This window comes from Rhinolophus sinicus, chromosome 2, assembly GCF_057876585.1.
Source record: "Rhinolophus sinicus isolate RSI-liver-muscle chromosome 2, RSI-T2T, whole genome shotgun sequence".
In the NCBI taxonomy this organism is placed as follows: domain Eukaryota; kingdom Metazoa; phylum Chordata; class Mammalia; order Chiroptera; family Rhinolophidae; genus Rhinolophus; species Rhinolophus sinicus.
The window spans coordinates 36,576,486-36,720,664 of record NC_142502.1 but is presented as its reverse complement, the minus strand read 5'-3'; the positions used below and the strand labels follow the sequence as shown (position 1 = coordinate 36,720,664).

The 144,179-nt window shown below is 34.9% G+C and overlaps 1 long non-coding RNA gene across 1 annotated transcript; it reads left to right on the top strand.

Annotated features, from left to right (window-relative positions):
• The first annotated feature begins 133,250 nt into the window (after positions 1 to 133,250).
• Positions 133,251 to 137,644, top strand: LOC141571705 (uncharacterized). The gene is made up of 2 exons (XR_012496730.2): positions 133,251 to 133,669; positions 136,082 to 137,644. It is a non-coding gene; the product is annotated as an uncharacterized LOC141571705 (long non-coding RNA).
• Positions 137,645 to 144,179: the final 6,535 nt, after the last annotated feature.

Below are 144,179 nucleotides of genomic sequence, written 5' to 3'. Positions count from 1 at the left end.
ATAGGATTGGAAAGGCAACTGCGAAGCCAAGGGCACTCTCTGAAAAATGCCCTACATCCAAGCTGAAAACAGAAGTGTGAAAAAATCTTACCCTGTGAAACAAGAGACACATTGATTCATAAGGTGTGTAAGCATTGCTCTTAAAAGTAATATTTGATAAAGATCAATCTTGTGAACTATAAAAGGAGAAAAAAACTATCTAATACGCACCCATATTAAAATATTTTCTAACCATTCCCTTGGTAAGACTGTTGCAACGAAGTACTCCAGGTTTAAGCTAAAACTTTATGTGATACAAGAAAAGAAGGAAAATTCTGTGATCTTATCTGCCTCAAATGTTGGAAGGACTCAAGTGTTAAAGCAATGATCAAGGGGAAGCAACATAGAAATTTTGTTAATAGTGATAATTCCTTTATTTGAAGTCTGTGTGTGTGGTCCTTTGGATTGAAACAATGCCTTTAGGAATGATGTGAAGTTTTCATGGCAAGATTTATCCAGGGAAGGATTTGGGAGAATCAGTGAGCCTGGAAGTTGTTACTGCTCCTAATATGACTTTTAGAACACGTAGCATGAACATCAATAAGCTTCTGGATGATTTTATTTCTTTCTATTCCTAATGGTAATTGAATTAAAAATGGACCAGACATTTATCTAGTGTGATTCACTACATCAATTAGACATTATCTGGCTACAAAATTTCCTCTTAGATTTGAAAAACGTAGAATTGTTTTTTTGAATTAACACCTTACCTTGAGAGAACATGATATACATTTGGAAATAGTAGGTGAAGTTAGCCAATAAGAATGGCTAGATTGTCCTAAAAAGCATAACAGATTTTGGGGGGTATATTATAAATTTACTCTTTAAAAAGGGCAGTGCATTACTAGATTTAGAATAACTTTTTCCAAAGCAGGAACCAGGATCTGGAAAAGCTATTTAAAGTTATTTTAAGTTTGATAGGCTACTTTTAAAGTTTTTAATTGTTAAGTTACGATATAACTATATAAAAGTAATAAAATGCTGACATGTATACAAGCAAAAATGAAATTTTCACAACCCCTATTGGGGTTTGATGTTTTTCCTTCTAGAATTTTTATGTTTTCTGTCAATCTATTTATATCTGTGTGTGTGAATTACATATACCTATATGTGTATAAATGCTTTCCTTTACAAGAATTTGAATATACATTGTATACTTTAATTTGCTTTACACAAACTAAATACCTTACTGTTTTATGTTTTCAATTTCAATATTGTGGAAATTTTTCTGCATTTATTCTATATTAGATGTGTAGACCTATCTCATTCATTTCAATAGTGGTATTGAATTTCAAAATATAGACATACACTAATTTAATAATTTCCCCATGATATCTCTAAGTTGGTACCAGATTTCTGGTATTGCAAACTGTGCTGCAATAAACACTCTTAGAAACACAACTTTGTGCACATACAGTCTAAATTTTTAGAGGCAGCATTGCCAGATCAAAGACTATAATGCTGTTAAATGTTTGATGGTGCCACTTGTCTTCCAAAGAAGCTTCTACCAATTATTCTTCCACCAAAAATTTGACAATTCTGTTTTCCACATCCTCGCTCATACTGAATACTATAAAAATATATTTATTCTTTGCCAAACTAATAGGTGAAAAATTACATCTTATGGTTTTTTTTTAATATATATATAATTATTTAATTATTAGTTAAATTGAAAGAACAGTGAAGAATTCATCCTAGTAAGAGTGAGGGGAAGAGGGAAATAGGGGCAGCACATTTAGTTATCAAAGTATATTAATTGAGGTTAAGGCTTAGTTGGTGACGTGGACACTCCAAAAGACAGTGGTTTAAATACTATGTAAGTATTTTTCTCTTTCTTCCTCATGAAAATTTCTGGCTAGCTGAGGCTAGTAGGGCAGCTCTGATCATGTGGTCATTCAGGGACTCAGGTTCATAACATTTGCTACACCTAGTATATCATCTCCATCTGCATGGTGGAAGCAGGGTTGTGAATATCTGCATTTCAGCTTATGAGAAGAAGAACACAGAAAAATTTCAGGGCAAGCAACTTCTTTTATGTAAATGCAGTAGACATGCACACATCATAAATTCTCACATTCCAATGGCTAGAGTGCAGTCAGCTAGCCATGTGCAGCTACAAGGGAGGCTGAGATATATAGTCTCTACCTAGACATGTATGTGCAAAAACAAACATAATAGATTTTAGCTATTTTCCTGAGAGCTTCTTCCCAAACGGAGAGATAGTTGCTTTGTCCTCAAATTCTATGGTTCTGCTCTCTCAGTAACAGAGGCTTCAAATAACATCTGTAAGGACTGAGAAAAAACAAACAAACAAACAAAAAACGTTTTCCAGGTGAATAGTTGCTACCCTAGGAAGTTGGGACTGTGTTAATTTTCTCCAATAAAGATAGCTTGTGTGGAATAACAAATAAAGTAAGATTAAGTGTCCGATAATCTAATCATTCTCCAAAACCATCTTCCCAAAAGCTGATTCAAGAACTTCCTTGGTCTGGAAACTGAGTGGGAGACTATAAAAAGAAATGAACTCCCCCTTTGGCAACTCAAGTCAGATTTTTGTTTACCAGACATGCACTTTTTTCAATTATATAGATCAAGTAATACCTTGTCGGCTGCCTGTCCACTTTATGTCAGGAAACATTGTCATCAATTAGCTGCAGCCACAGATTTCTGCAGGTCAAAACACTGGTTCCCATTCAGTCTCTGAGGCCGATTATGGTAATTGCAACCACCTTGTCTCTGAGGGTTAAGCACTACCACATGGTCTCTGCCACTTCAGGATTGTGGTATCCCCATTGAAATGAGAGATCCCAAGAAATGAGAGATCCTCATACAATGGCAGCATCCTTCACCTTTATTTTCAGTTTGCCAAAGACAGCCACCACAGAACTTTTCAAGGATGCCGTTCTCTTCTTGGTGAATTTTCTTAATTTCTTATTGTCTTATTGGAAAGAGTGTTCTTTGGGACCTCCTGATGGATGTGGAAGGAAGCTGTGCAGGTTGTATATAATACATATACCTCAAGAGTCTCAATTCTCCAAACCTCTAGATTCCTTCTTCTACAGTAGGGCAAGGAAGTTCTAGCATCGTGACATCATGAAATGATGGTTTTCATTGAATCCAGACTCTAATAGTCAACAAAGAATATTACTAGAGATACTTACAGCTGCTCTGGCTGGCACAATATATTCAAAATGCTAGGTAAGTATACCTCTATTGATAAGTTGGCCCAATTAACCCTAATATTTTGTCTGCTTCAGCATAACACTCTTAGAAAACATCACCACACAGCTCATTAGGCTTCTACTGATAGAATTTTAAAAGATCGTCTAAGTCTTATACTGCATACTCTGCCTCTTCTGGAAATAGACTTAGCAATTCACCTGAGGGATCCTAGGGTCTAGCTCTAGTTATGGGTATAGAGGTAACAAGAGATGGTGGGACTCGGTATTAAGAACTGACATTCTTTTGCACGGCAGTACCCCAGATGAGGTCATCAGATGGTCTTTATGCATGGAAAGATTATTTTTCTCACACAAGAGAGGCTCTTCACACAGGTGTCTTGGGATGATTTGGGAAATCAAAGTTCATACCTTTGCATGTGTCTTTCCAAATATCCTCATCCCAAGTCTCAGAGTTCAGCTTCTCTACAATACTCTAACATTGTCATAAGAGCCTTAGTGATGCTATACATTTATATAATGTAGCAGTTCTGCAATTGAAACAATTATATTTTGGGCCAAATTCTCAGGCATGTCTGCCGTGTACTTACTAGAGAGAAGTTCTTTCAAAGTCAACACAGAAGCTTTTTATTTAGTTTTCCACTAGTTCTTTGGGTTAAAATTTAATCCCTGTACTTATTGTTCTGTTTTTGTAAGCTCCTAGCACAGTCAGAAACAGCTAGTCTACCCTATACTCTTTGTAATTATCATGATTGTCATAGAAACTAAATGCAACAGCCAGTTGATATCTGGCTCTTCATCTCACATCAGCACTGACATGACATGCCATTACTAGTCTCTCATTTTCTTCTTGTTCATCAAATACATTAACAAGCCAGTTATAGAATACCATATTGAGGATCTACTTTGTTACTCTTGGTGTCCAGTACTGTATCAGTCAAAATCCTTATAAGAAACAGAATTCTACACAGATGGCTCAAATGAAGACATTTTAACAAAGCGCTACTTATGCATGGATGTCTAGGGTGACGGGATAGTGAGGCACTCATAGACAAACATTAGCAGGAAAACAATACAACTCCTAGTTCCAAAAGGTCAAGGAGAAAATGAAGTTTCTCAAGCCCAGAGAGGGCTAGAATTATGAAAAAGGGGACATATGGCTATAGCTTCGGACTTGGAGGGATGCAGTTATGCTAAGTATACCTGCCAAGGCATGGAAGCATCAGGGAAGAAATCCTCTAACTTCTCTCTCCTCATACCCTCCAGTTCTCCAGTGTTCCACTGGCTTAACTTAACCGGAAGCCAATCAGCAAGGGAAACCAGAAGATGTAGTCCTTGGAGGTCAACCTGCCAGCAACACAGCTAGGCAGGGGAAGGGAGACATGGAACTGTGAAGGGGTACATGTGGGTGGGGTGGAGGAGAGATGCAAATGGAGACCTAGCAACAAAGGTAACCATCTTACATGTCATCTCATTTTATCCTTTTACTAATACGATCTTCATTTTCCCATACTTTACAAATAGGGAAAGTGAGGGTCAAAGTGGGTATTAATAAATTGTTTCAGATAATATAACTAGTAAATGGTCAAGTCAATGATGAACCCACGTCTATCTGGTGTATATTTATATTCCTCCATTTTATACATCACATTAGGACTGAAACATTTATATACGAGCATGAAAATGAAAGGAGACTGAAAGGGATGAAATTGGAATGGAAAAAAGGCAGAAGCAAATTGGAATGGAAAAAAGTTGAAGACATGCAACTCAACATTCTTGAAACAAGTAATTTCAAGACATTTGTTTTCTTAAGAGAACTTATCACAATCTGAGATTACTTATTTACACATGTTATCTGTTTCACTTACTAGAATGCAAGGGTAATAAGGGCAAGGATTTTGTTTATTCCTGTATTCCTGGTGCCAAGATCAGTACACAATATTTAGTAGATTCTCAAAAAAATATTTGTTGAATGAAATAGTAAATGAATTAATAAATGAATGGGTCAGGATATAAGTTTACTCCTTTGGAAAACTAGGAGCATAGAATTGTATCTCTAAATATTAAATTTTCAAATAGTTCTGAATACCATTTAACCTTTCCTGAATATTTCTTGGAAAGAGATATCAAACTGTATAGGTATCTATTCCCTTGTTTAAAAATGTGAGTAATTATAGGTATACCTACACTAAAGGCAATCAATTGCTTTTATTCCAAATTTTAACTTCTATAATAATAAAGATACTATCTTGACCATACAACCTTTTAAATACTCACTAAGAAACATTTTATAATCATCGTTTCTCTTATTTAAGATAAAAACCACTGGTTCCTTCAGCTTTTCTTCTATAAACTAATTTCTATTATAGATATGTGACCCTTTTGTGAGACGTATTCTGGGCAAAGTACAATTTTTCAATAGTTATCTTAAAATGTTAAAACTTGAATACATTATGTAATATAGTATTCCATATGTTGACTGATTAGTGAAGAGCAAAGTAAAACAACTGCATCCCTTATGTTGGGAAATATATCTCTACTACTTAACCTATAAGTAAAAACTATTTTTTTTTTTTTTTTTTTTTGTAGCCATAACATGTTGTTGATTCAAACTGAACACCCAGGGAACCAAAATAACTGAGTACTTTTCACAGCAACAGCTCCTAAGTTAAATTAATTATGTATAGGTCCAGCTGATATTTTAAAAACAAATTTTTAGTGTACTGGACTTTTATAGGCACAACGATTTCTGTTTTTCTCATAACCTATCTGTAACACTTGGCACAGTATCTGGTATACACCACCACCAACAACTACAACAACACAAAGACAGAGAATACATATGAGCACTTAGTTATGTTCCAGGCATAGGATACATATTGTCAAATTATTGTTTCATTCACTAGAGTTGGCTTCTGATTAGTTAGTGGGACTTTATTATTACCAGCATTGCCTATACATTTAAAATTCCAGGTTTAGGATGATGATGGGAATCCATTTCCTTGTGATATTTTTTAGGGCTCATCAGATACTAACCTCAGATACCAGTCTATTGAGTCGGCACAGATTCACAGTGGGCATCACCAGAGCTGAGTCACGCTCTGCAACTAGTTAGCACCCACATTTTCTTATATATGCTTCCTTTTCTCATTTCCTAACTTTTTAGCTGTCTTTTTGCACAACTTGTCTAACTCCATGCTTTGTTTAAAACATAGTAAGGTAGATAGACTAAAGGGAAGTCATTGCCATATATAAGGATATACTGGAATTTGATAAGCATAATTGTTTCAGTGCATGTGAGTGAATGACAAATGTTCATAAAAACATTTGCCCCTCTGTGTGGGCTGTAAAATCCTCTGTGTATATCTGTGATTGTCATCATAAGGTGGGATTGATAAAATGTATACACATAATTTTCTTAAATAAAGCATTAGTATTTTTTAAAGGTATCCATTGTAGTATATAACATCAGTGGCAAGTTACATCAGGTTAATAATGCAAAGCCTGAGATGGAGTCAAGAAGCAATGGGAGATTTTACCCAACTATATCCCTTGCTATTGGTTACTGTAGTAGCTGATTATTTTTTTCAGTTCTCCCTCCAGCCATGTGCCTGGAAGTCATGTGCATGAGTAGAGTATATTTTACCACTCCATTGATGTTGGATTGACCATGTGAAGTTTTTGGCCAATGGATATGGAATTCTGAGTCCAAATCTTGACAAGGATCACACGTTTCTCCTTGCCTTCCACCATGAGGACACCATGACTTGGGTAACTCATGGTCCTAGCAGTATGTGAAGACATACAGAGTACATTTGCAAAGTCCCCTTTGCCTTCAATTCCTGGCCTCCTGTCAAATACTGGGTTAAATGAATTGTCATCTTACCATATTAAAATGTTATTTTTATGGTATCTACTAATGTGATTAGTGAATAAAAGATACCTAAAAGAAAAGGAAGAGTTTAGTTTTATTAAAAAAGGATACATTGGGGGATGGAGGGTAGGCACAGATGGTCAGTGGTTTAGTCTACATAAATCATACTTTCCAGTGAAATTCTGTGTGCATTTCAATTAGCTTTAAATGTTAGAGGTTCGTTTATAGAGTACGATATATCCGCTTTTGATATCTCCATCACGTGTCGTGGAAAAGATAACATGGACTTGGATAAAACTAAAAGAAAAAGACAACTTTCTTTTCGTGGGGGGTAATATTCTGGAACATGCTGCAAGTATGTTGAAGCTTTGTTTTAGGTATCTTTTACTCTCATCCTGCAATGAGAAGCTGAATGGAAAAACTGATCTACTATTTTTAAATCTGGGAAACTAGAAAGCTACTCTCCAATGCTTTTATGGATACATAACTAATGAGAAATAAAGCCAGTTACATTCTTTAACTCCTGTCACCTCCCAAGAGTGGTGGCTCTAATTTAGCATGACCTGCTGTCAGCTCAGGAAATTTCCACCCTGAGATTTTCCTAGCAGAGTCAAAATCAGTCACAGTCAGAAACAGATAAAGATTGTTTTTATGAGAGTGCCTGAAACTGCATTTAAATTCTATCTTTAAAAGTTGCAAAGGACTTGGCTAATGATTTTCCATAATGTCATTTTTAAACTATTTTGGCATGTTCTATGAACAGTACATACATTTACTGTTCAAAAATTAATAAAAAGGCATTATATTTCTTGGAACAGAGTATCTTTGAGAAAGCAAAAATCCATCCCAGTACACTGACGTTATTCAGCTTATTAGGGGTGACAGACTTAGGCCTGGGTAGACCGTGGCCTGGCAATAGATTAAGAGTGAAAGAGGAATTTGGAACAGGCTGGGTCTCAGTCGAAATGATGATGTGGGTTCCAGGTGGAAGGAATACTGGGTGGGTTTTGGAAATGTCTCCATTCCTTTTCCCCAGCTGAATTAAAGTTTCTCCAGAGACATACTTTTAGGCAGTTCTAAGCCTACTATGAGGCAAATTCCAGGATCCATCTATTATCCCTTCAATTTTTCTCCCCTGAATTCTGTAAGGCTGTTCAAGAATATCCAGTAAAAGAAGAAGAAGAAAAAACATTTTGGAGATGGAGTTGTAAATGAGGGATGGATTCATAATGTGGTCAGTTGTTAACTATGTAGTGAGTAGACTAAGAAACAAATATAGAATGGTCAACTCCCCATCATTGGAATAATGGGGACAAGGGAAAAGAAGAAAGCTTACAGATAGGCCAAATTGCAATTAAAGCAAAAGAAGTCACACGGATTTAATGTAAAAAATATATATTTAGGGCCTATCCACCATCTGGGAGCAAATGTTTTATTCTGTATGCATCATTTGAAAGTGTAAAAATAATACAAGTTTATTTCAAAGACACTAGACTCCAAATAAATTCTTTCATCAATAATGTCCAAAAGGTTTATTGTTATAATAAATAGCCTGAACTGAACTGTTTACATTTTAACACATCTATTCTTTGTCATTTATTGGAATAGGAGCTGAGTTAAGCAGACTTACAGTCCAAGTTCCCTCCCTTCCTTACCTAATTTCTCCAGCTTCACAGCCAATAGGGTAGCCTTTGCCTCGGTTGGGTGCTAACCCTGTAATTCACTCAGAGGTTAAATGTAAGCCCATAAGAGCAGGGACTAAGCCTACCCTGTCACCATTAGTTGGCCAGGAGTGCAGTGTTGTGGTTTGAGGAGCTCAATGAGCAACACCTCTCTACACTGCTTGGTTCATGAACCAGCGGAAAAATAGAACAACAAGTAGGACAGATGGAGAACAAAACAATTCATTACAAAGCTGATAAAGAAGTACATGGCTTAAATGTGTGGGCAAGTGGATGTCCTAATACTGATCCTCAGAATTAGATAAACTTATCTACACAGGCACAAGTAGTGCTGGACCACCAGACACCTTCTCCCCAAAAAGAGAATGGGAAGAGTAAGGGGCTAGTTTATACATATCTAGTTTCTTCTAGGCTCACCCATTAAATTGAATCTTTTGTCTCCTTGAGGAAAAAAATGAGGGGTGGAGAGAGGCTAAAAGTATCACATTAGCGGGATTCCTCTACATGGAAGGTGACATTAGGAATGCAGAAGAATCACCCTACTACCTTCCAACAGTGAGCACTGTCACAGAGCTGATAGGTGAGAGGCTGGGGCACTGTTGTTACATAAAGTAGTGTCTCTTGGCTACTTTCAGTTGCAGACAGCAAATGTCAACTCCCCATCATTGGAATAATGGGGACATGTAGACTTTTGAATGATTTGTAGAAATGATAAAAGTTCACAAATGTGTTGACTCAGTGTTTGCCTCCACAAATTAACATTAACCAATCCCCAAATAAGCAAGAATTTAATTTCCCAAACTGTCCTTTAAATTTAAGAAACAAATCTCAAGTACATTGTTGTCCCTCAATGGAGGTGTCATTGAATGAGGCCACTGATGGAATTACTTATGAATCATGGGAAAAATCCAAATGTCAAATGAAAATATTTTGAAGCTATCTTGAGATTTGTGAAACATGTTAGTCAATAAGAAATCCTTTGGTTAATTCTGTATAGAATTGTATAAAATACACCCAGGAAAATCTTCAAAACATGCAAATATGGATTTCTATTTCAGTTCCAAGAAAAACAGAACCTCACAAAAGTCCCAATTTAACTGATTTTAGGGTCAAAAGTCTTAGAAACTACTGAGCAGCATGTGGGTCTCATTAGAACATAACTGAGTCTGGTCAGCCAAAAATTCACCCCAAATTGTCAAATGGTTTAAAAGCCCCTGAAAACATGGGTCAAAATTATTAAATTATATTTGAGAAAAAGTTTCACCATATTTCACTCTTTATAATGGACTGTTTTCTGATTCTATTTATCTAAAAACAGCTAATACTTATTTAAATAGTGCCAAATGATTAAAAAGTTGTCAAATGCAATTACTAAAATAAAACAAAAGGACTGCAAAGTTATACTTATCTACGTGGAAAATTTAGAAAGTATATAGGAATGGTTTAGAAGAGGAAGAGAAATAATTTAAATAATCAAGCCTAAGTATTGTATTTAGAGAATTAAGTTTGTCAGAGAATTGTTTTCTCCTTACATCTAAGTGAGTGGAAACTGCTAATAAAAATCACAGATTTGATTTAAAAAAATTATGAGTAATTCGGTTTCTATTTTTAGCTATATTTCTTATGAAAGAAATATACAAAATAATTTAGGCACTGTCATAGCCCAACTATGAGTTCTGATTTCATATGGGTCAATCACAAACAGATATTTCTGAATAGTTTAGACAACCTTATCCTTGCATTTTTTTTCCCATGATGTTTTCACAGAGGAATATAACCTATTAAAAACGTTTATTTGCTCTTATCAATTTGCAGTAGTATATTATCACATCACATATATTTTTGTCTAATCTTCCTTTACAATATAATTTCAAGGAAACGTTTTAATGGAGAGTCACATAAGTGCAAAAATACATAGAACATTACAGAAACAAAGCTTCTACAATTTATACTTCCTTGCCTTTTCCTTTTCTCTCACCTCTGCCTTTTGTTTTCCCAACAGTCTACTTATGACTAGTTTCCCAACCTCCCAATATGTGTGATAACTCGACTTCAATCTAGTGATTTTATACCCAGTATTTCTTCAGTAATTCCTAAATTTCTAACCTGGATGTTTTCCAATAATCTGTGGTTCAATCCTACTTTTGTATTTCTCAATAGAATATTTTTGGAAAAGAAGCTATGTCATCATCTGAAACTCAACGGTTATAAGCAGAACTCATTGCCTCTCTCTTGCACTGACTTTCCACTCCAACTCTGGGCTGTATTTAGAGGCACTCTGTCTCAGTTTATCAACCCAGGAACTTTGGAGTCATTTTCTTTCCTCTATCTTTCCTCCTTTATAACCCCTCCATCTGTTTTTCTCACTACATCTAATTAATCATCAAATAAACTATTTTCCTTTGACGTAGTGCTCTGATATGCCATATATTCTACAATGGGATACACAAAGAAACAGTTGTTTTAGAGTACAAATATTAACTCCACTAGGATTAGAGGTCAATTTGAATAGAAACTGAATTATTACAAGTTTGTTCTCATTACTCTTTATCTTGACAAAGTTTGAAGGTAGATGTATGTACTTGGTGCCAAAATAATCATTCCAACTATGGATTAACATCAGGCTGATGAAAATAGAATGTTATAATATTCTATGATAAAACTTATGAGTATAGAATTATTAAGTAAAGTACCCAAGGTATTTGAACCCATCCTACAACATTAACTGGTTTTGACTTAAAGGAGTCTCAAGGTGCCATATTTCTTATCCTGGATTCTGCGACTGATTATATAATTTGGGAACAGCACAGCTTCTGATCCTGTAACGAGTTATTGGTATCCATGATTCTTTAATCCTGGTGGTCCTATGACACAAATAATGTGAATTATCTGTTCATAGTCCCTGTTCTAACATCACCTCCTCATTCCTTTTATTACCTGCTAGCCAACAGGAGAGCGAGCCATCTTATGAGATAGCTTTCAATTCAATCTTGTCAGAAGTAGAAGATGGATAAAACAGGTAGATTTCAAGACCCTTCCATTTCTAGAAATGTTGCTTACCTATTTATATATCTTTAAAAATGATTTGATAAGTGTAGTGATTCTGTATTTGTGAAAGATTTGTACCAAGAAAAATGTCACCACAGCAAGAAACCTCAGCCACTACATAATACGAAGAACATTGTAAACAACTTACACATATCAGTTTAGTTTATATAATTATAGACTTTGCTTTCCTTTGAATAACATTTCTTTGTCAAATAAAATAAAAAGTTCACTAAAATTTTGCCAGATTATTGAACATACCTGTATAATTTAGTTGATTAAAAGATATGAGTACATAGATGAGTTTAACTGACCAAAATGCATAGCTGTCTTACTAGCTTAACTCATTAATCAGCTAACAGTGGAATAATCAATAGTAATTAGCCATCAGTCTCCTTTTCATAGTCATTTATCAATTAAAATGTTAGCTTTAATTTGGAGTATAGGAAATATAAATTGAAAACTACTTATTCTAACTACAGATTCCAGTGACCGATCCATTATTGCTTTGCTTGCTAAAATTTCTATTAGATGACATACAGGTCCTGTGGGTATTTCCATTTTAAAGGTGAATGAATGTATTATATAGGACCTGCATGTAAAATTACTTATCGATTAAGTGTTAGAACAAATGGAAGAATTCAAAATATATTTAGATCTTACTGTGATCTCATTTAAAAACATAAAAGGAAAAAGCTACTGTACAGCAAAGAAAACCAACAACAAAATGAAAAGCAACATACAGAATGGGAAAAATATTTGCAAATTATATATCAACAAGTGGTTAATATTCAAACTATGTAAAGAATTTATGTAATTCAATAGCAAAAATGTCTGATTAAAAAATGGGCAGAGGATCTAAATAGACATTTGTTTCAAAGAAGACATATGAATGGCCAACAGGTACATGAAAAGGTGCTCAACATCACTAATCATCAGGAAAATGCAAATCAAAACCACATATCTCACAATGAGATATAAACTCACACCTGTTAGAATGCCTATCATCAAAGAGACAAGAGGTAACAAATGTTCTCGAGGATGGGAAAAACAGGGAGTGCTTGTGCATTGTTGGCGGGAATGTTAATTGGTGAGGTTGTGGAAAACAATATGGAGGTTCCTCAAAAAAGAAAAATAGAAGTACCATATGATCCAGCATTCACATTTCTGGGTATATGTCCAAAGGAAATGAAAACAGTATACTGAGAGAGATCCAAGATAGTGGAGTAGATAAATATTGTGCCTGCTTCCTTCCATGAGCACATTAAAATTACAGCTAAATTACAGAACAATCAAACTGAAGAACCACCTAAAGTTTAGCCAAACAGTGTTATAACTAAGGTTATAAAGAAGAAGCCACATCAAGACTGTTAGAAGGGGTAGAGATGAGAAACGGGCTGGCAACAAACCTCTGTGCGGCAATTGAGAATCAGGAGGAAAATCTTGGTCACAGAGGTTTCCCCAGCAGAAGCAAGTGACCCCAGCCCCACACCAGGCTCCCCAGCCCAGAGTATTGGTGCCAGGAAGAGGAGCCTCCACAACATTTGACTGTGAAAAGCAGTGAGAATTCTGACCATTCTTGCCTTGCAAGAAACACTGCAAGAAACCGAGACATTCTCTTAAAGGGCCCCACGCAGACTCATTGGCTCGCGGACACTCACCTTGGGCTCCAGCGGTGAGTGGTGACTGGGGGAGGTGTCAGAGGCATACGGGGAGCAGAATGAGGTGTGTGGCTTTCGGCCAAGGGCTGGAGGACAGTCACCATTTTTCCTATGTGGGTTCTTCCTTCTGTGCAGCCAGCAGGTGGGCACAATTTTTACTGTGCTGAGCCCTCCCCCACAGGCCAAATCTGAATCTGGATTGGTCAGGTGAGCTCCACTGCTCCACCCTGCTGACTCACTGGGATCCTGCCCTACCTAATTCCCCCAATGCTGGAGGAATTTTCTCCTCAAGCAGCTAGTCTCAACCACATTGCACTCGTTTTTGGAAAACTATTGGAGTCTGAGGGCCCCAGGTGGGTGGTCACTGGCTTCAGTATGCTCTGAGACATTTGCTGAGTAGCTCTAGGCTTAGCACTGGAACCAAACCAGAATCTGCATTAACCTGATGAGTACCAATTTTCCCACTGTAGTGTGGTAACTACCTGAGACCTTGTGTGGGGGCAGAACCCCAGAAAGTAGTTTACAGGCTCTCGGCCTCACGTGGAGGGGTGCTGGCTCGGGTAGTAGATGGCCATCAGCTGGGGCTGGTTGGCCGTCAGCTGTAGACATTGAGCCATTAGCCACTAATATAACTGCTGCGGCTATGAAGGAGAGCCGAGGAGAGTGGAGGAGAGTGAAAGAGAGTCGTCGGTGGGTTGCAGACAAAACGGACAGCAGGTCGCACGTCCAGTGAACCCAGCCTCCAGTGAGACCGTAGTGGTATGACTCCCCTACCTATGGCTCCGTGGGTGTTCCTTTTTGGCCTCACCATATCCTGCGTTCTTGTATGGGGAGCGGGAGCAGAGACCCCGCAGGCCTCCCTGCGCGACACCCTGCCTCACCCAACTTGCATACCGCATTAGGCTTTTACCTTAAGGGAGCCAGCAGGTGGCCGCAAGCCTCAGTGTGTCCTGGCTTTTTGCAGAGCTACCCTGGGCCTGGTACTGGTGGCAGCCATCCTCGGTTCACAGCACAGCCTCTCCCACACACCTCCAGGTTTAGCACAGGCAGCAAACAGCCACAGATCTCTTTGTATCTCCTACCTATCTTGGTAGTCCCTTGAAGTACACAGGCAGTGAGTGACCTGGGCCTGAACTGGAGCCCCTGCTAAGAGGCCCCAGAACCAATATACCTGGATGTTGGCTTCAGACCACAGCAGAGCACCACCCAATGAGCCCCACAAGCAGCACACACAAAGGGCTGTCTTAACAGGCACTAAAGCCCACTGGGGTGAATCACACTCAGTGGGGTAAACCCCCCACACAGCAGCCTGTAAGCTGTGGACATGACCAAACCCCACAGCCAATCACCTGAGGGTCAATCCCACCCACTGATATACCAATAGCAATAAAACAGGAGAGCACACAAAACCCACACAAGGGACATTCTGGAGCAGGTGACCAAGGAGACTGTGCTCCTGGGCCCCACAGGACACCTAGTACATAAGTCCACCCAGCCAAGACTGGGAGATATAGCAGATCTACCTAATACATAGAAACAAACACAGAGAGGCAGCCAAAATGAGGAAACAAAGAAATATATCCCAAATGAAAGAACAGGAGAAAACTCCAGGGGAGAAAAAAAAAAAAATCTAAACGAAATGTACTCAATCAACCTACCAGATACAGAGTTCAAAACAATGGTTACAAGGATGATCAAGAAACTTAGTGGGAACTTCAGCAAATGGATAGCAAACATTAAAAAGGACATAGAAACCATAAAAAAGAACCAGTGACAAGTGAAGAATATAATAACTCAAGTGAAGAATGCACCAGAAGGAATCACCAGCAGACTAGATGAAACAAAGGATCAAATCAGCAGTTTTTAAGACAAGGTAGCATAAAACATTCAACTGGAACAGCAAAAAGAAAAAAGAAATGAGGATAGTTTAAGAGACAATTGGGACAATATCAAGCATAACAACATTCATATCATAGAGATAGCAGAAGGAAGAGAAAGCAAGTGATTGAGAACCTATTTGAAGAAATAATGATTGAAAATTTCCCTAACCTGGTGAAGGAAATAGACATACAAGTCCAGGAAGTGCAGAGTCCCAAACAAGTTGAACCCAAACAGGCCACACAAGGCACATTATAATTAAAATGGCAAAGGTTAAAGACAAAGAGAGACTCCTAAAAGCAGCAAGAGAAAGGCAACTAGTAACTTATAAGGGAGCTCCAATATGTTTGTCAGCTGATTTCTCAACAGAAACTGTGCAGGCCAAAAGAGATTGGCACAAAATACTCAATGTGATGAAAAGCAAGGACCTATAACCAAGACTACTCAGCATGGCTATCATTTAAAATTGAAGGACAGAGCAAGAGCTTCTCAGACAAGAAAAAGCTAAAGGAGTTCATCATCCTCAAACCAGCATTACAAGGAATATTAGAGGGACTTGTTTAAAATGGGGGAGATCAAAATTATGAATAATAAAATAGTAATAGTTCCTTATCTATCAACAATTACTTACAATATAAATGAATTAAATGTTCCAATTAAAAGACATAGGAGGGCTGACTGGAGAAGAAAACAAGACCCTTACATATGCTGGTTACAAGAGATTCATTTCAGATTGAAAGACACACAGATGGAAGGTAAAGGGATGGAAGGGGATGTTTGCTAAAGAAGAAAAAACAAAAAACAAAACAAGAAAGTCTGGGGTAACAGTGCTTATAGGACAAAATAGACTTTAAAACAAAACCTATAACAAGAAACAAAGAAGGAACCAGTTATTCTGCTTCTGGGTATTTATCCAAAGAAACCAAAAACGCTACTTCAAGGGGATGTGTGCGTTCATATGTTCATTGCAGCATTGTTTACAATGGCCAAGATGTGGAGGCAGCCTGGTGCCTGTAAATGGAAAGATAGATAAAGAGAAGGTGGTAATATATAAAAGGAATATTGCTCGGTCATGGAAAGAATGGGGTCTTACCATATGTGCCATCTGTGCGGAGGGGGAGAGGGGATGGACCTGGAGGGTATTGTGATGAGTGGAGTGTCAGACAGAGAAAGGCAGATGAAATGTGATTTTTCTTATATATGGAATATAAAGAATAAAATAAAATAAAATAAAAAACAGAAACAAACTCATAGATACTGAAAACGTTTTTGATGGTTGCCAGACGAGAAGGGTGTTGGGGGTTTGGGTGAGAAAAGGGGGAGAATTAAGAAATACAAACTGGTTGTTACAAAGTAGTTATGGGGATGTGGAGTATAGCATAAGGAATATAGTCAATAATATTGTAATAACTATGTATGGTTTTAGATGGGTACTAGATTTGTTGGAGTTAAAGATGGGAGGGGTATTGGGAGGCCAGGTGAAAAAGGTGAAGGGATCAAGAAGTACAGATTGGTAGTTACAAAACAGTCACGGAGATGTAAAATAAAGCATAGGTAATATAGTCAATAATATGATAATGAATAGGTATAGTGCCAGATGGGTTCTAGATTAGTTAGGGGGATTACTTCTTCATTCATATAAATGCCTAACCATTAAGCTGTACACCTGAAATTAATATAAAATAATATTGAACGCCAACTGTATTTGAAAAATAAAAAAAAGTGGGAAAAAGGTGAAGGGGAAGAAGTGGTTCAAATTTCTAGGTATAAAACAAGTCATGGGGATGTAATGTACAGCATGGGGAATGTAGTCAATAATATTGTGATAACGTGGTATGGTGTCAGATGGTTGCTGGACTTATGGACTTCTTTAGGTATATAAATATTGAATAACTATGTTGCACCCTTGAAACTTATATAATATTGTATGTTAACTATATTTTTAATACAAATCTTTAAAAAAATGAAAACAGGATACCAAAGAGATATCTACAACTTCCATATTCATTGCAGCATTACTCACATTAGCCATATATATATATATATATATATATATATATATATATATATATATATATATATATATTTCAGCCACTGGAAAAGGAAATCCTGCCACTTGTGACAACATGAGGACATTAAGCCATACAAAGAAAGACAAATACTGCAAGATATCATTTATATGTGAAATTTAAATAAATAAATAAACTCACAGAAACAGAGAGTAGAAAAATGGTTGCCAGGAGTGTGGGGGAGGGAGGTGGTGAACTAGGGAGAGGTTGGTAAAAAGACACAAATGTTCAACTTAGACAAATAAGGTCTGAGGATCTAAGGTCTGAGAATCTAATGTAAAACATGGTGACTGTAGTTGATAACACTGTATGGTATAATTGAAATTTGCTAAGGGAATAGAAAAAAAGTTGTCATCAAACGAAAAAAAAGATAAAAATGTGAGGTGATGGATGTGTTAAGTAACTATTAATACTAGATGGTGATAATTATAACAATGTATACTATATCGAATCACCACAATGTACACTTGATATATCTTACTATTTTGTCAATTATATCTCAATAAAGCTGGAAAAAAAATTTAAAGTTTTCATTCAAACCTGTAAATTACTCCTTATCAACCGCTATCTTGTTGAATATTTTAAAAGTGCTGAAACAGATCTTCAGCCCCTCTCAAGGACTAAGGTATCAAGTGACATTTATCTTAGTTAATAAACTCTTCTGTAACAAAAATTACACAAATTCATGAGTGAAAGGGTGAAATTGAGGGATGGTTGATCTCTTGTTATCACTGTAATCAATATGTTTATAAGCATACATGGGGAACTAAAAAAAAAAAAATAGAAAACAGAAGTTTAGCTTTGTATTGTTTCTTCAGGTGCTTATAGCGGTGGGGTCCAGGGATGACTATCAATGGGGCTTCCAAGAAGTCATTTTACCTTGTTTCCCTGAAAGGCTCCAATACAAAAAACTCATGGACAGACTTCCCAGACGCTATTTCCTTAATCCCTTCTGCTTTAGGCAAAGCTACACACAAATGCTCATATTAGACAAAGGTATTATTTTTATGGAGAATTCCACAGCTTACACGGACACCCCATTCCAGTGTTTAACAACTGTCATGAAATTCTGCCTTATTCTATAAGGTCATTTTTTTCTCCCTGCCCTGTGCTCTGATGAGATTGAGAACATCTGGTGCTCATTCGTAATATAATGACATTTCCTGCTCCAGAGTTCCTTTTTAAATCACCCTCACCCTTCCCTTCTTTAGGCTAAATTCCAGGTCTGCACACTCTTCTTCAGAGTCACATGTCCCAAGCCTTTCAGTATCCTTGCCCTCCTCTGAACCCATACAGTCACTCTCCTCAAACCCAGAAGTGGACTGTTGGCTGAGAGGAGCAGAACTTCCCACTTGACCCCAAGTGAGCACTCACAGACCACCTTCTACATCTCTTCCAGGCAACTGCTTGCTCATTCATTCCAGTTCTCAAACACGCTCAGGGAAGAGACTTCACGGAAGAGACTTTCTTTTCATCATCTTGTTTTTCTTCTGTCCCAAAGGGAAAGAGCAGAAAAGGTTGAGCTTTGAGAGTCAAGTGGCAGACAGCTGTGGTTTCGGCCTCCAGCGGTCACACAACTCAAGGGACAGGAAGGTCAAAGGAAGCATGTAGAACCGCAGGCTGTTCACGTGGCTCGGAGGAGGAGATGGCCAACCCCTAATAAAACACCGTCTGCCGGACATGCCATTGGGACTGGCATGCTAATTGAAAACAGCAGGCATGGGGCTGCAGCTTTTGACTTTAGCACTCAATTTAGAATAACTTTTCCTTCTACAGAAAAGGCAGTACTGGGCCAGTAAAGCTGTGCTGTTATAAAAAAAAGATCCAAGCAAACCAGCATCTTTGTCTAGCAGCAGATGAAGAAACATTTATCTTTATTTACTTTTTCAGGAAGTTCATGTCTTACTTATTTCCTCTCAACTGGGCCAAAGCTTGACACTGCTGTACACAAAGGTTTTACTATCTTAGGATAGAAAATATCTATCAATCCAATTCATCTTTCAATAATATGAGTGCCTGTTATTTTTATCATAATTTTTATGTATTTATTTTTTTTTCTAAATCAAAATAACACAGGCACATAGTTCAACAGTGCAGTTCTATATTATTTGCGTTGAATGGCAGCTCACCGTCTACCTCATCCCAACCCGTTTTCCTTTCCCAGAAGCAACTTCTTTGTAGTTTTTTAGCTATTTCGTTTGTTGCTTACCTCTCTTCCTTTACATAACATATTTTGTGTTAGTTTTGGTTTTTCAAAATTAGGCATTGCATAGTGACTTTCTACAATGGAAAATTAAAATCTGGCTTGTGTCACTCCTGTTTGTTCCCCCAGCCTCATTCTCTTCCTGTTTGTTTCCCCGGCCTCTCAATATAGTTACATCATAATTTTGGCTAAGGCAGTATTCATGTTATTATGACTAGGCATAATACTGTTTATAGTATTATAATGCTATTTATAGATAAACTATACAAGATCATGGGATTACTCTTCAATACTTGCACAACTTTTTGTTTTCCCTAAAGTTTCCATTTTTCTCACTTTTTGTTTAATTTTCTATGTACTTATCACTAATTCACTCTTGAACTCTCTTCCAGTTATCTATATCTCTTCCTAAATGCTCAAACAAATCGAGTGTTTTATCAATTTATTTTTTTCGTGGATACAATTATCCTAATGCTTTCTGATCTTCTCTAATCTGAGCTTGTTTCCCCGTCCACAGCTGTGATCACTGTCTCTTTACCATTATCCATGTGTTTCCCTTTTGAGTGGATCTGCTGTTCTCCAGATTTCATCTCTTCCTCTTTATGGATTTATTCCCTCATTTTGGTAGAGACATCCTCTTGACAACTTTCTGAGAAGGTATACATAAGTGACATTTTTAAGATCTTACAAGTTTGAAAACATATTCATATGGTCACATCTGATAAATTGGTAATTTTTTGGGCCACAGAATTCCAGGTTAATTATTATTGTCCCTCAAATTTCAAATTTGTTGCTTTATTGTTATTTAGTTTCTGGTATTTGCAGTTAAGAACTCTAAAGCCATTCTGATTCTAGATCCTTTTTTATGTAATCTATTTTGTTTTCTTTCCAGATGCTTATCTGATCTTTTTGTCTTTAATATTCTGAATTTCACAATAGTATGCATTGGAGGAGTCCATTACCAACACTGTGCTGGGTACTTACTGATCCATTTCAATTTTGTAAAATTATCTTGAATTATTTGCCTTATGATTTCTTTAATTTGATGGTTTCTGTTCTTTCTTTCCTTAAATGTTACTTTTTAAATGTTGAAACTTCTGGATCAATATTCTAATTATCTTTTCTTTTTCCCCTTTATTTCATTTCTTTTGCTTTTCTACTTCCTGTTCCCCCAGTCCCATATTTTTCTTTTATTCTTTCTGTTGGATTTTAAATTTCTACAATCATATCTTTTAGATTCAGAAAATTCTTTTTTGTTGTTTTTTTATTCTGTTTTTAGGATTATTTTAGGATAGAAAATTTCTATTTATTTTCCATTTGATAGCACCCTATCCTATTTCATAGATGCTATATATTCTCCTATCTTTGATGACAGCAATGATTCTCTCTCCTCCCCTACCCCCCCACTGTATAGATTCTGGATATCTAAGCTGCTTTTATTCTGTTTCTTTTAGGATATTTATTCAATTTCTTAAACAAACCTTCAAACAAATCTCTTTTCAGCCCCACCCTCAACTCACTTCCACAGGTACCAATACCACTTTACTGAGCTTTTTGAGGCATTATGGTATAAACTAGATTGTTGCCCATTTTCCCAGCTATTGTCTTAAGATTCTGTTTTCCCTGTCTTACAGTGTAGATTACCATTTATTCTGCTGTTAAACTTTCCAAATTTTCGTACTCACATATCATTTCTATTTCTCCTTGTAGATTTCATTTAGTAAACTCTATTTTCTTATGTTAGTGAGTTTTCAAGCTGAGTGAAGAAAATTTTATATGTTCAATATGTCATCTTTAACTGGAAGTCACCGTGATTATCATTTATTCTTTCACTTATTCATTTAAAAAGTCTAAGCCAGGAATACAAACGAGACGATCACATGGGAATAACCATGCAGGTGACATTAATCCACACAACTTAATACTTCCCATTGCATTACATCTACTAGATTCACAGATTAATATTATTATCTTGAGTTTTGTAGAGTTTTGAACTGGCAATCTCTTCCTATAAACAAAAATAACTTTCGATTCCAGCCCTGCAATTTACTAGACAGACAACCTAACCTCTTTAGGTTTCAATCTTTTCATCTCTAAAGTGGGGATAAAATAACTTCCTTTGCAAGTATAAATGTATTATATTCAAAATGCCTGGAATGTGGCCATTATTATTACTTTACAACTTTACAAAAAATATTCCTCAAAATTATTGCTTACTCTAAAATAACTATTACTGTGTTTTTAACTGCAGCTGTGACTTTGGATCAAAGTCAAATAAAACTCTAGTGAATATTGATTGTAAATGATACAAGTATGTTCTGATGTCAAAATTTTGAAATACAAATACACATTATGGTAGTTTTTTGGTTTTGTTTGTTTTTCTTTAAACAGTTGCCTTGTTCCTAAGCTTAGCACAAAAGCTTTTAGTTTGTCACCATTAACCACAATATTTGCTGTGATGTTTTTACATACAGTCTTTATTATGTTGAGATAATTTTCTCCTATTCCTACTTTGCTAAGTGTTTTTATCATAAAAGGGTGTTAAATTTTGTCAAATGCTTTTTTTTGCATCTATTAAAATGATTATGTGATATTTTAGTCTTCATTCTGTTAATATGGTGTATCACATTGACTGATTTTTGTGTATTGAATCATGCTTACATCCCAGGGGAAAATATCACTTGGTCATGGTGTATAGTCCTTTTCATGTGCTGTTGAATTTGCTAGCACTTTGTTGAAGATTTTTGTTTCTATGTTTGTCAGTGATATTGGTCTGTAGTTTTCTTCTCTCGTAGTGTCTTTGTTTAGCTTTGATATCAGAGTAACACTGACCTTGTAAAACTGAGGTTGGAAGTTTACCTCCTCTTCAGTTATTTGGAAGGTTTTGAGAAGGATTAGCATTAATTCTTTAATTATTCAGTAGAATTCTGATCATATTTTCTATTTCTTCATGATACAGTCTTTGTAAGTTATATGTTTCTAGGAATTTATCCATTTCTTCTAGGTTATCCAATTTGTTGGTGTATAATTATTCATTGTAGTTTTTATATTCTTTTTTATTTCAGTTGCATCAATTGTATTATCTCCTTCATTTCTATTTTATTTATTTGAGTCTTCTCTCTTTTTCTCTTAGTTAAACTAAGGTTTTATCAATTTTGTTAATCTTTACAAAAAACTAACTCTTAGTTGAGTTGATTTTTTTCAATTGTTTTTCTGTTCTTTATTTCATTTGTTTATTACCTAATATTCATTATTTCCTTTCTTCTGCTAACGTTGGGCTTTATTTGTTTTTCTTTTCCTAGTTATTTGAGGTGTGAAATTTATTCATTTGGGATATTTCTTCTTTTATAATACAGGTGTTTATCATTATAAACCTCCTTCTTAGTACTATTTTGCTGTATGTTCTAAGTATGTTACATTTTTGTTTTTGTTTGCCTCAAGATATTTTCTAATTTCCTTTTTCATTTGCCCCTAACCCATTGATTGTTCATGACTGTGATATTTAATTTTCACATATTTGTAAATGTTCCAGTTTTCCTTCTGCTATTGATTTCTAGTTTCATTCCCTTGTGGTTAAAAAATATATGTTTGGTATGATTTCAATGTTATTAAATTTGTTAAGACATTTTTAGTGACCAAAAATATGATTTAATCTGGATAATGTTCCTGAATAGGAATGAGTATTCTGTTACTGTTGGGTGAAATGCTTTGTATACGTCTGTAAAGTCCATTTTGTCTACACTGTTATTTTAGTATGCTGTTTCCATATTAATCTTTGTTTGGTTGCTTTATTTATTACTGAAAGTGGAGTGTTAAAATCTACTACTGTTATAGTCATGTTCAGTATAACGACCTTTTTTGGTCAATGACAAACTGCGTATATGACTGTGGTTCCATAAGATTATAATAGAGCTGAACATTTATTTTTGCTTAGTGATGTCATAGCCATCATAATGTCATAGCACAACACATTGCTGATATGTTTGTGATGATGCTGGCATAAACAAACCTATTGCACTGCCAGATGTATAAAAGTATAGCACATACAATTATGTACAGTACATAATACTTCATCTAATCTACTATTGATTTCTTCTAATGTATTCTTCATTTCAGTTGTTGTATTCTTCATTTCTGACTGGTCTTTTTTTATGTTTCCTCTCTCCGTTTTTATGTTTACTATCTCTTTTTTGAAGTTCTCACTGAGATTATTAAACATCCTTATAACCAGTGTTTGGAACTCTGCATCTGGTAGATTGTTTATTTCCATTTTGTTCAGTTGTTTTTCTGGAGCTTTGTTCTGAGCTTTCATTTGGGACACATTTCTTTGTCTCCTCATTTTGGCTCACTCCCTCTGTTTGTTTCTATGTATTAGGTAGCGCTGCTATGTCTCCCAGTCTTAGTAGAGTGGCCTGATGTAATAGGTGTCCCGTTGGGCCTAGTTGCACAATATCCCTGGTCACCTGAACTGGCTGCTTCAGGTGTATCCCTCGTGTGGGTTGTGTGTGCCCTATTGTTGTAGTTGAGCTTGATTACTGTTAGCATGTCAATGGGAAGGATTGACCCCCAGGTTGATTGGTTGTGAAGACTGGCCGTGAATACAGTGGAGGAGTTGTTGTGCAAGGGCTCACCCCATGGAGCAAGATTCACTTTAGTGAGTCTCTGGTGACTGCTGAGTCTGCCCTTTGGGTGTGTTATTTGTGCAAGTAGTTGGGTGATGTTCTGGTGTGGTCTGAAGCTGGCTATCGGGTGTGTTCTGGGATCTCTTGGCAGGGGCTTTGGTACAGGTAAAGGTCAGCCACTGCATGTGCCCTGCCTGGGGCCACTTGCTATGAGCTACAAAGTGATCTGCAGATGGTTGCCTCTTGTGCTGAGCTTGGAGGTGCCTGGGAGAGGCTAAGTTGTGAACCGAGGCAGGCTGCCACAAGTGCCAGCCTTGAAGCTGCTTAGCAAGAGTTATAGGTCTACCAAGGCCACATGCATCTTGTTTGGGGGTTTGTCAATCTTTAAGAGGTATTAGGAAAGTCAGTAGCACAAACAAAGATAGAACATTTATATGGAAAATCATCTGGAAGCACATGTTGAGTGGAGCAAGGTCTCAGGGAATCACCAAGTTAGCCAAGATAATGGAGACTCAGATATGGTGCCTGCAGGCTGGGTGAGGGGCAGGCTCAGCCAAGGAACAATGGCTTCTGCCAGCACTTCTGTCTTGGAGAAACCTGCCCCTCCAGCCCTCACTCTGAAGCCATATAAATCAAGTTCCTCCTCTTATGTCCCCTGCAACTTTTGAACAACTGCCCCAGTACTAGAGCTCATAGGATGAGAGTCTGTCAGAGAGTAAGTCCATGAGCAGGCCATTTCAGAGGCACACCGGGGACTCCAGCTGCCCTCCCTCTCACTCAGCCATAATCTCTGCTGGATTTCACAGCCAGAAATGATGGTGACTTCTCCTACTGACACTGGAACCCTGGGCTGGTGTGGGCCTGGGACCCCGTGTTCCTCAGAGGGGGCCTCTGCAGCCTAGATACCCTCCCAATTTTTAACTGTTATGTGTGGATGTGGAACCAGCCCATTCCACATCTCCGCCTCTCCTACCAGTCTCAACATGGCTTCTTCTGTGTATCCTTAGTTGTAGGGCTTTGGTTCAACTAGACTTCAGGCAATTCTCAATGATGGCTGTTCTGTAGTTTAGTTTTAATTTTGATGTGGTGTTGGGAGGAGGCAAGCATAGCATTTAGCTACTCTGCCATTTTGACCAGAAGCTCTCATGAGAGTTTTTGAATTAAAGTATATTTTTCAGTTATATAACCTGACCTATCAGATACTATTTGAATGGAATATCTTTTTCCATTCTTTCACTTTTAACCTTTATGTGTGCTCAAATCTAATGTGAGTATCTTGTAGAGAGCAGATAATTAGATCTTACTTTTTTTAAATCCATTCAGTCACTCTGTCTTTTGATTGGGTAGTTTAATTATATTTAAAGTGATTACCGATAGGAATACAGTTTTACTATTATAATTGTATTGTTTTCTATTTGTCTTCTAGTTTTTTGTCCCTAGTTTTTATCTTTTGCTCTCTTCATTTGTGTATTATTATTAATTATTATTATTAATTTAGCAACATGCTTTGGCTGCTTTCTCATTTTCTTTTCTGTATCACCTATAGGTACTCTTTTTGTGGTTACCATGGGGTTTACATAAACATTTTATATTTATAATAATCTATTTAAGCTAATAACAACTTCAATTGCATGCAAAAACTCTACTCTTTCACTTCTTCCAGCTACATACTTTTTTATTGATGTCACAAATTACATTTTCGTATTATGTATCCATTAGCATATTTTCAGTCATAGTTGTTTTCTATATTTTATTTTTTCTAATTCTGTATTAGAGTGTAAAGTGATTCATGCAGCACTATTACAGTATTCTGTATTTGTCTATATATTTACCTTTATCTGTAAGATTAGTACTTTCATATGCTTTCATGTTGTTATCTAGGGTTCTTTAATTTCAACTTGAAGGAATCTTTTTCAGTATTTCTTGTAAAGCAGGTCTAGTAGTGATGAATTCCCTGAGCTTTCCTTTGTCTGGGTAAGTCTTTCTCTCCTTCATTTTCAAGAACAGTTTTGCCAGATATAGTATTCTTGATTAGCAGTTTGTTTTTTTTTCTTTCAGTACTTGAATATATCACCCCATTTCCTTCTGGCTTACTAGCTTTCTACTGAGAAATACTCTTATAGTGTCATGAGGGCTCCCTTGTACATGAAAAATCACCTTTTTCTTGCTGTTTTCAAAATTCTCTGTTTGTTTTTGCCTTTTGACAATTTGATTATAATGTATCTCAATGTGATCTTTAAGTTCATACTAGTTGGGATATGCTGGGATTCTGGAATCTGAACAAACATTTTCCCCTCAGATTTGGGAAATTTTCAGCCATTATATCTTCAGTAATACTTTCTTCCCCTTTCTTTATTTCTACTCTTTTGGAACCCACATAACACACATATTGGTCTGTTTGGTGGTGTCATAAATCCCTTAGGTTTTTTTCACTCTTCATCTTTTTTTCTTTATACGTCTCTGACTAGGTAATATCAAATGCTCTATCTCAATGTTTACCGATTCCTTCTTCTTCAAGTCTGCTTTTGCATCCCTCTAGTAAGTTTTTCAATTTAATTATTGTATTCTTCACTTTGAAATTTTCTGTTTCTATCTCTCTGTGGTTATTACCATTTTGTTCATGCATCATTTTCCTGAGATTGTTTTGCATCTTTATGATGGTTATTTTAATCCTTTGTCAGTTAATTCATATACCTCCATTTCTTTACAGTCAGTTTCTAGAGATTCATTTTGTTCCTTTGCTTGGGCCATGGTCCCTTGTTCCTTCATATGACGTGTTACTTTGTGCTCTGATTTGCACATCTAAAAAAAAATAATAAGTTCACTCTTTTTGAACTTGCTTCATACAAGAAAGACCTTCACCAATTAGCCTGGCTAGAGATTCTGAGAGCTTGTCAAACGTTTTCTGTGGATGTGTATTTTCTGGTGTTGTGCATTTAAATTGCCAATTAGAAAGGGTTTGCAGGTTCTTTTTTCATGCATTCATAATCTCTTTTTCTCTCTGCTGTCTGTCTGTGGTACTGCAAGTTCTCTGGACTTCCATAAGCTGCCCAGATCTTTTTGTTCTCAAAGCCCACCAGTCATCTTGAATATCTGAGGTCATATCAGCACTGCAAGTCAAATGAGAGTGCAGCCAGTCCCACAGATAGTTCCCCCTTCAAAAAATATCCAAATTGTGGATACATGATCCAACTTTTCCCCTCTGCACGGAGAAACTAGGAGTTGGAGGTTTTCTCTCACTCAGTCCATGTTGGGCCAGGAGGGAGGGGCAATCACAAGTGAGTGTGTGCTAGTTCAAACCTTCATCTTTGTTCTTAGTGGCCACCAAACTGGCACTTTTTCCCTGTCAGTATTTAGATTCACACAAGACAAAACCAATCCCTCTGGTACTCTGCCATCCTCAAAGTTAGGTGTATGTTCTACTCTTTCTCTTTCCAAGGGAAGCTAGGACTTGGGAATATCTTCCCAATTACACTATACAATATCAGAGGAGAAACTCTAGTTAGGGAGTACCATAATTTTTTCTATCAGCTTTTATGTGGCTTGCTTTAGGCTTATCTAGGGTTAAGGAACTTCTTAAATAGCGTTTGGGTTTCTCACAGAGGAATTGGTCTGTGTATTATTGTTGAATCAGTATCTCCATGTGAGAAGGAGGCTTTCAGGTGCCTATTCTGCCATTTTTCTGACATCCCCATTCAAAGCATAATTAATTTTATAAATAATAATAAAAAATATTTCCAAATGTGAAGCAGTTATTAGAACATGCACGTACGTTATTAAAGGGGGTTTTTGATAGTGCCAACTCCCAGTGTTCCTTTCCTACATCTCTCTTCTCCAGCTCACACTGTGGTTGAATTTGAGATTTGGATTGCAAAGAAAATTTCTGAAGGAAAGAGACCTTACAAGGAGATTTTACTTGAGGGCCTACTGATATTTTTAGAGGATCTAAAATGAGTCTCCTGTGAAGTAAGTTTCTAAAATTTCATGCCTTTTCTCTCCTTCATCACTAAGTCTTAAAGTTGGAAATCTATATTTCATATTAATAGTCTTATTGAATGAGTGTCAGAACTTTGTGTCATAAGTAGTCCAAATCATCTTAATTCCCCTGGCCTCTTTTACAAATATCTTTTGGATAGAGAGATGAGTCCCAACTGCAATTTTTTTTATTAGCTATCAACTTTCCATTGACCAATGGTTCATTTTCTCATTTAATAAATCACTTCCACTCGCTACACAGTGGGAAATTTCTTGGTGCATTTCCAACATAACTGAAAATAGTTTGATGTTCTTAGCTTCTCCCTGAATATTTGAATGAAGATATTAGAGAACTTGCAAAGTCTCTATGTGCTGAACATGGAATCACCACACAGTTTGTCAGCTTGCCAGAGAGCTAAACAGAAGCAAACTGCAGTTGAGAGAAAATTATTCTGCTGGCCAAAAGGAAAGATGAGCACATTTGGGTTACACATTCCAGTCCCAAAGACTGGGCTCAGCTATATCTGTGTGTATGTATACACATATCATAGAATATAAGTAAAAGTTATTCATAATTATTCTAAAACTTTTTTCTTAATTTTCTCCCTCTGGAATAGAGTGTTACCACAGTATATGTTCCATTATCTTGGAGCTCTTCTTTGTCTTTACTCCATTTTAATGAAGTAACTTATTTTATTCACAAGGCACAGTGATAACAGCTGACAAATACAGAATGGAATAAAATCTTAATTCATGAAAAGGTCAACAATAGACAAATGGTTAATTTAAAATACTTCTCCTCAAATAACTTTCCTTAGATGAAAGAACAAACCTAGTCTAACAGCCCACAAAGCTATTGGTATATATTTTTGATTCTCTGGCCATAATGATTTTGGTGGAAATTTTTCCTGAGTAATTTTAGGAATAGTATCAGTAAACAAATAATCTTCAAGTAACATATATTTAGCATTTAATCTGTTCACTTTACTGTTGTGAGTGCATAACATATAGTGTCTAATTGTAATGACCATAACAGAGAGGAAGATGTTAAGTAACCTGATAAAAGTCTCACAGCCTGATAGTGGGAGAGCGGGAAGTGAAATCCACTCTGTCTAACTACAAAGGCCCATGTTTATAAACATTATTTTACTCAGACTTAATTCTTGGTGCTCAGGAATAATAACACAGACTGCTAGGTCCATAGCCATAAAGAATAAAGAGATGTGATAGGAAGGAGCTAAATTATAAAACATCATCCTACTCTCTTTTATGGTGAAACAAATCAGCCATCGCAAGGGAGAAAACCATATATATATATATATATATATATATATATATATATATATATATATATATATATACACATATATATATGTATATATATATGTGTGTGTGTGTATATATATATATATATCAACATATCTATATCTAGATCTATGCCTATATTTCATTGTGAACCTGTAAAAAGGTCTCACTTTTTTTGTCAATATACTTGTTCAAAGATTGAATTGAGTGCACGGTAACTTCTTAAAGCTCTATCCAGGAAAGGATAAGAAATTTATATGTTGTTTTTTTTTTTCCTTTCCTAAATGGCAAAAAGCCCAGACATTTTTGTTACCATTCCACAGTAAACATTTGTCTCTCTAGTCACCCAGATTCATGATTCATTTGTTAGGGGCTTATGGGCACATTTTGGCTAGCAGCCTGCCATGTGCCCATGTCCGGCATTGAGTGAGTTCTGCTCAGAGGAAGTCTCCTTATGACCATACAAGAACATGTACACGGGGTTTCTAACCAAAAGCGGCTTAGCAATGAGATAGGTATGTAGCACAGGCAAGGCCGAGGGAGGCACCTCGAAACACACTCAGCACTGAGCGTCGTTGGCTGGACACTGCAGTTGCAGAGCTGGAGGACGACGGCTGCATTGTTTTATCGTGCCCGTGTGCATATTGGCTAGGACAGAGATATGACTGCGGTAAGATCCTGCCACATGTGAAACACGTCTGGAATTGCTATATCACGTGATGACTGTGTGCTTACCTGTTTTATTGTGATTTATAATAGTCTTTGGAGATATGCAGTCTCGCTATTTAAAATAGCCTCATCATTTAAAAATAAAATGAGCCTTCCATCAACACTGACTATAAAAATTTGCATAAAATGTCTGTACTGTTGCCCTCCCACCTTAACTTTACCATACTTGGAATTCAAGCTCTCATCTCCAAAGGAGCCATTGTGCAAAACAAGAACCATATGAAACTTAGAAAATAGCTGAGAATATAAATGTAGGGTAAGTGAAGGGGCTATAAAATAAGGGATTAGTTGAAGCCATATCTTTTTTTTTTAACTTCCTGTTTTTTATTTATTCATTCTTTCAATGAATAATTATTGCGTGCCTTCTATGTGTAAGGCATGGTAGTAGGACAAAATGGGAGAAAGATAATTTTGAGGCACAGAGTACTTTGAGAGGTAGGTTGCTGCTGGGTAGTGTGACAATAAGCATAGTTTAAAACAGAAAAGGAGTGTTGCTGAGTATACCTAAAAAAAAACAACTGAACAGCAGGCAACATTCAAGTGAAAGATTAATACGTATAATGAAGTCAAAGATTCCCAACATATATTGCATATGCCAAAATTGTATCCATAGCCAGCCCTATAGTCAGGAAAGAAATAAATGTGGGTTCTCTGCCTCCTTCCTTTCTGCTGAACTCAGAGCTTTGTCTCAAATATAATAACCACAGTTCAACTTAATTATACACTCAATAAGATTCAGGTGGGGAGAGGCTATAATTTGACATATTTTTTCTTGCGTGTGAAAAATTATATTTGAAAGCTAAACCATTTACAAGCATATTTTGAGTGTACCTGCACGGAATCTTTTTTTTTTTCCTCCCTTCACAGGACCTAACTTGTCATGGAACTATATAGAGTTTAACTATCTATGTAAAGGCAAGCTGAATACCTAGAAAAATTTCCTTCTTCACTGTTAAAAGTTCAAGATATACTTATGGCCAGTATCTTTCAACCTATCATAGACACAAAGTTGTTTCTTTTGGGTTTCTAAGTCTGAGACTTCTTAAATCCTAAATATTCACAAATAATGCATTAATGATACATTGAAACTATTTTTCTCTTGAGTTTAAATTTGTGGTAAAATTTTTCTTCAAATTTTAAAAACTCAGAATTAATCTAATCCTTCCTTGGGTGAAGTTTTCAAAGCAGTGAAAGAATTTTTTTTTCTCAACTCTGTACCAAGATCATTCCAACTAATAGTATATACTTAAATTCTTGTGAGTAATCTTAAATAATTTGCCAAGAGATCAGCTTAATAACTTGAGGAAAAGAATAATTACATCTGAGATGATTGGGCTATGACACAGGTACATTCTTGTTATATTCCTTTTTCTTCTCTGAAATTTCTTAGACACAAACAGTTTATCAGATTTAATTACATTTTAGGAATTATATTTAGAAACAGTCATGAGACTTCATCCTTAGTTTTTATGGGACCTGGATCTGAAGAGATAAATCAGAATGGTTGTTAAAATCTGAAGTAATATTGTTGAGATTCTACTGGCAACACAACTGCTAATTTGGATTAAGTGTTGTGACTTTATTACATTTTAGTCATAAAGATTGAGTGTTAAATATTATAACATTTCATAAAATGTTAAAGAGCTCATTTTGGGTCACTATTCTGGTTCCTATTTGCATTTTTCTGGATATGCATTTAAGAGTAGAGTAGCTGTCCATATGACTGACATACTGAGAAAAAGAATTAACTACCGTGTTTCCTCAAAAATACGTCCAGGTCTTATATTAGTTTTTGCTCCAAAAGATGCATTAGAGCTGATGGTCCGGCTAGGCCTTATTTTTGGGAAAAGACGGTAAAAGATTTTTAAAGTTTTATGACTAGAAAACTCCCAAGGGAATCAAGATATCCCAGAAACATTATTAACATATTAAGGCAGAAATCCCCCATTGCTCTGACTGCCGTACACTAAGAGGTACTCCACAGACAGTAGCATAAATCAGTGAAGAGTGAACCTTGCTTCTGCCACCTAATAAACATCCTGGGCATTAGTTTCCACATATATAAAGGAGAGAAATAAGTGGTACTAAATAGAGTTGTGAGAATTAAATCAGATCTTGAACAAAAGCTAAGAAAGTGGCTGGGACAGAGCAGCTTTTCAATAAATGATAGCTGTATACCAATGTATACCAGAGAAAGAAATGCTGAGCAATAATGAGCAAGTAAATCACCACAACCCTGTGAGTCCTGGGTTTCAGTCCTAAAGAACTGGTGAAATGAAAAAAGCATAGCGTTTCCACTGACCAATTTGTGGTGTGTGTGTGTGTGTGTGTGAAACACATGTTACTGATGTATGAGCGATTTAATTCTAGTTCTTTATTTTCTTTCACTCAACAGGCAAAAGCCTCTTGTGCTCAACCTCTTCCTTCTTAGTGCTTATTTGAAGCATTAAGTCCTATGTTCTCTAAGAGTATATGATTGCTAATGGGAGCTAATCATGTAAACTACACTCTATACAGGTGTTACCTAGTGCTTTACCCTTCTTGGGTCTAGAAATGTTTTAACTTTATTAAAAACTTAGCTCCTTAAGAAGGCACTAACTGAAAATTTTCATTGTTAGAAATTTCAGGAAATATTATGGGTGAGGGGGTTCATGATCTAAAAGTCCTTGTAGATTTCTGGACACCCTTCTGCACACAAAGCCAGTCCTTCCTGTGGCTTCTGTGTTGTTTCATGGTCCATGTCAGGTAAATGTGGGGCTGTACTATTTAATCACAAGACACCTATTCAACTTTATTCTTGAGTTCTGGGATGTAACTTCTTTGGAAAAGAATTTAGCAAAATGTACTCTGAGCCTTATTTATATCTAAATATTCATATCCAGTTAAAATTCAGTAACTGAAAATTTATGTAAAATAATTCAAAGGAAAACAATATACAATAGCAATATGCATAAAAATCACTGAGGTATTGTTTAGAGTAATATTGGAGATAATCTAATTGCTTAACAAGGGGGAAACGGCTGAATGAATATCAAAGTAAGTCAATAAAATATGTAGTTACTAAAGGACTCATTATAAAAAACATTATGTAATAACATGAAAATGGCATGATATAATGTTAATTGAATAAAACATAATGAAGAGCATATTAACTCATTATTACAACTTCAGGAAATATGTAAGCATGAATACATACTTGAAGTAAAAACTGCAAATTATGTATTATGTATTATGATAGAAATTATGAATGATTTTCCTTTCTTTTTCTGTTTTCTATACTGACATAATTCTTTTTGTACAACAGAAATCAATACTGAGTAAGCAACACATAATTGAATATAACCTACAAAACACACTATACAAAATATGTTTAAGTATAATTCTGTATATCAAGATTTAAGCTGGTACTGTTTAAATTAATACTTATATGGATAGTTCAATGCACAGTCACTTTTGTTTTTCAGTTAGTAACCTAGAAAAAAACTGAGAGTAAAGGTAGTGACTAAGACATAGAAGACATGGATTATTGCTTCAACTAAGCCACTAACTGATGGCTTAACCTGAGACAGTTTATTTATCTGAAACAGAATTTTTTCACGTGTAAAACTCAGCAGGTGAACTGAAAGGTTTTTGTAGGTACCCTTCTACTCGAAAGTTCTGTGAGGCTGAGCTTATAGTTCTTTCTTCAAAGCCTAGCTAATGTTTATTCCCTCTATTCAGGAACTATCTTGCATGCTAATAATAATATTAACTACTATTACTTATTTAGGACATCTGCTGAAAATGTGACTTAGTTAAATCTCAAACAATCATAAGTCTTATCCACTATTAAAAATTTCTTCCCAACTCCCTGTCAATCCTAAGAATTTTATCTTTGGAGTTGCATAGGGTAAAAATCATATATAGATGATTATCTGAAAATGAAAACTAGAGTGTAAATATTTTCTTTACATATGCTTCTTCTTTTTAAACTTCCTCAATAGTTTTATACCCAATTTAAATTTTTAATTTAATTAGGAATCATAGAACTATGTCAATGAAGTTTTCCACAAAAATATGACTGGATTAGGTATATATATATAATTGTAATTACTAACTGTAATTAATTAAAAATCCATATGTTAGGATTCGGAGTGATTGAATCAATTTGCTATGAATATAACACAAACTACTGAGGATATTTGAAAATAAGCTCCAGCAAAGATTTCCAAGAATCTCTCAAATAAAATATATTCTAATTCTTACCACCTTAGAAGTAACTGGAATCATCACAAAGGAGCTACGTATAGAGTTGGGGCCATCCAGAAACAGATTACTTTTTGACATTTTCAGTGCCAGGAAGGAAACCAATTGCCTCTAATCAGAGACTTCGGTAATTAGTACAATTCAAGAGCTCACCACCTACAGGAAATGAAAAAACAGAACACAGTCTGTTAAAGCAGCTTGTTTTGCTTTGATCTTCAGTAAAACTCTGCTGCAGTACCCTAGCATTCCAGCTTAATTGAACATGAGGGTTCACAATGGCTACAGCCTGTCGGCAGCTGATTTCAGTAAGGAAACTCCACCTTTTTTGCTCTGTTCCCTATCGTGTTTGACAAGAAACTCTTCCTTATAGAGATAAACTTGTGAAATGTTATCTGATATGGCATGAAGACAGTGTCAATTTGAAAACATCGATATATTTGAATAAGCTACAAAACATTTAAGCTTTGTAGGAACCAACTATATTTCATTATAAAATCTTTCCTCAAATAGCTGACAGCATACACACAAAGTCATTTATCCAACAAGTATCTATGGAATATTTGTACCATTACACAGACTTTTTTAAAGTACAAGAAAGGACAAAAATCACAAAATATTTAGCCCCAGGAACCACAAATTTTAAAATTCCATGTACTTTGAGATTTGTTTATTTAGCTCAAATTGTGGGTCAGATAAGAGGCATTCTGATCTGCAGACTTATTATTTCAGATGCTTTATCTTCTGAGTAATATTAGTCAGGTAGAGATTCCAGGAATGTATAGTCCGGGAAGTTTCAAAGGGCAACATTTTTGTCAGAGTTAACTAAGAGGTAGGAGAGAGAGAGAGAGCGCAACAGATTAAACAAACTATTCCCATAAACACTCTTTGCCACTTATAAGAATGACTCCATGCCAAGAGAGCAAGGATAGAATTGACCCAAGTAAAGTCAATTCTAAAGTCATGCACTGGGCTCGGCACAGGATCTGGCAATAACTACCAAGATAGCCCCTAATAGGAGCAAATACGCATTTCAAAGCTATCAGTCTAAAATGGCTCCTGTAGTTTGTATCCAATGACCATTGCACATAATTCTTTATGGTTTTGCCTATTAGTTGTTTGACTTTTGAATTAAGGCAAATGAAGCATTAGGTTAAGAGAACATTAAGTCTCACCAGGATGAAATGCTACCAAGGGCCTTTAGGTTTTCATCTACTGACTTGGTCCCATCCAATCCTTTTCAGTGACATTTGCTTAAACTGAAATACCTACAGTTACTTACTTGTAATTGGTAAAACAATCCTTGGTGTGGCTTTATTGGAGGTGGGTGAGCAAGAGAAAATTTATTAAAGATTTTATTCCATTTTTAGAATTCATTTTTTTCCCATTTCTTCTTTTAATTAAATGATGCCAGCATCAACACTACTTGTCCTTTTTGTCCATAGTCTTTCTAACTGACAAAAAGTTTAGATGTGGAAAATACAGGAATTATACACATTCCTGACAGGTTTTACCCTTGAGAAATTTTCACATCCTTGTTTTTGCTCCCTCTTTATTTTATCCTTTCTTACATACTTGTGATTTCAAGAACAACCCTGAAATTTTAAATCCAGTTTCTAAAAATTCACAGGTGACTTTTCAACCTATTTGCTTTTTAATTTATTATTAACCTTTTAGTTCTGAAATAAGGTTTTGGAGCTTAGTTTCTTTGAGTTCATGTAGTCAAGTCCACTAATTTATGCAAAGGGCATGCGTATTTTTACTGAATCTCACAATTTGTTTCAGTGGAAATCAAATTACAACCCAGGTTTCCAGGCTCCCATCAGTGTTTTTTCCGCCACATCTTATTGTGGCTTTTAAGATGCAATATTACAGATAGATAGATAGATAGATAGATAGATAGATAGATAGATAGATAGATAGAAAGAATAACACCTGAGTTTTTTTTTAATAAATATTTCTGCTAATAACCAGCAAAATAAAACATTGGAGTCCTCCCCCCACCACCCGGTGTATTTTAGTGAGGAGCTATAATCCCTGACAAATTGAGACAATGAAAGAAAGAAAACAAGGGTCTTCTCAGGCTCTCTTGATCCAGTCAATTCTCAAGAAAAAATTTATTCTCCACTTAGGCTGGCCTTTCCTAAAGACCAAAGACCTCTTATGGGATTGTTTCGAATACTGGACTGTGGATAGAAAAATTCTCTGAGAAACAGGCTGAAAGTAAAATCCTGACGTTGGCATGGTGTATTTTAATAGTAACCCTGAAATTGGTTACAAAACATATGTTTTGTCTGATTCTAATTGTGTATATCTTCAAAGTCATTTTGTTAATAGAAACTGTTCTAGCCTGTTATTAAACTCGGAATCCTTTTTTAAAGGGATAAAAATTGCTTTGGTAAGAACTTTAACATTAAAAAAGTCTATTAATTAGATCAACAAAGTCTAATAAAATGAAGACTATGCATCTTTATTCAGGATTCAAGCATTAGTCCAACTTAATTCAAAATTAATATATTGTTAATATTTTATGGTTATAGATAGTGACAAAAATTACTTTGCCTCTAACCTTATGTGATGAAGAATTAGTGAGATATAGACATGGTTATATGTTTCTAAAATTGCATTTCTCAGGGAAATATATCTATCTTCTGAATATTTTTGACAACAAAGTTGCAGTTTTTCGAATAAAAGACAAAGAATGACCAACAATGTTAAGGGATTTTGAAACATGCAAAATAGTGAAAATGGGATAGGAAAAACTGAAGTAACAAAATAAGAAAAGAAAAGAAATCAGCTGAACTGTCAAGTTTTCTTAATTTATTGAAAGAAGCCTTTAGGAGATTAGGTGTTGAGTCTTCCGTTCTCATACTTCAAGGTGAGATAATGTTGGCATGGCCATTTAGAGCCCTCACCTTTTCTACCTTGTTTGGCAAGCTTTAGATGAACGCTTCTGTAGTTTAGTAATACCTTCTCTTTGGATATACTTTTCATCTCTAAACAATATATAAACATTACACCTCCAGTTCTAGGAGACCTTGAGGCACAAAGTAAAAGCAGAATGGATGTGATCATGGGAATATCCATAGTGAGGCATTAACACCTACAGTTAAATATGTCAGCATCAGAATTCCTACCGCACCACCCACCATTTCACACAATTCAGCCAGCTGACTCATTCAAAACCTCAAGGCTAATCAGAATAAATTAATGAGTCACTATTAATAAATGAGCAGAGTATGTCGCTTTATTCCTCACTGGGGTAAAATAACCCTCTTGAGTACTTCTGAAGTGAATGTATATCAACTAGCGAGTCTGTTGAATTACTAAGACTATCTTTGATAATTTATGTACTTAGAGAAGACATGAAATTTTCAGAGCTCTGGGTTAATATGTACCAGGTAAGGGCAACTGTAAAGAAATTATTTACCATATATTTATGAAGAAAAAAATTGACTGACAGACTTTGTTATGACTCTTAATAATAATGATCATATTTTATGAGTATGGTGGGATGAAGCAGTCAGACCTGACCTTGGCATTTCTGTCAACATGTTCATAATTCATCCAATGGAAGTATTCAAAGAAAGCCTTTTGTTTTGCCCTTTCTTTTGAATTCAGAAGTCTCACACTGTGCATAATAATATTTTTCACTCCTATTAGGTGATATAATCATAAGAATGTGTTTAAGATCTGCAGGTAAGACATTCAATGTAAAGGCAATCTGTTATTGAGGGAAGTCAAAATGCCCATTCAAGTGACTGGGAGAAAACAGAAATTCATCAGGACTCAAAATCCGAAATAAGACTTCCATATTAATTAGTGCTGATTTTAATATTAACTATTTTAATAAATTATTTTTCTTTGTTTTTTCTATTCACTTAAAAAGTATTTAATAGCTTTATAGAATTACAGTTTGTATACCATAAAATCCACCAATTGAAAGTATGCAGGATAATGATTTTTAGTAAAATTTAGACTTGTGCAAGTACCATCTTAATTGAGTTTTAGATAATTTCCCTCACTCTAAAAAGATCTTCCACATCTGTTTTCAGTGAAACCTGCTTCATTTTTAGTCTCAGGCAACCACTGGCATAGTTTCTGTCCTTATAGCTTTGCTTTTATTAGAAATTTTATATAAAAAGTGTGATAGTCAGATAAAAAGCCCACCCTCAAATGCCTACACCCCAATCCCTGAAACCTGTAAATATATTACCTCACATAGCAAAAGGGACATTACTGACGTAAATAAAACTGTCAGATGGGAGATTATCCTGGATTATCTGTGTGAGCCCACCAGTGCTGTCTTTGAAGACAGAGGAAGGGGCTCATGAGCCAGGGAATGCCGGTGGCCCCTAGAAGGGAAAAGTTAAGGAAAACCAATTTTCTTCTAGAGTTTCCAGAAAGGAACAATACCCAAAGCAATATCTACTATAAAATAATCAGTGATCTCTTTTGGAAGGATTGCTTGTTATTTATTGATAGCATATAAGCACCATGTACAGCCTTAAAAAGCTGGAGCTATTTTTGTTGGTATTCAAAATGGTGGAACCCAGAGAAGCTGGACAACGTTTTAATATTCTACTACCTATTTCCTACCATGGAACAAATAATAAAGAATTTCTTTTAATTTATATTTTGTTGCTGTGCCATTATTGCTAGTCTAAGAAGAACCATTTAAACATTTGTTTAAGTGAAACAAATATTAGCTAGTCATTAGCTAGCACATTCCTTTTGCACAGTCTCAGTGAATTTTTTCAAGTTCTGGATCTCTCCTTCATTTAGTCAGACCATTGTAAAATATGAGTAAAACTGTCAATATCTGAATATTCCCATTTACCTCAGACTCTGAAGAGAGTTAATGTGGCACACTTGACATTTAGCCTAATCACCATAATCACAACAAATCATGCAGGAAAATGTCAGTGAACAAACAAACAAACAAATTTAAAAAACCTTCCTCACAGATAAGCTGGTTTAGTTTTCTCCAAATGTCTATTTGTGGGAAAAGATTTGAGAGTCCTCTTGTTTCCAATTTATAGTTGAGTTGAAACAACTGTATAGAAGAAGACTATCTAGATATCTGAAATAACTGAATTTTGGTTTAGGACTAATCTCAATTCATCTATTTGGCATATGGAGTTATAGCTTATTAGAATTAAAAAAGCAATAGATAACACATTTACAGACTTTTCTTTGTATAAATTATAAGAGTACACCTCTAGAAATGATTAGGATATGTTAAACCACACATATCATCCTGAAAATTATTTTTCCTCTGAGGGCTAATTGCTGAACTTTAGCTTTTGCTAAGATATCGGCCACTGATGAAGTGTGGTCATGTATCTACACGGTCTGTAAAGTTATCTATCCCCCTGATAAGTCCAGTGCCCATCTGACACGATACATAATCTTTACAACATTATTGATTATATTCCCCATATTGTTTATCCTTGTGACTATACTATGACTATTAATTTGTACTTTCTAATCCATTTACTTTCTCTCTCATCTCTACCCCCCTGCCATCTAGCAACTATGAGTTTTTTCTCTGTACCTCTCAGTCTATTTGCTTGCTCATTTATTCTGTTCTTTAGATTCCACATATAAATGAGATCATATGGTATTTGTCTTTCTCAGTTTCACTTATTTCACTTAGCATAATGTTCTCTAGGCCCATCCATTTTGTTGCAAATGGTAAGATTTCATACTTCTTTATAGCTGAATAATAACTCCATTGTATAAATGCACCACGGTTTCTTTATCCAATTGTCTATTGATGGGCATTTTGGTTGTTTCCCTATCTTGGCTATTATGAAAAGCACTGCAATAAACATAGGGGTGCATATATTTTTTTCAAATTAGTGTTTTGGATTCCTTTGGATAGATACCCAGGAGTACAACTGCTAGGTCATAAGATAGCTCCATTTTCAATTTTTTGAGGTACTTCCATTCTGTTTTCCATAGTGGCTGCCCCACTCTGCGATTCCACCAACAGTGCAACAGGATTCCCTTTTCTCCACATCTTCACCAACATTTGCTTGTTGGTTTATTGATGATAGCCATTCTGACTGGGGTTAGGTTGTATCTCATCGTGGTTTTTATGTTCATTTCTCTAATGATTAGTGACGTTGAGCATTTTTTCCTTATGTCTGTTGGCCATCTGTATGTCCTCTTTAGAGAAATGCCTCTTTATGTCCTCTGCCCATTTTTTAATTGGATTGGTTGTTTTTTGGTGTTCTGTTGTATGAGTTTTTAATAAATTTTGGATAGTAACACCTTATCAGATGTATCATTGACAAATATCTTCTACCATTCAGTAGGCTGCCTTTTTGTTTTATTGATGGTTTCCTTTGTTGTAAAAAAAAATTTTCGTTTGATGTAATCCCACATGTTTATTTTTTTCTTTTGCTTCCCTTGACCAAGAGGATATATCAGTAAAAATATTACTAAGGGTAATGTCTGTGAATTTACTTCCTATATTTTCTTCTAGGAGGTTTATGGTCTCGGATCTTACATTTAAGTCTTTAATCTAGTTTGAATTTATTCTTGTATATGGTTTAAGAGGGTGTTCCAGTTTCATTTTTTTTGCATGTATCTGTCCAGTTTGCCCAGCACCATTTATTAAAAACGCTGTTTTCATCCCAATGTAAATTCTTGCTTCCATTGTCATAGGTTAAATGACCATACAGACATGGATTTATTTCCAACTCTCTATTCTAATAGAGTCTAATTTATGGACTCTCTATTCTGTTCCATTGATCTGTGTGTGTGCTTTTATGCCAATACCATGCTGTTTTGGTTACTATAGCCTTGTAGTATGCTTTGATGTCAGGTAGTGTGATACCAGCCACTTTGTTCTTATTTCTCAAGATTGCTGTGGCTATTGGGGTCTTTTATGGTTTCATATAAATTTTAGGATTATTGTTCTAGTTCTATGAAAAATGTCATTGATAGTTTGATAGAGGTTGCATTGAATCTATGTATTGCCTTAGGTAGTGTGGACATTTCAACTATATTAATTCTTCCTATCCATGAGCATGGTATATGTTTCCAGTTATTTGTATCTTCTTTAATTTCTCTCTTCAATGTCTTATAATTTTCTGAGTACAGGTCTTTTTGGTTAAATTTATTCCTAAGCATTTTATTGTTTTTGAAGCAACTGTAAATGGGATTGTTTTCTTAATTTGTCCTTCTGATAGTTTATTGGCGTATACATACAACTAATTTCCGAATATTAGTTTTGTATCCTGCTACTTTACTAAATTAATTTATCAGTTCTAATAGTTTTTGGTGGAATCTTTAGGGTCCTCTATATATAGTATCATGTCATCTGCATACAATGACAATTTTACTTCCTCCTTTCCAATTCGGAGGTCCTTTATTTCTTTTTCTTGTCTGATTGTTGTGGCTAGAACATCCAGTACTATGTGGAATTAAAGTTGTGAAAGTGGGCAACCTTGTCCTGTTCCTGATCTTAAGGGGAATGCTTTTAGCTATTACTCATTGAGCATGACATTAGCTGTGGGTTTATAACACATGGCCTTTATTATGTTGAGGTATGATCCCTCTATTCCCAATTTGCTAAGAGTTTTTATCATACATGGATGCTGGACTTTGTCAAATGCTTTTTCTACATCTATTGATTTGACCATAACCATATGATTTTTATTTTTATTTTTGTTAATGTGGTGTATCACGTTAATTGATTTGTGAATATTGAACCAACCTTGCATAGCAGGAATGAATTCCACATGGTCAGGGTATATGATCTTGTTAATGTACTGCTGAATTTGGTTTACTAATATTTTGTTGAGGATTTTTGCTTCTATGTTCATTACGGATGTTGGCCCATAGTTTTCTTTTTTTGTAATGTCTTTGTCTGGTTTTGGGATCAGGGTGATACTGGCTTCATAAAATGAGCTTGGGAGACTTCCCTCCTTCTGGATTTTTTGGAATAGTTTGAGGAGAATAGGTATTTCTTTTTTGAATATTTGGTAAAATTCTCTGTGGAGCCATCTGGTCCATGATTTTTATTTGTTTGGAGCTTGTTGATTACTGATTCAGTTGCATTGGTAATAATTGGTCCATTCAGAGTTTCTGTTTCTTCTTGACTCAGCCTTGGGAGATGGTATGCTTCTAGGAATTTATCCATTTCATCCATATTGTCTAATATGTTGCTGTAAAATTGTTCATGGCATATTATTATTATTATTATTATTGTATTTCTGTGGTGTCTGTTGTCACTTCTCCCTTTTATTTTATTTCTGATTTTATTAATTTGGGTTCTCTGTTTTTCTTGATATAGAATTTGTCAATCACAAGTTCTAGAAATATAATTTCCTGCTCTCAATAAAAAAAATGTAATTTTTCCAGTTGACAGGTTAAAGAACATCACTTCTGATATCCAGCATCAGTTGCAGTAATCAGTGTGGGTAGCTGAGTGGAAACAGACTTTATTTCTTATGTCTCAGATGACATGGGCTTTGTCTAAGTCTTGCCTGGCATCCTGAGAAGTCTGTATAGCATCACTATTTCTTTGCTTTTCCAACAAATTCTTTTCTCTAATTTTTGACTAAAAAGGAGCATTCACATTCCCCAATGTCTTTACCTTAACTTCCTGAGAATATTTATAGTGCTGTAGATAATACTAGTAAGTGTAATTTTTATTGCTTTCTTTAAGTGTTTAAGATTTTCTGTTTCCTTTTTAAATTATCGCCAAGTAACATGTTAAATATATATGCAGTTACATTTTAGTAGAACGTTAAAATGGTAAAGAGAAAAAGGACATTTAGCTTTTTGAATTCATTATGAGAATTTTCAAAACCATCATTTGAAAAGAATGTTTCTCAGATATATTGAATAATAGTATATTCTCTTTGTTGGCCTACCCAAATCTGAATTTGAACATCAAAATCCATTTATTTGTTTCTCTATAATTTTCATCAAAATTCTTAGGTAAAATTACAGGCCAGGAATCAAAGGGAGTGAGATTATGTGATATAGAATCCTTTATTTATTTCAAAACAAATTTGGTATTGTTAAATCTACTTAAAATCATCTTGGTTTTTCCTTTTAGTGACTTAATGATCTTTTAATAATTTTAATTCTATTTAAGTTTTTGCATATAAGTCACGAATTAAAGCTACTAATACTTGACTTATAGTTTTTAACATATGTAGACATTAAAGAAAATTTGCACATCAGGAATTTCTTCATCAGAAAAAAATTGGTTTATTTTCTTTTGTAAATATTTGTGATTTTATGTGTGATTGTATGTGCATTTAGGCCTACTTGTATACAATCATCTAATTAAAAAAACCTGATTTTTAAATTAATTTTTCAACTAAAAAGACAACTTGGAGTTGAAAAACTCAGACAATAATAAAAAATAAGGGTTGTCTTTTGGAATTACTGGGGTCAAAATGCAGTACCAAATATCACAGGCACTGTCTTTTACAATTCCTGGTATTTTTTTTACTTTTGAGGGTATCTTGATGTACCATTTGGTCTCCTACTTTTACTTTCTTGTTTGCCAAGGCAAGTCTCAATGAGGTGTAGAAAAGCTATTTGGGGCCAAATAATACAGTGTGGTTGAAAAACACTTGCCTCATGTAAATGTAGTCTCGGTGAGAGTATCTATGATTTGCCTGTCCAACAATAATATCTTGTGGTCTTGGAAAAATCCTGGTATTGTTGTTTTAATTTGTTTATATGCAGAATTTTAAGGGTTTAATAAATGTCATTAAATATGAGATGATCATTCAAGTTGTTAAGTTAAAATTATTTTTAAAATAAATCAGCAAAGTAGTGTTTGCTTTCAATATAACATTTTCTTTCAAAGAATTGTGGTAGAAATAGTTGTGTAAAAGAAAAAAAAAATCCTTAATATCATAAGTGGCATCCTAAAGAGATTGTTGTCAATAATGTTATAACTCATTGACTTATCTAGAAAAAGTTTTCGATGGTATGCCAATTATACATATTGCAGTAAATCTTTGCTTGATTCTTATGTCTATTTTCATATGATGAATTACAAAACAGCTGTTGCAATGGCCCTACTCCTTCTCATATTTTGTGTTGTGGTTTAGGCTTATAAGTGAAGCTTTTCTTCACTGCTTGATTTAGCAATGCTCTTGTAGATATGTTATATAAGGTGAGTTTGCTGAAACCGGCTAGTCAAGGACCATTGCAAAACTCCTGAGAGTTTTGTGTCTCTTTTGACAGCTCATAGCTGCAAAACAAATTTTGTTTCCAATGTCCATATAATACCTAAATTTGGAGTTCCTGGAAAATAATTCACATTAATTCCTTGGATGCTTCTTTCTTCCTAGGACACTCTGCCATCATACTGATATGTCTGTCATAAAAAGATGGCAACGGTATTCTTACATTCCTAGCATTCATAGCACTACATTTTCTTTACTGTTTGCAAAGTATTGTATTAAATGTCCTAGGGGAGTCTGCAAGATGAAAGTAGACATTTCTTATCATGAACCCCAGGTTAAAATTCTATTTCTGAAACATTTTGGCTATGAGGACAACTTTCTTAAACAATCTTAGCCGCAGTTGCCTTATGTATAAAACAGGGCTAAGAACAGAGGCTAAATAGATCATAGCTTTCTTATATTTTCACCTCAGACTATTTAAAGTGAAGCTGACTTGTAAAAAGCTAAGCAACAAGGACTAGAGCAACAATGAAAAAGTACATAACTTGTGTCATGAAAGATCCCATGAAAACATCCTTTAAAAACAGTATCTCTCTCAATAATGTCGGATAAGTTGTAATGTCTATAAGATAGGAAAAAGGCAGATGTTATTTCCTTTACTATCAATACAACCTCTGGGATAGGTGGTGGGGTAGATGTGGTTACTGAATCTTCTATCTGCCTATGTATACTATTTTGTTTGAGAGAGAGAGAGAGAGAGAGAGAGAGAGAGAGAGAGAGAGAGAGAGAGAGAGAGAGGTGTGAGTGGAGATACCCTAGTATACCCTAGGGTGAGTGGGTATACCCTAGTAATAGCCCTAGTAATAGGTGAATTGCTGGGATTCAGAAGGCCTAGCTAGGATTCAGGACTCAGTCCTGACACTCACTTGTTCTCTGATCTAGACTCTTAATAGTGGTTTTGTCATATTTAAAAGATGGTAATAACAATTTCTTACTAAATGTCCCTTGGATGTTATAAAAATCACATGAGATAAGTATATGCAAGTGATTTATAAACCATAAAGTACCATAAAATGTGAATCCCTCTTATTCAGGTATGTATATGTGTCTTCATATGGAAAGCAAATGCCTTTGATGCTCTACTATTCTCTCTCAATATTTTTATTCTAAAATAAAGCACAAATTAAAAAAAGCCTCACAAATTAGTATATAATGATGGATTATTATAAAGGGAACACACTTGTAAATACAACCTAGATCAAGAAATAGAACTTTACCTGATATTTCAGAAGCTCCTTTATGTGCCCCATCCTTCATAACCTCTTGTGGTTTCCCAAACATAACCACTACTCTAATTTTTATAGTGATCATTTGCTTAGTTTTCTTTATAGTTTTATCACCCAAGTGTCCATCACTAGACCCTATAATTGCATTGTATCCATTTTTTAAAGTAATATATCTTTTCAGTCTCTATTAACCTTCCAGTTCCCTCCTCTATTCTTTCCTCTTCCTTCCTATTGAAGAATCCAAGTAATTCACCCTGGAAACTTTCCACAGTCTGAATTTCATTGACTGTACACATGGTGGGGTCAGTACAGTTTTCCCTGTCCTGTGTGTTTCCTGAAAATTGGCAGCTGGATCAAGACTCCTCGTCAGAATATTTATACTTTTAGTAATATTATTGTCAGTGTTGGGTTTTATTCATCAGTTCCTCGTTGTCTCTTCTTCTGGATGCTGTCAGCCATTGCTGCTCAATGCCTAGATCTTTTAGTTCACAAGACATTGCAAAATGGTAGTTAGTCAAATTCTATAACTTCATTTTTATATATTAGTTGAAATACTTTTATAAAGTTATGGTTTCCCTCATATACTATTTGTTCACTCAGTGGCATAGTTTATAAAAATAAAGATTGATTAATTCCCTTTTATATACCAGTTTTCAAGATCATGAATTCCAAGTATAATCGTTTTTGAAGCTCAAACTGTTCTATTGAGGCTTGATCCAGTAATTCTTAATCTTTTTGACATCATCTTAGTTGTCTTTGATAGTTGCAGATTTATAAACTACATTTCCTCCTTCAGACCTGGAATTATCCATTTCTCTCTGAAACCTTGTTTTTTTTTTAAGTGCGAAAGATTTTCAAAATAACAATCTGGGTGCCAAGAGCTTGTGATTTCTTTTCTAGGCCTTTTAAGTGCACAGAACAGGAAAACGTATGTGTGTGTGTTTACACACATGTTTAAATGTATGTATATAAAATATCTCATAGTTTCACACTGATGCTTTCAATTCATATTTAGAACTACTGAGCTTTTATTTAAACTCTTCTGAAGTATACCCATTTCTTCATTTTCCTACAACAATGTCCTTGTTCTCAAGGACACAGGGGATGATAGAATTAGGATATTCCATATAGCTAAGTTGTTTGTTTCACATTATACAAATGACATCCTCAGAATAACAATACTGTATATGATTACTGAGAATAGGTAATTGTTTTCCATATACTCTCCCCAGACATCTCTATTTTTTAAATAGTGGTACTTACTATGTTTACATTGTCAGAACATCTTGCTATTACACATTCTCTTTCTCTCTCTCTTAACTCTAATTTATTTTTGGTTCATTTAATTTTGCTGCAATCTCTCACCTGAAATCTTTAGCTCTTGTGAATGTATTTTCATGTACAGATAGTTGTTCAAATTGACGTTTCTGCCAGAGAACAAATGCTGGAAACTCCTATACCACCATTTTGCTGATATCACTATCTAATATTGTTTTCTTTGTATCTGTCCTGCTTGGGATTTGCTGAACTTCATAAACTTAGTAATTGGTACCTTTCATTAGTTTTAGATAATACATGGACAGAATTTCTTCAAAAACTGCTTTGGTTCTATTCTTTCTCTCTTCTCCTTCTGAGACAAAAATGACATGTCTATTAGACCATTTAACTATGCCCCCATAAATTATTTTACACTGTTGATTTTTTCCCTTCGTTTCCCCCCTGTGATTCTATTACCCTCTCTTCAAATTCACTAATCCTGCCTCCTACTGTGACTCATCTCCCATTCAGCTCGTCTACTGAAATATCAATGTCTGATACTGAAAACTTGATTTCTAGGATATCCATTGTTTTTATATATATTGATCCCATTTCTCTGTTGAAATTCTCCTTGACTTCATCCTTTTATCCTCTATCTGAATACACTAATTGCACTTATTTTAAACTCTGTCTGCTCCCTACAATGTCTGGATTATCAGTTGGTCCACTTTTTCTGTTTTTCTCTTTATTATCAGTCGCTTTTTTTTTTAATCTCTTTGTATGTCTAGAAATTTGTGACTGTGTGTGTGTGTGTGTGTGTGTGTGTGTAAAAAAAACTTCAGTCTCCAAATGGTATTTCCCACCAACTACGTCTCCTCCTTTGCACTATTAGATAGATAAAGTGAGAGTTTGATTAATTTAAACATCAGACCAGGCTGTATTGTAGTTTTAGTAAGACTTGATCTAGTCTGGATTTGTCAGTGCTCCTTAGGAATAATCCTACAAAGACATTAATTGAGATCCCTGTTCAGTCTCTGTTTACTGAGCCTTCTAAGACTAAGGGAAATTGAGTTATTTTTATTAGAGGTTTTGAGCTTAGCTGTTTAGACTTCTACTCCATGCAAGTTTCAAATTCTGGGAAAAGTCTTATAAGGTAGGCTAACCATGCAAAATCTTCTTTTTAGTGAGACTTTGTTTTCCAATCGCTAACAGATTTTGAGAAATTTTATTCTGTCTTCTAGAATGTTTGGCCCAGTCCACCAGCCTTCTGTGTAGTCTATTAAAAACAAACTTACATATTATGTTGTAACTACTACTTGCGAATGCTAAATGGTGAAGGCACTTTTCTCTCTCTCTCTCTAGAAGATATATTAAAACTGATGTAAAATGAGAATGTATTTTGTTACTAATTTTTTTACCTACTCACATACAACTAAACATTTATACATATTGTAATCAATGTGGCTTTTATTGTTAAGTAAAATTTAAAATAATAACATTTGGAGGTATCAGGAACCTGACAGGAAATTATACTACAAGTCTATAGTAATCAAAACAGCATGTTACTGGCACAAAAACAGACACATAGATTAATGGAACAGAATAGAGAGCCCAGGAATAAATCCACGCCTATATGGTCACTTAATCTATGACAATGAAAGCAAGAATTTACGCTGTGGTAAAGACAGTCTATTCAATAAATGGTGCTGGGAAATCTGGATAGACACATGCAAAAAAATGAAGCTGGACCACCTCCTTACACCATATACAAGAACAAATTCAAAATAGATTTAAGATTTAAATGTAAGATCTGAACCCATAAAACTCCTAGAAGAAAATATAGGAAGAAAGTTTACAGATATTACCTGGAGTAAGATTTTTACTGATATATCCCCTCAGGCAAGGGAAGTAAGAAAAGAAATAAACATATGAGATTACATCAAACTAAAAAGTTTTTTCACAGCAAAGGAAACCATCAATAAAACAAAAAGAGATCCTACTGAATGGGAGAAGATTTTTGTCAATGGTATATGTGATAAGGACTTAATATCCAAAATTTATAAAAACTCATTCAACTCAACACCAAAAACACAAACAACACAATTAAAAAATGGGCAGAGGACATGAAGAGACATTTTTCTAAAGAGGACATACAGATGGATGGCAAATAGACATATGAAAAAAAAATCAACCTTACCAATCATTAGAGAAATGCAAATAAAAACCACAATAAGATACCACATCACCCCAGTCAAAATGGCTATCATCAATAACTCAACAAGCAATAAGTGTTGGAGAGATTGTGGAGAAAAGGGAACCCTGGTGCACTGTTGATGAGATTGCTGATTGGTGCAGCCACTAAGGAAAAAAGTATGGAAGTATCTCAAAAAACTGGAAATGGAACTACCTCATGACCCAGCAATTCCACTTCTGGGTATCCATCCAGAGAAATCTAAAACCCTAATTCAAAAATATTTATGCACCCCTATGTTTAGTGCAGCACTATTCACAATAGCCAAGACATGGAAACAACTGAAATGACCATTGATAGACAACTGGATTAAGAAACTGTGGTACATTTATACAAGGGAGTATTACTTAGCCATAAAGAAGAATGAAATCTTACCATTCACAATGATATGGACAGACCTGGAGAACATTATGCTAAGTGAAATAAGTCAGACAAAGACAAATACCATATGATCTCTCTTATATGTGGAATCTAAAGAATATAATAAATGAACAAACTAATCAGAAACAGTCTTAGAGATAGAGAGGAAAAACTGAGGGTTGCTAGATGAAAGGTGGGGTGGGGATGAGGGAGAAGGTGAGGGGATTAGAAAGCACAATCAGTAACCACAAGATTGCCACGAGGATACAAAACTATTTGGGGAGTATAATCAATAATGTTGTAAAGATTTTGTAGGGTATCCAATGGACACTTGTCTTATTAGGGAGACCACTGCAGGGATGATGTAGGTGCCTGACCACTGCAGTGTACACCTGAAGCTGAAGCTGAATAAAAATGAATGTCAACTATAATTAAAGTGTGTACACACACACACACACACACACACACACACACACACACACACACAGTCACAAGAAGTGGAGTACAGCATAAGGAATAGAGACGTGGAAATGTATGTGATATATGTGATGTCAGGGGTAGTAGATTGGAAGAGGGGGGTTATCACTTTGTGAGAGGTATAAATGATAAATGTCTAAGTATTACGTTGATTTATACACCTGAAACTAATAAAAAATAAAAATTAAAATAAATAAAATAATAATCTTTGAAAACATTTCAGTCAAGATAAAATTCTTATTATAGAACACCCTAATTTTGCTAAGCTTCCTTTCATAACGTCTATGTGGATTCTCTTGATTAAGTAATTTCTATTTCCTAAGAGTGTACAAGAACTGGTTCTGTCCCCATTAAAGATTAAATATTGTCAAACAAGTATAACATGACAATAACAGAAAGGTCAGAAAATTATATCTCACTCCTTTTTCCAGATTCTGCCACTAATCCTGTCACTCTAACCTGGGTGAGGTGGGTTAAAGGACGTGAGAAAAGGGTGAGTTTGCAAATTCCTCAAGTTCATGTTTATTTAAACTTTAATCTCTAGAAAGCTACTTTCTAAATGTTATCATAGCCCACACAAACAATAGTTTGATTAGAAATTGTTGCTTACCTCACTAGCTGAAGTAGAAAGTAGAAGGCTATGGTTCTCATACAGAATCAAGGAGAAATTGTGAATTTACAGACAAAAGCCTTTTAAAACAGGATGGGCATTTTTTTTTTTTTTGCAATTTATGTGCACTTGTCCTACTAACTAAGCAAAGATCATTTTAAAGAGAAAATGAGGCTAAGGGTTGATGAATTATGTTCTAAATAAATGCCACTCAAATATGAGAAGCAATTAAGAGGATGCAGAAAAATCAGGATTAAAAAAGGTAAAGGATCTTCCCTGCCTTGCAATGTTGTACATCAAAGCAGAAAATCTATTGAAAGTACTCCAAACTTTAAAGTACTCTAGAAAAATCAATTAATCTAAGAAAGCTATCAAGTTATTCCTGAGTTCTTAATACAGTGCTAATTAATTTTCATTATTAGTCTGATTTGTAATACACAATTAAAATCACCAAACAAAAGTATTCTTACTTAGTTATTAGAAAACTTACTTCATAGAAATAGTTCATTAATATATATGTTAATAAATATTCTAAAGCTATATGTGTGAGTAGCATCAATAAAACGTCTAAAATGGTGTACCAAGATTATTTTTGTGTTTCAAATAAGAAAAAAAAAAGTTAAATTAACTTAAGCAGAACAAAATATATTGGCTTGTACAACTGAAAATCCAGTTTGAACAAAGTTTGGTCACAGGGCAATTCCCAGCTTATCACTATGGATGGATGGGGATGGGAGTGGGGGGACCAACAGGTGGAGGGAACATTAAGGTTTTTGATTGGTCAAATCTGGACCAAAGGCTCTAACCCTAGGAACCCAGGCCAAAGTAAGGAAGGGTAATGTAGATATCTGAGCCAAAATTGGAGAATAAAGGCCACTTCAAGGATAAGGGATAATAATTTTGGAAGGCATGAATAAGAGAGAGAAGAGAGAGAGAGAGAGAGAGAGAGAGAGAGAGAGAGAGAGAGAGAGAGAGAGAGAGAGAGAGAGAAGAAACGAGGAACAAGAAAACAAAAAAGTTTTCTTTGGGTAGTTAGGAACTGCTGTTGAACTTTTTGTTCTTTTTAATCTACATTCTTTGATGTAAAAAAAAAACAACTAAGATATTGACAGTTATCCTTACTGTGAAACACAAAGATGACAGAGAATTAAATGAGTAATAAGACCCAAAGTATGATCATATACAGAAAGCCTGGACTCCAGATAAGTGCTCCATGTTAGTAAATTCCTAGCGCAATCAACTCATTAAAAGTCGTGCACATCCAAGTCCTCCAGGCACTGTCACAGTGGAGTGTCACAGTGATTTTCTGGGTTGGAGGCAAGGGCACACACTAGTTACCCTCTTCAGGAATATATCTTGCCAGAAGTAATGCCAGGAATGTGTACATCAGGCCTTAGGCAAGAACACTTCCAGATTCCAAATTAATCTTGGGGTATCTAAACTCTCCCTTTGGCATTTTAATCTGTTCAGTGAATGAATCAAGAGGTGCAACTTAGTTCAAGAAACAGAAACTCAATCTTTGGAGTCAGAATCTCAGCATCAGAATTCATCCCATGGATATATCTCAGAGTCCCGGTAAAAGAGGAGACACATGGTTGGTGCACTCCAGATTTTAAAAGGAAGCCCTTACAAAATAGGTTTATTAGAAATATTTATGAGTTTTGTTTTGTTGTTACAATCATTTGCTATGTAAAACATTACCATAAAGCTGATTTTCTGTAATATGTCTTTCCAAAGGTAGCTGTCGTAAGAAAGAATGGGTCACACCAAGTAAAATATATTATCTTAAATTGCAAATTAGAAATGGCATTTGATAATTTATGAGACTCGTCTGCTTCTTAGAATGTAAAACCTACATTCACCTATAATTTATTTCTTCTTGAAATTAAGTAATATGCGATTATAAATTATTTCTTTCAAAACAAGTAAAAACCTTAGGTCCAGAGTCCTTTATCCTCAAATACATACTAATAATATATTTAAGCAGCAATGTCAATTATTTGACAAGTAAATTAATCTGTAATATCAAGATAACCTCTGACTAGAGGCACACATAGAGTGAACCCTAATGTAAAATATGGACTTTGGTAATAATGATTTTTCAATGTAGGTTCATTGATTGTAACAAGTGTACCACTCTGGTGTGGGATGTTGAGAGTGGGGGATGTTGCTTTGTGAGTGGGTGGGGAACAGAGTGTATGCAAGAACTGTCTGTAATTTCCAGTTAATTTTACTGTGAACCTAAAACTGCTCTAAAAAATAAATTTTATTAATTAAAAAAATACACAAAAATACGTTTTACAAAATTACATGTTGTTCTAAAAAGCATCACAATTATATTCATAGTGACAGAAATTCAAGCTATTCACAAAACATATTCCCAATTTTTCTAGTTTACTTATTTTCTTTAGGTACTTCTTTCTTCCTTTCTCAATATCTTATAATGATACAACTAATCTTTTTTTAGAAATTAATTCCCTCAGCTTATATTATTTCTGAAATCTCCTGGAGATGGATTTCAACCCATCTTTATAAAAGTATGAAGTACAAGTATTATATTGTTTCAGGAATATTGCATGTGCTTTTGTGGAGAAATCAGTAACAAACCACTCACCCATCTGTTTATTTAATAGAATATTTCAGTCAATGAGGCTGGCATTTAGAGCCAGGCAAGCCTGGTGGCACTGGGCTTTAGCCAAACATCTCAAACTATTTTTCTAAATGTTTTGTGTCCACCAAAATACATAACTGGTTTTACCAACTACTTTTTCTCTTTAATTTTTTAATTTGTGCTCATTGTGAGGAAAATGTAATCCATGTGTTTCATTGGCACTTCATTTGACAAATTATTGTTTTGTAAGAGGAATTTGATGTCCAAGAAGCCTTGTGAGCCTTTTTACGAGCATTTGAAAACCTCTACTCTCCTCCTCCAAGACCCATTAGAACCCCTGGGAAGTGAGGTTTTCCAAAGGCAAGTGGATTTCAAAGTGTAGAAGGCACTGATTTAGTGAAAAAATATTGTGCTCTTTGTATTCCTCATCCTAGAATGTTTTGTTTAGTACCACCAGAAGGATTAATTAAAAATACGGTCTAGTGGATTTAATTGTTAGGCTTTTGTTCCCAATTTCTTGGCTTCTTCTTAATTCTTTTTTAATTCCAACTGTTACTAAGTTGTGTGATGCATGGCTCCCAGTCTATAAATTTTTGTTTTTGTTTTTGTTTTTTTCCTGGGCTCTGAGCATCAACAGGTTATGTTTTTGTACAAAGGCATTGATTACCTCTAAGTGATTTCATTTCCCTGGGGACTGGCTCTATGTGTACATGAATATGCTGGCATTGTTGTATAGTCCTGCACCAAGCCTATTCCGTATCACTAGTGCTGCAGGATTTTTATGTGGGTTATATTTAAGAAGCCTTTGTGGACTCATAAATTTTGGAAACACTGGGTTAAAGGAAGCTAAATCAATTTCTTTACTTTAGGATTTGGGAGCCTTTACTAATTTAATGAACATTGCTCATCCCCTAGAGAGGACAGCATATGGAGAACTGCAGAGATGTGTTCCTCCGTGGAACACAGTTTGCTGAGACCATCTGGTTGACTAGAGATCTGTGAGAAAAACTTGGGAAATTCTGATCTACATCTTTTCTTTTTGCATTTATTTCATTTCTCTCCTGGTGTCTATTTTCTAAAAGTAGACAACAAATTGCCTTCTTTTTAAATGTAATTTAATTTTCTTTTCATTAGAAAAGGCAGGGTTGTCAATTTGACTGAAGAGACAAGCCTACCATCAATAGAGAGTCTGAAGTGTCAAAGAATAGTTTGTAATTATTTGCATGGAAATCCTCACTTGTTTTTATTGCTTAGTGGGAAGTATGGCAGCTTGGCTTTAGAAGAACTGGTTTCTTTGATTAATTTCTACCAAATTGTTCTGTTACATACACTTTATCTGTTGTGTATGTGTGTGTGTGTGCGCGCGCGTGTGTGTGTGCGCGTGTTTGTGTTTTGTTTAAATAAAATCCTGTGAGAATTGGTACATATTTATTCAGTTGGAAAAGAGGAAGTAGAATTTTTTTAAATATCCTAAAACTAAAATAGTTTGGGAAGGCTTTTCTAAAATGGAAAGTTCTGTCTATCTATCTATCTATCTATCTATCTATCTATCTATCTATCTATCTATCATCTACCTATCCGTCCATCCATGCATACATATAAGGATATAGGAATTTGGAATTTTTTTTCCAATGTTATTCTGAGGTTGACCTCTCTAAAATACCTTTGTTAGTATTTGTCTCAATCCCACATCTCAATTTGCTACCTGGTTAAGGAAACACCTTGGGAGATGAGTAGGTGAAAAAAACTGTCTTAAAACAAGCATGAGAACAGTTACATCCTTTGTGAGAACTTGTATAAATCTTTCAATTCATGGATGCCTTGGGAAGTGTCTGTGTGTATGTGTGCATGTGCGTGTGTGCGTGTGCGCGCGCGCGCGTGTGTGTGTGTGTGTGTGTGTGTGTGTGTGTGTGTGTAGGGAAGGGAGGAAGGTAATTAATTCATGACTCAGAAAAGGGGAAAAAAAACACCTGCACCCTTTTTCCCACGAGACAAGTCTACCCTGGAGTTATATATTCTCTCTTGAGCAGCCTCTTTTTTGCTCTAACTTCAATCTCCATTGTAAGCTCATAGGATGCCACCTAAACATATAGTCATTGTTTATTGAAGTCACTTGGGTCAGTATGAACCTTGCCCCTCACTCTGCCCTTGGATTCCATCCCCCAGTTTGCTCTAAAGCTGTCAACAATGATGCTTTCTTCCAGTGCCATGACTCTGCAAGTATCCCTCAGCGTTGTTCCTATTAACAAATAAAGGGTGTCACAAAGGACTCATGACTTCCTCTCTGTTTACATGATTTTTTTTTTGCATTACATAGGCCACTATGAATTCATATATTTTTTCATAAACCAGTCATGCAACTCTTTATTCACTCATATATTTATTAATGTATGTATTCATCCACTTAATAAACATTTATTCAGCATCTACTACATAGAGGTTATGGATGTTTCTAAAGTTTCTCACTTTGTAACCAAGTAAGTCATTCCAGATTTCCTACAAAAGATTTCCAGATGAAATGTAAATACAGAACAGAATAAATATTAAAGCCCAATAGCAACATTAATGGCATGTTCAACTCACTTTACCTTACAAATGATGATCTTTTCTTGGGCTCATATAAAGTCCACATAATTCTAGGGTTAATACTGGGTCCAGAATCACAAGGAAAAATGTTTTGCTTAAATATAATATTCCAAATAAGGAACTGAGTCAATCTTCTACAGTTTCCATGGATTTCAACTTCTGATTTTCTTATGGTTTTATTTTAGTTGTTAAGTGAAATATTATTTTGGATAGCAATAGAATGGTATAGTTTATAGGACATGTCCCATAATGGAATTAAATGCTACACTGATATTCACTCTCGTATTTTTTGTGTTAGATAAAATTTAAATAGTGTGGAGAAAGGACATCGTATCTCCAAAGAAGTTTTCAAAACATTTAAAAACAAAATAATTCTCCTTTTATGTCTTTATCAACAGCTCTCTTAAATCTTTGCAATTCTGTTTTTCTTTCAACAAAGCCCCCTATTCTCTGCTTCTGTGTATATCAGATCTCCCCAGAAGAGTTGTCTGTATTCCATGCCTTTAATTTCTTTCCTTCATTTTTCAATTAAACAAATGCTAATTTGGCTTTGTCTCAATTATCATTCCTAAACTCTGTCCTACCAGTTGCCCAGGTTGAAAATATTGGGAGTCATTCCTGAGTCTGCTCTGTCTCACACCCTACATGTAATCCATCAGCATATCATGTCAATTCTACCTTTACATGTCATCGAGGAGCCAACTGACTGACTCACCACTTCTACGGCTACCACCCTAGTCAAAGGCCCCGGACTAATGATAGCTGGTAGACAGGGTTTAGTTGTTAAAGAATACTCTCAGGACTCAAAATGAAAATGCTTATAAATCTAAGGTTTCTTGTTGGAAAAGCATATGCTAAAGCAACAGCATTCAAGTGAGGATGGCTTCTAGCCAAAGGCTGTCTCATAGCAAGAGATCTAAAGAGTTTGAGCATAATCTCCAATTGTCCTCTCTCTGCAGGACTCTTTTATTTTCTCTCAAAGATCAGGGACCACAGATGTGCATGGAATACCCTGGAAGCAGGAAGCCCATATGGATTTTTGACTGGGATTTTTTATACCTTGCTGGTCATTCAGGCATGTGTTTTGCTCTGTAACCAATCCAGTGTCATAGTCCTCTGGGAGGGAGGGTCTCACTGAGACCAGGTACAAATCACCAATCTCACTGTTGTCAATAAACAATGCCAACAAACTGGTCAAAATCATCCTGAAACTTGTCTTGGATTCATGGTTACATTATTTTCAATATATGTCATGCCTTGACTAGATGTTAGTACCATTCAAATACATTTCTTACTTAAGTAAAATAGCTCAGGCTAATGCCAGGCCTGCTGGAATTAACCAACACAGCACAACTTCCATTATTTCTCACCTGAATTATTGCAATTTTCCCAAATTCTATTTTGACACTTACCCAGGTATTTTTTAACACTTCCACAGCCCTCTATGTCTCCCCTTATGACACTTTACTGTAGTTGTTTAATTACATCTTTCCCACAAGACGATAATAATAAACATTAATTGAGTTATTTCTATGTACCAGGCTCTGCTGTAGGCTTGATACACAAATTAACTCATTCAATGCTAACAAAACTTGATGAGGTAGGTGCTACTTTCATGTTGTTTCATAGTTGAGGAACCTGAAATGGAGAGAAGTAAAATAATGTATGCAAGGTCTCATATCCCAGAAGTGGCAAAATAGGTATTAGAGACCAGAGACTCTGCTATTAAGTCCTATAGTATCTGAGAGAACACAGAACTGTAGACATACTTAAAACTTTTTTTGCTATAATTACATATAATTTCATAATAAGCAAAAAAAGCAGACGAGCTCTTCTTGAAGAAAAATTCATAGCTACTTCTGCACTCGGGGTGTGGTTTCTATGATCTCTACTTTCTGTTTTCTCTCTGATAGAACTGGTTTCCTTCTTTGTGAGATCTGTTGTCACAATAAGAATGAATTATCTGTGATTATAGTTTATACATTCTTTGGGATTAAAGATCATGCTTGTCTTATTTATCTCCAGATTCCTAATATCAAGAAAAGTTTCCAGGCAAAATATAGGCACTGGATGAATATGAATGAATGGATAAATTGAATAGGGACCAGAGACACTGGAGAAAGTACATCCAGACTGGGAAAACTACATAAGTAAAGCAATTTCTAAGAAGTATTTTATTATAAGTGTATTATTATTATGTTTGGAGTTTTTCTTGAAATAATGGGTTTCTAAAGTTCCTCTAATTATGTGATTTTTCTAGCCTTAAATAGTACATGCTGAGAATATGTAATGACAATTCCCAGTGGGAAACTTTGCATTCTTGGAATGTGATTTGAGTGTCATCACCGATTTTTATCTTTATTATCACAGCAACACTTGCTGTTCAGCCAATGACTATATTCTATGTGAGTTTAATGTGTTAGCATAAAGCAATAAACAAAGCCCCCAAACCTTTTTCACTCAATACCACGAAGGTGATGAATATTGGTATTGTGGCAAAGATCTAAGAACTTGTTACAAGGTTAATGATAGTGTGATTTCTACTTACTGGAGAAGTAACACGCTCTGGAGTTTTTTTTGTAGAAAGTTGGTCTCTCTTTCCCTTCAGTATAGATTTTGTCTGCCCAGCAGAAATCAATTAATCTTTTTATACCCAAGTTTATGCCTCTGTAAACTGAAGAAAGCACTTGCTACCTACACTCAGAAGAATGTTCTAATAAGTAATGAAATCATGTCTGAAAAGCACTATATAAAAACCAAGTGTCTTTTTTTTTTTTTAATTGGAATTAGCTTGCTTTCCAGTTTCCAACTAGTTTGTAATCACTGAAGAAAGTCCAATATTTTCTTGACCCCTTTTTCTGGGTAACTCAAACAGCCCCTAGGAATGTGAATGTGCACATATATCACTGCATATATTGAACTCTAGGTCACACATAAATCATTGGTTTACAAGAACAGCACAAGATATTTTTTCCTTAAAGAAAATGAGAGGAAGCTGCCTCCTTTTCAATATTTTCCAAGCTAAGCAGTGTGATTTACCCCTTTGCTATGGTTAGATTCACTTTCTATAGTAAATGTTAAAAAAATCAGTTATTGGGGAAGAACAAAAATGTGATACCACTTTCTCTGAGTCATGAAGAAAACTTTGAACTTACATGCAATAGAAATTACATTACAGAGTTTTGGCATTTGGGGGAGCACTTGGGTATTGATGCAGCAAATCTTAAATAAATATCCAATTGCTTAAAACAGCATCAACCACACCTCTTTTTTTTCATTATGAGATACAGTACCATTTATAAAGTGCTTTCAGTTGGAGTAAAGAGCATTTCTCTGTTACGTAGGTACTCACAGCCTCTGTGCAATCCTCAACTGTTTTTTAGTGATTGGGATATTGGAGAAAATGTATTTATGAATTTTGTACTTCACAACATTTAATTAAATTCTAATTTTCATGAGGCAAACTCATTCTTTCTTCATTCCAGGCAAACGTAATAGAAAGTTGTCAAGAGTAGTAGCCATGTTCAGCTTTTATTAAAATATATTCAGACAAGGAAAAGTATATGGCAGTTGTCTAAAGTTTAGTAAATGATGTATTCGTATTATTAAGATATTGCACTATGATTATTTTCTTGAACTTTTCTCATGCACTTCTTTTCTAGTGGTCATTTATATATTGCTTTTCCTGCATTAATTTGTCATTTTTAAGAGATCTTTGCCAAAAGACCTTCCCCCTCTTTAAATAGGAAAAGGATCTTCTTTTGTTTCTTCATTGCAACTCTCCTCTCTTCAATTAACTATGAGGAAATCTGAAGTCTGAGGAAGGGATCTTAACCCTAAGAAAATCAATTCTATGTTATTGGTCGCCTAATTGGTCTTGGTTGCAAAGACCTTGGAAAGGGAGAAAGAAGAGGAACTTAGGTAAACACTAATAAGAAATAGAATTTAAATGCTAAATTATGTTGTTTAATTTAGGACAGTTAAGGAAGACTTTCCACTTGGAGGTGAAGATGAGCAGCATAGAGAGCTTCTACATTCACCTTGAGCTTTCCTATATAATTCAATCATTCCCAGCATGAGCTTCCCCCACCCCTCCACTTACCAGAAGCCTCCTCACACCCGGGAACATATGTTTTCAATTGGAAAGTGCTTGCAAAAAGACCACCTGCCAGCAAAGAGAATGTTTTCCCTCTCCCAGTGGGGGTCTTACAGACACGTTTTAATGTAGTTAAATAGGAACAGAGCAAGAAACCTGGAAGAACGATATTATAGGCTAGCCTACTTGTTGAGATTTTCTTTTATATAGAAAAGAAAAATGTATAAGTTATTGAAATGATTATTTTTATTTCCTTTCTTGACCCTCCATTTGAACTCTGAATCCTTTCCTCCCCTGTACCTCTTCTCCATATTTCTTTGTTCAGTCATGTTTTCTGATATGACCCAATGGTTTGAACCAAATAAAGAAAATATTTTAGAAGTTTCCATTTTTGAGAGCTACTACTTTAAAGTGAATATAAAAATCTGTGATTGTGAGTGTATGAAAGCAATTACTATTGTTCATGTTGCATCTATTATACAGTCACCAAAAGAAATCGTGGAGTCTATGCAAGAACTAACAGCTGAAACATTTAAGTATTAAAATTAACCTTGAGCACCAAATGGCAAACTTCTGTGCACAAAGAGTGAAACTATTTGGGGGAAAACTGAGGAGGAGGGGAGTGAAGGAGGAAAGAAACCAAATATCCTCAAAAGAGTTTAGGAATGGGGCCATTCCTGACTTGTCCTCCTGGTTTCTGCCATTTTCTTTTCACACATAGTCAGTCAGGTTATGAAGTGTAAACAGATGCTGGGAGATGGAGTTCTGGGGTTTGATAAACATGTTTTTCTTTTTCGAATGAAAGAAAACCAGGAGGCGGAAATCTCAGCTACAATATTGGGGGAGATAATAAGCTGTGAGTAAAGGGGCCACTACAGATTTCATTTCATAAAATCCGTCTCACAATCAAATAGCTAGAGGGGTGCTGCCTCCTTTGAAATTCTTGAAGCCCTTCTCATCACTTCCCCTACTGGAGGGCATATATTAATCTCACAAATCCAGGGAATGCAAGTAAAACAACCCCATTGGCAGTGATAGCCTTGTGTGGGGTGTGAGTGGACTGGCCCTTATGCAAACACTGCAGGCACATTCCACAGGGATGAAAGTGATCTCAGACACCCAACTACAGTTGACAAAATCTAGGAGGCAGGTGACAAAGTGGTGACATGGTCAATGATGACAGTCAAAAAGCAGTTCCAAGTTAATATCACATACAGAGACTTGTGCCAGCTTCATTCTGTATCACATTGCTACGTGAGAGAGACAAACTGCAGTGAGGGGGAAAAAAAAAGCACTAATTTCACAGGCCTTCACTGTTGTGCAATGAGATTACAATGCAAAAGTTTGCTACCCATGGGAGGTCTTGGAGCACTTCACCACCCAGGAACCCAAAGTGAACTAGATGAACTCTGCTTAAGGCAATAAGCTCAACATTCTGTATTGCATTACCTCACCGGGCAAAATTGAGAAGAAACAGGAATACAATAAGGAAATAGGTAAACTTCCTATACTTTCTCATGACATGCTTCTTTTGAGAATTCGTAGTTTGGTATTGTCTTTCAATAACCTGCTTTAAAAAGAGCATGATGGAAGCATGTGACCTGATGGAAGCAGAGATCTGAGTCTGAGAGCAATCTTTCAATAGATCAGTGTAGTTAAGTCCCTGCCAAGGCAACCCCTGGTCTGTGATCCTAGGAAGCAAGAATGGAGAGTATTCCAGAAGTATCCATTGCTTTCTCTTATTTATTGTAGGAAAATTTACTGTTTATTGTGAGTTTTTGTTCTTTGTCTCAGAAGCCTCGTTCTATATGCAAACCGTGAGTTCACATTTTCTTGCTCTACAAGGAAGGAAACAAAATCTTTTACTTTTGCCAAGGAAGTTAGCATTTATGGTATTTATTTTCTTATGTATAGGTAGTAGCCCAGAACCTCATTTCTCACCAAATCCTCTTCTTATGTAGCATATCTCCAATATTAGAATGAAAGAAAAAAAGTTAGTGTTCGAAGATAAAATTACAGTGGTACCTCGGTTTTCGAACGTAATCCGTTCCGGAAGACCATTTGAGTACTGAAATATTCGAAAACAGCCGACAGCTAGGCCTCAGGATCTTGTACTCAGCGGAAGCCACGTGACATGTTCGACTTCCGAGGCGTGTTCGAAAACTGAAGCATTTACTTCCGGGTTTATGACATTTGTAAACCGAAATGTTCGTCAACGGAGACATTAGAAAACCCAGGTACTACTGTATTTTGTTCAGAATAATCACAGAATGTGGCAGACATGAATATCAGGTTTTAGAACAGGGTGAAGGTCTAAAATAAATCTTTTTTTTTAAATCATGTCTTTAAGACGAATTCAACCAGTTTGACCTTTCTGCCTGTTACCTACACTTCCAGTTCCTGATTCTCCTTCCTAACCTCTAAATTTTGGTTATGTCTTATCATACTCCAACTTCTAGCATATAACCTAAGTTACCAAGAATAGAAGCTGCTTGCTACAGTTTCTCTGAGCAATATGTGTAGAGAAGAGGCATCTCTTATAATTGATATGATCTAAAGTGTGGGAGCTGGAGATCTGAGGAAAATCAATTATGAGCTAAATTATATCAATTATGATGTAAATTATTAAACATATAATAAGATTAATAAACTTTGATGTACACCTGAAACTAATATTGTATGTCAACTATACTTGAAAAATAGTAAATAAATAAATAAGTAAATAAGTAAATATATATATATATATATACATGTGTGTATATATATATAAGATTAATCACATTTCATTTAAGAAGCATTTTTTATACCATTTTTATATGGTCCTCATTATGACTACATTAGATAGCAAGAATAGATATTATTTTCCTCACCTTTCAAATAAGAAAGTAGAGGATTAAAAAAATTAAATGACTTGTCCATTGTCCTACATCTAATATTTAGCCAAGTAAAACGTTAATGCCAGCCAGATCCTGATTCAGAGTTCTTCAAACCAAGGCAGCTCCTTAAAAAACATGCACTTTCAATTACTTCAGAAAATTGCTTTAAGAATGTAAAATGATGGACCAGCAATATACAAAAACAATGTTAAATTGCACCCATATAGGTAGGTGATTTGTAATAGAGTTCTGTGGAACAGGAAAACAAAACACACCACCACTGACAGAACCTATATGATGAAGAAGCTACTTAGAATACCTGTAGCCCAGACCAAAATACAAATCTAACACACTCAAAAGTATTAGGTGCTCAGGCCAAGCAGAGTTTTTCTGCTCTGCCCATGTTCACAGAAATACCTCATTTTTACTTTCTAGGAGAAGGTATAAGGATAAAACTATTAATATCTTTTTAAATTAAATGTCTTCAAAATAAAAATACATTTATAAGTTGGACATTTAAAAAATTATATTTTTCTCTTATTAAAGTTGGAGCTTTGCTTATTCTAGAAGAAACCAAAAATATCAATTATTTTAAAGAATATGTATTTTTAGTGATTTAGTTTACACAGTTTTCACACTTCTGATTTTATGTATTCAGTGTCTTTTTCTTTTTTGCCAAATGCAAAAAAATGCACATGTATCACTCTGAATCTTCAAGGCACTTTACAAATGCTACCAAATTGGAATTTAGTGGTTTAAAATGAGCTCCTTTGTATTTTTCTCATGAGCCTCCAAAAATACCTCAATAGTGGTTTTTCTTTTGTTTCAAAAAAAAAAAAAAAAATACTTTCCATATCTAAGCAATTATTATCTGTATTTCATTCAGTACGTATTAGAACATTTGTACAAGCCAAGCTTTTAAAGGAAAAAGAAAAAGTAAGAACTGGTGAGTCCCTGCTTTTGTTTTTATTTTTCCTGTTAAGTTTAATATTGCTGTAGCATATTCTAGGTGTCAAGCACTGTGTGGTTACAGGGTATCCTGACAAAGAAAAGGAAGTGAGTCTAAGCTTTTCAGGAACTCCTGATTGTTAGGGAGATAGACACATGCGTGCCCCATTGCGTTAAAGGCAGAGTGTGTGTGGCCAGTGCTAGAAAAGCAAGCAAACAAGGAATACCATGAAGTCAGCTAATACTAAATCCTTATTGTATGCAAGGTATTTTCTCAAAGTTTTTCATAAACAACAAAGTACCATGGAGTTATGGTGTTGTTGGGGATTATTTTCAACTGCTTGACAAGTCAATATTAGGCCAGTTTATGAGCATTTTAAATGTTTCTCAATTTATTTTGCTTTCATTTCCTCATACAATAATCTTATCAGCTACTTTTATGCCATATTTTTTATTTGCCTCCTTTAATATTAGAGTTTGCACAAATGCAACAGGCTGAATAGTGTCCCCCACCCCCAAAATTCATATGGTAGTGCTAATCCCCAATACCTATGATTGTAATTTAATTAGACACAAGGTCTAATTAAGGTAATTAAATTAAAATGAGGTCAGTAGAATGGACTGTAATCCAATACAACTGGTGTTCTTATAAAAGAGAAAATTTGGACACAGATAGACAGAGGGAAGACCATGTGGAGACCCTAGGAAAAGATGGCAACGTATAAACCAAGGAGAGAGGCCTCAGAAGGAAACCAACCTGCCAACACTTTGATCTCGGACTCCCAGACTCCAAAACTGTGAGAAAAAGAATGTTTATGGTTTAGCCATCCGATCTGTGGTAGTTTGTTATGGCAGTCCTAGCAAACTACTCCGCCACAAATTGTGCACTGATTTCAAGTGCTTTTTCATCATATTTACTTCCATTTTATTTATGTCTTGTATTGTTAAGTAATTCTTTGTAAAAAAGAATACGATATCTAAAAATGAAAACTGAAAGGGAAAAAGAAAGCCCCACAATGGCACTACCTGAGCCACCAACAATAAGTGATCTTGACCTAGTCACACAGGAAGTACGCTTAGAGTCACTGGTGATGCAGCCACCTCTAGATAAACATTCCCAGCCTTGATGATAGAAACAATAACTTATTTGTCCTTTAAAAAATTTAAATAGCAAATAGATAATATTTACATCATCGAAACAGAACAATTAAGAATTAGGAAAAGAGATCAGATGGTATCTCTTTGTTTTCCAGCTCTTAATTCTAAATGATAACTCATGCAATTTTTGAGGCTGTATATACTTTTCTAAAACATTAATATCAACAATAAGAGTGGTCTAGGCCAGGAAAAATAAATATTTTAAGAAAGTGTATATAGCCTGAAAAATTGTATAAATTATTATTAGCATCATTTTTGATTCTAAGCACTTACTGGGGGTAGAGGGAACCATTAGAATTTATTCTTTTTTTTAACTCTTGGAAGTCTGATAGAGCATCTAAGTGCTGCAAACTAAACATTCTTCATAGCCTAGATTCAGGCCTGTATGGAAAGTATAGAACGACTTTTTGAGAATTAGAGGTTTCAGTAATAACAAATATTATTAATAAATAATATTAAATTACTTATTTCTTTCTGTTTTAAGTAGCCCTTCTCTCTAGGAACAACTACTGCTTCTCTTGTCTCTTCTCTGGCAGGCATCCTAACTCCTACCACCTCTCCCTGAAAATGTCCTTGGCACGGAATACTACAGTTCTAAACATGCCCTAAAGGAAATGCCTTTTCTGTTCTATCACTTTTACTTACCTGGAACATCTTAGCTAGATTCCTTCTCTCTCTCTCTCTCTCTCTCTCTCTCTCTCTCTCTCTCTCTCTCTCTCTCTCTCTCTCTCTCCCCCCCCCCCCCCCGGAGAATATATTTTTAATTATTATTAATTTTAAACCTTTTTTGAACCATAATATAATTCAGAAAAGTACATACATTCGAATTTTATTTATTGAAATTATCAATTTAAACTGGATTTACAAATATACTGCTCTGAAATTTATTTTCTTATAATTTTCAGTGTCCTCTGTATTGTTGTCGTTTCCCTTTTCTTTTCTGACAGTTATTTGTACCTTTTCTTCCTTGATCATACTTAGTAAAGCATCTTATCAATCATTTCAAAGTACTATTTGTTTGTTTTTTGTCTTTTTTAAACAAACAGAAGCAGACTCATAGATACAGAGAACAATCTGATGGTTGCCAGAGAGAAGGGGAATTGGGAAGCTGGGTGAAAAAGGTAAAGGCATTAAGAAATACAAATTTGTAGTTACAAAATAGTCATGGGGATGTAAAGTACAGCATAGAGAATGTAGTCAATAATGTTGCAGTAGGGAATATAGTCAATAATAGTGCCAGGTGGATACTATGACTAATGGGGTGAGGGATCACTGCATAATTATATAAATGTCTAACCACTATGCTGTATACCTGAAACTAATATAAAATAATATTGAATGTCAACTGTAATTGAAAAAAAGAAATAATTTAAAAAGTACTAGTTTTTGTTTGTATTCATAAATTTTTCATTTTTATTATATTCTAGTTAGTTTGTTTAGGCTTTCATTTATGTTAATCTCTTTCTTCTATTTTTTTCCCTAGATTCTTGTCTTAAAAGGATTGACCCTTGTCACCCCAATAAATTTTAATTAAGAAAAAAAAATTGATCTTTATTTTCAGTCTTCTTTTCAAATAGATACATTTAAGTTCATACATTTTTGTTCCTCAGCCTTGCTTCAGTCATACTCCACTAGGTTTGTTACACAGAACTTTTCAATTGTTGATTCAGCTCCAAATAGTTTATAAGTTCCATGTTGATTTTTGCTTTAACCTAATAATTATTTGGAATTGTGTGTGTGTGTGTGTGTGTGTGTGTGTGTGTGTGTATTTCATTTCCTTGTAAATGGGATATTTTTGAGTAGTGGAATTTCTTGTAATTGTTGATGAATAAGTAAATGTAGTCTGTATAATATCACCTTTATGGAATTTGCTGACATTTCCATTGCGGTCTAGTGCATGGTCAATTCTGGAGGCTATAGTCTGTGTGCTTGAAAACGATATGTAGTTTTGTGTGTATAGTATAGGTGTCTTTGTATAGCTACTCAGGCAGGCTTGTTAAGTACATTACACATCCATATTAGTAGGTGGTTTCTTGGTTCATTTCCATATCCATCCATATTAATAGGTGGTTTCTTGGTTCATTTCCAAGAAAGGAATGTTTAGCATCTCACTGTGGTTACGAATTTGCCCATTTACTTGGTGGGACTATAAATGTTTGCTTTATATATTCCCCTTTGTGCTATTCCAGCTAACTGTCTTGTTGGTTGCCCTGGGCTCTATGGCCCCTAGTGTCCACTACTTAGGCCATGAAGCTGCCTTTCTATCTCTCACCTTCTGCAACAGATCTTTCTCTTGAATATTTTGCATTCTTTGTTCTCTTTTCCATTTGACCTTCTGCTTTTGGGTTCCTTTACATGTTCTAGTCTTCTGAGAATGCTCTTTCTTGTTTTTGAGAATTTAGTATATAAAATGTTCTTTTCTAACTTCTATTTAGATTTGGTGGAAGAGATAAGAGAAGAGGCTACATAAAGCATGTGCTTACTATAGTGCTTTCAAGAGTAAGCTTAAGAGTTACTTTAAAAATGAGTTTGATGGCCTTTCTCTTTCATTACCCCAGCCTCCTCTTTGATCATGAGACCCCTTGTCCCAGCTTTCCAACCCCAACCATCTTGTTTCAGTTTCTCAATGCAGAAAAGTCTTTCTTCACACGGGATTTTCACACATCAATTTTCCCAGCCTGGAATTGCCATTTTCCCTATCATTTACCTACTAACCCTATTTACCCTTTAGAAATCAGGTTAAATAACACTCATATCCTTCTTAGACAATCTAATATAAATCAATCCATTCAGTTCTACTTGTTTGTAGTAGCTTTTTTTAAGTAAAGAACACTAAAAGCATATTTTTATATCTGATTAGATCCTTATATAATCCTTTTTCCGAATTAATTTCAAATCCTAATTGGACAGAGACTATACCTATTTGTTCCTCATTGAGTTCACATTGTCCAGACAGTACCAGGAAACAAGTGTTAAAAGAACATTTGTTGAATGGATGAATAAATACTAACCCCAAATAGTTGCACATTGAAGGTTGAGATTATAAGGATCACAAGCACTAAAATAAAGTTAAAATTCCATATAGATGTGACACATTCTATCTTTAAAAGTTGTACCTATTCTGCGAAATTAAGGAAGTCATAATAGCTACAAGTTATAAAGTGCCAGACATTTTATATTCACTATAGTTAATCTTCACAATAACATTAAAATATACAGACAAGTAAATTGAAGATTAGGGAAATCAAGTAACTTAATCAAGGTCAAGTTATTTATAATATCAGAGCTGGGACTCAAAACAAGTTTGTGTTTGTTTCCAAAGCTTTCCCTTTATTTACATCTCCATTCTATGCACCAATATGCAACATTCAATAATCTAAGAAATACTATTAATTTAACTTTGAAAGCAATTTATTTTAAGGAAATAAATAAAATAAATAATAAGTATCTATTTAATAAATAATTAAATTCATTTAAAGTGACATTTTCAGCTCTGAACTTGATCTAAAGTAAGACAACTATAAAATGTAGATACCAATTTAAATTTATTTTATTTCAAATTTTATACAACTGAAGAAATATTCAGTGGTATCCCTCCAGATTAGGTCTTTAGATCCTTGTGGGCAGACCTCACTAAATTTTGTTCAATTTACCAAAGTGAATGTGCTTGACCACAGAATTTAATGAAAATACTTGAGTACCAGTTTCTATTTCTTCATTAAGTTCATGGGGATAGGCTCCATTTAGTACTTTCTTCAGTCTAACACTGCTATCCATGAAGATAACCACTCAAATCAGTTTGAGCCATTCAGTTATTTCACATAAAAACATCTGGACAATTTACCAAACATTTGGATGATTGATTAAATATGTGACTGAACTGATGAAACACTTGGGCATCCTGAAAAACAAGCCAAAAGATATCTCTGCCTGACTCTCTAAAACAAAAATGGGAAAATCAATATTTGTCTTTAAACCTTTCTCCACTTGCCTAATATTCTAAATGTGTCCCACAAGGAGATAAATATAGTGTGTGTGTATGTAAAACACACACGTTTTACATTCCTATTATCCCTAGAGGGTTTATCTTTATTTAGTTTCTGTGGCTGGATATTAAAACAAAAGTGAAGAGAACAAGTTAGAAAGATTTTTATAAAAACAATAGATTCACTCCACCCTTATTACAACATTATTTCATTTAGCCAGCTTTTTAAAAATAGTTTTACAATAGAAGCAATCAAGGGAAGTTATAAAAGCCTAAAACCTACTACATTATTATAATTAAAAAGAAAACAATCCTCAGAACAATTTAATACACCAATATAAAATATACCTGTATAAGAAAAATGTTAAATGATAAAGACCATGAAGTAAATGCTCAAAAGGAAAGAGAAACTGAATATACTTTTGAAAGGGCATCTCATATGAAACCCAACAATGACACCTCAATCACTGCAATAATATACACCAACAAAAAGCTCACTATATAAGAATTAGTGATAATCTTAAGTTTAATCTGTCTCATGCTGAATTAAAATAATTTATATTTTGTTTTCTCAAATTACCAATTTTATAAATTTGTTTCATTTACCTGTTTTTATTTTTATTTACTTTTGAAGGCATTCACTCCCAGTACAAAGAAGGCCATCATAAAAAGCAATCAGCTAGAACTAAAGAATACAATAAATGAAATGAGGAACACTCTTGAAGGAATCACCAGTAGATTAGATGAAGCAGAGGATCGGATCAGTGATTTAGAAGACAACATAGCAGATATCACCCAATCAGAACAGCAAAAAGGAAAAGGAATAAAAACCAATGAAAATAGTTTAAGAGACCTGCAGGACAACTTCAAGAGCAACAATATTTGTATCATAGGAATACCAGAAGGAGAAGAGAAAGAGCAAGGGATCGAGAACATATTTGAAGAAATAATGACTGAAAACTTCCACACCCTAGTGAAGGAAATTGACATACAAGCCCAGGAAGTGCAGAAAGTTCCAAAAAAAGATGAACCCAAATAGGCCCACAGCAAGACACATTATAGTTAAAATGGCAAAGTTAAAGACAAAGAGAGAATCCTAAAAGCAGCAAGAGAAAGACAGCGAGTTACATACAAGTGAACTCCTATAAGACTATCAGCTGACCTTTCTACAGAAACTCTGCAAGCCTGAAGGGAGTGGCAGGAAATATTCAAAGTGATGAAAAACAAAGGCCTACACTCAAGATTTCTCTACCCAGCAAGGCTATCACTTAAAATTGAAGGAGATATGAAGAGCTTCTTAGAAAAGAATAAGCTAAAGGAATTCATTATCACCAAACCAGCACTGCAGGAAATGTTAAAAGGGCTTTTCTAAACAGAAGAAAGGGGAAAACAAACTAACAAAGGAAGGCCAGAAATATGAATAACAAAATGGCAACAAATATGTACCTATCAATAATCACTGTAAATGTGAATGGGCTAAATGCTCACATCAAAAGACATAGAGTGGCTGAGTGGACAGGAAAAGAGGACCTATGCACATGCTGTTTATAAGAGACACATCTCAGATCAAAAGACACACACAGGCTGAAAGTAAAGGGATGGAATAAGATATCATGCAAATGGAAATGAGAAAAAAGCTGGGTAGCAATCTTATTTTGGACAAAATAGACCTTAAAATGAGAACTACGATAAAAGAAAAACAAGGGCAATGAATAATTATAAAGGGATCTATCCAACAAGAGGATATAACCCTAGTAAACATCTATACAGCTGACATAGGAGCTCCTAAATATATAAAACAGTTTATGACTGACATAAAGTCAGAGATCAACAGTAGCACTATTGTAATAGGGGACTTCAACACCCTGTTGTCACCAGTGGAGAGATCCTCCAGACAGAAAATCAACACAGAAACAGTGGCCTTAAATGACACTTTAGACCAGTTGGATTTAACCAATATTTTTCATGCATTTCACCCCAAAGCAGCAGAGTATACATTCTTCTCAAATGTACATGGAACATTTTCCAAGACAGACCACATTCTAGGACACAAAACAAGTCTCAATACATTTAAGAAGATTAAAATCATACCAAGCATTTTCTCTGACTACAATGCTATGAAACTAGAAATCAATTATAAGATGAAATCTGGAAAACACACAAATACATGGCAGCTGAATAACATATTACTAAATAGCGAGTGGGTCAATAATGAGATAAAGGGAGAAATCAAAAGATACCTCGAGATAAACAAAAATGAAAACACAACTACCCACAATCTGTGGGATGCAGTGAAAGCTGTCCTAAGAGGGAAATTGATAGTAAAACTGGAAAATGAACAGCAAAACAAATCCAAAGGGAGTACAAGGAAGGAAATAATAAAGATCAGAGCAGAAATAAATGAAACACAGACAAAAAACAAAACAAAACAAAACAAACAAACAAAAAAAACAATACAAAAGGTCAATGAAACCAAGAGCTGGTTGTTTGAAAAGATAAACGAAATCAATAAACCCTTAGCCAGACTACCAAGAAAAAGAGAGAGAGGACCTAAATTAATAAAATCAGAAATGAAAGAGATGATGTAACAACAGATACCACAGAAATACAGACAATTTTAAGAAAATACTATGAGAAATTCTATGCCAACAAATTAGACAATCTGGAAGAAATGGATAAATTTCTAGAAGCATACAATCTTCCAAGATTGAATCAAGAAGAAACAGAAACTCTGAACAGACCAATTACTACCAAAGAAATTGAATCAGTAATCATCAAGCTCCCAAAAAGCAAAAGTCCTAGACCAGATGGCTTCAAAGGTGAATTTCATAAAATATTCAAAAAATAAATAACACCGATTCTCCTCAAGCTATTCCAAAAAATCCAGAAAAAGGGAAGCACATTTTACAAGGCCACTATTACTCTGATCCCCAAACCAGACAGACATTACAAAAAAAGAAAACTACACGCCGATACCCCTAGTGAACATAGATGCAAAAATCCTCAATAAAATATTAGCAAACCGGATTCAGCAACACATTAAAAAGATCATACACCACGATCAAGTGGATTCATTCCTAGTATGCAAGTTTGGTTCAATATCTGCAAATCAATTAACGTGATATACCACATTAACAAAATGAAAAATAAAAATCATATGATCATATCAATAGATGCAGAAAAAGCATTTGACAAAATCCAGTGGCCTGTTATGATGAAAACTCTTAGCAAAGTGGGACTAGAAGTATAATATCTCAACATAATAAAGACCACATATGATAAACCCACAGCTAACATCTTACTCAACAGGGAAAGACTCAAATCTTTCCCCTTAAGATCAAGAACAAGACAAGGTTTCCCACTTTCACCACTTTTTCAACATAGTTCTAGAAGTTCTAGCCAGAGCAATCAGACAAAAAAAGAAATAAAAGGCATCCAAATTGGAAAGGAGGAAGTAAAATTGTCTTTATATGCAGATGACCTGATATATAGAGAACCCCAAAGACTCCACCAAAAAACTATTAGAACTGATAAACGAATTTAGTAAAGTAGCAGCATACAAAATTAATATTCAGAAGTCAGTTGCATTATTATACACCAATAATAAACTGTCAGAAGGAGAAATCAAGAAATCAATCCAAAAAATCAGTTTCATTTACAATTGCTTCAAAAATAATGAAATACCTAGGAATAAATTTAACCAAAGAAGTAAAAGACCTGTACTCAGAAAATTGTAAGACACTGAAGAGAGAAATCAAAGAAGATACAAATAAATGGAAACATATACCGTGTTCATGGATAGGAAGAATTAATATAGTTAAAATGTCAATGCTACCTAAGGCAATATATAGATTTAATACAATCCCTATCAAACTACCAATGACATTTTTCTCAGAAATAGAACATATAATCCTAAAATTTATATGCAACCATAAAAGACCCCAAATAGCCACGGCGATCTTGAGAAATAAGAATAAAGTGGAGGTATCATGCTATCTGACATCAAACACAAGGCTATAGTAATCAAAAGAGTATGGTACTGGCATAAAAACAAACACATAGATTAATAGAACAGAATAGAGAGCCCAGAAATAAATCCATTCATATATGGTCATTTAATCTAGGACAATGGAAGCAAAAATTTACATTGGAGTAAAGGCAGTCTATTCAACAATCGGTGCTGAGAAAACTGGACTGACACAAGCAAACAAATGAAACTGGACCATCTCCTTATGCCATATATGAGAACAAATTCAAAATGGATTAAAGACTTAAATGTAAGACCCGAAACCATAAAACTCCTAGAAGAAAATATAGGGAGTAAATTCACAGACATTCCCTAAGTAATATTTTTACTGATATATACCCTCAGGTGAGGGAAGTAAAAGAAAAAATAAACATATGGGATTCCATCAAACTTAAAAGTTTTTTTCACAGCAAAGGAAACCATCAATAAAACAAAAAGAAAGGGATCCTACTGAATGGGAAAAGATATTTGTCAAGGATTGTGAGGACAGAGTCAGGAGTGCAGTTTCCAGGCTCTCGGCCTCACGTGGAAAGGTGCTGGCTCAGGTAGTAAATGGCCATCAACTGTGATTGGATGGCCATCAGCTGTGGCTAGTTGGCCGTCAGATGTAACCAGTGAGCCGTCGGCCACTAATATAACTGCTGTGGCTACGCTAGCAGAAAAATGGCTAGCAAGAAGATGGTGGCTGGGCTAGCAAGCGCGTATTGCAGTTAGCACAGCGGAGTGCGGGTTGTGGATTGCAGAATAGTGGATGGCAGGCTGTGGATAATGTGGCCCCTGCTGCCTGTGTCTCCAACCCAGCCGCCAGTGAGAATATAATGGTATGATTCCCCTATCTATGGCTCCGTGGGTGTTCCTTTTTGGCCTCACCATGTACTGCATTCTTATGTGGGGAGTGGGAGCTGAGACCCTGCATGACACCCCACGTGACAAGGATACATCTGATAAGGGGTTAATATCCAAAATTTATAAAACACTCATTCAGCTCAACTTCCAAAAAACAAGCAACCCAATTAAAAACTGAGCAGAGGACATGAATAGACATTTCTCTAAAGAAGACATACAGATAGTCAACAGACATGTGAAAGAAATGCTCAACCTCACTAATCATTAGAGAAATGCAAATAAAAACCACAATGAGATACCACCTCACTCCAGTCAGAATGGCTATTATCAATAAATCAACAAACAAAAGTGCTAGCGAGGTTGTGGAGGAAAGAGAACACTGGTGCCCTATTGGTGGGATTGCAGAGTGGTGCAACCATTATGGAAATCAGTATGGAGGCATCTCAAAAAACTAGAAATGGAACTACCTTATGACCCAGCAATTCCACTCTTAGGTATCTATCCATAGAAATCCAATGCCCTAATTAGAAAAAAATATGTGCATCCCTATGTTTATTGCAGCACTATTTACAATAGCCAAAAGTTGGAAATAACCAAAATGCCCATTGGTAGATGAATGGATTAAGAAACTGTGGTACATTTACAATGGAGTATTACTCGGCTATGAAGAAAAATGAAATCTTACCATTTGCAACAATATGGATGGACCTAGAGAACATTATGCTAAGTGTAATAAGTCAGAGAGAGGCAAATACCATCTGGTCTCACTTATATGTGAAATCTAAAGACTGAATAAATGAGCCAAGTAAACAGAAATAGTTTCAGAGATACAGAGGAATAACTGATGGTTGCTAGAAGGGAGGGGTTGGGCATGAGGGATAAAGGGAAGGGATTAGACAGCATAAATTGGTAACTACAATATTGCCACAGGGATATGAAAGACATTTGGGGAATATAATCAATAATGTTGTAAACATTTGTAGGGTTTTAGATGGGCACGTGTCTTATTAGGGAGACCACTTCATGGATGGTGTAGATGCTTGACCACTCCACTATACACCTGCAGCTGAAGATGAATAATATTGTATGTCAACTATAATATGTCAACTATAATTTATTTGTATATATATATATATATATATATATATATATATATATATACACACACATACATATATACCCACACACACATACATAATCATGGGATATGGAGTACTGCACAGGGAATAGAGTCGATGGAATTGTAATGGATGTCAGAGGGGCAATAGACTGGGGGAGAGGGGTTACCACTTTGTGAAGGGTGAAATGTCTAACGATTGCATTGTTTTGTACACCTGAAAATAAAATAAACTAAAATAAACTAAAATAAAATAAAAAGAAGACCATCATATTTTTTCCATGTGGGGCATGCATTAAATGTGTTCATTGGGAAACAAATAGAAATAAGCATAAAATGGGAATTAAGATTATAAGTCTGGAGCCATAGTACTTATCCATCTAAATCACACATACAAAAGAGATAATTCATGCATACAAAACTGTCTTCAGTTTCTATTTGGAGAGTTTCTTCTATTATGAAAGTTATTTAATCTATTTGTGCTCTGTTTGCCTCATTGACAAATAAAATAATAATAACAATTATGCAATAAGGTCATTTTGAAAATAAAGTTGATAGTACACACAAAACCACTGTCCCCAACAGGGAAAATGCTCAAAATCATTAGGACAAAAAATAATTCACTGGTGTATTTTTGGTATCAGATTTGTAAATGAGTTCTATGAATATATGTTTAATGAAATGTCTACCTAGAGCCATCTTTTTCACAGAGAAAAGAATGAAAGAAAACTAAAGACCACCAGGAAGAAGATGCAAAAGATAAAGTATAGGGAAAATTGTATTGTTTTCTGTAGTGCTAAGGGAATATAAAGAAAAAAAAATAGTCTTTGTCAGGTGCTACCTTGAAGATTTTTACAAACTCATTCTTAATGCCTTGAAATCTTGTTTTTGTCTTCCACACTTTCTGTCAAAATCTCAAAGGTCATTAAAAGTCAACCCATTCTCAGGTTTCATTTTCAATGCTCCCCTCCTCTTCCTCTTACTTAGTATATGACAATGGAGATCCACATCTGTCTCAATCTGTTCCTTTTGCTTTAGACACTATGACAAAGCATTGATTTTTTTTTTTCTCCCTTTATCCATTTCTTTTACCACTCTTCATTCTGCATCAATGCCTCTTCTTCTATTTTCCATTCCTCTTCTTGGACATTCTCCAAGTACTTTACACTAGATAAATGAGATGTCATATATGAAAAACCAAACTCAGTGTCTGATACATAAAAAGTGATAAAAAGAAATGTAAGTTCCCTTTGTTCTTTTATGTCATTCTTTTCCCTGTGATGTCATCAGTGCGTATGACTTCAGTAATCACTTCCACATAGATGATGTTTATATTTTTGTCTTCTATTGACTTCTCCCCTTAGATTTACCCCTCTGTTTGTACATGCCTACTAGATGACCAGCTGTTCTACCTCAATTCTTCCTTTCTCTGCCCTTGTCCACCACATATCACTACCCTCAACTTCTGTGTAAGTCTTCCAACATTTTATGATATTGGTAATTTATTTTGATCAATCACTGAATATCAGAGGTGATCATCATTCTTTGTTATTACCTGTAAAAGTCACTAGGTTTTGGAGGATTTACCTTCACAGTGTCTATGACACTCATGTCCTCTTTTAAATCATCAATATCATTTTACTAGTTCGAGACTGTAAGCATTCAAACCTGGGTGACTTATTATACATTGAACAACATATTCTAAATCTGTTTACAATAATTTGTTGTCACTAATACTACATTAATGTTCCTACAAATGTGTTTGCACCATTTCTTTGATAAGGTCAATTGTTTTTTGTTTTTGTTTTTGTTGTTGTTGTTTTCTTTAAGGAGGGCGCAGCTCACAGTGGCCCATGTGGGGATCGAATCGGCAACCTTGGTGTTATTAGCACCATGCTCTAACCAACTGAGCTAACTGGCCACCCCAAGGCCAATTCTTTAAAAACAAAGAAACAAACAAACAAAAAAAACACTTAAAATCTCTCCTGAATATAAACTCAACACCTTTTGTAGTATTTATTGGCTTATATTTATAGACTTATCTATCATGAATTTAATTCTTACTCTGTGTTTTAACAAAGCTACATTACTAAGAGCTCCCTACTTCTACCAAGTTTTTCTTATCCTGCCATTCCCTTCATATGTACTATCTTCTCCAGTGAGTGACTTATATTTTGACTTATAATAAGAAATGTATATTTGGTCTTTGTCCTTATTTTTGGCACAGAGCTCCTAAAATTCTTGGAATTACCTAAGTGATGAGAGCAACAAAACTGTCTCTTGTTATGTTAATGAGGTGACTTTTGGTCCCCATCTAAGAATGTGTGCTGGTTGCCAAGAGAATCAACCATGTGATTAGAGGGTTGGAACTTTTCACCCCATCTAAAGACCTCCAGGGAGGCAAAAGGAGCTGGAGGTTGCACCAATTGCCAATGATTTAATCAATCATGTTTATGAAATGAAGTCTCCATAAAACCCTAAAATGACTGGGTTTTTATGAGTTTCAGAGAGCTTCTGGGTTGGTAAACACATGGAGATTGTGACAGAGTGGCATTCTCAGAAGGAAGGAAGCTCTGCACACTTTCCCCATACTTTTCCTATGCACCTCTTCCATCTGGCTATTCACAAATTATATCCTTTTGTGATAAACTGATAATGTAATGAGCAAAGGGGTTCCCTGAGTTCTGTGAGCTGCTCTGTGGGCAAGTTATTTTGAACACAAGAGGTGGTTATGGGAACCCCTGATTTATAGTCAGGTGGTCAGAAGCACAATCTGGGCTTGGACTGACATCTGATGTGGTTGTCTTGGGGGACAGGGCAGTCTTGTGGGATGGGTGCCTTAGTCTGTGGCCTGGTAGATAGTGTCAGAATTGAGTTGAATTGTAGGACACTCAGCTGGTGTCAGATCATTGATTAGATATATGGGGAAACAACCCCACCACCACCACCACACACATTGAAAATTGGGTCCAGGAAACCAAAAGAGTGATCATATTTGATTCTTAGGGTTAGACAGCAGAATATTTAACACAACTATTTGTTGCTCATAGCCTCCACCACATTACCCTGTACCTGGTAAATAGTAATATATGTCTGATGAATGTAGGGACATATCTCCCTTTTTTGGGTCACTCCTCTAAAATAAAGACCTTTGAGAGAAAGAGCTTTGTCCTATATTTCATGTTTCATTTCTTCATAATTCCCAGGAATATTCCAGAAATAGTAAAAGCAGAGGAATTTATTTTATTTTATTTTGATTGTCAGTTGTTCAGAAATCAGGAAGTTATATCTCATAGATAGAAATATAAAATGACAACTAGCTGTGGTTAGAATGTGCCATGCCCAGAGGACTAAAACATGTTATCAGAAGTGCAATTTCAAATTCTGGTCAAGATGGCAGAGTAAGTAAACACTGATTGCCTCCTCCCATGACCCCATTAAAATTACAACTAAACTACAGAACAACTGTAATCAAGAATCACCTGAAGTCTAGCTGAAGAGAACTCCTATAACTGAGGATATAAAGAAGAAGCCACATCAAGACTGGTGAGAGGGGCAGAGGCATGAAATGGGGTGGCCCCACACACCCACACGTGGTGGTGGTGGTTGAAAATTGTAGAGGGATATCTCAGCTGCAGTTCAGTTCCCTCTTGAGGATCAGGGAACCACAGCAGCACAACAGGCTTCCCAGCCTGGAGTGCTAGTGCTGGGAAGAGGAGCCCCCACATTTGGCTGTGAAAATCAGCAGGGATTCCTTCACTCCAGGTAAGATGGAAGGCTGCTGGAAAACCCAAATGTCCTCTTAAAGGGCCCATGCACAGACTTTCTCACTCCAAGACATTTACCCTGGACTCTGGTTGAGTGACAGTGACTCAGGAGGCACCAGACATATACAGAGAAAAACTGAGTTGTATGGCTAAGGATGAGGGCTGAAAAGATGGCCGCCATTGTCCCTTTGTTGAGCCCTTCTTCTGTGTATCCAGCTTTCCTGTGTAGAGCCCTCCTCCCACACAGCCAAATCTGAATCTGCATTGGCCTAGTGAACACCTCTTGCTCTACTCTGGTGATTTCCTGGGACCCCCACCCCATCTAACCCCACCCCATCTAACTCATGCACCCCCACCCCATCTAAAAGCCAGAGGCTTTTTCAGCAGCTGGTGGGCAACCGGTGTTGACCCATGATGCAGTCTTTCTTGGACAACTCTTGGGGGTCTGAGGGCCCCAGCAGGCAGTGACTGGCTTCAGTTTGACTTAAGCCTTTTGCAGAATGGACCCAGGCTTAGCACTGGCACCAAATCTGAATCTGCACTAACCTGGTGAATATCACTCATCCCACCCAGGTCAATCCCTGAGATTCTACCTCACTCAACTTGTGTACTTCAGGAGCCTTTTTCAGCTGCTGAGCCTTACAGGCAGCCAGCAGGTGCCTGTAAGATATCAGGGTGTCTTGGGCCTATTATTGAGCTGCCCCAGGCCCAGTACTGGAGGCAGCCAGCCTCTGTTCACAGCGGGGCCTCTCCCACATGCCTCCAGGTCCAGCATGGGTAGCAACAAATTGCAAATCACTTTGCAGCTTCCACCAGGTAGCTCTGGGCTGCTCACAAGCAGCGGCTGATTTTGGTTTGTATTGGGAGCCCTTCCCAAGGGGCCCCAGAACAACACATCAGGTGGCTGGTTTCAGACCACAACAGAGTACCACCTGATTAACCCCACAAGTGGCACTCCCAAAGGGAGGTATTGGCAGGTACCAGAGCCCACTGGGGCAAATCCTTCTCCATAGAGTCAGCCCCCCCCCACATAGCAACTCATATGTCATAGAGAATCCTCACAGCCAGTAACCCTGAGGGTCAGTGCCACCCACTGACATGCCAACAGCAATTAAGGCTCAAGCAAAGTGACCAGGGAGGCAGCACCACTGAGCCTCAAAGGATACTTACTACATAAGGGCACCCTTCCAAGACTGGAAGAAATAGCAGATCTACCTAATACATAGAAACAAACTCAGAGAGGCAGCCAAAATGAGGAATAAAGAAACATGATCCAAGTGAAGGAATAGGAGAAAACTCCAGAAAAAGAATTAAATGAAATGGAGACAAGCAACCTACCAGATATAGAGTTCAAACCCAAATAAATTTACACCAAAACACATTCTAATTAAAATGTTGAAATTTAAAGATAAAGAGAGAATCTTAAAAGCAGCAAGAGAAAAACAACTTGTTACATAAAAGGAAAGCCCCATAAGACTATCAGCAGATTTTTAAGCAGAAACTTTATAGGTCAGAGGGAGTTGCACTCTATATTCAAAGTACTGAAAGGAAAAAAAACAAAACAAAACAAACAAACAAACAAATAAAAACAAAACTTCCAACCCAAAATCACTCTACCTGGCAAGGTTAACATTCAGAATCGAAAGAGAGATAATAAGTTTTCCAGTCAGTGGAAAGTAAAGGAATTCATCACCACTAAGCCAATCTTATATAAAATGTTAAAGCAAGTTATTTAAGCTAAAAAAAAAGAGCACTAACCAGTAACAAGAAAACATATAAAAGCATAAATTTTACTGGCAAAAGTAAATATATAATAAAGGTAGTGGATTAATCACTTATCAAGCTAGTATGAAGGTTAAAAGACAAAAGTAGTAAAAATAACTATAACTATCATAATTAAGGGATACACACATACACATGATGTAAAATGTGACAACAAAAACATAAAACATCAGAAGTGGATTATGTAGACTTTTAGAATATCTTTAAACTTAAATCACTAACAACTGAAAATAGACTGTTTTATAGATAGATAGATAGACAGATAGATAGATAGATAGATAGATAGATAGATAGATTGCATATATATATATATATATATATATATTTTTTTTCCTTTCAGTACTTTGAGTATATATATATATATATATATGTCTCACATATAATGACCTATATATGTATATATACAGGCCATTATATGTGATCCTCGTGGTTACCACTAAGGAAAAACCCGCAGTAGATACAGATAATGACAGGAATCATAAAGATAATGAGATAGGAATCTAACCATAACAGTAAAGACAGTCATCAAACTGCAAAGGAAGAGAGCATGAGAAAAAGAAAAGAACAAAGTGAAACTACAAAATAGGCAGAAAACAACAAAATAGCATTAAGTACATACCTATCAATAATTACTTTAAATGTAAGTAGACTACATTCTCCAATCAAGAGTCATAAAGTGGCTGAATGGATAAAACAACAAAACCAATCTATATGTTGTCTACAAAAGACTTACTTCAGATGTAAAGACACAGAGAGACTGAAAGTGAAGGTTTAGAAAAAGATGTTTCATGCAAAAGAAATCAAAAGAAAGCTAGGGTAGCTATACTTACATCACACAAAATGGCTTTTAAAACAAAGACTGTAATAAAAAAATCTCAGAGCATTATATAATAATAAAGAGGTCAATCAAACAAGAGCACATACCATTTACACATATTTATGTACCCAACTTAGGATCACCTGAATATTAACAGACCTAAAGGGAAAAAGAGAGAAAAAAAACAAAAAACATTTATAGCAATACAATAGTAGGGAGCTTTAATACTCTACTTACAACAATGGGTAGATCACACAGATAGAAAAACAATAAGGAAACATCAGCCTTAAATGACCAATTAGACCAGATGTACTTAAACGGTGTATACAAAACATTCCATCCAAAAGCAGCTGAATAAGCCTCCTCAAGTGCATATGGAACGGTTCTAATGTAGATCATATCTTAGACCACAAAACAAGTCTCAATGAATTTAAGAATATTGAAATTATGTAATATCAAACATCTTTTCTGACCACAATGGTATGAAACTAGAAATCAATTACAAGAAGAAAACTGGAAAAATCACAAACATGTGGAGATTAATAAACAACATACTACTGACCAACCAATGGGTCAATGAAGAAATCAAAGAGAAAATATAAAATATTAGTTTCAGATGTACAATATAGTGACTTATTATTTATATACCTTACAATGTAATCACCTCACTAAGTCCAGTAGTTGTCTGTCACTATGCAAACTTAACACAATATTTTTTGACGATATTACCCTTCACCTTTTTTACCCATCCCCCTATACCTCTCACCTCTGACAGCCATCAGTTTGATCTCTGTTTCTATGATCTATCTCTGTTTTTGTTTTCTTTTATTTGTTCATTTGTTTTGGTTTCTTAGGGTACACATATAAGTGAAACCACATGTTATTTGTCTTTCTCTGTCCGATTTATTTCACTTAGTATAATACTTTCTATGTCCATACATGTCAGAAATGGCAAGATTTCATTTTTTTATTGATGAATACATATATATATATATATACATATATGTATTCATCTATATAGTCATAGAAGGATATATATACACATAAATATATATATTATATATTTTTTTTTCTTTATCAATTCATCTATCAATGGACACATAGGTTGATTTCACATCTTGGCTATTGTAAATAATACTGCAATGAACGTAGGGTACATATATCTTTTCAAATCAGTGTTTTCATTTTCTTTGGATAAATACCTAGAAGTGGGATTGTATGGTAGATCTATTTTTAGTGTTTTGAAGAGTCTCAATACTTTTTTCCCATAGTGACTACACTAATTTGCAGTCCCACAAACTTAGTGGTTCCCTTTTTGCTACATCCTCACCAACACTTGTTATTTGTTTTCTTTTTAATAACAGCCATTCTGAATGGTGTGAGGTCATATCTCACTGTGGTTTTGATGTACAGTTCACTGATGATTAGTGATGTTGAGCATCTTTTCATATGTTTGTTGGCTATCTGTATGTCTTCTTTAAGAGAAATGTCTTTTCATGTCATCTGCCTATTTTTTTTATCTGATTGTTTACTTTGTGATTATTGAGTTGTATAAGTTTCTTATACATTTTGGATATTAACCTCATATCAGATATGTCATTTGTGAACATATTCTCCCATTCAGTTTGTTATCTTTCATTTTGTTGATGGTTTCGTTCTCTTTGCAGCATTTTATTTTTATTTTGATAAAGTCCCATTTGTTTATTTTTGCTTTAGTTTCTCTTGCTCAAGAGGATATAACCAAAAAAATATTACTCAAACTGATGTCAAATAGTTTATTACCTATTTTCTTCTAGGAGTTTTATGATTTCAGGCTTTACATTTGCATCTTTAATCCATTTTGAGTTGATTTTTGTATATGGTGTAGGAGAGTGATCCAGTTTCGTTTTTTTCTTTTTTTCTTTTTTCATTTGCATATACCTGTCCAGTTTTCCCCACACCATTTGTTGAAGACACTGTCATTACTCCATTGTAAATTCTTGCCTACTTTGTCAAAGTTTAATTGACCATATAAGTGAGGGTTTATGTCTGCATTCTCTATTTTATTCCATTGATCTATGTTTGTTTTTGTGCTCGTAATATACTGTTTTGACTATTATAGCTTCGTAGTATAGTTTATCAGGGAGTGTGATACCTATAACTTTGTTCCTCTTTCTCAAGATTGCTTTGGTTATTTGGGGTCTTTTGTGATTCCATGTAAGTTTTAGGATTATTTGTTCTATTTCTGAAAAAAATGCTATTGGTATTTTGATAGAGATTACATTGAATCTGTAGATTGCTTTGGGTAGTTTTGTCGTTTTAACGATATTAATTTTTCCAATCCATGAGAATGGTATATCTTTCCAATTATTTGTATCTTGTTCAAATTCTTCCTTCGATGTCTTATAGTTTTCAGAGTTAAAGTTCTTTCACCTTCTTGGTTAAATTTATTCCCAGGCATTTTATTCTTTTGATGCAATTGTAAATGGGATTGTTTTCTTAATTTCTCTAGCTAATCATTCATTATTAGTGTATAGAAATGTAATATCTAGCCTTCTTAAGTTGAATTATTTTTTTTCTTTTGCATTTAGACTCTTGCATAATATGTATTGAATAACTTTTTGGGGAGGGGTAAAATTAGAAATACAGCACTAAAATTTACCTTCCTGCAGTGTGGCATGGCTTACTCCTAAGAGAAATAGCATAATATTAAAGCATACATTTTGTTTTAAGTTGCCAGAGTGCTTAAAATCTTCCTCAAACAGACTTAATATGGTTTGGAAAAGCATATTTCAGATTTGTCAGAAAAGATTATTATATGTCTGCTCACCGCATTATGTCTAGATGGCCTTTTGGTTTTAATGCTGGGAAGTACTCTTCTTATATTTCAGAGTTTAAGAGCTTTTGGGAACAGCAACCTCATGCGTTCTTGATGAACATGTTATATACTTGGAAAATTATGTGGATTAATATAAACTCAAGATATATATCAAGACAAAGGGTTTAATGTAGAAAACATCAAGATGGTCATAAAAGATTCCACACTCCTGGCATTCTTACACAAATTTGTGTATTGCAAACAAAACAGAACAATTCTACTTTCAGTTTCCTTGTCTCTAAAACTTTCTTTCATTAGAGTTTCATGGATCCTGAATTTTGTATCTTTTTTTACTGAACCTTTATATGAGGTATTTACCTTACAATAACCTCTCCATACATTTTAAAGTATAGAGGAAATAGCATTTAAGACAATTTATCACAAATCTTAGGAGTCCATTGAAATGGAGAGGACATGAAATAATAGAAGTAGAGCTCTCTTTCATGCCTGTAACAACACCTTTCTTACTTGAGTTTCATGGGAAAAATAAGGATGACATGCTTGGTGTAAGAAATACTAGACTAAACAGAACTGAGCAGAGTACTGAAGCTTTGCTATTTGTTTCTCTATTTGATAAACTTTTATTAATATTTAGGATAGGCACAGAGACCAAAATCCATCAAACTGACCAAACACGTCAACAGTTAATCAAAGAGTCCACAAAAAATAAAGACAGGAGTGATGCTTTATGGATGATGCCTGCATTTCAAGAATTGCCATCCAACATTTTCTTTCTTTTTTTAATCCCCTTCAGAGATCATTTTAAGATAAGTGATTTTCAGAATTGCAAAGTAACTGTAGCTTCAGAGAAGCATTTTAAAATTAGTTTACATCTATGTATCATTATCTTTCCCTACTCCTCAAATTTCCTCCTTATGAACACACATATTTTTTTAATCTTGTAAACACTCTGTTTTTTTTAACCTAAGTAATTGATATTTACTACACAAACATTATCTCCAACCACCAGTAACACACCTTCATAATGAATTTCAACTAGAGTTTTAAACACTAACTAATGCGTCATGCACCATATGACTGTCCTAATGAAGGGTATGTACATGTTTGCATACATATGTATATGTGCACGTATGCGTGTGCTTATGTGTGTATTTTCAAATTTGAAAAGAATTTCAATAACCTCCTATGTCAATTCCTCTACTATCCAATCCCAAATGTACTAATCTATTAATTGTAACATAAGTACTAAAAATAAAAGCTTACTTTAGTCACTTTCTCACCCACTGACCAACTTCCTTTTCAGCCTGGTATGGTACGGTTATTTTCACCTCTTGAGAATTTATAATTTCATTTATATAGCCTAATAACTAAGCTAAAAAGACTAGGGCAACTCTGCAGAGAATTCAGTAAAGTAATTGTTGAGAAATGACATTACGTTTTCCTTTTCCAGGTTGAGCAAGAGGAAGGGTTTCAGCTGTTGTTCTAGAGGCCTCGGTGGGATTGAGGGCTGAGATGCCTTCTGGCTTACCTGATCAGAGGTCATGCTGGAAACTTCCAAGTCACTCATAAGAATACAGACCAAAATTAAGCTCTTAATTGCAGAAAGTATAATACAAGTAAGAAATATCAAAGCAAAGAGGGTGTGGAGTCTCAAAGTGCCAGTGGGGAGAAAGGTGTGCCATGGGAGAAAGAGAGGAGCACCTTGGAGAAGTTCCTTCCAACAAGCTCAAGGAGCATTTTATTGAATTCTTTGGTCCATGGGTGTTGGCAAACCCTGTGGGCCTCATGGCAATGAGAAAGGGCAATGAGAAAGTTGACTACCTGCAAAACTAGTTAGACCTCTTTTTGATGGACGGGACTCAAGAACCAACCAGGTTCTACCGGTATTACACTTTCACTCGCAAGTCAAAGTTTCTTGACTCATTTTGTCTCTTTTCTGGAGACTGGGGGCATTTGCCAAAAAAAAAAAATTGATTGTGCATTCATCATTGGTATTTTTAAGATATTCTAGAAAACACCAAAGCAACAGGACTTCAAATCAACAGTCAATCCAATGCCTACTCCCAGTGTCTGATGCCGGGGAACGTTGGTATTGTGGAGATGTGAGCTAAGAGTCTTTTCCATCAATGGGTGTATATGAGAACAAAGAGTGATGGTAGTGAACAAGTTTGAAACATCATATTCAGTAATTAAATGACTTTAGAATTTGTGTGAGATCATCATTTATAAGGCTATTTCAATTAACTTATTCAATTAAATTATTCCATTTCAAAGGAAGGATGAGGTTTTTTTTAATACTTATTAAAAGGGGACATAAGAAAAAAGTTGAGAAACATATTTCCTGTTTTATATAGGCATAGTGCTAAATGCAGTGATTTTCTAGTCTACAAGTGTAGATCAAGGTGGAACACAGACTGTTACAGTGTATGGAGCTGGCAGCTGAGAGTTACAGTGAGGAAGGCGGAACCATAGTGGTCTCTTGGCCATGCTTCTTAAGTCATCTTCATCACCAGTAGAATATTGTTGCTTGCTATCACACTGCTTCTTTTTCATGTACTGGAAAAATACTTCTAAAGGAATTTATATATATATATATATGTACACACACATATACCATGGTTATACCATATACCATGGTCTATAACCATATAGACCTATGGTTAATCATAACTTTAACTTACGCTTTTTAAAATTACAGTTGACATTCAATATTATTTTATATTAGTTTCAGGTGTACAGCACAGTGGTTAGACATTTGTATAATTTACCAAGTGATCCCCCTGACTAGGCTAGTACCCACCTGGCACTACACATAGTTATTACAATGCTTTTAGTGCAGAATTGTAACTATCAAATTCATCTGGGGTACCCACCAATCCGGGCACTTCATACTCAGGGCTATAGGCAGCACTCCTGAGTTTGTACTCATGGAGCTCATTAAAGTACAGAGAACATGATGGAAACAAACAGGTACAAGTACTGTATAGTACCTTTGGCCCTATGCAAAGTATACAGACCTAAAGCTGGAAGAAGAAATATTTATTGAAATACTTACATACTTCTGGACTTATGTGTAGGCAATAAGTGAAGAAGATAAAAGTGGAAATACAATAGGTTTTGCAAAAGCTTTGTAAGACACATTTTTTTTTTCTTACATCTTACCTCTGAAAATCATTTACACATATTTATAGAAAAATGTAAAAATAATTTTAGACCAAATGTTATGGATAAAATGTTTAATAAATCAAGTATTATATTAGAATTTAGGCTGAAGATGTTGATGTTACGTTAGCTTTTGTGAATGTCTACAGGGATAACTTTGACAAGTTAAGGGATGATAGTAAGGAATGATAACAAATTATTATAGATTTTATGGCCTATAATTGACCATTTTCAAAACTTGTGATCTAAACATTTTATCTGTGAGTTACAGATAGGTATCTCACTTTTTTATTAAAAAAAAAAAAAAACCCTTCAGAATAGAGATTTCAAGGATCCTTTAGCGGTAGAATCAGTAGTTAAAATTCATATCCTCTGTATCACACTAAGAGGCAGAGATTAATTTACAGCTAGACATCCCAAATTTCAAGTCAGTTTCCTTCCAGAAAGATCAGTGCACCAAATGAAAATACAAAGTATTTTACTGTATAGTATATCATTGATTGAAGAATAAATGGAGGATTTATTTCTAATAGCTTTCTTTCCTCTTCACATTTAAATAAATAACAAGGAACGGAAAGGAAGTTCTACTAAGTGTCTTGGTGACAGTTGCCAAAAGCAATGATCCATATTTCTAAAAAAAAAAAAAAAAGGGACAGTGGTAACTTTGTTCAGCTAGTAGATAAAATATGTTTAATTTTTATTTTAAAAATAAGCATTCCAAAAAATAAAATAAGCATTCTAACATGAGCATCTTTCTTTCCCAATGAACCTTGGTATACTACTCTATGTATTAACCATCCTTACTGTTAAGTAGGGAAATTGCAAAATTTCTTCTACATGTCCTTATATTTACCACTATTTCAAAAGCAGAAAACAAATTCTGAGATAGCTCAATCTAGCAACTGTTGAAATACACCCACCAGAAGAAAACAATGGTAAAGTATAAAATAATTTACACATGTGTTGAGACAAGAAAGGAAGTATGTTCTGTGTTTTGGAATTTAAGATGGCAAATGACTTTTTTAAAGTTTTTCTTTTTATTATTTTTAAATTATGGATTCACAGGAAGTTACAAAGATAGTAGAGAGAAGTATCATGTGTCTTTCATGCCTTTCCTCTAATGGTTACATCTTATAGAACTGCAAAAAGATCTCTTCCCTCTTGCTACCTTTTTATAGCATCTTCCTGCCACTATGCATAATCTCCAGCAACCACTCATTTGTTCTCCATCTCTATAATTTTGTCATGTCAATAACATTACATAAATGGAATCATATAGTATGTGATTTTTTTTAGAGATTGTTTTACTTTTTTCAATTTTTCACTCAGCATGATGCCTTTGAGATTCACCCAGGTTTTTTCATTGTGAATAGTTCACTCCTTTTTATTGGAATAAATGTTCAGTACTACCAGTCTTGGGGGTGGAATGAGAAGTGTATATTTAGTTTTTCAGAAAACTAAACCCTTTTTCATAGTGCCTGTACCATTTTACATTCTCACCAGCAATGTGTGAGAGCTCCAGTGTCTCTGCATCCCTGCCCATATTTGATAGTATTCTTTAGCTGTTCTAATAATGTGGTAATTTCTCATCGTGGTCTCAAATTATATTTCCCTAATGCTAATGATTTTAAACAGTTTTTTATGCATTTATTGTCACCTGTATATCTTTTCAAAGAGACTATATCTATTTATTTTAATTATATTTATAGGATACCAATTGATATCACAGGGTACCAAGTGATTTCTTCAAGTATTATGTGTATATCTTAATTTAATATGTTAATTTTCCTGCTGAGGGTCCTTTGTGACACAACCCCAGGAACTGTATAGAAAATTACACATACCATTCTATAATTAATAACCATTAGTGAGTTTAAGAAACACTTTCAAAACAATTAGTAAAGCTACATAGGTTTCAGGTATAAAATTGTGCAATAAATCACCCAATAAAGTTTAGTTAAAAAAAAAGAAAGCTTTCAAAACAGTAAAAAAGTACAAATAATATAAAATCCTCAAACAAAATAAAACAAAAAATGTAAATCCTTTATGTGTTCTGTAAACTTTAAAATAATAAGTACACTTACAATTGTAAGAGAATACAAAGTAAAGACTTGTAATGTTTTGTCTGAAAAAAGCATTTGTACAGAATAATATGATATAATGAATATACTTATAACAATCAGAAGGTGAGAAAATATTATTTAATCTAATTATATTTCTACATAAGATTAATTGTTCAAGTACCTTTATCTTTTTTTAACAAACTTTTTATTAACAACATAATGAAAGCTACTGAAATGTCTTGACACACAATGCAATAAGCAAACTTATCACAGGGAAATCATGATAGCTATTGAAACTATATTTTGAAAGCAGTTAACAATTTTCCTGAATAATTGAATTAACTTGGGTGAAATTATTCATTCAACCAATATTTACTAAGCTCCCACTATATATCTTTATTAAGCAAGTACGGTGCAAGACTCTTGGGATTCATGGACAAATAAAACATATTCCATGATTTTAAGAAACTTAAAATATAATAGAAAGAAACTGAATTGTAAAAAGCTCAAATGCACTAACATTTATTTGAAAAATTTAAAGAAAAATAATGACATCTATGGTCCAGAACGGTAACTCTCCGAACTTATAACAAAACTATTCTGAATATTTATTTGATTGTGTTCACTTGAATGGTGCTTTGATTTCTAATTTATTTTATTTGGAAACTGTTTTAAATTCATGGGGAAAAAAAGCAAATTGAGAGAAAGATGAAAAGAGATGGTAGTTGAAAGCAGCATTCTGCACCTAATAATTATGAATTATATGACCTGTTTATTTTTGCTCTATCAATTTCTTCAAAACATTTTATTGGTTCTGGCTAATGGAAATGCTGTGTATATCTGTTGTGCACTGCAAATATTTACATATTTCAATTATTTAATAACTAAGTGCTGTACAGATACTAGATTACATATGAGAGCTAATATAATGGCATATTAGAAAGTGAGATAGTATTCTAACATTAGAATGTGGATAGTCATTTCCCATAAATTTGATATATTTCTGAGATGGAAAACCCCAAGAAAGGAAAAGTACATGCATAAAGTAATTGTGTTCCTTATACACCTGGAGATATTTTTACAGGGAGAGAATGGGAAGAATTGTTCCTAATTCTACTCAGGACTGAATATGAAGATGTGAAATTAAAAAATGCTATTTGTATAGAAGATTTCTTGAGTGTCACATTTGAATGGGATAAAGTGTGTTAAAAATATCCACCTCTCTGAAAAAATATCTGAAATGGAGTTTTTCCTTTTAAAGGCCTAATGAGCCGGGAAGATGGACTGGATTCCTTTTCTAATCTCTAAGTTAACTCATATTTCTTCCCTGTGAGAGTAGCACCTCCTTCTCTCCTACCCTTACCCTGATCAAGTGAGGTAGCTGGCATTCTGTGACTGCTTTCTTAATGTTAATACCATAATAAACAGTGCCATCTACTGACTAAATTATATTAACTACCTCTCAGAAGTAGTAAATAGTCATGGGACTATAAATCCTACTATGATATTTGTCATATTTGTTTACATGAGTCCGTGTTATATATTTACTTAAAGATACAGGAAATGTAGATGTCATCTGTCTTGATCTTCTTGGTATTTTTTTTACATATAAGACAGAGATCCAAAAAGATCAATCAATTTGCCCCAAATTTTGACACAGTATTTTAAAATGAGCACCACTGTGAACTGAATGAACCCTGGGAATAGAAGGAAATTTAATACTTCAGAGATGGAAATCAATCTGCAAACTTGTTGATCCATTAGGGGAAAAGTCTGACAGATATGATTAATGACAAAAGTATGAAATCAATATAGCAAGGTAAGTGGGGAAACTGATGATGTAAAGTTTTGGGAGAAGGAAATGCTCACATGAAGGCTTAGGTTAAAAAAAGGAAAGGAAATACTTAAGGCTATTTTGTTCTCTTTGTAACAGAGTGTTGTAATTTTGATGATTGTTATTGAGCTTGATTTGTCTCACATAAACATGATATATAAAATGACGCTATTTTACTTTAAGATGTAACCCATTGATACCAACTTATAGCTCGAGAACTAAAGTAAATATAGTCATATTATATGTAATCTTTGGATTTATCACAATTAGGCAGAGCAAAAGAGAATCAACTCAATGAAACCATTTTGCCATTATTAAGAGTTAAGCCATGTTTCGTTTATATTTGTGCCCAAGACATGTTATCTCTCTATTAGGTCTCATCTAAATATTACATTCAATTGGGCTCATAGTTATATCCTTTGCAGCATTTCAGTGCAGTGTCTTATTCAAGCAAGGGAATTAAATATTTATGGAATGGAATACTGGTGGAAGGATATTCTATCTTCTCATTTAAGGTAGCAAATTATCAGACTGATTATTACAATAGACCCAGGTATTGTTATTTTTTTCTTTTAGGCTCATAGAAGTTTATATAAAACATGAGACTATTAGAAAATACACACCACATTAAAGAACTTAATGTCAACCAAAAGCAAAATTATATTAGAAAATATTTTCAATAAGAATACTCACATTTTATCCTGGTATCTTTCATCTTTTAAACTTAGCAGAAACTAAAAGCACTGAAAACCCAGGTTTGACTTTAATTTGAAACTATGTGAGTATATTGGGTTTCAGAAAGTGGCTTTCTTTCTCTGCTACCCATATCCCCAACATTTTTCCATGAGTCAAACTAGAGTCTTCTGAGGAATGAGAATCCACCAGAACTAAGATGCCAATGGTAATAACATAACTAAAGCACTGGATGAAAGTGCTTTCATAAGGGTCACACTGCCCCGAAGGATGTACATGGCATTGAAAGTGATTTGGGAACTGAAAACAGGGACCTGTGCTGAGGGCATACAGCAAGTCTTCACAAAGATGTCATTTTGGCACAGGATCAAGGTGGAACCCAGAAGTGCTGACTGCAGCAACTGGAGCAAATTTCAAAACCACACAACCATTCAACAGAACACACAGATATTTGTTCTCTGCACATCTATATTGGGGTTTGGATAGGATTTCAAAATAGTTCACACTCAGCATCTTCTATTTCCAGAATCTTATTTGATGACCCCTTCTCTTTCCATTATTTGATCGGAAGACGTGGAGTGTGTGACTCTTTCTACTTCATTTTCCTACTCATCTCAGAATTAAGTTTTATACTCTCCTTGCCACCTATGCTGTTGCATTTATCTTCTGTGCCCATTTCTACTTCATACTGACAGAAGTTTTAGACCCATTTAAATGATACTCATTTGTAAGCGACAAATGAAATCAAAATAAGACAGTATGAACCACTATGAATATGTTCCCCTTCCTTGCTACCTCTCCATCACTGTGAAACTCTCCAATACTCTGGCATCCAAAAGTAAATGACATGTCCAACCTGATTAACCAATATTCGTGGGCTAGTTACAAATTGCTTCATCTAAATTTGACAGTTAATAAATTGATTTGGGATTTGATCAATTCTAAATTTAAGAAAGAGAGGGTGTGTGTGTGTGTGTGTGTGTGTGTGTGTGTGTGTGTGTGTGTGTGTGTAAAAGAGAGTAAAAGAAAAAGAGACACATTTATAAGACAATAGTAACAACCAAAGCAAAATATTCACTCTGAGAAGGTAAGATGCTTCATCTATTAACTCATTTTTTTTAAAGCACAAATATGTTGTAAGGGAATTTTAAAATTTATAATGCACCGTAAATTTTTCTATAAAGGCAGAGTATTTGCCATTTTCCAGGACATGGCACCATAATGACAGAAGTCCATTTTCAAATTCAGACGATGTCTTCCTAATATACAGGCAGAAGAGTTTTGCTACCATTAAAGCTCTGACGTGGGGTTTTTGTTTGTTTTTAATAACAGGTGAAAACTTAGTATATATTTGAAATACTCTGGCCCTTTCATGAGAAATCTCTTCAAAGACCATGCCTGTAACATTCCAGAGAGAGTAGCAATATCAACTGTCTATTTCATGCAGGTCATAATTGCTCATGATTTTAAAATTATATTAACTGAGAAAGAGAAGTAATTCCCCCCATATTTTATTCCTATTACTCTTCAAAGGTGATTTTTACTGAATCCAAAGGGGATTCTGTGAAAATTCTGAGAGTTAGAGTTGTGATTCTTAATGTGCTTGTTTTTCCTTATGGAATAACTTCTTTACTAGAAAAATTTTCTGTATTTGTACAGGGTCATGCTTCAAATTAGCAAATGCAATTCATGAAGGTAATTCAAAGTGAAGTTAAAGTATGTACAACAGTTATTTCCAGCATACATACCAGGTGACTAAATGTATGACATACAGTAAGATCTAGCCAATTATCTAAGCAGCAAACAGCAAAGATCTAAAACATAGATTTTCTATTTGATTCATGTCCCTCCCTCAACAACCACTTTCTAGAGTAAATCTTGAAAGTTATTAAAAAGTAGAGCAAAGAACCTGCCACTAACCAAATCAAAAACTAGTTCTGTGGATCTTGGATTAGTTCTAAACCCTACTGATTTGAGAGAAGAAAAGTACATGTTCTGCCCACCTGCATCTCCTCCTAATTAATCATCTTTCTAAAGTGGCCTGAGGAGGACAGAACAGGGTCAGCTGTTGATTCAGCCACCTTAGTTCTTTAGAGCCTAATCCACTGAACTACCCTGTATATATATGTATATATCTATGTATATAAATATATATATATATATATATATATATATGTGCACATATATATGCATATATATGTAGGTATACACATATATATACATATGTATGTATATATATACATATACATGTATATGTGTATATATATACATATACATATATGTGTGTGTGTGTGTGTGTGTGTGTGTGTATATATATATATATATCCACCCACAGTTTTGAGCAGATCTTGACAGAGTTAAGTAAGTATTAACAACCTTTTCTATTCTGTCAAGTAGAGCTTGGATGCACATTTCAATTTACAGAATCCAGTGGCCCCGTCAGGATGGCTGTGCTCCAATGTACCACCTTCACACAACCTTTCCAAGCACACTTGGGATAGAGTCAGAGGCAGACAAGGGAAAACCATTCAGGGTAAATCTGACACTATTCAGGAGGAGGCACCGGGTTGTTCTCCCCTGGTTCTTTAGTCTTTCCATCTAATACAGAGCCCTGGTTTGAAGACCTGCCTAATTCCTGACATCCCCCTTCTTCAGTGGCTGTATCTCCTTCACATGTTTCCCACTGCCATAGGAGGTCTTTTATAAGGAGTACAAAACATAATTTAATATTTTTCCAGATGACTTTTGAGAGTGAAAGGGGATATTAATGATGATACCAGGAAAATAGGCATAATCCAGGACTACACAAGCAAATCAAGGTATATGGATACCCCATTATAAGCCTTTGGAGTTTTAAGAAAAAATATGAAAAGACCAGTGCTGCTTGGTGCATACCTTTCCATTATTCAAAATCCATTCTTTTATGATTCTTTCTTGTCTTTCACTTCAATTGCTCCTTGGCAAAGGGATCATCTGTTTTATCCAGCTGTCAGCTTTGCAATTAATCTAGCTTACATTTACCACAAGTATATTATACGTACACTGTCTTACACACAGTAGGAAGGAACAGTAGGAATGAATAAACAATCAAGTAACATTGCTGATTTGCCAGAGTAATATGGATGTTCAAAACATTGACCAAAGTCTTCAAAAATATATTACCTAAAGTTTGCCCAGAATTACTTATCACAATTCATTTACAGTGTCCCTTTTATTCTTTCTAACAAAATCTCTAATGCAAATTAATGAATTATTAGCATATTGTTCATTTAGAGAATCATCATTATCAGTCAAAATTTAACATGTGGAGTTTTCTTCTTTTGCCTTGAATGTATTTCAAATATAAATTGTCTACTCTACAATATTTTCCATTCTATATTTTGAAAGATAGGTTTTGAAAACATGATTGCATTTTCCATTGTATATTTTTTCTTCAGTTTCTAATGTTAGTTGTCCCATATCCTGTGCAGATATTTTGAACTTCTTTCAATTAAGTACTTTTGCTACTTTTAGAAAGTTATGTTTAAAAAAGAAGAAGAAATTCAAAACCACAGTGACATATCACTCCATACCTGTTAAGATAGCTATAGTCACAAAGACAAATAATAACAAGTATTGACAAGGATGTGGAGAAACTAGAACCCTCATATACTGCTGGTAGGAAAATAAAGTGGTGTGGCTGCTTTGAAAATAGTCTGGTAGTTCCTCAAAACGTTAAACATAGAGTTACAATATGATCTAGCCATTCCACTACTAGGTATATTACCAAGAGAAATGAAACCATATGAACACACAAAAACGTGTCATATACATGAACATTCACAGTAGCATTATTCATTCCTAAGAGCCAAGAAGTAGAAACAACCCAAATGTCCATCAACTAATGAATAGATAAATAAAATGTGGTATGTACATGCAGTTGAATGTTATTTTACAATAAAAGAAATGAAGTACTAATATATGCTACAACATGGATGCATCTAGAAAACACTGTGCTAAATGAAAGCAGCCAGTGACCAAAAAACATTACATATTGTATGATTCTATTTATATGAGATGTCCAGAATAGACAAATCTATAGAAACAGATAGTAGATTTGTGGATGCCTGGGACTGGGGATGTGGGGAGGTGAAGACACGACAGTTAAGGAGTACAAGTTAATTTCAGGGGTAATGAAAATACTCTAAAATTGATCGTGGTGATAGATGCATGGCTCTCTAAATGTACTCTAAATATACTAAAGCCAGTGAATTATACACTTTAAATTTTATGGTATGTGAATTACATTTCAATAAAGCTGTTTTTTAAAAAGATAGCTAGAATATTGTATCTTGAAGAATAAAAGATGGGCACCAAAAAAAAAGACAAAATTAAAATAGAAGTACATAGGCATTTAAGCCAATTACTAGTTAAATCATGAAACATATAACTCAGTAAGGGGTGATTTCTAAAAAACACACACAAAGAAAGAATGACCCAAGTTCTTGGAATTTAACATCCAAGTTTAGTAGTGATATAAAGATAAATTGCCAGAGCTCTGATGGATTATCATAACTGGGAAAACCCTACTAAATTTATTCTTGTCCATTAAGCCAAAAGGCAGAAATAATAGTTGAAAACATAATGGCTGCTAATAGTATTCACATACGAACTTAGTTTTTCCTTAATGTAAGGTGGTGTTTATAAGTGTGACATAGGAAATTAAAACAGCTAGGGATTGACGCAAGACAATGTACTTTACTTCTCTAAGCCTTAGTCTCATCATCTATAAAAATATGTACTTTATAAAGTTGTTGTAAAACAAACAGAAATGCCCTTGGCATATGATAAGCACCAAATTTCCTGTTTTTATTACTCCTACTTTAAAAAACAGACAGTCATAGCTTGAAGCATCTTTCCTCTGGCAATAGATTTCAGGCAAACATAAGGAAGTGAGCACAAATGTCTGCTGATGAGACTGTTGTGTCCAGTTGCTATGATTCCATCAGTGATGAGTGAGGATGAAAATCTATAAAAACACTCTTTAAGTTGCAAATGATACAGCATCTCATCCAATGGAAAATTATACCAGTCACTGACATTGGAGAACCATGAACCAGGGCCATGAAAACATTTCAATTCTCTGTGGATTAAGTAAATATTTGTACATATAATATTTCACTATTTGTTGTGTACTCTGATCTACTTTTAAATTTTAAAGGTTCATTTTCTATTTTGTTCTGCTTTGCTTTTAGCTCGGCAAGTGCTGGTTAATTTTTTTTGCTTCATTTCCAGGTTTTAGTGTCAGAAGAAAATCTAGGGACATCTCCATTGTATCCTCAGGAATAACTGATTATGCTGCTTTCAAGTTTCTTGGATTACTTACACAAACAATGTGTAACAAACACACAATGACACCACTGAGTTATACATTATTTTAACAAGAAATATATTATTTTCAATTTTGCGAAACAGTTGAACTGAATATTGGCATAAAATAATATTTAATTCTTCAAAATGAAAAGATCAACTCTTTTTTTTTTTTTTTTACATATGCACTTTCTGAACTCCGTAAAGAAAGGAATATCTACTAACACAGTAGAGAGCAGTTTCAGTATAATACCACAGGTCAAGAGAACTAGATCTGAATCAGATACCAGGGTTTCATTTCTGCCTCCTGTCTGCTAACATGATTTTTGGAACTTATTTTTCTGTTCCTTGGTTTGATTAACTAATTGACAACAATAACAACAACATGCCAGCCTATTAGGGGTTCTTTATGTAAAAATTGTTTAACAGACTTGGCTTGTAGTAAGTGCTCAATAAAGGTGTTATCAGTTATTTTTTTACATAATTAGTTAAACCAAAAGGGCAATAAATCTCCAGATTTCTTTACATTAAAACATTACACTTATTTATGACTATGAATTAGAAAACTAACCTTCATCAGAAGCAGGGATAGTGCCATATCAGTCTTTGCAATCTGTATCTACACGAGTGCCTGGTGTGGAGACCACACTGGATCAATACGTGTGGAACAACCCTCTCCAAGACAGGAATGCCTGGTTCCTGTCACTATCCAGTCTTAGGCTCAGACACCCTTTCTGGGACCACCCACGTAAAAGCAGCTCATCATCCTGATCATTCTCCACGTGCAGCATCTACTTTATTTTCCTCGCGTCTCTTACCAGGACTGGAAATTATCTTTTCCTTTATTTGTTTACTTATCTACTATTTTTTATTCTCCCCGCTACAATAAGAGGTTCATGGAACTCACAAAACTTGTTTGCATTTTATTTTCTATATCACAGAACAGTGTCATCACAGAGCAGTGTCAGGAACAAGGTAGTTTCCTGCAAATTTCTGTCAATGGAAGGAATTTATTTCTGGATGAAAATGTAGTTTTGTGACATGAAGCAGTGAATTGCAAAGAGAAGATAATTCCCATCTTTCCATCTTGTTGTACTTTGGGTTTTCTGGGAAGCCTATTTTGTGTTTGGGATGCTTATCAGGGAGTGTCCTTGGGGTCAATACCTGTGGAGGGGGAGGAGAAAACATAGGATTGACCAGGGCAGAAACCTCACTATGATGTGGGCCAGCAGCCTCAGCCAACACCTCAGGGAACTCTGGAGCTGAAATGGTTCATCAGAGTTTTCCCCATGTACCAAAATGGCCAAATGGCAGTGCTTTTTTAAAAAATTTCTGCGTCAACCAGTCACTGTCTTTGGATCACCCACAAAAGGGCATGATCTTGGCAAAGAGCTTTCTTGTCTGCACCTGAGGTGATTCTGGAAGGGACCACAGCTCCAGGCTACGAGCGACAAGCCTTCCTTCCCACAAGGGGGATCTGGGTGGTACATCCTCACGTCCACAACACATTCTGCATTTCTCGTTCCTTCTTTTACCTGTTTCACTCATTCACTCAACAAATATTAATATGTGTTTTCCATGTGCCAGTCACAATCTCAATGAACCAAACAAAGTCCTTGTCCTTAAGGAGCTAATATCGAAAGGGAAGGAAAACAATAAACAAAAAAACTCATCATAAGAATTCAGGAAATTATGAAATATTATGAAAAAAAACACTTCAGGTTAAGGTGAGGAAGTGATATTTTATCTGACATTTGAAGGAAGTAAGGGAGAAAATCATGTTTACGTCTGGACAAAGAGCGTACCATGCAGAAGCAACAGCAAATGTGAGATCAGAGAGGTAGGCGGGGGCTAATTTATGAACTGTATTCTAAAGTTCAAATTTTGGAAAGTTAGATTTTGCTTCAGTAGTTTCCTGAATTTCTGCCCCAAAGTTACTCTTTTATCCTGACAGGGGATACTTAGTTTGGGTTTTGATGATTTCTCCTATTTATATGTTGTACCATGGACTTATTTGGCTGTTTATAAGCAAGGGGCAAGAAAAGCCTCTGTAACCAATGATTGTAATTTTACTTCACAGCTGAAGTCTCCCAGATGTTTGCTGTTTTCCACTTTCCTGAAAGTGGCATTTAGATGCATCTGCTTACTGAATCAACATTTTACATTTCATTTCCCTTTCCTTGGAGGACTTCTGTTCTTTTGAGAGTTTTTATTTTTACTTTTCCTTCATATTCTTAGTATTGGTTATTTGAGATGGATGTGACATCTAGCCTGGTGCATAATACCCTATAAAATTTGTCACAAGACCAGAATTACTGCTAGACAAAATGAAAACAAAAAAGGCCATGTTATGTACTAATCAGAGGGGAAAATGAGTCATTCCTCCTAATATTCTTTGAGAAACCAGGTGGTTTTATCATAAATATTCTACTTTAACATATGTAAGCCATTATGCATCACAAAGGAGACAGGCAAACAAGATCAAAGTTGTAATCTTCAATTTGTATCAACCAAGAACAGGAAAGACAGAACACAGGATAGGATCAGGTATCCTCAGAGCCTAGAGGAAGCTAATCCACTGAATTGCAGTCAAACACCTAGTTTCCAACACTTACAGCAGCCCAACAAGAACAAGCATGAGCCAACCTCAGCTGGAGTGGTTTCTTTAGCATCTGAGTTCACCACTACATTTTCAATTTGCCCTGATGGCCCCCAGAAGGATGGTTCTGGCAGTAATGGCAACTCCTTCTTATACTTTGCATGAAGCATTAAACTTTACACCAATGCCAGTGGACGTTCAGAATAACTCTCATTTAAGGAGTAGAAATAAGGAAAGCAATACAAAATGAGTGGAACTATTGCATGGGATTGCACTGAATTAAGAACAAGAGAATAATTTCTTACCAAGCAATGAAAGTAACCAATCCCTGAAAGTAGGAAAACGGTGCACTGGAAGACTATTTCATTCTCATCTCCTTTCATAAAAGGGGACAGAAAATTTATCTTTCTTTGAGGGCAGAGTAAGCACAGTCTGATACACCCTCAAGGGCCCTAATATGAGCTGGAGAATGTCAAGATCCATGTAAAGGCAATAAAGTCTTCAGCAGCTGCCCTGCCAGTTGCCTTCTAACTGCTGACATTTAACACATTTAACATCTTACTTTTGCTCTCCTAGGAGGAAGATGAATATAGGGATTAGAATGATATTCCATTCATCCACAGATAAGAAATGAATGACTGGGGCCAAAAGAGATTCACAAGGCACTCAGACAAAATTAAAAGTTCAGGTAACCAAGACAACAGTGCAATGGGGTCTCAGAAATCCTAAATTTCTATTTCTCTTGCTTTCCTTGTGTGCCTTTATTTTTTTTTTTTTTTAATTTGAACTTGCCTCTGATTTCTAAATCTTTTCTTGCCTCTGGGTTTCCATGTTAGATAAGATGCTCACAGGTTAATACAAAGAAATGAAACAGTGATATGGCCTGGAGAGTTGAGAACTTTATTGCAGTGTAGGGCACATAGATATGCATAAAATGAATTTGATAGATGAAGAGAAAATGGAAATGCCAATCAGAAGGAAAAACAGGAGAATGCTGTATGCACCAAATAGTTTTTGCTGAGGAGAAACAGTGTGTATGTGGCAGAGCTGGGTATATGGTGAAAGGTTGTTGGTGATCTTGCAGTGGCAAAGAGCCTTAGTGTGGATAAAAGCTATCCTTAATCTATGTGTATGTACTGCATCTCTGTATTTTTCCCTTCTCAACATTGTTGCAATGTAACTCTACTCTTTAGCCCCATTGATAAGTCCAGTCATTTTCTGCAGCTCTGAGACGAGCTGAGTTCTTGTAATAAAAGTTTTGGATGGGTTTGGAGAAGAAATAAACAAGAATCTTCTTTTAGTGACTGGTCTATAAAATATAAAGTTCAGGTACTATGAAGAATTCTTTGCAAATGACTGAAATGGTTCCATTAAATAAAGAACAAAATTTATTAGAAAGATACTGAGGACATAACACAATCATAGGAACAGATGAAAAACTTTGGGAAACATAGGGACCTGAATCTAGTCTCAAGATCTCCGGGACCATCTCTTTAGAGAGCTGCAATTAGAAGACTCAGATCCAGTCACTTTTTCCTTCATTTATCTGCCCTCAGGATACAAACTTCCACGTTGAGAGTGTGATTGGCCTAGCTTGAAAAACAAATCAACTGCTGTAGGGTAGGATGAAGGATGGGGAATGATGGGGGGTCCTATGATTGCCATTCCAGCAAAAGCATGTGGAATGGAAGAGAGTTAGACAAACGACAATAGGAAGAGTGTTAAGGGATAGGATGATTAAGCTCCCAAACTCATCCTACAAAAAGAGCTACATACCTTATTGCTGAATATCACTATGGTCACTATGAAGTACTCCCCTTGGGAAGCTATGCACTGATGCCAGTGCCTAGTCCACCCTTCAAAGCAATTTTGGAACTCTTTTTCTGGAATGGCCATCAGAACTGTCATTGTATTACGCTTGATGTCCTGAATGTCATCAAAATGTCTTCCTTTCAATATTTCCTTTATCTTTAGGGGTGAGATCAGGTGAGTAGGGAGGGTGTTCCAATACAGTCATTTGTTTACTGGGTAAAAACTCCCTCACAGATAGTGCCGTGTGAGCCAGTGCATTGTCGTGATTCAAGAGTCATGAATTGTTGACAAAAAGTTCAGGTCATCTAACTTTTTCATGCAGTCTTTTCAGCACTTCCAAATAGTAAACTTGGTTAACTGTTTGTCTAGTTAGTACAAATTCATAAATAATAATCCCTCTGCTATCAAAAATAGGTTAGCAACATTGTTGCAACTAGTTTACAAACTTAATTGTCAGACACCGTACACTCAAAGAAGGGATGCTCAGAATATCAAAACCAGATGGGTCCATTATAATTTGGGAGCTGACAGTGTTCATGTTTTCTATCATGATAACAAAAGAAGTGCAGCATAAAAAGGAAGTTTAGAAGGAGGGGGATAGGAAAGAAGAAAGAGAGAAAAAAAATGAAAAATTAAAAATGTCAGGAATTTTAAAAGATGTTGGGTTTGCAACACAAGGCACTACTGCAAATTCTTGGCACACAACTATTTGAAACAGAGAACACAGCAAATGATATATCTATTTTTCTTTGAAATAAAACATTGAAATGGCTTTGTGTCATGGAAAATTTTCTTGAAACTTACTCTGGTAACACTGTTTAATTATGTAGTCTGTGCCGATTTCCCCCCTTTTCTAAGTTTTACAATCCCAAACAATACTTAAACTGAGTTAATGGCAAAAATAAAGACTAGGTCATTCTGTAAAGATTTTTTCCATTACTACAGAGTTAATTGAAAAGGGCCCATCTTCATTTCTCCTCAAAGGCAGATAACACATGGGACACATTTGCAAGGTCCTTATGAAAGCCACTAGTGAATTCAAGTGTCATCAGTCACTCCACCCTGACCCAGAACTTTTAAAAGTTCTGTTTTTATTAGCTTTGTGCCAGTTAAAATAATGGACTCATACAATTTTCTTAGAAGATTTACTTTATATTAGTGTAAAAGAAATTGTTTAACCTAATTTGGTGTTTTCATTTAATTTTTTCCATTGTTCCTGTTTTTTACATGCAAAATATATTAACATTTTGACCCGCCTTATTGCTACCTCCTCATAAAAATTATAATATTATAATGCATGGGAACAATATAAATGTTCATCAATAAGGCAGTGATTAAATGAACTATGATTTATGTGCATATGGAATACTATGCAGAAGTTAAAAAGAATGCGGCAGCTCCATCTGTGTTGTCAAGAAACGAAAATTTTTTGCTGAGTAAAAAAAGCAAGTTACAGAACATATACTTTCTAATATAATTTATATAAAAAGTAAACAAAAGTAAAATTATATATATGTAATATTATATATGTAAAATAATATATGTAAAATTATATATAATTATATATAAATTATATATATATATATATATATATATATATATATGGACATGGAAGGATTTGCATCTAGGGAAGAGACTAGAATGGCCATAGTAAAAAAAAAAGTAAAAATTTGCAGAAGTTAAAAAGAATGAGGCAGCTCCACAGGGATACAAATCCAACTGCTTTTTGATATTATCTGACTTTTAATGGGAATGTACTATTAGCACAATCAAAAATAAGTTTAAAAATCTTAAAAGAATTATCTAAAGAGGTTAAAAAAACTAGTAAAACAACATGAGTAGTTGCCTTCATTACCACAAATCCTTAATTAATTCAAGCTCACTCTAATCAACGTGCAACTATTCTGTCTTCCTAATTAGATTTGTAGATGTAAAGGGTCAGTTCCCTCAGTTCAATGTTTAGCCCCTTATCACTGAGTGTATTGCCATGGTTCAGGTGGGGTCAGAGCTCTAAGAATCAATGCTTGCCAGAGTTCTACATATTTGTTTAGTAATTTTGCCTTATTGCATGCCAGAAGCTGGAAGTTTTAGTTCTCATTGAGAGAACACAGGCATTCTCAACAAACATAACAGAGAAATCAACAACAAACTCCTAATGAGCAGCTACTATGCGCTAGGCAAAACAATAACTGCTTTGAATATATAAATCTTGTTTAATAGTCTTAACAAGCCAGTGAAGCATGTCAGATGGTGCCAATCCTTTGTAAAACTGTACCCAGGGAGCCTTTTAATTCTTATTATAAGCCTTTAATTCGTATTTAATTGATAAGGGATGGACCCTAAGCATTACTTTGGTTCAAAAGCTCCCCTTTGCTTCCAAGTGTCAAGAGAGTTGACAATCAGCCAAGTAGGTGTCATCAATACCCCATTTGTCAAAAGGAAAACATGGCACAAAGACTAACTCAATAAATACTTAAGGAGGCCAAATCTAACTCCAAAATTTGAGTTCTTAAAGTATGTAGAGGTAAAAGCATCTTTTGGCCTAGAAACATGTGGATTCAAGTGTCAATAAGTGTTGGCGGTGGGCAAATAATTTAACACATTTAGTCCTCAAGTTTACTCAGCTACAAAATGGGCATAATAGAGACTACTTCACCATGCTTTTGCGAGGGTTATCAAAAATAAAATGAATGTAACACAGTGTCTGCAACATGATAGCTGCTCAATAAATTGTAATTGGTATTACTACTACAGAAGCATCAGTATTATTAACAAGCTTTGGATAGATGGATAGAGGAAATATCCATCTTGCCACGATTTGCTTATTTATTCGTTGCTGTGAGATGCTGCTATTTTTCTAGCACGTAAATATTTAATTAGCACAATACAATACTATGATAATTTAGATCCTACTTATCCTAACTTGGGACCTTGAAATATCTCTTTGACTTCCTAATGTTTAAGTATTAAGTTGAAAGCCTTATATTCAGAACACGGTTTTAGACAAAGTCTGAGATTTTATGTAAGTGAAGCCTGAAGCTCATCCTGTGGAAAGTGTCTGCTGGAAACATTATATGTTATGTGACACATGTACTACATTACCCACTGATGTAATTGGCATTTCCTTGCTTTTATTGGTTTCAGTCTGACCTTTTATGAAACTGGTCTCTTTTGTTGTCGTTAATTTATTTGAAAGATAATGTGATCTGAGAATAGACCTGGAGCCAAGGAGAGCCAGAGTTCTAATCCCAGCTCTACAGTTGCTCTCATGGAGGTCCTTAAAAATTAAGAATTCTAAGATCTTTACATAAGAGTGAATAAAATTAGGTAGCAGTTTGGGTAACATTCTGAGAAATAAGATGTAAAAATATGAAGATCACAAACTAATGAATTTTGTCTGCGATTGTTTATGTTTGGCATCATATTTCCAAAAAGGCAGTGGCATCTGGGAAGAGTAACTACTCTGAAAGAGCGGTCCAGTCTTTCAGTCAATTAAAGAGAAGACAAATCTTTGCTCATTGAGAAAAAAATTCTACTCTGGATGTGTACAGCAATAGAGAGGTATAATGTTTGTGGCTTACATGACGCAACATGAATAGTTTTAATGCATAGCAAGTCATATGAAGTTGTCCTAATTTCCTGAAGCACGGATTCGTTGAATACCTTCAGCACTTTTAACTGCAGTGTCTTGTGTAATTTCAGTAAAGTTTAGAAACATTGGCTGGTGAAAATGATGTTCTTGATTTTGTACTAGTATGAAAACATAACTACATACGTTCATATTCCACTATCACATCTCTGCAATTGTTACATGTGCAGGCATTGCTGTTCACCTGGTAAATACAGGTGAGTGAAAAAAATAGTAATCAGTGTATCTCAGATATACCAAAAATTAAAGTTTCCTATTCCGTGTCAATATGTTTTTATCAATGACTCAAAATGAAAATCAAGGAACATAGAAAAACTGATTTCCCGATTATTCTAAATATTTAGCATTTTATCAATTTACAGAAACAGAACATACTTTAAAAACTTTTTACCTAATTAGTACATTTAAACTTTGTGAAATAAAGTGTAAAATCTAGTTAACATTATTTATATTTATTTAATAAAGGCATTAAATTAAGAACAGTACCAAATTACTGCTTTTTGCCTTCACTTGTTGAACTGAGATTACACATTTTTTAAAATTTGAGTGTTAAGTCTCTCTTCCCATCCTTTCTCATTTCCCCATACTGCAACTCTAATTGCTTCAAGAACATGAACTAGCTTTGTAAAATAATGTTTTGCTGACACAAATGACAATAATTTAAACATAGATTAAATTTCACTTTCTAATCTTAAGGGCTTTTTTTAAAAATAGAAATTTGTTTGGAAAGTAATAATTTGGTGTTTACTGAACCTCAAACATTTAGAAGGAATCTTTGATCTCTTGTCCACTCTCATAAATCTCTCAGCAACAAACCATGTCTTAGTAACATAAAAAATCAGGGTCACAACCTTTCCCTTCACTGCTCAGAGAATTTTCTCTATGGTAGATCTTTTTAAAAAAGCATCTATCGAAAACCCCACAATATCTTCTTGAAATTATCATAATGCTTTAGTCTTCAGGATAAGCAAAAGTAGGAAATTAAAAAAAATAAATAAAAAAAAAGATATTCTTAAAGATAATTTTATTTGGTAAATTCAATTCATTCTTCTTTTGATTTTTTTTTTTTTTGAGACTGTATGAAAGATCAACTATTTTTTTTTTCACTTCTTTCTCTGTCATGAATCTGTTTTTTATTGCAGAAATGATTAAATACATTCAAAGATTATCACAAAATTTCCTGATAATTTTGGGGAAAACGAAAACAAAAAATTCTGTAAACTATGTTATACAAATAATGAACAACATGGTTTCTATTACTTTCTTTGTTTGTCATTTGGACAACTCTGCCCATTTATCTTCCTCTAAACTGAGACTCTCATGAAAAAACTCCCTCATTCTCACCACAACTGTCCCCAGAAACACTGGCAGCTGGGTCAATAGAGCAAATGATACACACCTGGGGGAGGAACATAGTTCAAGAATCATGTTTAATGTGTGTCTACTTTAATTAGTCTCATTATTTTAAGTTAAATAGATATAGGAAATCAAATATGATTAAGACAGACAACAAGAACTGCTTTTGAAAGATTTTTTTTCTTTACTCTTTGGTTGCATCACTTACTCAACTACATACTTGCTCCAATTTAAGAATTTTTCTTATGATGTTTTTGAGGAATTTGTAGCCATTAGCTAAAAATTTTATTGTTTCATAGTTAAAAGCAACTAAAAGGTAGTTATTCAAATAATAAATTGGAATTTATTCAAATTAACAGTATGTTCTGTGAAGACCATTATTCATCAAACTAATCATAATGAAATAACAGCTATGCATATATTGTGAATATTAAATTATTATAAGAATTAAGCATAGCATTCTAGGACTGTATAACAAGTGTAGGAATAAAGAAACCTAAAATAATGATAACAATACATATTTTATATATTTTAAAACTGATATTGCTCTCTTTCAGTATTTTAAAATCACCATCTTTCATGGTTTGTATCTTATCAACTGCTTTTTTTGGGTAATGTATCAGTGTCAGTATGTCCATACCAGAAACAAACAAAAAAATCACATGAAAGATATATTTCTCAGGCCAGTGTCTATTTGGCTCTAACTTAAAAAAATAAAATAAAGTAGGGAAGGAAGTGCGTAGGTTTTGCATAAATATACATGAGACAAACGAAACATTTCTGTGATGAAGCAAATTGTTTGCATGTGTGGCTTTATCGTTATAGCCAAAATGGCTTACTCAGTCAAACATGTGAGCTGAATCTGGCTCTTGCTCTAGAAATTATCCCAACCCCTGTCATACTGCCCACAACACCTTCCAACTCCACTAGAACAATTTAACTCTACATTTATATGTGGCAGGTACTATGTTTGGCTCTGTTCAAGGCACTGAAGGTAACGCCAAGAAGTGATTCCAAAGAGGGTGCACCGGGTAACAGGTATAAGTAGTTACAAAACAAATTAGAGTAAAGCATAATTTATGAAGTTCATGGGTATTCAAAGGTCAGACAGAGTCTACCCAATTTATGGGGGTGAGGCAATGATAGAAAAGGGTTTCTTGGAAAAGTCTTTAAAGTATACAAAAGATTTAAAGGGGTGGAGATAGCGCAGGAGAAGTTAGGAAACCAGGAAGAGTTGGGGGAAGAATTTAATGGTAGGGTAGAGATAAGGAATAGAAGTAGTGATTTGTACTTTCATTTCTTAAGCAAGATTTGAGCCCATTAAACCCATGGTGAGAACCAAGATTGCTTTGCCATGGTAAGAACCACTCAATTAACAATTAAAAATGAAAATCTCTTTCATGTGACTGGATACAACTCCTTAACCCAGTTCATGGTGCATTCAACATCAATGTAATGTGATGACATTACTTAGAACTGATTTTATTGCTTTATATATTTTTAAAACTGAGCTTTTCTATATATGCAATAATTTAAAGTATAACCTACCTGGGCAAGCAATATTCCAATGGACCACTCCTCTTTCATTCATGAAATGCACATGAGCGGTGGCTATACCAAATAATATGTTTATTCAGAAGGGTAAATTTCTTGGCATTTTATAGACCAAAAATCCCAGTTTTCTCATCAGCATTTCTCATCCGAGTTGTTTTTTTTTTTTTTTTTTTTTCATTTTCTATCAGCATTTTTGGTATTACCTAGGAGTCAGAACTAATCTATAAATATTTACTAGCACTTCATATGAATAATATTTCACATGTGTGACATGCCTGCTCTGAAATGTGTTGGGATTGTGTCTGAAACAATGTCTATTCCAATTACTCACTAAAAGGAGTGAACTTTAACAAATATAAAAGGAAACCACATTTAATATGTGGCTGCCACAATAATTCAGATTTTTAAAATTTTAACCTTTACTACAGTCATATTACCATTCTTATTATTTACGAGAAAACTCGTCATAATGAATGTAAAATAGTTTGTCCACAGCTAGTTGCCCACCAGCAAGGATGCTATTCAAATGTAGGCCTATTATATTCCAAACCTCATATTCTTTCCACTATATTTCAATGTCATTCTGAAAGAAAAGAAGGACATGTCAACTAAGACATTGTCAAATTGCAGTATTTTATTTATATAAATACAGATATAAATTATTTCTGGGATTCATTTATCATTTGTGTTTTGTCTATTCCTTTTAGGATGATATAATAGTGGATTTTAAGGTCTCAAACAGGAATTGCCTATTTAATAAACAAAAGAAAGCATTTTATGGATATTCATTCATATTATTTGTGTCCTGAAATTAATAAAACACTATTTCACATCAATAGGGATATATACTCATCAGTGTTTGGGATTGGAACATCCAACATTTCTTCCCAAATTAGAAATTAATTTTTCCAAGGAATGTTCCCATAATTAAAAAGAAACAAACACATTTTGTTTAAAAGATAATAAGGAAATTTAATCCAAATATTTTGGGTTCACTTATACTCAGGCTCATCAAAAAATACTTCTTTGGTAAAGGCTATGGCAAATAAAAGTATTTCTGAGGACTGAATAAGGCATTTTTTTCATAAATACAATGATTAATGGAGTGTAAATTAATTCAATACTTTGAGCATTTAAGGTTAATTTTAAATATAAGAACTATGGGTAACACACATGTAGGGCAAAAACAAAAAAATAAGAAAGAAAGGGAGGAAGTAACGATGGAGTGAAAAGATGGAGAAAGGAAGGGGGCGGGAGAAAAGAGTGAGAGGAAAGGAGAGAGAGAAGGAAGGAAGGAATAAGAAAGAGAAAAGAAAGGCAATATTTATCCAATATTTTCATATTGCTTTATAGTTTCAAATATGCTTTTCATGTATATTACCTCATATTTCCTTTACTTTTCAGGTATACTACTGCCCATTTTCTCACAACTCTGAATTAGATATCATTAATTCTATTTTATAGCTAAATAAAGAGATTCACATTGTTTATAAGAGATGCCTAAGGTTATACAGGTAGTTAAAAGTGAAGGTAGCCATCTTAAAATCTTTTTGAAACATATTGGAGTATAAATTGTGGTACAATTGTGATTTGTATCATATCTTCTATGCAAAGTACAGGGCTTTACTTCTCCATTAGCAGTTCCCAAACTTTAGCACGTAGACTAACCTGGAGGTCTTATCAAAACAGTGATTGGTGGGCCCCATCTCCAGAATTTTTGATTCAGGAAGTCTGAGGTAAGGTCCAAGAATTGCATCTGTCTCAAGTCCTCAGGTGATGCTCATGCTACCACCACTTTAAGGACCATTTTTGAAAACTCCCCATATACCCAGTGCTCTGGACGGTTGGTTTCTGAGCATGTATAGGAGGTCTTTGTGTCAGCCACTACTTCTCACATCATGTGTAAGCTTGGACTATAAATAGGAAGTTGCAATTGCAATGAAACCTATTTTTCTTTCTTGAGTTTTAGACTTCCCCACACCAGGGAGAATTTTCTTTAAAATTGGCCAGAGCATGACAGCCAGAACATGCACAATCCAATAACCAACATGCACCACCCACTCCAACCCCCTGCTCTAGCGGTCCTTTTGCCTTCCATGGTCACCCAAGCAATGTCATTTCAAGGACTCAAATTAACACCTCCCTTGCCTCTCAGTCAAGCTTCCTGCCATTCTTCCAAGCAAGATTTATTCCTCCACACTGAGTTTCCCCCTAACGGTTCCCTTGTCTAACTATAAAAAAAAATTGTCCAATAACTTTTTAAAATAATTGCTAAAAATTAATTGACTTTTCAGTTTACTGAGTGAGGGAGACCACAAGTGGGGAAGGCAGTGTAGGTAGCAGTTAGCAAGTCAGAATGTTTAAGTCAGAGCCCAGGTAACAGGGGGGAGGGGAGACAATGACAAGGGGGCAAGAGGGAGTGGACAGCTAATGTAACATAGCTACTGGGTCTCAGAAGTGTGGGAGAAGGGAAAGTCCAATGACAAGTGAGGCTAGTTTGCCCTGGTAGCTGAGTCCCCACTGACAGAAGAGCTCTTCATGTGCATGTGCTCCCCCATCTATCTAACCATAAAGGAGGTGAGCGGTGAGGCCTTCAATGGGCCAGACTGATTTTTCCAGGGCAAGAGAAAACACTCAGGAAAGGAATTTAGGTGATGTTCGCAGGACATCTTCAGAAAGGTATAATCTACAGCAAATTAGATTATTGACAACATTTTTAAATCAATTAAATAAAAAAAACGATAAGAATTTGGGACTGCATGAATATTTCTGAGTGTTTGGTCTGTTGAAGAAGTCCTGCTGGAAAGGACTGAGTCAGTTTTACCTTTTAAAAAACCTATACTATTTTTTGTTTTGAAAGAGAACTTTTTTGGTGGGGGGAAGGGGAACAGGACTTTATTGGGGTACAGTGTGTACTTCCAGGACTTTTTTTCCAAGTCAAGTTGTTGTCCTTTCGATCTTAGTTGTAGAGGGTGCAGCTCAGCTCAAGGTGCCGTGTTCAATCTTAGTTGCAGGGGGCAGAGCCCACCATGCCTTGCGGGACTCGAGGAGTTGAACTGGCAACCTTGTGGTTGAGAGCCCACTGGCCCATGTGGGAACCGAACCGGCAGCCTTAGGAGTTAGGGGCATGGAGCTCCAACCGCCTGAGCCACCGGGCCGACCCTATACTATTTTCTTAATCTTTAAATAATAAGCACTCAATTTCCTTCCAATCCAGGGCGAAGTGAGGAAGCTGCGACTCAATCACACTGTCATTTATTATCCTTCAGTATCTCTCAGTGAAAAAAAATATTTGGATGAATGACCATGCACCTGCAAAAGATATTTCACACATTCCTTTCTGGACATTTTGTTATTTTTCTCTGCACTGATATCCTTTCCATTTTATGCAGGAAATATCATTAAGCATTTCAAAAGCATAAACATTTTACATTCAAAACTTATGGTACTTCAGTTATAATATAGTTATTATGGGACTACAAATCTCAAATGGGGTTAATTTCTCTGCCTAGTACCTATCAACCACAATTTAGGAGCAGTACCTCTACAGGTCTACCCTAGGGGCCCAATTAGCTAAGGAGAATTATTCTTTACCTTGTGCAATGCCCCCACATCTCTTAGGTCACAATCACAGAAAGGCAATGAGGTTGCACTTTTTCTGGGGAGTTGAAAAATACCCTTAAAGTTCTTTTGCCAAATGCATTAAAGTCATCAATGTGAATCCTTCTCAATATGTTATTATTATAATTACATTTAGTTAATGCTTTTTGGATTATGAATCATTTTTATAAGTACTGTAGCCTTTGATCATCTCGATAATTTTATGAAGTTATCCATTTTGTGGATCAAAAAACTGAGGTTCAGGAACAGAAAGGGACTTGCTTTAATCAACTAGCCAGGAGGCGATGGCACGGGATTTGGAGACATTACAAGGTTGGGCCTTTATACTTTACCTTCTTGCCTTCCAGCAGAAGCATACTCTAAGATGCTTAACTCGACAGTCACCAGGATGCAGAAGACAAGTCACTCTGAGAAGCACATAGCTGACCCTGTGACATAACACTGATTTCCAGAATCTTCTTCCTTTTCCTCCCCCTTCTCTTTCCCCTTTCCTTGACTTTCCCCTTCTCCTCTTTCTCCCCCTCTCCCTTTTCTCCTCTGCCTCATCATCCTTCTCCTTGTTTTCTTAGACCAAACTTAAATGGAAAAGCTTAGCTGCTAGTTAAGGACAAATTCCTTAGAGCTACAAGGACATCTTTGAGGTGAAGGATCCCTCTTGCTCACATAGCCCAGTGTGAATCATGTCAATTACTCCTTCTGGCAGGACCAGTATGAGAACTCCTTCTGAGCTCTGCATGGGACCTGGGACACAGTGTTTGCAACTCCCACTGAGGAGACACAGAAAGGGTGTTTGATCAATGACTATCAAGAAAGCTGGTTTCGGTTCTTCTAGGTATAGATGCAGGAGCCTAGGTGTTGTTATTAATCATTTCCATTTACAAAATGTTCTATGCTTTAAATAAAAATGTTCAAATATTTAATAATAAGTTCAACTCCCAAAATAGATGTGTTATGGGCTGTCAGGCAACATTTCATTAACCACACGATGGCCCAGACAGATGAGCTGTCTCTTCCACCTGTGTCCTTGACCTTCTAACATCCCTGAGGTGCAACAGCTAATGGAGTGTGTTGGCAGCAAGGTGAGGAAATACTATATCAAGACAGCCACAATGAACCAAAAGGGTGTTTTTTCTCTCTTTTTTTTTTTGTATTTTAGGCAGATGATATATTAACTATCAGCCAAAGCCCTTTGTCTTTAAACAGAATATTTTGTCTCTTTCACTTTTGATAAATAAAGCCTTACATTTAGATTCTTTCTGATTTCACTGTTCCCTTTAAGTTTCACTCATGTGAAATCCAGGATAGACTGAAAAGAATCATAGTATAGCCCCTCCCTACAACTCTCCCCCTCAATCTCTGAGCCTGTCTAATGATTTTACTTCTTAAGGGTGATGGTATTAACCTAATACAGGGCTCTTCTGGGAAACATTTCCCTGCATTATTACTGCATACTCTGAGCTGAAAGCCCTGTGCATTTTTCAATCACAAAGGGAGGTGAAAGCACATTGCAAAACACATTGCTCCAAAAGAACAGCTTAGATTCAAGGTAGGAAAGCAGTCTACAGCAAAATAACTACAACAATACAGGAATGAATTTCTGTGTAAGAGTGCTGGGTTTTGTCTGGAAAGTAAACTAAAAGACTTTTGAAAGTAGGACCAAGTCTTTTAATTTCCCTCTGTGCTTACATTTCTCCTTACCTAAGAAGAACATGCAATAATATTTTTGTTCGTTTCTTTATTGGATTTTTTGGTTTTTCTCCAGTTGATAATATGGCTCCATCCGCTAATCCCAGTGCTAGTGAAAAACTGAGACAGTCACCCAACTGGGGCTGAAATAGCAAGTACACGTGTTGCCCTAGGTGAAATCCCAAGGCTCCCATGGTTCTGCGGGGATGGCTTGGTTGTCAGTCAGTATTTGCCAAGGTGAACTAGAATGCTAATGTGATTTACAGGCCAAGTACTCTCATCACAATCAATTAAATAAATGAGCACATTGTCATTCATACAGGTGGTCTTGTTGGGAAACCATTAAAACTCTAAGGCGTGCAGACAGGTTTTCTTGTGCCCTGTTTTTCTGGAAACTTCCTTTTTTGTTGTTTGGGAAAGGAAAAGGCCCTTCTACCTTTAGGTAGCTGGCTTAAAATGCACCGCTGTAAGGAAAGGAGGACAAGAAATGAAGATTTAGAGGTCCTATATTAGGACCCAGATGTCCCTGAATAGCCAGTTGGATTTCTTTTAATATATTCTTCCTCCTTGGAACCCCATAGGCTATTATAAAAGTCTTATATTATGATTTTGCAAGTACTTATGTCAAGCTGTGCTACTTCGCCACCAGATTATCTTTACCTTAAGAGGAGAGATTGTGCCTTATTCATGTTATACCCCGTAAAGCAATTAGCATACTGCCATGTTTCTAATAAGTGTTTCATAAATATCCATCTACTATCTTAGCCTGGATTCCCTAGAAAAAATAGCCCAGTGCAAAATATTATCTATTAATACTCTACAGGGGAGGGAGTGCCTTCCCAGTGAAGCAGGGATGCAGGAAAAGAGGAGTGAGGCACGGAAGGAGAGAGAACAAATATAAAGCGTACATAACCTAGTTGGCTACTACTTGATGTCAAACAGCACTAGGTGTTTGATCTTACAGAATTGTCTTCAGAGAGACCACACGAACAACTGTATCACGGGACAGTCCATCCAGGGAGAAGAAAGATTATTTTTGTTTCAGTATCTCCTACTTCTCATTGGCCAAGTGTTAATGGTCTCATGGGCCATTAACTCTCCTGTACTTCCATGTTGCATGTGCCCAGGCTCTGAGCATGTCTGCATCACTTCATCCCTGACAGCCACAAGGTAAACAGGAAGTTGATTGGAGCCCACGGAGAGCTAGTCACTATAACATCAGTTGGGAAGGAACAGGCATCCAAGGACCCCGAAGACAGTGAAACCAAGAGAACTTCAGGTGGAGCTGAAGCAGTGTCTGATGCTTTGGTCAAAGTTGCTAGAGTTCTTAGACTAAGGACAGGATGAAAGCAAGATTCCAATTACCTGTTTCTAGGGTTTACTGGTTCTAATGTCACTCAACCTTAATTGTGTTGTACTGTTAAGGTATTGCTTTGGAACCTTTTTATCACAATTGTTCTTAACATTTAGAACAATGCCATGTACACTCTATATGAACCATATATGCCGAGAAAAGTGTATGCAAAAAAAAAGCATAGTATTAAATGTCAAGCGTGTCAATTGAACACCACAGTGGAACCATACAGCTAATGATACAAATGCATGCTCATTCTTCCTCAACAGTTTCAAACTGTGAAAAACAGTGAAAACTCCATCAGAGTTATACATAAATATGGATAAGCATAGTGGGACAGCACATTTATTCCATATAAGTAAATGTAACCTAAGTTAAATATAACCTAAGTTATCAAGTGAGCTTCTACTCTGACCCAGACAGGTGATAAAGATACATGAATAAGAAGCAACCCTGTTTCAAGTTGCTTTCACCTTAGGAGAATGCATAGACATCTATATAACTTTAGGAGAATGGGTGTCTGAGTATTAGAGTTTCTAGACTGTGCATACAAACTCAATGGAGGAAATAGTTAACTACGCCTTGCAACATAAGCAAAGGTTTCAGAATGGAGGTACATTTAGCTCAGGCTTTAAAGAAGAAACAGAAATTTACTAGGAGAAAGAAGAAGGAAAGAAGCAACAGCAGGAGAGAAAGGCTGCTCTCCAGTAAACATTATCTCAATTGAATAAGAAACACCTACCCCTCTAAAAACTTTATTTGCACAGTGTTATGGCTTTGGATTTTCTTTCACCCTACTCTAAGACTGGAAATTGAACTTCAGCTAGGATAATGTGAAAGATTCAGCCTAAAGAAGCATTAGTTGGACATATCACACTACCTGATATCAAACTATATTACAAAGCAATAGTAATCAAGACAGCATGGTATTGGCATAAAAATAGACACGTCAGTGGTATAGAATAGAGAGCCCAAAATAAATCCAAGCCTATATGATCATTTAATCTATGACAATGGAAGCAAGACTATACAATGTGGTAAAGATAGTCTATTTAATAAACAGTGCTAGAAAAACTGGACAGATACACACACACACAAAATGAAGCTGGACCACCTTCATACTTTATATATAAGAATAAACTCAAAATGGATTAAAGACTTAAATGTAAGACCCAAAACCATAAAACTAGAAGAATATGTAGGAAATAAACTCTCCGACATTGCCCTTAGTAATATATATATATATATATATATATATTTTCTCATATATCTCTTTGGGCAAGAGAAATAAAATAAAAAATAAACAAATGGGACTATGCCAAACTAAAAAGGTTTTGCACAGCAAAGGAAACCATCTACAAAACAAAAAAGGCATCCTACTGAATGGAAGAAGATATTTGCCAATGATATATCTGATAAGGGGCTAATATCAAAAATTTATAAAGAGCTCATACAACTCACCACCAAGAAAACAAACAATCCAATTAAGAAATGGGCAGAGAACCTGAATAGATAGTTCCCCAAAGAGGACATACAGATGGCCAATAGGCATATGAAAAGACTCTCAACATCACTAATCATCAGAGAAATGCAAATTAAAACCACAGTGAGATATCACCTCACACCTGTCAGAATGGCTGTCATCAATAAATCAAAAAACAAGTGTTGGCAAGGATGTGGAAAAAAGGGCACTCTTGTGCATTCTTGGTGGGATTGCAAATTGGTTCAGTCAAAATGAAAAACAATTTGGAGTTTCTTTAAAAATTTAAAAATAGAACTACCTTATGATCCAGCAATTCCACTTCTGAGTATTTATCCAAAGAAATCCAAACCACTAATTTGAAAAGATATGTGCACCCTTATGTTCACTGCAGCACTGTCTACAGTAACCAAGATATAGAAGCAACCATAAAGACCATCAATAGACAATTGGATAAAGAAGATGTGGTACACATATACAATGGAATATTACTCAGCCATAAAAAATGAAATCTTACCATTTGTGACAGCATGAATGGACCTAGAGGGTATTATAAGTGAAATAAGTCAGAGATGAATATCATATGATCTAACTTATATGTGGACTCTAAAAAATAAAACAAACAAACAAAACAATGGAAACAGACTCATAGATAGAGAACAAACTGATGATTACCAGATGGGAAGGGGGTTGGGGGGCTGAGTAGAAAAGGTGAAGGGATTAAGATATAAAAATTGGTAGTTATAAAATAGTCACGGGGATGTGAAATACAATGTCATGCGGGGGACCCTGCTCGCTGAGCCATTTGTCGTGCTGGGAGGCCTGCGGGGTCTCTGCTCCCGCTCCCCACATAACGCAGGATATGGTGAGGCCAAAAAGGAACACCCACGGAGCCATAGGTAGGGGAGTCATACCACTATATTCTCGCTGGCGGCACTATACTCTCACTGGAGGCTGGATCCACACTGTCCGCAAACCGTCATCCACACTTGCCAGCCCAGCCGCCATCTTCTTGCTAGCCCCCATTTTTTTTTCCCTCTTCTCTCTCCTCTCTCTGCTCGCGTAGCCACAGCAGTTATATTAGTGGCCAATGGCTCACTGGTTACAGCTGACGGCCAACTAGCCACAGCTGATGGCCATGCAATCACAGTTGGCCATTTACTACCTGAGCCAGCACCTGTCTATGTGAGGCCGAGAGCCTGGAAACTACTTTCTGGGGCTCTGCCCCCACATACAATATAGGGAATACAGTCAATAATATTTTAATAACTATGTATAGTGCTAGATGGGTACTAGCCAACAAGGGTATCACTTCATAAATTATATAAATGTCTAACTTCGACACTATACACATGAAACCAGTATAAAATAGTATTGAATGTCAATATAACTGAAAAATAAAAAAAATAAAAAGATGCATTAGAATGAAAGCCAGAGAAGATACTATTACTTAGGTTCTCAGGACACACAATGTGAAAAACTCTCCTTTCCACTCTGCCTCTTGTCCTTGGGTGATAAAGACCCTTTCCTTTTGTCTAGTTTTCCAGGAGACCTGAGTTGCTTACATCATTTCAGGGGATGGGGGATGAGTGGTGAGCAAAGTGAAGGCATGGAGAGTCTGAGCAAATTCTAATAGAGTTTGACAGTTCTGATGGATTCTACCCACCAACCTCAACTAACTGAGGACCACCCTTGCTCTAAGGTCCTTCTTTTTTCATTAATGGTCATTTTAAAATACAGCAACTTAGAAACAGCAACTTAGCTTAAAAATTTGAAAAATACATCATTTTCTTTTCTGCCTTTTTGCAAACTTAGTAAAAAGATTGCCTTTTTCTTATTTCCATTTTTGTTTTTGAGCATTTATTTATTTAAAAGTTCATAGAACATTATTAAATTCTTCTCCACCACACAGGTTTACTAAAACCCTTCAGTGACATAGGGGGAAAAAAGGGAAAGAAGTTGGTAAATTTTGAGGAAATTCTACAAAAGATATTGAATATATGTATTAAAAGTACCTATACCTACTTATATATAGCCTTTCCAATTTAAAAAAATATCCTGCTTCAACTTAGAAATCTTGACACTTTTTTTTGATGAAAACAATATATTATGAAATCCCACATAAATTTTTTTTCAAGGGCTGAGGAACTGGAATTCTAAGAGTTTGCATTTTACTTTTTATTGATTCTGAACACCCATGTAGTTTGTTGGCAATATCTACTAAAAGAATAATAATTTATTTTTTATTAGCTTAGAAATGACATATTTAAACTCTACAGCTAAATTTTTGTGGTGAATATCAACTACCTTTGGAATATATCATTGGTGTATAATACCAAATGTCAAAAATTGAGCTCAAGGAAAAAAAAAAAAGCATTTTTTTCTTAGAGTGTGATTTCTTTTGTGCGCATAGACATATAACTAACATGCATCACAACTATTTTATGTTAAATCCTGCAAAACCTGTAAACCAATATAATAACGAAAACCCAGAATATTTCCTTTTTTCTCCGGTTTCCATAGACAATACAACATCCCTTTTTATTCAGAATTGCCTCACCCATAATTTTTGTGTTCTCCAGCCTGTTACAACAGTGCGATACACCAGGGTTTATCATGAAAACCACTAGATCATTTCAGCTTCTGCAAAATGCAGCAGCAGCAGCTTGCTTGCTCAGCCAGATGGATCATATTAAGGTCTGTGCACTATGGCTTGCACTGGCTACCAGGGTATTTCTGGATCCAGTTCAAAGGGTTGCCTTTGATCTATGAAACTGTATACATTTTAAGTCAGAAAGTATTTATCCTAAAATCACCCACAGTGGGCAAGATGAAACAGGGAACCATTGCTGAAGCTGCTCTCATCATAATTTAAAGTTAATACCTTTCTCAATCAAGTCCACCAACTTGCCGTCACCTGAGAAATTGAGCTGCACTTGACTGGATGGTCTAATGTAGAAGATAAAGGTATAACTCTTCTATAACATTGTATTTCATGTATTCTAAAATAAATAAAGTGAAACACTTTTGTATATTTAAGTTGATTTTTAATATCCTATACCTCTCAATTAAGGTATGTAATTTTTTTTAAAAAGAAAACATTTTATTAAAATTCTGGATAATGTTTTACATGCACAAATATATTATTATTATTATTATTATTATTATTATTATTATGTTAGATTCCTCCAAATTAAAAGACAATCTAAATAGTCCATGTTTTATTTTTTTCTTAAGAAAAAAGTACAATTGCATGCAGACAAGCCAAAAAAAACCCGAAAAGAACTAAAGTTACCCATCATTCTTACCACCCAGCTATTCTGGAATTTAGCAAAGGGCTGTGTACCTACAATTAAGTAAATTAAGAGGTGTTCTTTAGCTGTTTATTTATCAAGTAAAACACAGGCTGAGTTAAAATAAAAAAGAACAGATAAGATTTGGAACCTGATCTGAATTAGGAATCATGTAAATAATTGATTATAATACATGTACTATACTGTTATAATAATTGGGGAATATTACAGAGGACAATAACTCAGTCTGGGGTCAGGTGGGGGGTGGTCAAATCAGAATCTAAGGAAAAAATGAAACTGAAGCTAGATCTTGAAGAATGGATTGGACCATCAGGCAGACAGGTGCAAGGAAGAGGAGAAAGCACTAACTCTGGGACCAGATTGCTTGGATTCAAATGATAACTCTACCTTGACACGTACTATCTGAATGAATGACCTTCTCTAAAATAACTCAGTTACTCTGTGCATCACTTCCTTCATTTCTACAAAGTGGGGATAATAATACTGACTTCAAACAGTTGCGTGGGGATTAAATGATTTAATCTATATAAAGTACTTAGAACAGCATTAGTTATTATTACATAGATATGTGATATATCAGGATTTATTTGAGGAATTGCACTCTTAGAGCTCTTGCGTGCAGAGAGAGAGTTGGGGAGGTGCAGGAAGTGAGGCTGTAGAGTGAGTGGGTGTCAAGCCATGAACAAGTTTAATTACATGCCATGCTAAGGGGTTTGGACTTATTCTATAGGCAAAGGGGAGCCAATGAAATCTTTAAGGCAGAGGAGGGATATAATACGACCCGCATATCAGCAGAAGAATTTTAGTGGCAATTGAGAATGAATCATTAGGGAAAAGAGATTGGAGGTGGGGATAATTGTTCACAAATTGCTACCACAGTCATATATTAACAGCACTAAGGTGGCCCTGGCTGCATTTTCCAAGTTTTTAATGAAAAGTTAAAAAATTTAATATTGTCACCAAAAGTGGGGTGGCAAACAACATAAGAAACTGACAATCAATGGCACCTATATTCTCCCTTTCCGATAAAATACCCCATATATCTTTAAAGCTTTATTTGCATCTTACTTCCTTGAGGTTTTCTCTAGTGATTCCAGGCCTATGGCCAAGGCTGTATCTCATTTAAATCTCCGGAGAACTGAACAAAGCTATAGATCTAAATATATTTACAAACTGACAGAAATTGCTTTTGATTAATAACAGGAAAATTGTATAGGATAAGTTGTGCTGAAGGGAGAATGGAATATCTTCTGGAAAGGAGGAATCAGAACTAAGAAGGTGAATGGAGAGAAAGAAACCTGGAATTTTAATCAAACGAAAAGACCAACTTTACCAGAATCAGAAAGTGTGTTAGGGGCTCACAGGAATAAATATGAGTGTAATTTAAATATAAAAGATAAAAATGCCAATGTAATATTTTATTTTGCTAGTTCAGGGGCAGGCAAAACACCACTTGTGTTTTGGTTTGTTTTGGCTTTTGGTTCTCTGTGTATTTGCACATTTGTCAATCTACTTCGTCTAAATTATTTTTTTTACAATTTCAATTTTTTGAATAAAATTAAAAACTCATTTCACTACACCCTTTTCCAGTCCACCTTTTAACTCAGATGATAAATTCACCTTTTAAACTCAGATGATAGTTATAAGAAAAGTAATCCATATTTTTCCAGTTCATGTCTACTGAAACATTTGGCAGAGGTTAGAGCCATTTCATATGTAAAATAAACGCACATAACTTTTTCTTTTAAAATATGAAATCTCCTTCTCAGACCTAATAAATATGAACATTGACTCAAGAGCTCCAGTCTTTTAAATAACACTTCTAGTAACACTTTTAAATAACACTTCTAGTCTATATTAAAAATTAACTGCAAACTTTCTCTAAAAGTAATTCTCCACCAGGGAAATGTAGAAAGGAAAATCTCTGGTGAGTAGCGAGGGGTGGGACTACTGAGCGGTGATACATCTCTGAATTAGAAGTTATAATAAACCAGCTGCCCGATCTGCTGCAGGGTTTTTCATGCTAAGGGTGGGTAGTGGAAAATGTTAAGGAGAAATTTTCCATTCATCTCACATACTTCACTGCTTAGAAATATGAACCACCTGTAACAGAAGCCCCCAGGGATTAACAAAAGTCATACAGATTACCCATTAATGACTCAGACCCCCTCCTGTTTGAAATTCAGCCCCTTTTTTTCCCCCTCTGAACATTTCATGATCTCCTCCACTAATTATTTGGAATTCGTTTGTAATAAATGCCTTATGTTCCCCTACTAAGACATGCTCGCTCACTAACATTTCACTTTTTCTATGTGATGTGAGCAGCACAATAGAATTCCAAATGAAGAAAAGATAAATTTATGGTTGAATTGTGATTGTTTTAGAACAGGCGAGGAAATAAAAGTGTTTATTTGGGCTGGGCCAAATGGTCTGGTCATTTGCATTTTCTCTGGTGATTCTTTCATATTCTACTTCACTACAGACAGGAAATACATTTTTAATTTTGGGAGAGACTCTAACTTGTTATTGGATTGAATATACAAAGCTTTAAATAATTTGTTTAAAGATACTATTGCATTGTGCATTTAGTCAACACACACACATGCACATGTTTGGATCCAGGACTTCAGCAAAGTTACGAGCCTCAGTCTTGGGGCTATAGTATCATGCCAGTATTTTCAGAAACTTACATCAGTGGAGTGTTTCTAAGAAACACATAGTCTCTGTATCTGTTATGTTTAAGGGCATCACATTGATTTCTTGTTCAGTGTACAATTTTTTTTAAAAATAAATTTCAGTTACCACTAATAAATAGCTAAAAGATCATTTTGATCACTACTCTATCAGCTTTTGGGCAATTTAGCAACGACCAACAGATTTTTGCTTGTCACAAGTGATAGAGTGTTGTGCAACTAGTGGGTAGAGGCCAGAGGGTCCATTAAATATCTTACAATGTACAGGAAATCTCCCCACAACAAAATATTACCTGGCCCCAAACGTCAGTAGTACTGAGATTGAGGAAGCTGATCTAGACAAAGTAACTTACCATCTCTGAGCTTCCATTTAATTACTTGTGAAAATCTCCTTGTAACCTATTCATGCTACATAAATGTGTGTGTTTTTCTTTTCCTGGGAATTATGGGCTACTAATTACATTAGAAATTCCTCAACATCTTTTAAAAAAAGCACTACTTTTAAGACCTCAGAAACAAAGAAAGCCATCTCATGGATATTGAAACAATGCTTTCAAAATGAGGTGGAGCAGAACATCTTACCCTCTATCTGGATGCAGGAGAGCTTTTTAAAGTGACATTGAGAAAACAGATTCAGTGGATGTTGCAGTTGGCATCCACCAAATCCTGGCTTACATATCCAAGAGGTGAGGCATGAAGAGACTACTATCATGTGTATTGAAATGGCCAAGATTTAAAATAGTAATAGTACTGGAGAGAGTAGCAGTGAATCAGAAACTGAAAGTCATTATAAATGTGACAATTGATCCAGGCATTACTAATAACAGAAATGATGAGAGACAGTGGTATAATGAATATAATTCTACTTATGTATACTATAATAACACTAATGCTTTTATAACCATTTATTTATTGCAGGGAGCACATAGGGATGTAGGATTTTTTTTTTGTCCCAAATTATTTATTATGATGAATAAAGCAAAGGCTTCTATTTTATTAAGGTTTGCCTTCATTTACCCATTATGGGACAAGAGAAGTAAACTTCCTTTTTTTAGTTTAAGTATTCACAAGAGAAACAAGATACTTTCTTAGGTATCTGACTCTCAATTTCCGTACCAAACCACTCAATTTCAAACTGATAGTGCTCAGACTTGGTCTTTATAGTGTCTTCTAAACTTTCTCATGGAAGTTCCTTAATTACAGAGCTCCCTGGAACGTGTGTTTGTTTTACCACCCCAACATATCTTCCCCCCTTCCTTTGATACTAGTCCCTTTCTTTGGGGAATGCCCGCCACTAAGTTCTGAGGTTCTGAGAATCTGCCAATCACAGTCTACTGGGAAGAAGGGTGAATATGTGACCCGGAAATAATTGCCAAAAGTTAGGTACCTGAGCCAAGAAAAGTTAATTAATAAATTTCGCTGGATTTTTTTTTTTTTTTTTTTTTGTATGATTATACAAAAAAGCTACATTTCAAAAAAGACAGAAAAGAGAAACAAATACTGGGCACCACTACCCTGTGATGGAAGTCATTCTGCAATAAGAAAAAAATAAGGCCAAAAGCAAAGAAGAATGCATCTGAGTGAACTTTGGTAGTTTTTATCTTCTGGGAAAATTTCTTATTTCATATAATTTGTTTAATCTTTGGTCATAAACTTGGTAGTAATATTCTCTTATTAACATTTTAATGTCTGTGAGATCTGAAATGACGTTCATTCTCTGATTCCTGATGTTGGTACTCTCTCTCTCTCTCTCTCTCTCTCTCTCTCTCTCTCTCTCTCTCTCTCCCCCTTAAGTTTAGCTTGAGATTGATCAGTTTTATTAATCTTCCCAAAGAACCTCCTTTTGGTCTTCTTAATTTTTCTTGATTATTTTATGTTTTCTTTTATTGATCCCTGCATTATCTGTATTATTTCTTCCTTTCTTCTCAATTTGGGTTGAATTTTTGTTTGTTTTTTACAGTTTCTTTCAGAGGAAGCTGAGTTTATTATTTTAATCAGTCTTCAATTCATTCTTCATTTCATTCTTCATTTTTAGCTGCATCTCACAATTTTTTTATTTTTTTTTATTTAATTCAGAATGTTTTCTAATTTTCTTTGTAATGTCTCTTCTTATTCATGAGCTATTTAGAAATGTGTTATTTAATTTACAAATATTGGGGGATTTTCTAGATATCTTTGTTATTGATAGCTAATTTAATGCAATGGTGGTTAGAGAATACAGTTTATATGACTTGCATCTTTAAGGTCTATTAAGACTTGTTTGATCACTCAGAACATAGTTTACCATGGGATATATCCCATATGCACTTGAAAATAAATATATTTTCTGTTGTTGTTCGGTGGATTAGTCTATAACTTTCAATTAGGTCAAATTACAACACTAGAGTTTTTCAGGTTTTCTCTAACCTTACTGATTTTCTGTTTACTTGTTCAACTGTTATTGAAAAAGGAGTGTTGGCATGTCCCATTATAATTGTAAATTCATCTGTTTCTCCTTTCAGCTGTATTATTTTTGTACTTCATGTAATTTGAAGATCTACTATTAGGTGCTTACACATGCTACATGATTATGTCTTCTTGATGAATTGAGCCCTTTGTTATTGTAAAATGACTTTTTTTTTATTCCTAGAAATATTCCTTGCTAAGAAATCTACATTGACTGATATCACAAGAATCGCCACCCCACCCTCCCTTCCCCTTGTCCCTAAAACAAGTTCATTAATATTTCTTAGTCATTGGTCCTCTGGTGGAAAGACTTCCCAGGGAGGTTGACATATTGGCTTCTTGCCATTGAGATTTAAAGTCAAATGATACCTTCCCAGAGAACTTTCCCCTGACCCAATCATTCCTTTTTTTCCCTCCTTTACCCTATATTAATTAATCATTTTACTTATGCGCAGCACTTATCACTAGTTGACATTATTTAGTTTTTAACATTTCTATTCTCTTTTTCACTTAGCTATTTTAATCACAGCTATGTTTTCACCATTAAAAACAGTTCCTGGTAAATAGTAGGTACTTGATAATTATTTGTCCAATAAATAAATGAAGAAAAAAAGAAAGGATGGATAGAAGAAAGGAAAGAAGGAGGGAAGGAAGGAAGGAAGGATGGAAGGAAGGAAGGAAGGAAGGAAGGAAGGAAGGAAGGAAGGAATTCTACTATATTCCAGAGACTGTTCATGGTCCTAGAGAGTACAACATGGGTAATACAAGTTGTATATTTGTCATCTTACATTAGCTTACAAATACTTTGAGAATGGAAATGAAGTACAAGTGCTACAATAGAGATATAGAAAAGGACTTTGGAAATACCAGAGAGTGGACAACTGATTATGACATTGTATATATTTTGGGAGCAGATCTGACAAATCTCCTTAGAGGAGGTGACAACTTAGCTGGATCTTGGGATATTTATATAGTTTTGCCAAAAAGGGAAGAACATTCTGGAAAACAAACAAACAAACAAATAAAAAAACAGTAGCCTGAGCAAATATTGGGAGGTAAACATATTTATGCTAGATTTTGAACAATGAAGTAAATATTAGGGAAAAGGTGTTCAATTTTTTTTCCTAAAATTGTTCTAATGAAAATAAAATTATTTTACCAACATAAATTCTTATATAAAAATAATATATTGAGTAATATGTAGAAGTTTAACAAATAATTTACTATGAAATTATGCCTAAGATGTGTGTGTGTGTGTGTATATATATATAAGCCTTTTTGGGTTATGATAAAAATAATTTTCTCCTTAATTGCAGAATTATAGAATATAATTTTTAAATGTAGGTTTATTTTTTAAAGTAGTTTAAATAGAAAAATCACTTAATTAAAAAAAATCACTTGAAAGCCATTGTCACTGATATTAATGCCTGTTAAGTAATTATACAACTTTAGCTGTATAGATCAATTTGCATAGTTTATTGAAGAAATATTTTGAATGTTGGATTATAAAACATAAATCAATATTCCCTGCCCCATTTGCCTTTCAACTTTTACCCATCACTGTCACTTGCATTTATTTTCTCTAATTTGTCTGCCAGAAATCATACATCCTGAAATTGAAAAATAGCATCAGAATGTATAAAATACGAGTAAATTCCTTCTTAATGTGGTTTTATTTTCATTTGTCCTCCTGAGTCATTGTACTCTTTCCTTTTAAATTCTACCCTATTCATTCTCCCCTTCTTTTAATGTAAGTTACTACATATATGGATAGAGAAGTGCTTGACTTTATTTTTAGAAAAAAGTTTTCTTATTTTAGTTTGTTTATTATGAAATCAGAAAATTATTTTATTGATTTAACCAGTATTTCCCAAGAGTCTGTTATCAGCTCAGTTTGGGGGATATGTTAGTGAAAACTATAATAGAATTCTCTACCCTCATAGGGCTTATTTTTAAAAGGAAACAAATGTTGTTATTAAAAAATATATAAATAAATATAATAATTTTAGCTAAATGCATGAGAAGTAAATAAAATAACAAAGAACAACAGAGAGAAGACTGACAGGGAGATAAGAGAAGTCGTCTCTGAAGAAGGGTTATTTGAGCTGAGCCCTTCATATAAGAAAAAACCAGCTGCACAAGAATATGCTAGAAGAATTTTCTAGGAAGAAGTAAGTTTGATGATATATAAGGAATGTCAAGAAGACCCAGTGTGGCTACAATGTGAGAAATGAAAAGCATTATAGCAATGAGTCAAGGGATAATCAGAGGCCAATTTTTTTAAAGGGACATATAGTACTTAAAAATTGTTTAGAAATTTTGCTAGTGCAATGGGAAGCTACGGGAGTGTGGTTAAGTGGAGGAATGACAAAACCTGATTTAGGATTAAAAGATTGTTTTGGTTGGTCTGCAGAGAATTGACTATAGCAGATCACTAATGTAAACAGGGAGACCAGATGGGAAATTATTGCAGTACCCAGGGCACCACAATATTGTTATGGAAGTAAAAGGAGAGATTGAAATTGGGATATAGATTTTGGTGATGGGGCTGGCATGATTTGCTGCTGATAGTTTAGATATGAGGACTGAGGCAAAGAGAAGAGTTAAGGATAGAACTGGTATTGCATTAGCTGGACCTTAGTTTGGAAACCTGGTCCTGACTCTTGCTAGGTGTGAAAACTGCTAAACATTTACCATTCTGAGATTCTGTTGTCTCATCTCTAAAGTCAGGATAATAATGTCTAGAACTGATAGTATTCAAAAAGGTAAATTTTGTACCATGTATAGTGGAGTGCCTCAAACTCAATAGGTGTTTAATAAATATAACACTTTCAAGGACTTCGATAAACTGTTATTTAAAAAAAACTGAGATTAATTATGTAGTCCCGATATTTGGTGAAAGAGTGAAAAATCCCTGAACCTGGTGATAGTGATTATATCTAGTCATATCTGATTGACTGTACCAAACAAGCATTGATGAGTGGACTGCTGCCATCTGGAAGGATGTCTCCCTGCTGTCATGCCCATGCCTCCACCCTTGGCCAGGCAAGTGTTCAACATTTGGTTAACACTTGGATGAAGAAAGAGAAGACAGGACTATCGATGTTTTAGATGATATAAGACTAGAAGAGAGAGTTAATAGGAGAGATGTTGAAATCAGAGCTCAAAATATTCTCAACAGGCTGACAGCATGGGCCAGAAAAAACAAGGAGAAATTTAAGAGCTAGAAACATAAAGTTCTACATTTCTGTTAAAAACATGAACTTCACATATACAGGATTAGCAGCAATTCATGTGAAAGGATTTGGCAGTTAGAGTTGACTGCAAGGTCAGAATGAGCTTGCAGCATGACTTAGTCACCAAAATAGTAAAGACAGCTTTAGGCTGCATGAATGGAAATCGAGTGTCAAGGACAAGAGAAGGGAAGGTTCTATTGCGTTCTGTTCTGATCAAAGCCATCTGGAGCATGTCTATATTTCTGAGGCAATGATTTATTATTTTTTTACTGAGTAGCTACAATGTGTCATTAAGATTGAGATTGTAGGAATACAAAATTATATAAAGCAGAGAGCTTACTCTCAAGGATGTCACAGTGGGATAAGAGGAAAAAGATGTATGTGTAAATAACTAACAAGGAAGAAAGGGATGAAACCCTTAGGGTAGATAGCAATAAAAAATAATGCAGATGTGTGGGCTAAATATTGATCACTAACAATTGTAGAAATTGAAGAAGTTGGACTTTATTTTGTTGGCAATGGGGCAGCTGTGGAAAATGTTTGTACTGGGCAATGATATAATCAAAGCTGTGTTTCAAGAAAGAAGAGAGAAACAAATACCCAGCAATTTACACATTAGTCCATACTACCCTCACTGTGTTGTGGATGTGGGATTTAGCCATTTGAGGCAGAACCTCCCCTCTCCCCCCACAAAAAAACAAGAAGAAAAAAAAAAACTGATGGAAATTGAAAGGAGACAGATTTTGATTTACTATAATGAATTCCTGTCTGTCCATGATATAGTTCAAAATGAAAGAACTACTGGTAAACAAGTGACCAACCTTTCCAGTGGATGAGTTCAAGAAAAGACTGAATGAACATGTCTCAAGCCTGAATGAGCTGAGGTAGTGGTTGACCCTGGGGTTTCTTTCCAATCCTAGAGATCTTGGAAGTCTATGTCTTCATGGCGTAGCAGTATGCTGATTAACTAACATGGTGAGCAAAATTGCTTCTGTATTTTTCTTGCTTTATCTGTGTTCTTTCTACTGTCCAAAACATACAACTATGTACTTTTAAACCTAAGTATTATTTTTTATTACAACATCATATTAAGGAGGTTTTCTGCTTTTGTCACGTTGTTTTAATTTATTACTCAAATAATATTTTTCATGAATTTAGCTTTTAGTCCCAATGTTAAAATGAGCTCCAAAATCTTTACTTCAAAACATAAACCCCATAATAGAAAAATTATTAACTACAAGTATATGTGATTTTGGATTATCTGTTAATACAACCAATATGATAAATCTGTATTATCCTATGTTCCTTCTGTGTTAAACATTTATATACAGCAACAGAAATCTAGAAAGGATGATTTGGCTTTCTAATGGAAGAGTGTAATTTCAAGTACAATGATGAAATATAGTAATAGTTCATATCACAAAGTATTATTCAGATTTCTTAACATTTTTAATAAAACAATGTTTTTTCAAGTTTTTGTTAGCTTTATGTTCATTCTCAACATTGTCCATAAACTACTAAAACCTCAGCAATGAAAACATGGGTCTACCACTTTTGCACTAAAGTAAAACATCAATCACTATGCTGTCACAGGCAAGGAAACACTCAGGAAACAACAGGAAAAGGGACTACAGCGCAAGCTTGTAGTGATAAATTATACTGTGACCAGTGCATGCAACTAAATCAACAGTGTTCTGATTAATGGCTCCTCCACATAACATTGCAGAATGAAAAAGAAAACTTTGCAAGTTTTCATTAGGGAGTGTTTTAGTACACCCAGAGGCACAGTGAGAGGAAGAACTTGTATGAGAAGTTTCTTTCTTTAAAAAATGTCTTGAGTACGCTTGGCTTAATGTTTATTCACAGAAAACTTACTCTGAGAAAATTAGGCTTCTTGTGCTTTATTTATAAAGAAAAAAAATTGCCAGTTTAAGTAAAATTCCTATCTTCCAGAATTGTATAATACCAAAAAATATGACTTTGTTATAAAAGCAAGTGTTACTGACAACACTTGTGATTTTTAAAGACATCTTTTACTGACAAAAATTTGTCTCAGATAATTTCAGATAATAAAACAGGTAAACACAGCTGTGAAATTGCTACCAATTCCCTTTTTTTTAAGTTTATTGGGGTGACAATTGTTAGTAAAATTACGTAGATTTCAGGTGTACAATTCTGTATTACATCATGTATAAATCCTATTGTGTGTTCACCACCCAGCGTCAGTTTCAATTTCTTTTTTATAAGAATGACTTCAAGTTTGATTTTTATTTTAAAATTTTATTTTGTTCACATTTTTTAAAATTTTATTTTTAAGATAGTGTCCCAATTAGCCCTCTTTATCAGCAGCAAGACTACCAATCCCCAGTGGTGGGAAACCCTACTATCTGTTTCCTTGTTTTCGATGACCTTGACCATTTTGAGGAGTATACTGGGCAGGTATTTTTTAGAAAGTCCCTAAATGGCAATTTGTCTGATATTTTTTCCATGGTTAGACTGGAACTGGAAGGAAGAACAAGAGGTAAAGTTCAGTTTTCATCACCTCCTATCAAGGGTACATAATGTCAACATGACTTACTATGTTTGATGCTAACCTTGATTATACAGCTAAGGTAGAGTTTTTCAAATTTCTCCACAATAAAGTTACTCTTTTTCTACCTTTACATGCTGTTTTGAAAGGAAATCTGGGCAGCCCTTACATAAAGAAATGAAGATTTATGATTTGTTTCCCAAATCATCCTAAAATTAATCACAAATTTCCTAGGAAACCTGCAGCAACATAATGGTAGTACCTCAGCACTAGCCATCACCTTTGACACAGAGGTAACAACACGTCAGCCAGTGTTGTCATATTTGGGTACGCTCCCAACTCCCACCCACATGGCTTCTAAGAACAGCTGTGACCCCAGTATCTGGGCCCAAAGTGACATGAGTGTTGAATGAGTTTACCAAACAAACTAGATACCAAAATTGTATAACTCAGTAGTTAAACTTCCTTATCTTTAGTTCTTTCCTTTTGCTTAGTTTGCCAAAATTTATCCTACTATTAAATTAATTCCTGGTCATTCTCTTTCCACTATTCTTTTCTTACTCTGTCTTATTTCATAATTGTCTTATTCCCAAGTCTCCTTTTATAGGTCACTTATAATGAATTAGTAAAAAATCTGATTAGATAAACCTTAAGCAACATCACGTTGATTGCTGATCACACCCTTATGGATCATGTGCTCAAGTTCAATTATTTCCATGGTGATACAATTACAAATTAATGTGAGAATGTGCACATTTTAGTTTATATAATACTACTGGAAAGATAGATTCCAAAAGCCTCAATGACATCAGTTTTCTGCGTTTTATTTCAAAAATATGTACTGGACATACATTACCCCCATACTCTGAACCAGATGCTGAAGACAAAAGGTAATGGTCCCTGACATCATGGAACTTATAGACTAGAAGGCAAGCAGTTAGCTATCCACATGGTATAATTGAAAGTTATCCCCAACAAATATTTTCTTCTGCATTTATTCTGAAATTCTAATCATTGCTGAATCTTTTTGTGAAGGTTATATTAAAAGGTGACCCGATACTAATGATTATAGAGTTACAAATTAAATAATAATGTACATTTTTTAACCCTGACTGAAAATAATTTAAAAGATTGGAAATAAGCAATGTTGTTAGAATGTGGTTTTATTCTAATTGATTGCTTACATTCTTTGAATTTTTTAACTAGGTTTTTAATCTCCTTTATTTGTTATTTGTTTGTGGGAGCTCTTTATACTCATATACTTGGTTTACAGTGTTTTTTTAATCTATCATAAATTTCAGATATTTTCTAATGTTTACTTGTCTTTTTAAGTATTCATAACATTTTTTTCTATTCAAGAAACTTTAATTTCCATGGCCAAATTTATGAATATTTTCTTACAGGATTCTCCCTTTCATATTCTTTTAACATTATTACTAAAAATATTAAGTAGGAAATGTTAAAGTTAACACCGTATAAACATTTGTAGAAATAAAATAAACACAAAGATAAGAAGGAAGAAAACTGTACTTCCCAAATTTTCCAAACTTTTTTTAGCTAATGTGTACGTATTATTCTTATAATCAGAATAACCTATAAACATTCCATATTTTTAATGTAAAGATGTATATCGAAGAGAAAATGCATGAACCCTTTAGCACCCACCATCATTTCAGCATGGAAAGGCCAGTCAGTATCCTTAGAAACAAACCTTAGAGTAGGTGAACTTGAAGCAAATAACAGGAGAGAGTTCAATTTTCCTTTTGGGATAGATACCCCTCCTCTGCCAAGACTGGTGAGGCTGGAATAGTCTTGACATAAAAAGAAAAAGGACACCGAACAACTGGGAAGTAAAAAGGAACCAAGAAAAAAACAAAATGTTGAGTAAATGCCACATAACTTCCTTTATTCGTATATAAATGAAAGTCCTCCATTTCAGTAGATAACTTAAATCTGTAAAAATTTGGAGTGAGGCAATAGGGATTTTGAGGTTATTCTCTTTTTTTCCTTAACAGACACTAAATGCCTCTGAGTCTATAAAATGCAGCCTCTTAGACCACAGGTATCAAAAATAAATAAATACATGAATACATAAATACATAAATAAATAAGTAAATAAATAAATAAATAATGAGAGTTTTGAAGCAGTGTCATTCAACAAAAGACAGGGACTAACAAAATGAGAAGATAAATGTTGCCTGGAAAGAGAAAGGAAGGATTCAAAACAAATCTGAGCAAGAACAGACTGTACTTAGCAAGCTTAGGAAATATCTTCAGACCAAGGGACAGCTATGTGTACTAAGCGCGTGAGTCTCTATCCAACCAGTGGGGTCACCGTGGCAGTGAAGTGTCTGGCAGGGTGACAGCAGCATCTGGAGGACTCGAGCTCTGAAACCAATCTCAGCTTCCTTTTTACTCACTGTGTGACCTTAGCAAGTCGTTTAGCCTCTCCAAGTGGCAATGTCCTACTTGCAAACTGGGGCTAATACCAGCGTTGGCACACAAGATGAGCGTGAGGAGTGACTGACATGACGCTGGTAGGAGCACCGCACGGTTCTTGCCTCACTGTGCAGACGAGAACCGACACCTGGAAGGTGCTCAGTGAGTTGTTGAATGAAGGAACAGAAATCACGCAACAAGTAGCAGAGATGAGTTATTATTTTAGGAAAGAAAGCAGCAGGTAAATGGCACAGACGTGTGCTACAGTTGCTGAACAGTAGCACTCCTGCTCTGAGCAAGGGTGGTATGAGAGGTCGCAAAGGAGGAGCTAGGATTCCACATTGAGCTTGATGAATGCGATCAATTTGAAAATGTGAAGGAGACAAAATAAGGAGCATTTGGAAGAGCCTACACAAATCATTGGTGATTCAAGTACCTGGAGAGTGGCAGGAGGTATGGGAGGAAAAGTTGGGTGGGGCACAGGGAGCTAATAATAACTAATACCATCATTTAAAGTTTGGTGGATTCACAAGTGTATTATTATTATTATTATTATTATTATTATTATTCATAACTTACATATATGGCATGTATATTTACTTATATGTATCAAACATTAAATAATTATTTTATGTGGACAAGGGCTGGAGAGGAAAGTTTAGCTTGTCAAATTACCAAGTGGAGAGGAGATGCCTAAATTTATGTTTAATGGAAAAAAATCTTATTCCATGTTTCTGGTATAGCTGTCTCCTCTATTTCTCTGTTAACATCTTGCAACTGTCCTGGTAGACTTCATAAAATGGTATATATTTTTTTTCAAATAGATTATTAGTAAAACTGTAAAACTGTTAGGTTTTCTGCAATTTCCTTCATCCCAGAAATTCAAGACTCTTTTTTTTTAACCAATGCCTTAGCATACTTCTGGACAGTACTGCTCTACTACATGACAGACTGTAAGATCTAGCTTGCAACCAAAGTTAACCGAAAGTTAATTCAGTGCACAATAGCCTCTTCTGGCTTCCTGCTGTTTTACTGACACAATGCATTTTTGCTGACAAACTGCCTTATAACTCAGCCTGTTTATCAGCATTTCCTCCTGACAATTTAAAAATGTTAACAAGTGAAAATAATATGATACATAACATTTAATTTCAAAACAATTTTGCATAGTGTTTCTCCGTAAGAATAAGGAGTTTGCTCAAGATGAAATGGGGGTTTCTACTGGCCCCAGGGGATAAAATTGGAAACAGGCTAAATTGTGTTGGAAGGGAGCAGGTCTGGGCATCAGGAGAGGTGAAGAAAACAGAACATGGAGGAGTTCATGCTGAAATGAGCAGTTTCAGATAAAAGTGAAGAGAGAAAACTTTGAGTGGGCCTAGGGCCAATGTTTGGAGATGGGACGTAAGAGCACTGGAAAGGCAGTTACAGGAAAGGCCAGGCAACTTTTAAACAAGAAACAGATTCACAAGCAAGCAAAATGTGAACATTTGTGCCCCTGCTAAGTGAAGGAAATGTAGATATGGAAAACTGACACAGATCTGTGTTTCTTATGTGCTGGCAAATTCACTGCAAATTTACATTAGGGCTACCAGAGCTTGGTCATTAAAACATAACAATAATATCAATAAAAGTACTAGTAGTGGTTATTTATTGGAATGTTTCTGTGAGCAAAGACTGTGCTAATTGTATTTAATAAACGCCTTCCAACAAACTGTGAGATAGGTGTGGCTATCCCCACTTTGTAGATGAGGACAAGACCCAGAGAAGTTAAGTAACCTGCCCAAATTCACAGGATTAGTGAGTCCTCAGGGAATGTAGAAGCTGCCAGAAACTTGTTTTCTGTGTATATTCAGGGCACTCCCCACTATATTCTATCACTTTTATAAAGTGGTCTTCCCAATTTTGGCTAGCACAGTTGTTAAAAGAATTCTTACAACATTTCAACTTCCTGGCACATTTATAAGTTAACATCTGTATTTTTCCAAAGCTTAGTTATAAATGTATTAATTTTTCATGAAGTTTAAATATAGACATTTTAAAATAAAACTCATGACTTTAATTTATCCAATGTAACATATATTGTAGTGCTTTAACACCAATCATTGTTCATTTTTAAAATACAAGAGCAAAATTTTTAAGTTACTATTTTTACCTCTTCCCTGTCTCTTTTTGAACTCATATCCATTCAACTTTCCCCCACATAATTTTATATTATCATAATATAGTTTTATTCTTAAAATCACCCTAACATACTTTGCTGTAACAAAACATAAATACATTTGAATGTTTTTTATTTAACTTTCTATCAGGCCTTAAGTGTTCAAATGGTTTCTTCAGATTTATTTTTTCAAATATTATGGGCGTACAATTGATCAAAACACTGTAACTATAATGCAAATGTTGATAGTTATTACACTAAAAGTAAAATTTATGAGGAATACATTGTTTAATAACATGGATAGAGGTTTTTTCCTAACTGGTTGATGCTTTCATAAATAAATATTACTTGTTGCTAGAATGTATCAGGACTTAGTAAAAATAGCAAAAAGAAGAGAAAGTATTTGTCCACTTCAGGATGTGGCTTACTAAAGTTGTACTAGTTTAGTCATTGCTGTTAAGTCTTATATAGTACATATCATGTTAAATTAATCAAAATTGAATATAAATTAATAAATGAGGAGAAAAGTGGTGAGGAGTGGCAGTGGGTAGAACACTTTTGCCCATGAAAAGAACAAATGCTAAAGAAATAGTTTCACCTACAAGTAGGAAAAAATGTTGAAGAAAATGTAGAATATTATTTTACATTATACACTTTAACTTTTATCACAAATTATTAATTTAATTTTATTTTTCTTATGTTTGCAGGTTTAACACTGATTCATCAGAATTAAATTTGAAACTTTCGATTCAAATTTAAGTTTGAATTTAAATTCCTCTTCCATGAAAAATATGTGACTGAGACACAGATGGCATCTTTATAAAGAACTTTCCAGACACTGATATTTTAAACTGTTGTTTTCTTTGTCACCATGAAGTTGTTTTGTTTTGTTTTTTCTCTCTCTGGGACAATATTCCATGGCATGATTAGGGATTAGGATGCCTTTTTTGTTAAAGCAGAAGTATGGTAGATGTGAAAGGAGATGTGGAAAACAAAACCCAAATGAAAACCCTGACCAGAAGCTGAGTCCCTAAAACTCGCCATGCCAATGAACTTCTTGGAAAGTCTTCAGATACCCTAGGAGTACTCGTGCCCAAGTTGGAGGGCTACTGACATATGATACTAAACATGTTTGAATAGGAGAGTGGAAAGAACACCAACTTTAGAATCAATCAGATGTGGGCTCTAATCCTACTGGCACTGCTTACAACTTGTGTGATCTTCAGCACATTACTTAAGCTCTGTGTCTCAGATATCTAAGTGAAAAAAATGAAAGTCATAATTCCGAATACAACGGATTGTGGAAAGTATAAATGAGACAATGTGTGTAAATCCCATAATGCAGTACCTGCAAAAATGCATTCAAGAGATACTAACTTAGTCTTAAGTTTCTTCACTTCAAACAGATACTAGTACTTATTCTATAGGATCAGTTGAGAATGTAAAAGTAATTTGTTTTGTTTTTATTCTCCACTAGAGAGTCAGAAATTTTTATTTATCAAGTTTGAATATCTAATTCAATATATATTTATTGAGTGTTTATCATGTGCCAGATACTGCTTTAGGTGCCTGGGTTGAAAAAAATAAATAAAACATAGTTCCTGGTCTCAAGTAACTCACAATTTGGCCATATAAATTAATGTTCCCACTAATGTATTTTAATAAGTAAATGAGTTATTGTACTTAAAATATTTTACTGACCTCTGAGAGAACAATTTCAGTAAGAAGATGAGAAGAGATACTGGATTCTTATGCTGTGAAGAATAAATGGGAAGAAAGTGGGCACAAAGTATATGGGCTACATCATCAAGAAATCTAAATCAAAATGGAAGAAAGTGATGGAGATGGTTGAGAGGAAGGCAGAGTGAAGGGATGTGAGAAATGCTAGTACATTTACAGACTTAGCAAGAGGGACCAGCACCTAAGATAGAGAATCAATATTGCAGAGGCAAAAGTGAAGGCAAATGATATGTACGTCCTAGAGGTGCTTGCAAATGATGCATTAGGGCAGAGCCGGAAGACAGGAATGGAAAATAGGTAAGGAGGGCGAAACAGGAAAAGTAAACTTTGGTTATTGGGTCTGGATCCCTGATGCCAAGTCACAGCTGGTATCTATTTTTCAATGAAGAGGCGTCCTGCGTCTGCCATCCTTATGCCGTACCCATCTGCAACATCGCCACTCACAGTGAACTGAGTTTGAAAATGGAACTTCAGTAATTAATATAAACAAATGATAAAAAGTTATTCAAAATAATAAAATTCTCAAAGAATGTTTTATATTGATTTTATTTAGAATTTCCCTACCCAATGCCATCCACAAACCAGGAACTTACAGTTTATAATACTTGGGGTCCCTCTACCTCTAGTAGAAGTACTTCTTTACAGCTTATATATTCCTCACCCACAATTCCTGCTTGTTTTCTTGTCCAAACAAAGCCAAGGATTCATGATCCCAAAATCTTATTCCATATCTTTGTGATTTTCTAGAAGTATAAAAGAGTGAACCTCTTTGGACTGGGGATTTCTAAGGAAAAAGAAAAGCCTAGATTTTTGTTTAAGTACATTACATGCTATTATTAACTTATTCTGTTCCTAATGCAATAGATTTTAAGAAAGTTACCGATACACTATGGATGAGAAATGGGAACATTTAGGGTGTGTGGCAATTTTATAGTTCCCTGTAGGGAAAAGAAAAATGTTTAAATTATGTGTTTGTAGGTTTAAAATTTCACCAGATGTCCAGACATTCTATTGTTCTTTCTTCATGAGAAATTTTTTAAAAATTCTACCAAAAGTAATCCTGTCTAGTTGTTCTCCCTAAATGAAATATGTACGCTTGAATATGGAATTAAAAGAAAATGAAAATTAAATGTATTTCTAAGTCAAATTGAATAGTTTTGAAGTTTGAAAGTACTAATGACTTAACAATAATATTCAAAATAACGTCTATTTAGATGGTGATGTCTGGACCTTTAAAAGAAATGGAGACAAGTAGCTTGCCATTGAATTCTCCCTTTTAATGTTGTACATTAAAAGGGAGAATTTAAAGGTAAGTTAAGTGAGGAAAATTCATTTTCATATTTATTAATAAAACTATAGTTTAATATTAATTCTTGATTACTCCGTAACATGTCCTGGGCCATGTATTTAATATAAACCATATTGCATACCCCACTCAACTGTCCTGCTATTATCCCTATTGTATATATGGGGAAATGGATTCTTAGAAAATAAATGAGATTTGTATACGGTCAAAAAGATAATAAGTGACAGAGCGGAATTTTGAACCTTTGTAGTCTGAATTTAGAGTCCAAACTCCATCACTGTAAGCATTATTTTTCTTAAGTGTCTACAAGTAAAGAATTAAAGTTCACGTATAAAACTCACCCACAATGTACATCAAAAAGAAAAAAAAATAAATGACATGAAGGTAGCAGCAACCTCTTGATGAACTCATTTTGTACAAGAATTCTATAAAAACATTTTCAATGTGAGCTATGAGAACACTTTAGGTTGTACTCTGTAGCCAAATGTATTAAAATCAGCAAGTTTACAAAGAGCTGCATTAGATGTAATATAGCCCCATTACATTTCAGTAAATAAAGAGACCAGAAGGAGATAATTTCCATATAAGCAAAGAGGCTTTGTTTCCTACAGCATGATGTTAAGGCTTTTCTGGGGCTGACAGGGTTTTTCACAAACTTTAAAGGAAAATGTAAATTAAATGCTAAAAGACTACTCAGAAATCTCCAAATACACAGAAACCCTTTGGTGGCTATTGTACCTAGTATTTGCCAAACATGGTTCTTTGCCTAGGGTTCTGGTGACTTACACTGGACAATTAGGTGTGAATTTCATACATTAGAAAACGAAGATCTCATATTAATAGTAGAGATGCTCTTCACTCCCCCAATTAACTGTGCTCATCTGCTGCACCAATTCTAGCCTGTGAAGAACTCAAGGGACACTTCTAGGAGAAGGGACTCTTTGACTAAGATTAATGGACTAGTAAATTGAGAACATCCAGAACAGTGACAAGGCAGAAGAGAGTTTGAAATATTTAGCCCAGTGCATGTTACAAAGTAATCAACAATTAACGTCAAACTGTTATGAAATATAAAAATAAAATTGTGTGTGGAGTCTTAAAATAACCACACAAAAAAACAAAAACCCAACAACAAATGAACAAACAAAACAGAAACAAACTCATAGATACAGAGAAAAAAATTGATGGTCACCAGATGGGAGGGGTGTTGGGGAGATGGATAGAAAAGGTGAAAGGTATTAAGAATTACAAATTGCCAGTTATAATATTAGTCATGGGGTTGTAAAGTACAGCATAAAAAGCATAGTCAATAATGTTGTAATAACTATGAATGGTAGCAAATGGATGCTAGACTTACTGAGGTGATCACTTCATAAGTCATATGTGTCTAATCACTATGTTGTACACCTGAAACTAATATTATATTGTATGTAAACTATAATTAAAAATAAATTAAAAAATATATGATATTTAAAGGTTTGCAAAACAGGTGCAAAAGTATTCATGTTCATTGAACATGGTGGAATGGAAAATGAGACAGTAGAAAGGCGAGAGCCTCATACTGAAGGGCCTTCTGCGTTGTTGTACATAGTTGAGAGTTTTGTCATGAAGACAGTGGGATGCCACTGAAGGACGTTAAAGCAGATAAGTGGCATTATTAAGATTTGCATTTTAGAAAGATTATTCTAAAAGCAAGTAGGATTTTCCGTGGCAATGTAAAGAGGAAGGGAATCATACTGAACATTCCAAGTTACTATATTCCTTACCCCCACCCAAATATTGAAATGAGTTCTAATCATATTTGTGGAACAAATTGTTAGACATTATTTTTTATTATAGCCTTTTGCACTGAAAAATTTTAATCATCACAAATTGTTTTTCAAGTATGAAGTAGCAGCTATGATGTTTTTGTCCACTAAGATAATGCACAAGCACTACCTTGACAGATTGGGCCCTTCCATTTTCAATGTTTGTCTTAGGACACGGCAGGAAAATGTTATAATTAGGAAAGTATGTCAGAGGATGGGGAAGAAAGCATATTAAGCTTATTTATCTTGATGGTACTCTATAGTATAAGGGTTAAAGAAAAGAGACACTAAAGGCAGGGTAGCAGACAAATCTATTGAAGAAATTCAGGTAACAAATAATGAAGGTTTGAACAGAAGCAGTGGAATTAGAAATGAAGATAACGTTTTGGCAAATATGATGGGAAGATAATGGGAAAAGAAGGAATCCAATGTTATTCCTAGATTTCTTATTTGATTGTCAAAAACAATATAGAATACAGAAGGAAGAACAGCTTTGTGGAAGAAGCAATAAGAGATGACTTTTGAACAATTTATTTTCACATATCAATGGCATATCCAAGTGGTGTTAATTGTAGGAAATGAGCTATATGGCTTTTGATCATAGTGAATCAATAAGATATGGTTGAAAAGAAATGTGTGTGGGTTTAACTGATCGTTAGATAATTAATCAGAAAGGGCATTTGGGAAAAATACATATTGGGAAACAGAAGTCTGATGTTAGAATCCTAAGAACCATAAAAGGGACAAATAATTAAAGAGGAGACTGAGGAAAAACGTAAGACAGGTGAAATCCTGAGGTGAAGCTGATATCACAGAAGACAGGATAACAGCATTTAAGAAATAGGGAGTGGTCAGAAGGTCTAATGAAATAAAGAGCAAAAAAAAAAAAAAACAAACTTAATGGGCAATTAGAAAGTCAATTATCAATACAAAATATATGTAGTGATTATATTCATTAAGTTTCTCAAACTAGAGGTATAATTTAAAACTTCTAATCCAAAATGTGTTCACTCTAAGAATATAAATAAGTGTTATCAAATAAGAATATACAAGACTATCACATTAAGAATACTGAAAGGGGTTTTTTTGTGTGCATGTGGTGTGTGTGTGTGTGTGTGTGTGTGTGTGTGTGTGGTGTGTCACAATATTATAAATCAGGGGAGCATCATTCAACAATTTGTTAGTTACTTGGAAAAATCAGTTGAGATCTCAATTCCCCAGGTAAAATTCACAGTTTTGTGGAAATTATACCACACACACTTATACAACCAATAAATCAAAGAAGAAAGCACAAGGGAAATTAGAAAGTATTTAGAGGTGACTGAAAACAAACCACAGCATACCAAAACGTATGGGGTATAGAGAAAGCAGTACTATGGGGAAATTTCTAACTATAAACACTTGCATTTAAAAAAAGAAAGATTTAAAATCAACAACCTAACTTTTGAACATAAAGAACTAGAAAAAGACCAAACTAAGCCCAAAGCTAACAGAAGGAAGGAAATAATAAAGATTATATCAAGAGAGAAATAAAATAGAGAATAGAAAATAGAGAAAATCAATTAAATCAAATGTTGGTTCTTTTAAAAGATCAACAAAATTCACAAATCTTTAGATAGGTGAACTAAGGGGGGCGGGGGAAGAATACTTGAATTAGAAAAATCAGAAATGAAAGTGGGGACATTACTACCATTGTACGAAATTAAAAATGTTTATAACAGAGTACTATGAACAACTGTCTATCAATATATTGATTACCTATATAAAATGGATACATTTTTAGAAACACCAAAACTACCAAGATTGTAACATGAAGAAAGAGAAAACCTGGATAGACTTATAACTAGTAAGAAGATTGAATCAATAATGAAAAATCTCCTGGGGGAGGGGGGAGTGAAGCCTGATGGTTTCATTGGTAAATTCTATCAAACATTTAATGATGAACTTATACGAATTCTTCGCAAACTTTTCCAAAAAATCATAGAGGAGGAAACATTTCCTAACTTATTCTATGATGACAGCTTTGTTCTGATACCAAAGCCAAACAAAGATATTAAAAGAAAAATACAGACTAATATGCCTGATAAGCATTGATGTAAAAATCTTCAAAAAATTTTTAACAAAATTCAGCTATACATTAAAAAGACTATACACCATGATCAAGTGGGATGTATTCTGGAATGCAATGATGGCTTGACATATGAAAACTGATCACTGTAATACACCATATTGACAGAACTGATCATCTCAATTTATGCAAAAAAGTATTTGACAAAATTCAACAACCTTTCATGATAAATACTCAATAAACTAGGAATAGGAGGTACTATGGCCTGAATTACATACCCCTATAATTCACATGATGAAAACCTACCCCCCAATGTGATGGTGTCTTTGGGCAATAAATAGGCTTAGGTGAGATCATGAGGGTTGGCTCTCAGGAAGAGATTATTGCCCTTATAAGAAGACACAACAGATAGATCGCTCTCTTTACCTCTGCCATGTATAGACACAGCAGGAAGGTGCTATCTATAAGCCTGGGAGAAAGCCTTTACTAGAAGGTGACCATGCTGCAAGGCTCCAGAACTGAGAAAACATGTTTCAGGTTTTTAAGTCTATGGCTTTTTTATTGCATCCCAAGCAGACTAATACAGAGGAAAGCTACCTCAACATAATAAAAGTTATATATTAAAAAACACATAGTGAACATTATTCCCAATGATAAAATACTAAAAGCTTTTTTCTAAGATGAAGAACAAGACACGGATTCCCACTTTCAATAGTTCTATTCAACATAGTACTGATAGTCTAAGCCAAAACAATGAGGCAAGAAAAAATAATAGAAGGCATCTATATTGGAAGGAAGGAGGTAAAATTATCTGTATTCACAGATGTGATCTTATATGTAGAACACTTGAAGGGTTACACAAAAAGCTGTTAAAATGAATAAACAAATTCAGCAAAATAGAAGGACACAAGGTCAACACACAAAAACCAGTTGCATTTCTATATAATAACAATAAACTAATGGGAAAAAATGAAGAAAATAATTATATTTATAATAACATCAAGAATAAAATACTTCTTGATTAATTCAACCAAGGAGATGAAAGACTTATACAATGAAAACTACAAACATGGATAAAAGAAATTTAAAAATATATAAATAAATAAGAAGACATCCATGTTCATGAATTGGAACACAATATTGTTATGATGTCCACACTACCCAAAGTGACCTACAAATTAAATTCAAGACCTATCAAAATCCCAACATATTTCCAGAAATAGAAAAATCTGTGTTAGTGGTATATACATACAATAGAACATTATTCAGCCTTAGAAAAAAAGAAAATTCTGCCTTTTGTGACAACATAGATGAAGCTAGAGGACAAATACTGCACAATTCAATTAATATGAGGTATCTAAAACAGTAAAACTCATAGAAGCAGACAATAGAATGGTGCTTTCCAGGGGTTGGGGGAGGGAGAAATGAGGAATTGTTTTTTTAATGGGTATAAAGTTTCTATTTTGTAAGATACATAAGTTCTAGAAATCTGCTGTACAACATTGTACCTATAGTTAACAGTACAATATTGTGCATTTTAAAATATGGTAAGAGGATAGATCTAATGTTAAATGTTCTTATCAAAACAAAACAAAACCTAAAACATAACTCACAAAACAATATAGGACATATTTGTTGATAGATATGCTTTATGTCTTGGTGGTGATAATGGTATTGTGAGTGTATGCATATGTTCAAATACATCAAGATATATGTATTAAATGTGTATAATTCTCTGTATATCAATTATATCTTAATAAAACTAAACAAAACTAAACAAACAAAAAACAGTGCTATCTCCAGAGGGGGTATTAACTGGAAGGGTACTTTCTGGGATGATGGAAGTGTTTTCTACATTGATCTGCCTGGTGGTCACAGGGGTG